This window comes from Perna viridis, chromosome 2 (genome assembly GCF_037379345.1).
Source record: "Perna viridis isolate PV_CMFRI_1.1 ecotype Kerala chromosome 2, ASM3737934v1, whole genome shotgun sequence".
Lineage (NCBI taxonomy): Eukaryota > Metazoa > Mollusca > Bivalvia > Mytilida > Mytilidae > Perna > Perna viridis.
The window spans coordinates 35,347,917-35,457,196 of NC_142446.1; the positions used below are offsets into that span (position 1 = coordinate 35,347,917).

The 109,280-nt window shown below is 32.6% G+C and overlaps 2 protein-coding genes across 6 annotated transcripts; both read left to right on the forward strand.

Moving 5' to 3' along the window:
* The first annotated feature begins 47,405 nt into the window (after positions 1-47,405).
* LOC148624817 (uncharacterized) lies at positions 47,406-93,392 on the forward strand. Of its 4 annotated transcripts, XM_088567745.1 has the most exons (7): positions 47,439-47,523; positions 56,531-56,564; positions 58,318-58,461; positions 59,341-59,368; positions 85,163-85,369; positions 85,910-86,022; positions 93,071-93,392. In XM_088567745.1, the coding sequence occupies exons 3-7, from the start codon at positions 58,327-58,329 to the stop codon at positions 93,191-93,193; spliced, it is 606 nt and encodes a 201-aa protein (XP_088423871.1). In that variant the 5' UTR covers positions 47,439-47,523; positions 56,531-56,564; positions 58,318-58,326; the 3' UTR covers positions 93,194-93,392. The 4 variants fall into 4 exon arrangements, with proteins under 4 accessions (XP_088423870.1, XP_088423871.1, XP_088423868.1 ...); XM_088567744.1 differs by lacking the exon at positions 56,531-56,564 and having other exon boundaries at positions 47,406-47,523; XM_088567742.1 differs by lacking the exons at positions 47,439-47,523; positions 56,531-56,564 and adding an exon at positions 48,342-48,455.
* A 3,416-nt stretch (positions 93,393-96,808) lies between these two features.
* LOC148624818 (uncharacterized) lies at positions 96,809-108,526 on the forward strand. 2 transcript variants are annotated; one of them, XM_088567747.1, is made up of 4 exons: positions 96,809-97,610; positions 101,596-101,683; positions 106,526-106,767; positions 107,306-108,526. In XM_088567747.1, exons 2-4 carry the CDS (start codon positions 101,596-101,598, stop codon positions 107,636-107,638), a joined length of 663 nt encoding a protein of 220 aa, XP_088423873.1. In that variant the 5' UTR covers positions 96,809-97,610; the 3' UTR covers positions 107,639-108,526. The 2 variants fall into 2 exon arrangements, with proteins under 2 accessions (XP_088423873.1, XP_088423872.1); XM_088567746.1 differs by having other exon boundaries at positions 96,811-97,605; positions 107,306-108,525.
* The last annotated feature ends 754 nt before the right edge of the window (positions 108,527-109,280 follow it).

Genomic DNA, 109,280 nt, shown 5'->3' on the forward strand with positions numbered 1-109,280 from the left:
TGAGTTGTTCTGTGTACGATATGCACATCCAGTAATACCCTTCATCCATATTAGGTATGGAATGTATAACTTCCAGTATTCATTATAGTAATATTAATCTGACCAATTTACATGCAGTAATCATTAAAGACGATAAGTTATATATATTTTCCAGCAAAAGGAATGAATGCATTTGTCTAGTTTACCCATAATCGATTTATTATACCAATATTGAAATACGGAGTTGATTTACGATCTTTGATAAAACTGATCGATTGTACGAAAACAATGCTTATAACAATTTCCCCTAACCATTAAAACAAGGACAAACTAGTACTTACATTAATGAGATGAATTTTAATTTGTGCTTATTCAGACGCTCTTTGAATAATGATATATTTGCAATTTGGAATGGAAAGAGACTGTATAAATTCTTCAGATGGCAATTACAGGTCTTGTCATGGTGTTAATTTTTAATTAGTTTCCTATTAGCTATTCAAAAGATTGTTGTCAATTACTTCTTGTTTGATCCTATCAATAAGCCTCATGTGTAAATGTAGAAAGTTGACACTTTGGTATTCATATAAAATTTTATGACGTTTATATGTAATCTGAAAAGTATAATTTTGATCGATTTTTTTGCATCATTTTATTTTAGAGTTACATGTATGTTCATCAATCTTTTGAGGGATTTGTGTTGTGTCGGTTTTTTTTTTTACTTTGTACATTTGTTATACATACTTTTGATGATCCTTGTACTGTCTTGTCAAAAGATTTGCTCGTAACATCTTCAGTTATACTTCTTCCTTTTTTGTGGTAATCATATTAAGCAATTTATAGGTTGTTTAGTATTTTTCGACAACAAGTCTGTGTTTACAATCCACACCTTGATAACAGATTATTGCAGTGACTCCATTGTTACTATCTATAAGCAAAATGAAAAAGGGTTATATCTCCAGTCGTAAGTTAGGCTTATCTTGGTTATTTCTTTAAGTTAAAACAATGTTCATTTTTAAAAAAAATACAAAAATTACACAAAACTAATGGACAGCAAACACTAATCCTTAACAAAATAAAATTTACAAATTCTTAACGTAAATATGCAACCTGTTTTTGATCGAAATCTAAGTGTATGGACATAAATCTACGGATCAGCAAACATCCTCTTTTGTTCCTCTTTAGAAAAACTCACAAAATTTCCATTATCATGTCCTGTAATTGGAGAGAGAAACTGTTTTCCACAACTATCAACAAAACATACCAAGGCATAAGCAAAGGTTTAATCATAAACAGCAGAATCAAAAGACCTGGTCTTAACATAGGAACTAGAAACAGAGAAGATTCACAAACACAATGCAGACAACAAAATTAAACATAATTAAATTACAAAACTAATGACAAGAAAAACAAAGCTACACATACAAAAAAAACAAAAAACAAAAACAATATGAACTTCTTAAAAAGCCGGGAAAAACAGCATATATATTATACGGAAGATTAAACTTGTTCCGCTCCGTCAGTGTGATCCGTTACAAAGCAATAGAGTAAATTCAGGTGAGAGATAGAGTTGTTAATCCGGTTGTAACTATTAAGTGTCAGTTTCTGTAAGAATCAGACTGTGGGTGAAACATGGTGTGAAATGTAATTTGCTTTTTTGCACCATCGGAATCAAGGAAAAAAGAGATTATTTTCCATATCATGTTGGTGTATTGAATTATTGTCTCACTGAAATGCACAGAAAATGAACATTTCAAGGGTACAAAACTTTGTCAAAAACCTCGTTATTCTAACATTCTGTTGAAAAGTTTCTGAGCAAAGTGATGCAGATGCAGAGATCAAATAATAATCTTCGAGTGATATTACATTTTCAGATCGGTGGGGCTTTGCCTGATTCTTACAAACACTAACACTTAATGGAATAAATGTATGAACTAAACAATCCATATTACGGTATATGAGGACTAATATCGAAGTTCAAAATTGCGATCAAAAAACACTTTTGAAGTAATAAAAAAAAACTTCATACAATGTGCTTACATTAGGTAAAAATTGTTATAAAACATTTGTTGAATATTTTAAATATTGTAAATTTCGATATGCTGTACACGTGTTTCAAGGAGTAACCTCTCATCAGCAGCATTAAAATCAAACATGTAGGAAGATCATAATCAAAATATTAGTTGTATACAAGAAGTACTCATAAACAAATCTATCGGAAGAGGAAGCCAAATCTATGGCAATGCAGCCTGTATGACACAACAACGCCTTAATTCAAAGACTTCCATCGAAATATCGAAATGGAGATTCAATGCATAATAAAACAATGCAAAACAAGTAAATAGTTTCAGGCAAATATTTCAGTTCAATACATTATCTTGACACAAAACTCTTTATCAAATATTTTGATAGTAGTTCGTAGTCTTAAAGGTATGAAAATTACGCAACACGAAAACAGTTTGACAGCAATGAGATACTAAGAGCAGCATTAATATGTTGAAGGCTATGGATGTTGGCTGAATCCTAATATAGGTATAAATAATTCACAATCCGTATTTAGGTTTATTTCCAACAATTTATTATTAAATACTTGTATCATGTTCTATTATACGAACCTGCCGAGCCAGCTGTAAATATGCCAAGGTTGTGTAAATACAAACTTAAAGTGTAATGGGAAAATGTTGCATAAATGATTCCAAATCAAATGTATTTGCCATCTAGAAAACAAACTGATATAAGCATTGAACTATAATGCACACTGCAATTATACTCCATGTGTCATGATTATTTTTGATTTTATGAGTAATTTTTAACAAACCTTTAACAACAAGTTTGTATTGATTTCTCATCCTTATACATACAAATTACAGATGACTTTCATATATACACACAAAATGTTTTATTGTTTACTTCAATGTTCATATTTATTACTTAATGCAGTGTTATCTATAATTTTGCAATTTATCAGCGGTTTGTAACTAAAATTGAGAGAAATGCGTTCAAATGTTTAAGAAATAGTGCAGGATGTTGAATACAATATTTTAATGTTTGGGAAAATGTTATTTATTTTATGTTTATGTTTATGCGTTTAACATTCCTTGCTATAAATTGGGACTGTAGTAATGCATATACTTATAATCCTTAAACAGTAAGTCCCCTAAACGTTACATCAACGCACATAATTTGTATTGTCTTGCAAAAGTGTTTTTGAATGCAAAAACTTTCTAGAATTATCCTTTAATTCAAATAAAAATTGTTTTTGTGCACGTGACAAACAATTAAACATGTAAACTGAAATTGTTTTACTAAATGTATAATTGACGCAATGGGAAATTGTGTACAATACTAAAATTCTTTAAATGATGTAAATAAAAACTATGTACCAGACACAAACACAAAATCCGTTTTAACAAAATTAAATAACATTAAAGTTATGTTTATTAAGATAAACTTCCCTTCATTTTCATTAAATACGATACAACCTCTATGAACTAAACTTAAATCAAAGTTCTGTCAAAAAAATAAAAAACTTATAGGGATTAAATTTTGTACCGTTTCCGTAACCATAGACAAACTCTCCTAATTAGATCCGTATGTATAATAAACGTCTAATACGAGGCATTTGTCAAACAAAAACTTTGAAATATTAGACATATTTCTACATAAGGATGTGAAGCATTAGTTGAAAGGCTGTTTCGTACCATTGTTTAAAAACATATATAAAAAAAAACATTCTGGTGAAAATATTTACTTCTACATTTCTTGAACGGTATCAGAATTCAGAGGTCAATTTCAATGTACATCTGTTTTAGTGAAAGAAAGTTCACATGGCCTTTTTTTTATACTTTGCGAACTTTAAACTTATTTTTATATGCGAAGAACAAATAAACAAACAAAATATTGTATTTTTATGTATATGATAAATATTGTTAGATGTAAATTGTTCGAATGCATGGATGATAAATATGCATAAAAGGGATCAGAAGAGAGTGGGCGTGAATAAGTTAAACTCCAACATTCATTTCGAAACACTTGTATAAACTATACACATGTTCGTTGTAATTCGACATATCAAGGTACCAGATGATAAAGATTATATTAGACAATATATGCCAAGTGTAATTCATAACAAAATAACACTTGATTGTAAAACATCGACAAATATTCGATTACAACTAAAACCAACAAAGGAAAATTTTCATTATAATAACGCTTCTATTTATTGAACCGGAAACTGTTTCTGTATTATACTGCAATCGTTCTATTTGAGCAACGAAAATATGTTGACAATATTTTACTGGTGATGGACGGTCACTGAAAGTACATAACATTTTTTCACCGCCTACTTTGCATGAACAACCTAGTTACTTATCGTGTCGTCACTGTCCAGGGCCTCAAGTAGCTTCTTCCCTCGATAAAAAATGTAAAAAAAACAGTTGTATACAAAAATTCAACTTGATAAAAAATGATTAAGATTTCAGAATAGAAAAAAATAATAGTATATTTGACTAGAAATGAAAACGATATGCGAATCGAAAAAAGTTAACCCCGGTTTAAAGTTTCATCCGCACATTGTATTTTTTTTTTTCAAGTCAATACACTATTATTTTTTTGAATTATTTTGTTTTTTTGATTTTGTTTGCTTGGTTAGTTTTTTTTGTTTTTTTTGGTGGTTTTCGTTGTTTAGAATTTTATGTATTTTGAGCAAATTTTGAATTCACTTTAGTACATCTTATCCTTATTCTCTTAACATCATTTGTTGCTGAAATTGTCATTTTATTATAAGGACAATTTGCTTTCAAGATGAACTATTTTGAGTATAAAGATAATTGTGAATATTTCAAATGCCAACATTATGTTCAACATACCATATCAAATGTTAGTTTTGATAGTTCCATTATCAAAATGACTTTTTACCGCGGTTCTTAGCTGATTGCCCTATTTTTTTACTTGAGGTTGTGACTGCCAAAAATTCACCGCCGTTGAAATAATAATTTATGTCAATAAAACGTCGCATTCTGTAAGATTTTACTTGATTTGTATATGGCAAGTGTTATGTCATATTTCAGATTATAATAATTATATAATTCAAGAAATGGCATGTCTTACGCATCGCCTTGCCTATGTTAAATCTGAGTCAACGACCTTTTTATAGTTTAAAGTAAATATCAGTACTAAACGTTATATCTTTTATTAATGTGTACCTGATGTACATGTATCTATGAAAATGCGGTTTTTTTCTGTATGAAAAAGAAATATGTACCTAAAGCCATACTTTCAACAGAAAAATCAAAGGTATTACCGATTTACCAATTTTACCTCAGATAGTAAAATTAAGTAAAGATGAAGTAATGAAAAAGACATTATAGTTGTTACTATAAAGTGGTAATGTCGAATGTCATTTACATGATAACAAGTACTACAAATGGCAATAAGAGTGGGTGTTAAAAATGCAGTTTAAGTATTAGTACCGGTATTGTCACAATAAATCTTTCAAAGTGTTGACAGTTTATTATGGAATGTGTCTTTAATTGGTCGTTACTCGTCTCTTTATCATATACAATAACCCATTTTGCCTAATAATTCAATTAATGCTTTAAAAATTGTTTTTTTTTTATGCAGGGTTTCCATTCCTTAATTCAATTTATCGGACTGATTTGGAACATGCATTGTATACATTATATGCAATGTTAAATACGACATTTACCTATTTCTATATTTTTAAGAGATTGTCCATGTAGAAACCAGTCAGTTCCTATCATATGGAAAGCACATGCAAAATTTTATCCCAAGGAATATTTTGTTCCAATGTAATGTTTATAACATATGTATGTCAAAAAGTAATACTCAATACATTTTTTTTTCTAAATCGACAGTGAATGGCCCAACAAAATAATTTTAACTTTTCGTCAGAAATCAATCAAATGTTGCACGAAATCAAGAGTTATCTCCCTTTTCCAATGACTTTAAATCCTTTCTTCTTTTTATTTTGGTGCTGTGTATGTATTAGTTTGTTTTTTATGATCTTTGTTGTATTTGTATTTTCCATGTCTAATGTTTTTCCCTGGATTCGGATTCCCTAGATTACTCTTTCTATTTAATTCATTTTTCTTCAAACGTTGCAGTAAATCAATAACCAACATTCAAATTTGAAATAGGATGCAATTGCGATATAAATGGAAAAAAGATCTAAAACTAAAATTTCTCATGTGCCACCCATAGCCTGGATTTTACGTGGACGACCTCTTAATCATGTACTAGGTAAGTTAGGAACTCTTTTGGTGAGGATTAAGAAATATGAAGGACATAATGAAAATTAGGAAACTCTCGATTTATATTTCTTTTTTTAATACATAACATTTTTTTGTAGCATGTGTTTTTGTATATTTTTGCACTTAAAGGTGATTGTGCAATGGAAAACACTTATTAGGGTTAGGTAATGTACAGCTTATAAAGAAATTAAAAGTTCGAAGATTGATTCTTACAGCGCTTCATTTAAGAAAATACAAAATACAGTACATTTTTTCCTTTTATCAAAATAATTCCATTAAACAATCATTTAATTATACCGGTGATTCGCTCCACGGACAAAAGCCGACACAAAAACATAAGCATATGTCACACTCATTGTTATTTCCTGGTCATTTTAATATGCTACATAAATGGGTCTTCTAGTATAGATTGTTACACCGATAAATAAATCAAAGACTGAAGTCTTCAAAGTCACTTATAGTCAAATGTTCACTGTCACTGATTTTGGCAAACTTTAAACATCCGAAATTGTACAAATGCGATATGTTCTAAAATCGGGGGACTTCTGCAAAAATCTTGGTTCCCTTGATTATATTGCGTACTTTTTCGTAACCGTTATGACCCGAATGTCTATATATAGATATCGGTGTACTGAAAATATATATGACCTTTATATAATCAAGGAGTTAAATATATATCCTTGATATAATCAATTGTAGCGAACGCCTGTGTTTGAATCGGAAACTAGGTAATATTACATAAATTCAATGCTAACCGATCATTTTACTTTTAATGTAAACTTCCCGTTCTATTACAAGCCAAAACACGCATAGATATGTGTACGATATGTTGTTAAAAAGGTACGTTGTAGCGATCTTTGGGTCGCTTATGACATTGACAGGGAACCAGTGTATGAACCATATTAAGCAGCTAGCAATGAATATTCAAAACTATCGGGGCGCGCTAATACATATGACCTATAAAGTCCTGTGAGTAGCCTTAGTGCCTGAATCGGAAACTGGGTAATATTCATTGATGGATTGATTGTTGGGGTTTAACGCCCGAGCAGCAATACTTCAGCTATATTGAGGCGATAAACATAAAAGGGATGACAAGCTTAGCGCTGCTGCAGGTCTACTCTTTTAACACCCATACCTGCACGGGGCGGGTAATGTTCACAGCTAACTGATCATTTCATGTAATCTTCCTGTTCTCATTCAAGCAAGAAACACACATAGAACACACGTGTATGATATTTAACAGGTACATTTTTATCTCGTATGAATCTAGAACTATAACGCTGTTGCGGTGAACACGGCGAAGAACTGCTTGATTAAGCTTGTGGCGTATAACTACACATTAATGCGAATCATATGTGAACATTAAATACAGAAATTACGAGTGCAAAAAGTCGTTAACACTATTAGCGACTTAAAAAAATCTAACAAATGTTTGTATATAATTTTCCAAGTAATTGTTCTTAGAATTTCTGTTCGATGAACATACTTTAGTTTTTTTTTCAACAAAATAATGATAATAATAATAATAATAATAATAATAATAATAATAAAAGCATAGCATAAATATTTCATTACATTTCTTTAGAACAATATTACTTTGTTCACATATTCTCCACCTGAACGATTAGTTTTAAAGAGTGATCAAGAGAACCAAGATTCTAGCGGAAATCAAAAGAATGTAATCCAGGGACAATAACCAGACATGGCAAATTGACAAACACAACAAATAACACAAAGTAACTAAAATAATACATACAAAATAATAAAAGTAAATGAGCAATTCAAACTCAATTAAAAAATCTATGGGCGATGATCTCTGCTTTTCTAGAAACACCCGCCGTACTTGTACTTAGTACACTTTTAAGTCACGTTTTTATATAAAAAAAGTATTTTCACATATAAAATACGTTTTTACTGTTAAATGTTATATATGTTTACAATTCAATTTATGAACATTTTATGATGGATGTGACATTTTATGAGCAACTCGCCGGTTGTTTGTTGAAATAGAGAGGTCGTCTACCGCATCGGTAAACCTGGTCCATTGTATGTGTTATTTGGTTATTTAGTGTTCTTTGTTGTGTGTGTGCTTATTATCCCCTGTATTGTATTTTTCCTTGGAATATAATCTTTTGATTATCGCTCAAATCTTGGTTACCTTGATTATTCCTTACCTAGAAAACATCACCAGAGGTCCCATGGGGTTTACCTCAGCCCAGAAGTCGGATAAGTAGACTTGATTTTTGACATAGAATGTTTACCGAAACGTGCAGTATTTTGCAAAATTTAAACCCCCTCACTGAGATATCAGTTCTTGTGTTCCACATTTGTGCTGGATTTTAATGTTTTTGCTTTGATCTGTGCGGTTACTTCTAGTAGACTACTTACATTTGAAACTTAGACTTCTTTGACATTTCTATTACTGTCTTTCTATTATTACATTTTGAGAAATAAGATAATAAATTTAGGATAAGAACTGATTAAATTTAATTGTAAGGCGTAATGAAAACACCCATATTGACTGCTTTAATTTAGACAGATACAGTGATTGATCGATTGATTGATTGTTGGGTTTTAACGCCCGAGAAGCAATATTTCAGCTATATTCAGGCGATGAACATAAAATGGATGATAAAATGAACATAAAATGATGATGACGAAATGAAAAAAGGGATGGGACACAAGGATAATAGGGTCGACTAATTTTGATTGCCACTAGAAAACAAGAAGGGATGGGTTGGGTCGGACAATTTAGCCTCCTGTGGCGGAGCGCAAAGGTTCCTACTCCCATCTAATACCACAGCTGGGTTCTTTAATGTGCGAGGAACGTGGCATCTTTCCCAACATGGTGCATTACTATGGTTTGCGGTCAGGTTTTCCGTATTATATCCTGACAACCCCAGCATATAACACGTCAGGGGTACTTCATTCCACCACCTGGGGCACACATCCCAGTTGCTCTGTGGGCAGAGGGCCTAACCCCCGGATAGGTTTCTGAGCACTATTAAGTCGCCTTTTGCGACAAGCTCAGCGCTGCTAAAGACCTATTCTTTTGACACCCAGACATGCACGGACCAACAACTACAGTGAAAGTTGGTTTTATTTATATTTTGGTTTTTTTGTTTATGTTTATGTTTTTTTGTTTTTTGGTTTTTTGGTTTTTTTTGCGCATGTTTTTGTGTGACTAGACAATAAGCTTGTAGTTTTTGTATGATAATTTGAATTTCGGTGGGTGTTTGGGAATTTCACAATCGCTTCATTAATTTATTAATTCTTAATAATTCTTATTAATTAACTTATTTAATCTGATAATATTGCATATAGGTTATTTACCAGTAGGTTCAATACAACGAACAACATTGTATTCAAAGTCCAGACAAAATATACATAAGTCTCTATTTGGCTATTAAGCTTATTCATAAATATTGCCTAAGGGGGTAAATATTATACAACTAATCCAGATGAACTTAACATGCTAAAATATTTAGTCACTTAAAACCCCATTGAAATATAATACTGTGCACACTCATTAGCAATACTTAACTCGCTATGTTGCGAATTAAATTTTTGTCATAAAATTACATGTAAGTTTCAAGAGTTACAAATGTAACAGTTATATATTTTATCTTGTTGGAACAACGGAATCCAAGTTATGTATTATATGTTTTGAAGAAAAATATGGGGAAAAATATACTTTGCATGTATAGTTTCTCAAAGAATGAACCACTTTGTTCAAGGCACAATATCTAATAAAATCGACTAAGATATACATGTAAGGGGGATAGCGGGCAATAAAACCTGCTTTAACCCACTTTTCATTTTGAAATACCTGTACCAAGTCAGGACCATTGCGGTGGTTTTCATATTTTCCGGTTTTTCCCTTATGTGTACATTTGTTATACGGACTCTCCTTTTAGACTCTACCTTTTGATAATTAACCAGATTTAATCAGTTCGGTAATTTTGTTATAACCTTTCATTAGAGAAAACATTTTTATATATTTTTTTCTTGAAATAAAAGTAACAGCAAAATAACCGAACACTGATCCGATCTATAATCAAGGCATAATAAATCTGTCAAAATAGATATTGTAACACCGGAGCAGCTGGTACCTGACTTGGTACAGGCATTTCAAACTAAATGGTGGGTTTAATTTATGTTTTATAGCGTGCTTAATCTCCTTTTTCTATTGCCTCGTGAATAAACTTGTGGTGATTTAATAGCATTTGCATGCTATTCCGTCATAATCGGTAAACCAGCGGTCACATTATCAGGAAGAACATTTTTTTAAAAACAATTATTACTCAGTGTTTTAGAAAAAAATGAGTATTTTTCAACCATGGACAAATGACTTCAGATAATTTGGTAAGAGACTTTTTGAGAGTTATTTACTCATATCCCTGATTAAGGAGTCTGTTAACCAAGTATTTATGGTGTGCAAGGGAATCAGAGTAGTTTATACTTACTCTACCATAGCCAACCAATTGTGAAATATAAACACCATATGCAGGGGATGAAGGTATATTGTTGCACAGGTAAGAAAAAATATGGTATTAAAAATAAAGTCGTCTCTTTTATCATAAATCTTAGTGCTGACACGACCACTGTTGTCAAACTCGAAATGTAAGTCCAAAAAAAATCTTTATCTCCAGCTCTGGTGGATATACTGACGGTACCCATTTACCAAAAAAGGTTGTTGATGGACAATATACAATACAATATATCTGTATGTAACGTTAAAGGAACTAGCATCTTTTATACTTTTACTCTTTACGAGATTCTAATGAAATTCAGTCTCGTATGAATACAAAAACAAATCGGCTAAGAGAGGAGCATAGGAAGTGCCCATCGAAATGTGACAGATGTTTTCAATGAGGATACCAAGCATACCGCAAACCCGCTTTTCTGTGTAGAACACCTCGCCCTTCCGTGGTGTTTAGAAAAAAAATATGTGGATTTGTAACCAAGAACATAATTTTTCGAAACAGCAAGATTTACGAATAAGTCCGTTCATACGAGATCTCAACTTATTATGTGATAACACAGTTCAGAAGTCAAAGGTTTGGAGAGAACTAATTTCCGAAAAGCTGCGGCGTTTTATGTTTTGAAGTAAATCTTTAGAATTTTTAAGTATCCACATATGATTAATGCTGACCATCCTTCACTGCCAACAATATCTTTGTATGATTATTTTTATATCCTTCTTGGAGCAAGATGAAGATCCTGCTATTTACCTGTCTTTGTATGGATTCTAATGAAATTTGGGAATCCAATATAAGTAAAAATATAAGTAAGATAAGTCCTCACATTTTGTTTCGATGTTAAGATAAGACATGAATGACTTATGGTTGTTTAGGATTTCATCTTTGTCAAAAGAATTGCGTTTTATGTGGCATTACCTGGGATGGCAACATCAATTTTCCATAAATGTGAGATTGATAAAAATACTACTATTTAATCAAATTAACAAACCAGATGAATTTCACAAAAATCAAGGAAAAAACGGGCAGTTAGACCCTTTGATGCCCTATCGATGCCCCATTACCTGTGATAAAACGTACTGAAAGTTTTGTGAAAGTTAACTGTTCATTCTGGCCCCGTGCAGGTCCGGGTGTTAAAAGAATAGACCTGCAGCAGCGCTAAGCTTGTCGTAAAAGGCGACTAAATAGTGCTCACCTAGCTGGGGGCTAGAGCAACTAGGATGTGTGCCCCAGGTGGTGGAATGGGGTACCCCTGGCGTGTTACATGCTGGGGTTGTCAGGCTATAATACGGAAAACCTGACCGCAAACCATAGTGGTGCACCGTGTTGGGAAAGATGTCAAGTTCTTCGCACGTTAAAGAACCAAGATGTGGTATTCGATGAGAGTAGGAACCTTTGCGCTCCGCCACAGGAGGCTAAATTGCCCGTATCTACCCATCCCTCCCTTGTTCTGGTAGCAAAATTTGTCGACCCTATTATCCAAGTGTCCCATCCCTTTTTTCATTTTATCATCATTTCATGTTCATTTTATCATCCATTTTATGTTCATCGTCTGAATACAGCTGAGATATTGCTGCTCGGACGTTAAACCCCAACAATCAATTAATCAATCATGTTTATTCTGCATACTTATTCCAAATATATTAGAATAACTTGCATTGATTCAAGTTACCGATTTTCGTTACAATATATACGCACATGTTCTTAATACTCATTAGATCAAGAACGTTGGAACCACATCATATGCATAATTTGAGAACGTAAAGGTTACAGACCACCAATTCAACCAATGAGCATTTGGAACGTACGCAAAAATAGTCCTACGCAGAAATTACCCCTGTTCCTCATAGTGCTGTGAAAAAAGTTCTCATCTTATTTTAAAAATTTAAACAGTTTCTGAAAGGAAAAACATTTCTGTACATTTTATAGGTGCATTTTGCTTCTTGTGATGTGAAGCCTAATCTCCATAATGATTTTTAAATATACCCCTATCTTGTGAAAACACTGGGATTTCCCATGCTATTTATAGACCCTTCACTTCTGGTGACCAGTACTGCACTGCAAGTCTGCTAACCCCACATGCCATTCTGAGGATTGTGAGCTGACATATGTAGAATCATGCTGATATATAGTCCTCTGCAGGTTAAAGTTAAGGTAAAGTCCAGAGAAGCCATTGAATATTGTGAAATTAGCATAGAAGCCTATGGGAAGTGGAATTAGTGGTTTTTAGCCTAAATGTATGCTCATATTATCAAGACTATACGCATTTGCTTGAAAGCTGTACATGGTCCGGAATTTATAAATCTATTTGCTTTTATTTCTGAGCACTTATTCAATAATAAAAGGGACGACCGAGCTATCCGATGGTGTGTGTTTTTCATTTTCTTTGTTTTGTTGTGTTAATCATTTTCTTCGTCTATTCGTTTTTCTCGGATTGTGTTCCTTTTGGTAACCGTTCTTATCCCGGTTTTCTTGATTTCCTAAAGATTGCACATATCACCTTAACAAACCCCTGATTTGCATTAATAATATTGTATACGCTAGTAAAATAAATGTAATAAATATATAAATTCTTTTAAAAAAGGCAACTTCAGATTAGTTAGTTAAACACATTTGTTTTCAAGAGGAGTTTATTATAGAATTCTCACTTTGTATTTAAAGAAGTCCAACAAAATAAATGTATAGATTTTGTGCATTGTGTTCCATATGAATCTCCAAATAGTAAAACCTTAACGACGTCAGGCATGACTAATGTGTTTGTGTTTCCCTTCACCATTCCTTGTTCTTGTCAAGCAAACGGATAGTGCCATTTAACAAAAAATGCGGAAGATACCATATCATATATCTCTAAGCCTGTTTAAGTGCTACATAATGCACAGATATTACTTAACCGATATGCTAATATAACATAGTCAACCCTCAGAAGAAGAGATATTTTATGGTTTTACTTGGTAATACAAAAGTTCCTTTTGTTTTCAAGTACTAAGATGAGGCGTGTGTTTTATGATGCTTATGCAATGCATTCTTTTTGTTTGTTATGCAATACATATCGGAAACTGTCTGGAGAGCGTTATTCAAAATATAGTAGTTAATTAGTTCTTCTAAGGGTTGTATGATTTTTAAAAAAAAAAAACACAATACTGAAAACAAAAACAAATTACATGCATTGAACATATTTCCTCAATACATCAACGTAGCTACGAGGTATCGAAATGCTATATAAATAATAAGTTAACAGGAGTGGACCTTTAATGTATATGTTTTAGGCAGATCATTTGTTTTCAAGTTCCTTCTTCGCATTGTTAAGAAATGTATTTAAGAGTAAGACGAACTCATGAATTAATTCTATCGCCAAAATGACGCGTTCATCTGCAGTGCTTTTCAATGATTTTGTTTATTTCAGAGCTAATAATTATTTCAGAACAAATGTACAAAATCCCTTTTATTCGTGCCAATTTCACTTCTTATCTTCTAGGATTGTAAATAAGGCATGATGGAATGAAAGATTAATGCATTATTTGGTGGGCTTGATACAGCAGAAGATTGATAAGAAGTATTCAAAATATTTAAATGACTATACTACGTTTAAACATGAAGTCAAATGTTTTTTTTTATGTTGGAGAATAATATTGTCAATAAGAATAAGACAAATACGATTATTTTGGTATATATGGTTTCTGTTGCAGTTTTACATATCCATTAGCTATTAGCACGTCGCAGTCTCATAAAAATGTACTGTTCCAGGAAGTGTATTATTTTCAAAGGATATTTATGATATGATGTTAATGGGATTGGAGATTTATTTTATAGTAATGCGCATTGTACCACCTTCCTGTTTAACTAATATTCAACTCGTTCTTAATCAAATCTTACAAGTGAGAACCCATTTTCAGAGCAGACACCCGATTTTCGCCATCAATTTATCTGACTAGTTGATCTAACCAATATATCTTATTATTTATTGTAATATGTTTCAATGCCTTTAAAACTTGTTTACTGTCGTATGTCTACTTTTATGAATTCCTGGTTTCACGTAGTATACACTTTCTATTTTATTTGAATTATTAAAATATTACAAAAATATTACACCAATGCGTAACAAAACTTGGAAAATTCCTTTTTCTTTGAGTAATATTCATCTCTTTGTGATGTCTGAATTTCACAAACTTTAATCTTACTTACCATCAAAGTTCGGTTTCTTCTCCGATTTCACTATTTGTTAAGTATTAGACGCTTGGTCAGTCCCGACTTTAGTTCTTAACATCAACTCCTGAAACGGATTTTGCAGATTCTTCACTTGCTGAAAAAATATACATGAACTGAAGGATATCAACATCAGTCTTGAATTAATGTTGTTATGACTAAATATACAATAATCAATACTACGATTGTCGCCTCTATATCTCTAAAGAGTCAGTTTGTAAGAATCAGGCAGTGGGTGAAACATAGTATGAAAAAAAAATCATCTCTTTAAATTTGACTATTTGCACCATCAGGATCCAGGAAAAAGACAATATTTTCCACATCATTTTGGTAATCTGATAACTCTTTCAAAAACCTCATTTTCTTAACATGCTTATGAAAAATTTCTGAGCAAATCCAGTGATGCAGAGATTAAATGATGGTCTTTTTCAAATAGAGAAAGATTTTTTTAATAAAATTAAATTGTCAGAGAGGTTGGGTTTTGACATGCATGCTTCTGATTTTTCCTACTTGTCTGATTCTTACAAGTACTTACATTTAACCACAAAGACTGTTAGGAAGTTTGTATTTGAATGAAGTTTTAAAAATATGTATTTATGGGATATCTATTTTCGCATGAATTGACCATAGCTTATTTTGACTTTAAAGTAAAAGAGTATTTGCTCTGCGACTAGAACGAGTAATCAATGGAACCAAGGTTATAGCGGTAATCAAAAATGTAATCCAGGGACAAAGACCAGACATGGAAAACAGACATACACAACAAAAAACATAAAGTAACTACAATCATACATACAAAGTAACAAAAGCAAATGAGCAACTAAGTTTCGGCAAGCTCTGGCATAAAGTATGAGTTGTGATATGAACACTCCATACGCAGAAGCCGAAGGGATGTTGCCACAGATGAAAGGAAAGTTGACAATTCTGAATGAAGTCATCACGTTTGTCGTAAAACTTGGTCAATAGTTTCCCTTTACCATCGATTTCTAAGTATACGTCAAGATATGACGCTGACTTCACAGTGTCTGTAGTATCCATTATCTCAAGTTCTTTTGGGTAGATGCGATGTATCAAATCCCCGAAATTAGGATTGTGTAAAGATAATACGTCATCTATATAGAAGAGTACAAATGTCAATAAAGCAGGTCAGATATAACAAAAAGACCCGCAATGTTTGCCAACTACATGCCTACTTTACACAGTATAAACAAAACTATCATGGTCATCCTGACATTTTACCTTTCTTGCATTTTAGAAGTCAATGTCAATTTGTATTTGTTAACCTTCACTTAACAGCACATTGGATTTCCTTTCATCTGTGGCAACATCCCTTCGGCTCCTGCGTATGGAGTGTTCATATCACAACTCATACGTTATGCCAGAGCTTGCGTAGGCTTCTGGAACAGGATTATGTTGATACAAGATTGAAGTCATCACTACAGAAGTTTTATGGTCGTCATCATGAACTCGTGGATCTTTATGGTGTATCCATCAGCACCATGAAAACTGATTTATTCAACGGGTCATAGTTTTCCTTTTTATCATTTGTCTACCCCGGACTTGACTTTTTATGAGCAACTCGGCGGGTGTTTCTAGAACAGCAGAGGACGCTTGCCCTACCGGTGCACCTGGTCCATGCTCACAGTTTTTAGTGGAGACCGAGTTGCTCATTTGCTTTTGTTACTTTGTATGTATGATTTTAGTTGTTTTATGTTCTTAGTTGTGTTTGTCTGTTTTCCATGTCTGGTCTTTGTCCCTGGATTGCATTCTTTTGATTTCCGCTATAACCTTGGTTCCCTTGATTACTCTTTCACTAAGAGCACTCTTTAGCTTGTAAACATTGTAAAACTGTCTGAATTTACAAATGAATGCATTAAATGTAATTGCAAAAGCTTCAATGCATAAAAATCAAATATTGGAAGGCGTTTAAAAGAGGCAATATTATAAATCTATTGACCGATATCTGGAAATAAGTTAATAGTGTGTTCATGTGCAGGTAACAACGTTAATAATAGTTTAAACGCATTGCATTTATTTATTTTAATACTTGTTTGTGTGTATGTTTCTGTGTTTTCCTTATTTGTGTGATTTATTCATATTCAACAATACAAATATTTAAACATGATTTAACTTAGTATTACATGTACATTTAATGTATTCCTTTGAAAGGGTCGAACAATGGTGTTGTCTATTGAACAAAGTAAATGCGATGTTGCTTTACAATGACAACTACGATTTTCAACCAAATATCGAAAATACGTCAAACGCCTCACTGTATGACTACTGTCCTACAACTGTTATTGTGGTGCATTATGCATTTCAATCCGTGAACACAGGATGTTTTCAAGGCTTGATATAATATAATGTACTGTTTAATTTTCTAACTAAACCATTAACACTCATCATCTTCATTCATTGTCAAATTCCGTACACAATCCTCTCTTTTAAAATTCTTTATTATTTAAAAACGTGATCGTAAATATACAAAATATCATTTGATGAATACAAGCTATCTAAATAAAATCCCACCTGTCTTTTTGTTTTACAATTCCCATCTGTATGTGAAATCCTCGTTATACCGTACAATTCCTATTCACCCTATACAATTTCTAATCAACCTATTCATAGAATTATACTAAACGGATTGTATCACTGAAATGATCCAAGCATGAATGTGACACTACAGAGATAAAACTTATAATGAAAAGTGAATTAAAAGGTCAAGTTCTTACAAGACATTAAAATACATGTTGTAAATGTTACATTATTCTACAAAATACGTGTTTCTGTTATTAATAACAATTGAGCTTAACAATTTCATCAATAGGTGTTGGTTTCACATTTTTCTCCAAATGCGAAGGACGAGGTAACAATACTGAGAGTATCAATTTTAATTACACTACAAAACAATACTGGAGGGCACATTTTGTTTTGCGTCAAATGATAAATTGAATTGCTTAGGAGAGCACGTTTACACGATAATATAAAAGGTGAATCTGGGGTTAAATAAAAACCTGGTTTTTAAGATGAAATTCGAGGTAATCTGTACAATATTTGTATAACAGTTACCTAGGCTGTAAAAATAACTAAATTTAATGAATCAACGATTAAATTCGTTTATTACATAAATACAATTTGTTATCGTTTATATGTTATCATTTAGTTGAAAGTTTTAAATAACTAAGCGATATTCAAAAGAATTTTAAACGGTATAAGCGATTGCGCGCTTTTAAACCCGTGCAAAGGGATAGACTTTTCCCGCTTTCAAAGGAATTGTATTTATAATGGATGTTGTTAGTTCATCATTTACAGTTTGATATTGGAATGAATACATTCGAAATCCCTCCCACCCAAAAGCCTTTATTTCGATACCTTTTCTGCTGTTTGGTTTCTTTTTCAAATAGAACAGTATCATCAGTAACCACAAAGCGTCATGACTTACCATAAAATGTGTGTCTAGAAAAAAGATTGTGCGTTGGCGGAATTTATCAGTCGTCCTACTGGTAGCCCGGTGTTGACTTTATAAATTTTATTATGGTTGCCCGTCAGTGAACATCAATATATGTATTTCATTCCTGCGTCAACATACAATTTGTTGACAAGTTGATTTTGATGCGTTCATTAAATTCATGACAATTTTCGCCAAAACCTATAGTTGAGTGGTTTAACTTAATATAAGCATAACTAAAATCAATCGAATTGTTTTATTAGGTCATAAAATGATTCAGTTGATCATATTTCAAGAATTTTAAATGAGTAATTCTGTATTTATGGTAATGGTTTTGTTTAATATATGCAATAACAGTCCCCTAATAAGAATTAATAATTTTTGTAAGTTATCTATTTAAAAAATGTTTTATAATTTTATTATATTTTTTTGTATTTTGTTGATGTTGTTGTTGTTGTTTGTTGTTTTTTGTTTTTTGTTTTTTGTTTTTGGTTTGGGTTGATGTTTTGTTTTTTTTTGTACTAGCTGATATTTTAATCAACAATCCTTTCTACGCATATATATTTTTTGAAGGCCATACTTAAGGTTCATGCAGGAAATTTCAAAAATCTATTGGTATATATTATCATTATTGGCCACTGTACATTGTCTACTCTAAAATAAGACAGACATGTACAATACAAAAATACAATGACAAGATCATTATCTTAATAGGTTCGCGATGAGTTGTTCTTATATCAGTTATTTAATCATTTATCATGGAAGAATTTCCAGTATACATAGGTTAGTAAATTTGTATAAATATGATATTTTGTGAGGTTTTTTTCTGCTGTTTTTGCCTTTCATCTAATATGTGCCCTTTTACTTTCATAAGAAATATGGATAACTGTTATACATGAAACCATTGTGCATCAATACATTTAAGCGCTACACGTAGCTACATTCCTTCTTTGGAATATACTTCCCAATATAAGATGTTAGATATTTGGTAATTGTTCGCTGTATGTTATTGGTTGTATGTTAGGATTTTCTTATAAATTAAAAGTGACTTCAGGACTAACAATCCTTTAAAGAGCGTTTCCGTGTACCTGTTAGGAGATGTTATCTCAATTACAGTTTTGTTTCGAGACCAGCAGTATTGCAGCTTTTGAAATTGGACAAAGAGAACCGTAAATTTAATGCATTTGATACGTGTCTACCAATGTTAATTTATACGTTAAACACTACCACGGAAGGATAAATCAAAACCATCTGTCATAAGGAGAAGATAATGGGTATAATTCTGGGCAAATTTCTCTGTATTTCCTGTATTTATTGAAGTAAAAACACACAAAGAACAAAACTTGTCAACAGGCCTTTAATATGTTTTATTTTTCAAGACATTTTAACATCCTTTGTTGTTCATTTACGTAATGTTTCTTGTATTCGCCGTACCTTTACTTCTTCCTGTTTTAGCGAGGTTGTATCCAGTGTAGTAACGTTCACGTTATCTCGAAATTGGAACGCTCCTAATAATTTCAAATATATTTTATCCCAGAGTTGATTTTTACGAGTGCCTACGAACGCATACAAAGCCATGATATGTTATATAATCATAATTTTTTCATATACTATATTTCTTCGTTTCCGACATCAGAAAGTTTTGTGTTTGGTAGAACACCTTCGGCAAGTGCTTGATTTTTGTACGGAAAGAAAACAAATATACGGGCTACTCTAATGTTTGTATTTCTTTTGGTATAAGACGTACTTGAAGAATATTCGTAGATGGTCTTCTTGATTGATTAAGAGTAATCAAGGGAACCAAGTTTATAGCGGTAATCAAAAGAATGTAATCCAGGGACAAAGACCAGAGATGGAAAACAGACATACACAACAAAGAACATAAAGTAACTAAAATCATACATATAAAGTAACAAAAGCAAAAAGGGGAACTCGGACTCCACTAAAAACTGGGAGCATGGACCGAGTGCACCGGTAGAGTAAGCGTCCTTTTAAGGCGTTTTTAGTCGTTTTTGTACAGATTTTATTATACAAATAAAAGTCTTTTTAAAAGTATTATATTTTTGAAGGGTCGGGTCAATTTTCATGATTGGAATATTTAAGATGTCGACCCATGTTGCCAATATCAGGTACGAAAAGAAATGTCATGAAATCAGGTGTTTTTCTTATTTGACAAACTTAACAAGTTGTTAGCGAAGTATGGACATATATTTTTATGTATTTATCAATTATGGACTTTTAACGAAGTCAATACGTTATATGTATGGACCAGTTCAGATTATGTTGACCGAGGACGAAGTCAATGTTATATAATCTAACAGGTCCATATCCATGTAAAACGTATTAACTGGGTGAAAGTCCTTTATTTATATAGTACATATATAGATAATGTATTACAGAACGGTTGATATCCGGATATATATTTAGAAGTGTAGCGTCAATATACACAGAAATTGAAACATAACGTCAATATATTTAAAAATTAGAAACAAGGCTTCATGTACGCGGAATATCCTTTGCATAACGTGATCATAATAACCAATGAACAAAGACTACTGTTACACCATAGTTAATATTATGCAAAATCCCTATTGACTTGATCAAGTTTGACTGTTTTAAGGGCCGAATTTGATATCACTTTTGACACCTTTTTATGCATATTAGTCATCTTTCGTAATTTTCATAAGTTTATATGCTAATAATAACTTTGCATAAAAAGCGTGAAGATTTGTATTGATTACTGTAAGACAATTTGAAGGAGTAATAATACCCATACGCAACATATTTTGAATCTATTAATGTTGGATATTTCTACAGTGTGTGCTTAATCTTTATGCTATCACTCGTGTTTGTTTTGTTTTGTTTTAATTTTCGTTTTTGTATCACTTCAACTTCAACTGTGGTCATCCTACTTGCCTAGAGTACACTGTCAAAATTTATCGAAAATTGTTTTCAATTCTTTGTGTAAAAACAATAAATATATATTTTTTTCTAATCACCAACCAAAATGCTCTACAACTTATAAGTTATTGGTTTGATGACAGATGTTAAGATACAGTATAAGTATGTGTGTCTATAGGAATACATTAAATTCAAATGTGTAAAGTTTGCAGTAAGATATCATTAATTGCACAGTCTTATTGCACCAATTTCAGATGGTGGATTCTATTTCCATTAATAAAGTATTCGCGAATAGGGACTGCTTAACCATTATTTTGTTTACAAAAATAGACCGTCTCAACAAGCTTCATTTTCGAGGATATAATTTAATTTGTCAACGTATTACATTTGCATAACCTCTCTGAAATGTTCGTTTTAGCTATTTTGCAACTGCATAATATTAATCACTGTAGATATTCATTGACAAAACATGTCCATTATTTGAAATTCTATGTATTCCTCAAAGTTTTATTGTTGAAGACAAGATCGGAACACAATATTATTAGCATGTCATATCTTTCTACCGATATAACACAAAAGAAACGAAATAAAATAACATAGTACGGTTTATCGCTATTTTAGAAAAACCAATTAAATGAAAGCAAACGTTACAGAAATTCGTTCCTCTTCCGGATTAATTCCAAACCCCTAAATTTATACGTCTCAAAGCGTGACGGCATTCAGCGTTTCGCCATAGCAAGCACCTGTTCATTGATTCAAAGCACATCGAAAAACCCTTCCCACCACCCAAGCTACTAACCCGGGTACATTTTTTTTTAATCCTTTCTGCTCCAGTTTTATGGCTTTTTCAGGGTTCCTCACTGAGAAGGATGATTGCCAGGGACCCATGGACGCATACCGGGGATGAAATTAAGCACTATGCAACTAGAGACATTTATGGCCCGAACTGAACAATTTTTGGACTTCACGTTTAAACCTGGAGATCGAAAAACTGAACAATGATGACCCAACGCTTGCGGACGTTAGTAATAAAACTGCGTCACAGTATCTGGCGAAATCTGGCAAGGTATGGGGTCACGATTTCCAGTATTGTGCGTCGGATCAGAACAAAATTTTGTACTTTCTTGCGTTAAGTCGGGGTAGACCATCTCATGCCAACCATGAGTGCTCGATTCTTTTCTGTTACCAGTTTGGGCTTCCCTTAATACTTATATATAAATAGCTATTATGCTATAGAAAAGTTTCTATCAATTTTTTTAACATTAATTTTGCTGCATTCCTTTGATTACTGCACCAGAGGGTGATGGGATTCCCACCTTGCGTAAGTGGATCTCGTGACCTTTATTTCTCTCTTGCCGTTCTGCCTACCAAGAGGAAACATAGCATCCATTGATACCAATGGTGCTCAGACTTGCCCTACGATGCATCGGTATTTCTGAATATTTTGACAGGTTTCTTCAAATAAACATTATATTGCGACCATTTCATCCATCATTCAACCTCTATTAGTTGTCCATATTGAACGAGGTCTTTAATTCAATTTCAGATGTAACACGCTTTCTGACTGGATAAAAAATGTCCATCATCTCATAATTTCATGGACCAAATTTAGATCAGATCATTTCGTGGTTATTTCTTCATAGACCGAAAAAATACTACTGCCATCCCTTAAATACAAGTTGACAAGTATCGTTTTAAGATAAAAAAAAAAATACGTACCAACGTGTTTGCACAATTAGTACTTTGTAGCATAGTTTACCCGCGTGTATTGACAAGGTGAGACCTTATCAAATTGTGTTTTTCCTTTTAAATTATACTGATTGATTGATTGATTGATTGATTGATTGATTGATTGATTGATTGATTGATTGTTGGTATTTCACGCCCGAGCAGTAATATTTCAGCTAATATCCGCGCGAGTAATAAAAATAATGTAAATGAAAAAATGAATTAATTTTAAGACCATTATGTAACAGATTAATAATAAAGTGTTCTAGTTAAATATAAAAATGCCCTACGCTTTTAAGTTTCATAAGTCATTTTATACATACTGTGGCAATTTTATCATGATTCGAAAATTAAATTATCAACTTTATGTAGTTACTGATCTTTACATGATGTTTAGTGTGAATATAAATTTCTTTCCTTCACATTGTTGTTGGTAATACCGTAGCAAATAAATTAATTGACAGATCAAGTGCTGAACATCGATCTTTTGTCTTGCAAAATTCCACTGCAACCAATGTCTAAAAAACTGCCTCCAATACATCAATACGCTTTATACATACCAAAAACACGTTATATATATTTGAGTGTCGTAGGCTGATGTTGCCCAATACCAAATACATACATGCAATACATATACAAACCTGAATTTCTGTTCAAACAGCATATCTTCCTTTGTTAAAAGATATATTGAAATAAAGAATAGGATTGTATTTTAAGAGCTTACTATGACACTATAAACAATACCTGTCAGTCAAGTGTTTTATAAATACATGAACAAAATCACATCATATTTATGATATGGACTGCTTTATATTTTATCTATAATAACGATGCATCAGTTATACGAAAGTTCAAATTCATTAAAATCAAAGTGCATGACCTAACGTGAAAGAGTAATCAAGAGAACCAAGGTTATAGCGGTATTCACAAGAATGTAATCCATGGACAAAGACACGACATGGGAAACAGACATACACAACAAAGAACATTAGGTAACTAAAATCATACATACAAAGTACCAAAAGAAAATTAGCATCTCGGACTCCACTAAAAACTGGGAGCATGGACCAGGTGCACCGGTAAGATAAGCGTCCTCTGCTTTTCTAGAAACACCCGCCGAGTTGCTCATAAAAAGTCAAGTCCGGGGTAGACGAAAGAGGAAAGGAAAATATGACACGTTGAACTAATCAGTTTTCATAGCACAGATGAATGTACCATAAATATCCACGAGTTCATGATGAGGACCATCAAAAATGTGTAGTGATGACCTCAATCTTGTAGCAACATAACCCTGCTCCAGAAGCCTATTAGTTAGAATTCTAGCGCGATACAAAAAGTCTGAGTAGCCTTGACAAGCTCTGGCATAACGTAAGAATTGTGACATGAACACTCCATACGCAGGTGCTGAAGGGATATTGTCATATATGAAAGAAAAAATGACAATTTTGAATGGAAAGTCATCCTTGACCATCCTTTACCATCAATTTCTAAGTGTAGGTCAAGAAATGAGGCTGACTTCACAGTGTCTGTAATATCCTTTACCTCGAGTTCGTTGGGGTAGATTTATCAAATCCATAAAATTAGGATTGTTTGAAGATAATACGTCATCTATATAGCGAAAACTGAGATTAAAGGATCTAACTAAACAGGAGAACAGGAAATAGAGATGATATTCATACTCGATGTAGAGAACAGACTGAAACACAATAGCATACAGAAAACGGAAGATAAAGAAATAGGACATTGTACAAAAACTTTGTACTTGCAACATGAACTGTAACCAAAAACCCGGAGATACATCAGGTGCTCCGAAAAGGATAAGTATGTCCTGCGCCGCCAGCGGCATCCCCGCCGCATTGCAGCCTGTGAGAATAAAAATTGACGAACAAATCACACACTCATAATTTTATATTTTTGGGCAATATTTTACACTGCAATTGAACGTATGGAAACGTCTTTTGCGCATTAAGCACCATAACAAATATACATGTAATAAACAAAAAGAACTAGTAATGAATCAGAATCACGAAATTGAGAAACACTGACGTAACCAGATTATCTTTCGGTTCACACAGATACTTCTATTATTCTATCAATTATGATGGGCTCAAACTGGGTTGTTCCTGGGCAGACATATAGGTAGACCTGGTGGCTCGACAATAAGTTACTGAGGATACCCGGAAGTAAAGTGCACAATGTGTACTGTAAACACAAAGACAATAGATATTTGTTCTTGATTGACTGGAAAATGTAGAGTTTATCATTGTTACTTTTAGATCGTGGCGCCCGACGATAAAATGAAAGGGGGGGAATACCTGATTTGAAGTTGCTGTGGAAATAGATCTTTACCTTGCAATACAATTGATTCTATACCACCTAGAATATTATTTTTAAAAGATCACTTTGTTATCTAACTTAGACATATGGGTACCATCAAATCGATATAATTGTACATCATGAGCCAAAATATTTTGGTCATGTAAAATAATTCCACCATTTAAGTCATCTTATACTAAGTTTTTGAGGATCCTGTTCACATGTTTTCTTTTCTTCTCAAGTTTTGGTCCATCGTCTAAGGGGCAAAATGCTAGTATCTCCTTTGTAAAATTGATGACCAGAACAAAGCATTGTAGAGTATGTTCTCAGCGAGTCCTGTTCTTTGGTTATCATTTTCACCAAAATGAAATATAATTAAATCAGGGAGAGATGAGAATCACCGCTTTAAGTCCATAAATTCATCAAGCTCCTTAAATGACAGCCCTTTTTTCCCATCCATCAGATATTAACACCCTTGTCCTTCAGCCCTAGTGATTGTCCACCTATTCTGCTTCTGACTTCCAGTTCTTCCCAGTACACCAAAGAGGAAACAATTATCTACCCCGTCTTCTGTCCTGAAATTACGGTGGCTTGTTAGCCGAACAAGTTTAAGTCTAAAGTAACGTTCAAAAGCATGCGGTTTCCACCTCCCCATTTGTATTTTCAGGGATCCCCTTCTTTGGTAGGTTTGTAACCGCCACACCTGTGCGAACACTTTTAGACCGAACGTAATGGCCTTGTTAAAGGCCTAAAATGATATTACTTTTCTAAGGACATGATTTAATTGATACCTAGTTAAAGATGATTGATTTAAATGTACAAATAATTGTTGCCACATTAAGGCCGTATGTTGACATATTTGCCCAGCAAGGCCTTCCATTTGACGGTATAGTCATGTTCTTCACCCGGTTGCCTCTTTATTGTGTTTTGGACCAGTGTATGATTAACTTGATTATATTATTGTGGATTTGGATGTCCTCAATTTGTGTATTCAGATCAGATAATGAATTTTAAATTTGCTTATTTTAAGCAATCCAAAGAATGCCAATGAAAAGGTAGCTAGGAACATTGTAGCTTCAAACAATGAGGAACAATAACTCCGAGTTTTCAATCAGCTTGTTTTACTTAGATATTGTTATTGGTGTCTTAACATTTTTTGGACCTTTTTTGGCGTTTCAAACCTTCAACTGAATTACTGACCATGAAATATTCAGTAGTGTTTTTTAAGGACATGAAGTTTATGATGATAAGCTATCCCTGATAAATATGATACAATTGTTAAAGGTGACAAGTTTTGTGTTGCAAAGAAAGCGGTAAAATGAAGTAAGTCGTTATCCGTAATCAGCCATTTTTGTTTTAACCCGTCAGAAAACATGAAATCCGACAATTTCGGTAGTGCCTGCTTGTGGGCTATTTTGTTTGCTTTACAGGAATCTAAACTGCCTTAATCTGTGTAATTTTTAAGGTTTGTTAGCACCTTTTACTTAACTTGTTTCATCACTCTGTCACACTTTGAGGTCTTGAAGCTGACTTTTTCAATGACGGATTGATTATCATTTGGTTAGATACAGATTGCACTAGAATTTTGTAAGACAAAATATCGATGTTCATAAAACCTAGACGACTTTGCATTCGAACAAGAGTAACTTTCTTTTACCAACAATTATGTTTTCTATTTTGGTTTTAAGGCTTGCTAATTTGCTGTCGGGCAATCTTATGATCATTTTTATTGTGTCAAATTCAATTCCAAGGTAAGTCAAGATGGTGGTTAGTACGACGGTTTCAATCCTCTGACAGGGGAACACCCATTTCTCGGTATAATTTGTGGAATGACCATAGTGTATGACCTATATGTGGATCCGACGCCTGTTCATAGAAAATAAAATCGTCCAAATAATGCAAGATGTGTTGGTTTTTACTTTCCCGTGATACGACCCTGTGTAAGAAATTCCAATTTTTTCGAATAGTGCATAACTGATAGAAACTCCGAAATTTAGCATTTTGTCAAAATAATACTTACCTTGGAAAGTCATTCTCAAAAGATCGAAGTCACAAGGTGCAACAGGTAAAAGGCGAAATGCAGATTTAAATCGCTAAAATGAGTTTAGTCCCTGGGCTTAGTTTATGATGAGCCTAGCACAATCATCAGTTCTGCTGTACTGGACCATGCATACGGTATTGTCAATATAATGATTGATTGATGCCTTTTCGGTGTATAATAAATGGTGAATAAGTCTAAAATGAGATGCAGAGGAAGCAGCCAATAGAGGTGAAATGAGAAAGGTATACACGATCACAAACCAACTATGTGGTAAAAAGATCACTAAATACTTAGGTCAAGGACAAACAGGGCAACATACTGACTACTGAAGAAGAACAAGCCAAACGCTGGGTAGATCACTTCGAAGACGTTATGAATTGTGCAGATCCAGCTTCAACAGCAAACCCAACACCAGCTGAGAAAGACATTGATGTAGATACTATACCACCATCAAAAGATGAAGTACAAAAAGCTATAAAATCATACAAAAAACAACAAAGCTGCTGGTGTAGACTCTATCAATGCTGAATTGCTCAAAGCAGACATAAACACCTCTAGTACAATATTATATCATCTTTTTTATAAACATGTGGGAAAATGAGAGATTACCACCTGAATGGTCGAAAGGGCTTATTGTCAAAATTCCGAAAAAAGTGACTTGCCAAATTGTGAAAACTGGAGAGGAGTAACTTTGTTATCTGTCCCAAGCGAAGTATTCTGTAAAATCACTCTTACTAGATTAATGATGTGATTGACAACAAGCTGAGAGAAGAACAAGCCGGTTTAAGAAAAGGACGTGGATGTACTGACTAGATATTTATTTTGCGAAATATCATTGAGCAAAGTATTGAATGGAATATGCCATTATTTATAAACTTAATGGACTTTAGAAAAGCATTTGATAGCCTTCACAGAAATACCTTGTGGAAATAATAGGAACATATGGAATTCCATATAAGATCATTAAGTTGGTGAAATGCTTCTATAACAACTTTGAATGCAGTGTCATACTCGGGAACTCCACCTCCGAACCTTCAGCATTAGATCTGGTGTGTTTGCTTGTTTGTTTGTTGGGGTTTAACGTCCGAGCAGCAATAGTTCAGCTATATTCAGACGATGAACATGAAATTGATGATAAAATGAACATGAAATGATGAAAGAAAAAGGGATGGGACACAAGGGCAATGGGGTCGACAAATTTTGATTGCCACTGGAAATAGGGAGAGGTGGGTACGGTCGGACAATTTAGCCTCCTGTGGCGGAGCCTATGGTTCCTACTCCGGGAGAATACCACAGCAGGGTTCTTTAACGTGCGAGGAACGTGGCATCTTTCCCAACACGATGCACCACTGTGGTTTGCGGTCAGGTTTTCCGTATTATAGCCTGACAACCCCAGCATGTAACACGCCAGGGGTACCCCATTCAACCACCTGGGGCACACATCCCTAGGGTTCCGAGCACTATTTAGTCGCCTTTTACGACAAGCTTAGCTCTGCTGCAGGCCTATTCTTTTAACACCCGGACCTGCACGAGGCTGGGGAGATCTGGTGTGAGACAAGGTTGTATATTGTCACCTATACTGTTTCTGATGAACATCGATTAGACGCATCGAAAAACTACAAGTCAACATCTCGGAATACAATGTATAATGTTCAGTCAGCTCGAAGATTTCGATTTTGCTGACGATATCGCTGAACAGTCACCAACAAACAACATCTGCAGGATAAAACATTTTCTCTCAATAGTTATTTAAAAGAGGCTGGTCTCAAAATAAATACCACTAAGACCAATGTGATGACAATTAACACCACAAAAACAAAAATACAGAAGTACAACAGCAACGTCAAGCCAGTATTGTTGGGTCAGAATGTTGGCGTATCATACAGAGCGATCTACAGAAGTATTCAAAAACAATTGCCTGAGGAGAATCAAAAGAATATTTTGGCCAGAGAAAATCAGAATCGATGAATGCTGGGCCACGTGTTACAGAAACCAAACGAACGCCTGCCAAAAGTTGCCCGTACGATGGACGGACACCACCTGAAAAGAGAAAACCTGGAAAACCCCGTACCACTTGGAGGAAAACAGTCCTACCCGAGCTTCAAGATCTTGGATACAGCCTGGGACAAGCACAACACGTGGCGAAGGGCAGAGGGAAATGGGGGAAATATGTTGCGGCCTTATATCCCACCGGGAACGAGGAGGATAGGTGAGGTTAGGTGAGATGAAGGTGCATGAACAAGAAGGATAACTCTTGGCCACCAAATTAAATTAGATTATTTAGTTATGAGATTGAAATAATCTTTATCATCAGTTCATCTAGGTGTTATAATGTAGGATAGAGGATCAAATTAATGATGCATGTCACAACAAATCAATATTATACAACGTCTCAGAATGTGACGACTCTATTCACTATACTGCTCCATCGTATCAAATTGATACAGGGAAGATAACGTAAAGTTATAGAAGGGTCTGAAAAATTCCCAGTGATGTTAGAAATGTCAAATTTGCGGAGCAAATTTTTCTCGTTCTCTCCGCGGGACTCTAACTCGTACCGCTGTGACTTAGTGCAGGCGGTGTTGTCATAGATGTCACAATTGCCTTTGTTTCTTTGCACGTGTTATGTTGGTTATTTCACATATCAAGCCGTTATCCTTAGTTTATATTATTTTGATTACCGTTCGAATTCTGGTTTCCTTGATTTTTTTTCAATCCTATAAATTGTTTTGCTTTAAAGTGTTATAGTGCTGATAATGTAAGACACATGATACAGAAGTTTTTATTTTTTTTTTTTTATTTTTATTTTCTGATTATGCTTGGATAATAGTAGTATAATATCTACATTTTCTATCTCTGTCTCTATCTTATTAAGTACGATTGATTATTTGCCTATCGATTAAAGCATTCAGGGTTTTAGATATTCTGTCTTCTTACACATAATTAGGTATTACAATATCATCTTAATGAATGTAAAATGCATTGTCCTTTTCTTACAGTTTGATATAATGACGACAAATTCTTAATACCACAGAACATTGTATTCCTATTTAACTTTTAAGTTTAAACATTTCCGCTCCTTTTTAATGTTAAAAAAAACAATTAATGCTTTAATATATTTGCAAACCTTGCAATCTCATTACATTGTTGTTAAAAAGAGTCACCAAGGGAACCAAGGTTAAAGCGGTAATCAAAAGAATGTAATCCGGGGACAAAGACCAGGCATGGAAAAACAGACCTACACAACAAAGAACATAAAGTAATTAGAATCATATATACAAAGTAACAAAAGCAAATGAGCAACTCGGACTCCACTAAAACTGGGAGCATGGGCCAGGTGCACCGGTAGGGTAAGCGTCCTCTGATTTAATTAAGGCATTAGAGACGGTTGGTATTTCCAATGGACAGATTCCTTTACAAATGTCACATGATAAAAAAAGACTTTATCAAAGGCACAAAAAGGCAGCTTGAAATTTAAGAAACCGTTTTATCTTATAAATTGCAAATATGTCCTTGAATTCAAGTCATGAGAACATGCACAAAATTAAACGTGACGTTCACAACTCATACGTTATGCCAGAGCTTGCCGAAACTACGCAGACTTTTTGTATCGCGCTAGAACTCTAACAAATAGGCTTCTGGAAAAGGGTTATGTTGCTACAAGATTGAAGTCATCACTACAGAAGTTTTATGGTCGTCATCATGAACTCGTGGATCGTTATGATGTATCCATCAACATCATGAAAACTGATTTATTCAACGGGTCATAGTTTACCTTTCCTCGTTTGTCTACCCCGGACTTGACCTTTTATGAGCAACTCGGTGGGTGTTTCTAGAACAGCAGAGGACGCTTACCCTACCGGTGCACCTGGTCCATGCTCCCAGTTTTTAGTGGAGTCCGAGTTGCTCATTTGCTTTTGTTACTTTGTATGTATGATTTTAGTTACTTTATGTTCTTTTTGTGTGTGTCTGTTTTCCATGTCTGGTCTTTGTCCCTGGATTATAGTTTTTTTGATTACCGCTATAACCTTGGTTCCCTTGATTACTCTTTAAAAATATTAAATCATATTGAACGCACATAATTACCCTAATCATAGTTTAATTCAGAATCGAATACAAGACCAACGTTCAATTAGAAAAAAAGAGTAGTCGGACGAAATGACAATCATTTACATTTGTATATCAAATAAGTATTCTATTAACTAAAGAGAAAGAAAAATGATCAGAAAACTCATAAATGCCATGTCCTTGTAATGATTTTAAAAGACAATCAACGCACAGGACTTTCAGTCAATATACGAATGTTTGTTTTATTTTATTGAGTTTTCTTTATAGTTCAGTAGAATTGTATAACTATTAATTGGTATTTTATGTTAGTTCACTTGGGATTTCCTGGGGAAATCTTATTAAAATGTCAATGTTTATTTAATGAATTGTATGCAGAATAAACTTTTTCCGATTTGTGTTCGGCACAATTCATCAAGTTAAACGCATTTAATGATGCGACAAGATGATTAATATTACACATCAAATACCGTTGCTTTAATCAGTGAACTTCTCAAGATTGCAAAAACATGAAATAAATTAACACAATATACAGTGATGAACAATTTTTAATAATGATTGATAATCTGAATCGTGGTTCAAAAAATGTTTTTTTAACCGTATACAATGACAAAACGCCGATGCAGAGGTTTGAAAAAGGAATCAAGGTCATTATAAGTAACTCTTGGCCTACAAATTAACAAAACTGGCAATCAAATTTAAAGTTACAAAAGATGAAACCACCCTCCCCGATGTCGTAACCATTTCATGTACATTAAATCTCTTTCAAGCAAGCACTTCTCTTTTTTATTACTGAACTAAAAGCAATGAAGACTGCACTGATGAGCCTACTATACAAGTGGCATGAATCAGATGTGGCTTCTAAAATACAAAAAAATAAATAAATAAACCTACTGTGTCCTTCGTAATTGTCTCATCTTTTGTATCGGTGTAAAAACGTTCCATCCTGTACACAACTCTTTCACATGATAAACTGAACGAAGTTCTGCGTTTTAATATTCATTTTTACTCTACAAAACAGGGAACTAGAAGATATACATATCTGGTATATGGAAAAGAAAAGGCTTATATTGTGAAAATCTATATTAGTTTTAAGAATCCTCTGAGTCTGATGTTGATAAATTTCATTTTTCGCTAATTAGATTAAGCGCACTTGTATCTCTGCAAAATCCTAACTTCCACGGCTACTAATACCTCATCTACAAGAATGAACAGAGAGAACAAGATATAATAGATAAGGAATATTATTTCTTAATAGGCTATTTTCATCATTTGTTTTACAAGTATTCAAGATTCAAATATACCATTTTTAAAATTCTATATATATTTTTTCAGACCTTTCTATACGTTTACATATCTTCCCTGTATCAATTTGATCCGATGTAGCAGTGTAGCGAATAGAGTCGTCACAATCTGAGACGTTTGTATAATATTGATTTGTTGTGACATGCGTCATTAATTTGATCCTCTATCCTACGTAATAACATCTAAATGAACTGTCCCGTACTACCATACATCATATACTAAGTTACAGCTCTAGATTAATCCTACGAGGAGGAATGACCCGGCCAGCGAAAGCTATATTTTTATATAGCCTAGCTGGCCGAGTGGTCTAGGGCGCTGGACTTAGTGCAGGCGGTGTTGCCATAGATGTCACAGCAGTACGAGTTCGAGTCCCGCGGAGGGAACGACCAAAACTTTGCATCGCACATTTGTTAGTTCTAACATCGTTGGGAATTTTTCAGACCCTTCTATAAGTTTACGTTATCTTCCCTGTATCAATTTGATCCGATGTAGCAGTGTAGCAAAAAGAGTCGTCACATTCTGAGACATTGTATATATATATATATAATGAACATTTTTCAGATTAAATGCCCCATGCCCTAATATAACAGATATAGGTGATATAGGACACTTTTACAGTCGATACTGTATGACAGACGTAATGACTTTGACAATGTAATGGTAAACTTCCTCTTTCTAAGTATCAATATCGCTTGCCTATGAATTCCAACACAAATTCTCTAGATTGAAAATTATTATACACTTAATAGTAAATTTCGTGAATGTAAATTGTAAACTGATTCTCTTACTAAAGAAAGGATACTGTCAATAGACAATCGTGTCTCAAAAGTAAATGAGCACCTCGTACTCCACTAAAAACTAGGAGCATGGACCAGGTGCACCGGTAGAGTAAGCGTCCTCTGCATTTCCAGAAACACCTGCCGAGTTGCTCATAAAAAGTCTAGACCGGGGTAGAGTAGGAGACTATGTACTCTAGTCAGAATATCAACAAAATGGTGACAACATTCTTCTTTACAATTTCCGGTTTTTTTTCTAATTCTTTGGTTTTCACTTTTACATGCGTTGTATGCCATGGTATGGCAAATTACTGACGATTCGACTAATTTGTAACTCTGTATACAGTTATATCAACAGCGGTAATGAGAATACAGTATTTGTGTATATATTAAAAAAAAACTTCATTATTCATCATAAATTGTATCTAAAAACTTACATTGTATATACTGATATGCTTTAATTGTCTCAAAGTGATAGTTTTTTCAGTGAATTTGTACAACACCTAATATTATAGAATCCGTACCTTTGTTGAATTAGGTGTACACAAAATTCCCCCGCCTAACAGAATATTACGTTTTCAATATTCACTTGACCTTGTACATCATTTCTAAGATATAAAAATCATAGGTTTATTGTAAAATATCTTTAGTGTGCATCTGTAAAATGAACATAAGCGTTGTGATACGCTTCTTTGTTCCTCTACTTATAAACACTATTCCTTTTGTTTAGCTGCATAGGATAAAAATATTTCTAATTGTCATTAATTTATAGTTGGAAATGCATTGAGTTTTTTTATTTGCAATTAAAGTCGTTCACATCATTACATATGGGGATTTAATGACTGTTTCTTTATAACTTACAATGCAATGTTAAGAGAGAAGAGTTCCGAAGTAAAGGACGTAGTAAAACATTTCAGTTGTCTTGTTAACACGTTCCTTGCATATCTAGACACGAATGATTAACGCAAAGAAGTCAGTATAAAAATATTGTTACAGTAAAACTTTTCGGCGATATTGAACCAATAGATCAATCGGAGAAAAATGGTCTCCATTTCCAAAATTAGGTTTAACATATTTTAGGCAGTTTATGAAATTGCCCTAATAGGATTGATTTTCAAAACCAAGACAAAAAACAAAATAATTCAAAATGAGAAGAATATTATGATTGACATTTTATTGACAGAGTAATCAATTGAACCATTATGCTTTTGTACTTTTAACACGTTGTTCAAAAGTAGAAAGACATATTTTGCATGCTTATATAATCAATCTTTAAATGCAATAAATTACAATAATAATAGTGCTAGATAATTACGTTGTTGTATAAATTTGGCTATGTTAGAATATTTTGCCATGGATATCTTTATATTTGTTATACCAAATATGCCTCTCTCGAAATTCCTAAACAAATTTTACTCACCTGAAGATACTGTCATAAAAAATCTTTTGGTAAATTATCTTTGTGTTACATGTTTATGCAGTATGTGCCACGTTGATACAAATAACAAATCACATTACCTCATGCGAGTATTTGTAACTGTATGCAAAATACCTGTGTGGCAATACTGTATATATAGCCTTAAACAATGAAACGTTCGCGGAAAGAGAAATTTTATTTTATCATTACCTTCTACTTTCAACTTTTACAACAGAAATACCTTTTTTTATAATTTAACACTGACATTTTCGTTGAATACACCTTTTACTAAGATTACAAAAATATAGACAGTGTCAGGCAGATACATAACTACGTGTTCGTATACAGAATATTTTGCTAATGTGTATTGTTCAATTCGAGAAAAAATAATTGGCCGAAAAGGGACTTCAATAACTTCACTTATATGGTTCTGGTAATACTCGTATTACCATACAGGCATGGATCACCTATTTTAATGGGTATTTTTCAATTGACTGCACAGACTTATTACATAACCAAGAATATAAACCCAGATAATGGGCATAATTTTTGATACAAAGCAACATAAAAGGCCAATAACATTACATTATAATAGAACTTGCTGTTATGATGTTATAAAGATCCGAACTGTAGTTATAAAATTGACATTTTAACTATATCTTACATAACTTCCCACTAGAAATATAACACATCAAGAAAATATATGCACATGCTTTTGAAAGATTTGGTTATTTTATATAGCAGTTGAAGTATGAATCTGATCAATTGTCATGCTGTTTTAACTCATAGTACTATTTTAATTAATTTTGTTGTTTCGTGTGTATGTATCATTGTTTGCTTCTGTTTTTGTTTGTATTACTGATTTGTTGTTTTTTATTCGTTGTTTTTGTTCTTCGTTTAGCCTTTTCATAGTGTTTCCTTGGTTGAATGATTATTGAATTTCATTTGATAATATTTGTGACCTCAAATGTTTTAAACAATATTCTCACAATTCGAATTGCGCAAGTGTCAACATAGTTACCACAAAATAGCTATCATATGCAGTACTAAGTCTGCAAAAAAAGACAAAACTAATTCTACGATCTATTTAAATCTTATCTACCATAATAATAACTGTTTAATTGATTTTTTACGTTGCAAAATGCTCGATTCATCCAATATTCAACATTCGAATTAAAAATCAGAAATAACCATCATTTCAAATCGAAATAAAAATCATTCCACTTCTTATTACAAAGTTTGGTACTCCGAAAACCAGGAAGTTGTAGCGTATCTTGTTCAATCATCGTCAATATGAGTATTATTGGTTTAACTTTCTAGGCGAACAGAGATTTTATTTTACGAAACGCAAGTGAATATAAGCAGCAAACAGTCAAAATAATATGATCACTGATTAAATACAGATGGGCAAATTCAACGGCATTCCTTGACAACTTTAACAGTGTACAGAGTAACCAAAATATCAGGCAGTGACTTTAAGTTTACAAGATTATTATACTTAATGTACAGTTTTCATATATATGAAAACAAAACGACGAGTTCAAACGTTGGTAAAAATTTCAAATCGTACCGATATTTCAAAACACTTGCATCGACTCATCTTTTAAAAGCCTTAAAACTCATATTGTTGTCATTTGTAGATCATACTGCTACTGTTATTATTGGTTGAGGAGTTGAAAGTTGTTATCTTAAACTCGGACTACACTAAAAACTGGAAGCAAGAACCAGGTGCACCGGTAGGGTAAGCGTCCTCTGCTTTTCTAGTTTTGTTTGTTTGTTTGTTGGGGTTTAACGTCCGAGCAGCAATATTTCAGCTATATTTAGACAATGAACATGAAATGGAAAAAAAAAGGATGGATCACAAGGATAATAGGGTCGACAAATTTTGATTGCCACTGGAAAAAGGGGGGATGGGTAAGGTCGGGCAATTTAGCCTCCTTTGGCGGAGCTCAAAGGTTCCTACTCCTATCGAATACCACAGCAGGGTTCTTTAACGTGCGAGGAACGTGGCATCTTTCCCAACACGGTGCACCACTATGGTTTGCGGTTAGTTTTCCGTATTATAATCTGACAACCCCAGCATGCAACACGCCAGGGGTACCCCATTCCACCACCTGGGGCACACATCTCAGTTGCTCTGTGGGCAGAACGCCTAGCCCCCGGCTAGGTTTCTGAGCACTATTTAGTCGCCTTATACGACAAGCTTAGCGCCGCTGCAGGCCTATTCTTTTAACACCCGGACCTGCACGGGGCCTGCTTTTCTAGAACCACCCGCCGAGTTGCTCATAAAACGTCAAGTCCGGGGTAGACAAACGAGGAAAGGAAAACTATGACCCGTTGAATAAATCAGTTTTCATGATACTGATGGATACACCATAACGATCCACGAGTTCATGATGACTACCATAAAACTTCTGTAGTGATGACTTCCATCTTGTAGCAACATAACCCTGTTCCAGAAGCCTATTTGTTAGAGTTCTAGCGCGATACAAAAAGTCTGCGTAGTTTCGGCAAGCTCTGGCATAACGTATGAGTTGTGATATGAACATTCTATACGCAGGAGCCGAAGGGATGTTGCCACAGATGAAAGGAAAGTTGACAATTTTGAATGAAAAGTCATCACGTTTGTCGTAAAGTTTGGTCAATAGTTTTCCTTTACCATCAATTACTAAGTACAGGTCAAGATATGAGGCTGACTTCACAGTGTATGTAGTATCCTTTATCTCAAGTTCTTGTGGGTAGATGCGATGTATCAAATCCCCGTAATTAGGATTGTTTAAAGATAATACGTCATCTATATAGCGGAAAATGTGATTGAAGGATCTAGCCAAACAATATTCTTTCTTTCTGATCAGATCAGCAACAAAGTCAGCCTCATAAGAGTGAAGGAATAGGTCAGCAAGTAAAGGAGCACAGTTTGTTCCCATTGGAATGCCGACCGTTTGTTGAAAAACACGTCCACCACACTGGACAAATATCTTGTCGATTAAAAATTCCAGCATTTTGTAAACATCTTCCTTTGTTTATTTGGAAGATGATTTGGAATTATTTCTTACAAAGTATGAGGAATCTCTACCAAGAACTATATATTTGTATCTAGGTGTGCCATCTATTTTGGAAAAACAACGATGTATAATGTTTTTAAGTCGGGATTTTAACTGAGTATGGTGAATAGAAGTATACAGTGTTGAAAAATCATAGGTTTTAATGCTATTATATTCAGATAATAGTCTTGAACTGATTGTCTCCAAAAGATCTTTCGAATTTTTCAGGATCCACATTGAATTAATACCACTACGGGAGTAACAAGTGTTGTTGTAGGACTGTAGACCCTCTTTGACAGTTGTGAGTATAGAAGTTAAAAGGTTTGAAAGAGGTTTGGTGGTACATTTGCAGATCCAGCTATGAAACGTTGTTTGTATGGATTCTTGTGAAGTTTAGGAATCCAGTACATAGACGGTAAATCACAATCATCGTCCTTGGTAGAGAGACCAAAAGAGGATAGCACAGATTTATGGTTTTCCACTATCTCTTCTTTGGAGAGAGTGGTAGCAGTGTAGGTCTTATCACTGCTATTATTTTCTACGTCTACCTCTGATAATAAACATTGGATATAAAACGTTTTACCGACAAAAACAATGTTGTTTTGGGCTTTGTCTGCTGGTACTACAACATATTTTTCATGTATAGTAGACAATGTTTTTGCTACATCGGGGTCTTTGAAAACTGATGTAGCCTTGGCACTCATTGACCTACTTAAAACTTTCATTCGTTTCAAAATTGAAGACCTCACGACTTTCAACCACTCTGACAGAGAATCAATGTCTTCTTGTTCTCGTTTTATCCATTTTCTTGCATAGTCCTCGACGGCATCCATAAGAACTTTAAAGTTATAATTCCAATTTATGGAGCGTGGTTCACGGTACTTGGGACCTTTAGAAAGGATATTACGCAGAGATTCGTTTTCGATAATGATTAAATCTCCCGTAACGACGTTACCAGAAGGACCATATTTGAATGGAGAGGTTTTGCAAGAACAGTCAGGTGATTTAGCCTTGAAGTCCCCAATCTCGAGGTTCTGCAATAGCCTTTTATAATTGAAAATTCTGGATGCGATTGGTGAAGTATAGGAATATAAATAATTGGTATGGATTTGTCTTTGAAATATGGGGGAATTTTGTTGGTAAAGTTTTTGTGATGGAGGATGTTAGCCAAATTAATTGCATCTATACCTTTGTTGACAAATGGTAGTGGAAGAAATGATCGGTTTTCTCCATCTTGACTTTTCACACAAACTGGTTTAAAGAGTCTTTGGAAACCAATATCCAAAATGATGGCAACAAGTCTGTATAATGATGAGGTGGGTTGAGAAACAGGAGTGTCAAGACTTGTTTTATAAAGGGAGTGTAGTAGAGTCAGAGGTATAGAATAAAGTTGGGTTCTAATGTGATGAAGTCCAAGAGGTTTTTGTATGAAAGAAGGAGACCATCTATGGAGACATCATGTAACTTAGGTGACGTATAGTGGCGATGGCCATGACTTCTTTCACGTTTGGGTTTTTGTCAAATAAATTCATCACATTTATGTTATTGTTATATTGGCTTGAAAGGTTTCCTATATTTTTGATGTTGTCATTGCATCTGTAAGGTATTGCAGTACCTAGTCTACGTATCCAGTACTCCTCTCTTTCCCTACGATAGTTTTTACTTAGAACGGGACTGTTCGTAGGATGGTAAATTTTTTCTAAAATACGAACTTTCATGGAGAGGATTGAATGATCTTGTTGATTAAAGTGTTGATAAATTGTCGGGAATTTGGTGGTGTTAATTCCCGAACGATGACCGCACATTCTTTTATTTAATCGTTCTTGCGTTTCTCCGACATATATTAAACCACATAAGTTGCATTCTAATCCATATATTAAGTTTGTTGATTTGCAACTTAAGTCATCGTGACTTCTTGTATGGAAGGTTTTGTTTGTAAGGGAACTGGAGAAGTAAGGGTGGGTTATAAGAATGTTGCATGTTTTGCAATTTTTAATACCACATTTTGATATGGTACAATGTGGTTCGTCATCGTTGTAGTCAAATATATCGTTTAAAGTGATGGAACATGGTTTGATAATTTTAAAATAGTCAGAATTTTGTACTGGAATAGATGGTCTGCAGACTGAACGTGTGATTAAGTACTTTTAGTTGAATTGGTCGGGACACTTTCCATATCAGATGTGAGTGTGCTAAAATTCAATCTGGGGACACCACATACTTACAAGACAACAGAGTGTCCGATCTGCTGTCAGGTTCTGACCTTTTTATACTGGGCGACGTCCGAGCCAGTTTTTCTTTCCTACCTCTTGTTAAAACCAATAATTTAAACAAAAAATGTATTACTGGGTTAATGATAACGTCGGGGACAAAATCCACCAGCAGAGGTATCGACCCAGTGGTGTGAAAGAGTAATCAAGGGAACCAAGGTTATAGCGGCAATCAAAAGAATGCAATCCAGGGACAAAGACCCGACATGGAAAACAGACATACACAACAAAGAACTATACATACAAAGTAACTAAAGTAAATGAGCAACTCGGACTCCACTAAAAACTGGGAGCAAGGACCAGGTGCACCGATAGGGTAAGCGTCCTCTGCTTTTCTAGAAACACCCGCCGAGTTGCTCATAAAAAGTCAAGTCCGGGGTAGACAAACGAGGAAAGGAAAACTACGACCCGTTGAATAAATCAGTTTTCATGGTACTGATGGATACACCATAACGATCCACGAGTTCATGATGACGACCATAAAACTTCTGTAGTGATGACTTCAATCTTGTAGCAACATAACCCTGTTCCAGAAGCCTATTTGTTAGAGTTCTAGCGCAATACAAAAAGTCTGCGTAGTTTCGGCAAGCTCTGGCATAACGTATGAGTTGTGATATGAACACTCCATACGCAGGAGCCGAAGGGATGTTGCCACAGATGAAAGGAAAGTTGACAATTCTGAATGAAAAGTCATCACGTTTGTCGTAAAGTTTGGTCAATAGTTTTCCTTTACCATCGATTTCTTAGTGTAGGTCAAGATATGAGGCTGACTTCACAGTGTCTGTAGTAACCTTTATCTCAAGTTCTAGTGGGTAGATGCGATGTATCTTAAGTCACTTACTTTGCCATTCCTCAAACAGAAATTCATATTTCTTTTAATATACTCAAAATTTGATATTAAGCCTCATTTATACACAACACAGACTCCCAGAGGAATTTTTTTAATACTGGATTCTTGTCATCACGATAATAAGTATCATTGTGAACATTAGAGGTATTTTACTATCTTCAAAGCTAGGCTACATTAATTTTGTGAAACAAACAGAAAGCGAGCTCGAGATTTCAGGACAAATCGGGTAAATGACGAACAGAATCATTTTAAATTTGAAAATACTTAGACAGGAATACAGCATCGTAATAAATTTAAAACCCCAACATACATAAATGTAGCTGTTGCAGGAAAAGTTTAGTTCTGTGAAGAATGAAAAATACCACAATTTACGTAGTAATTTTGCTTTGTAGGGATACATTGATTCCGGAGATTGGTGTTTGACAAAAAATATTATGGATACTCCAGACGTTTATTTGACAGAATTATGTGTATAGTATGCATATTAGATTTTTTTATAAATCTGACGCGGGTATTTCGTTGTGGTACATGCAATACCATCTTGACATTTTAAATACTACATAACGGTGCAGTCTATTGGGTGTATCCCACCATTTTGGTCAACCCCTTCATACATAAGCATATGTGCATTTTAATATCATAACATTTCATGAATATTGTAAAAGACCTGTTTATAACTTCAGTTTTAAAACTGAACAGCTATAAAAGAGAGAGAGAAAAAAAAACTTGCTGGACGGTACAAAAGTATATCGCATGGCCTGTTCAGATTATAAGATGGTAAAGAATCTATTCATTTCCAAGTCTATCGACAGAAAACGATTTTGAAGGCTTTGATCCGCCCTCTTTTCTCCGAGGAGGTAATTAATTATTAAATGAAGTATTGATTGTGTCGGAAAACCCAGAGAAACGCGATGCAAACCGCTCTTATTCAGTACTATTTCCTTATTTGGGCTCCAGCTAAACTACTGTTTCTCATGCAATACGGCTAGCTAAAGATATAATTCTATCAGCATCGTAGGGTTTATTCATTAAATAATAAACTGAAGCTCCTTAATAACGTTCAACAAAAAAGTCTAGACTGAAGACTTTAACGTGATCTGAATACTCTACTATTAAAATATTATAATGAAAATAAACCAGACACGGACGTGCATGTGTATCAACTGAAACAGAAATATATGTACCTGCAGTATATCAAGAGATTATCGTTTTGACAAATAACGTTTTATAAACTCATTCACACAAAAGGGAGATCATATCATTTGACGTGTTAATCGGGAAAAATGTCTAGCAGTTTAATTGTTTGTTGCTTTGTATTTGGTAGATGACTGTCTCATTGACAATCATACCATATCTCCTATTTTTATATTAACCTCAAAAAGATACAACTATTATTTTTGTAAAATCCTTTTTCAGGTTTTTTCAATTTACTTTGTTAAAACTAGATTTATTTTGTTTTATTTATAAAAAAAATTTTAAACTGCAAATATTATTTCATGTAGAGAATTTCGAGTTCATTTTAGGTACGTAACGAATGCATTGGCCTTTTTATAAGAAATGGCATACAGGGCTAATGATCTCCTTGTACTAATAAACATACTTCTACTTCTCCCAAATGGATTTCTCTCGAATAAGAAACAAGTACATGCATATAAAGTTGACAGTTTTAGATGTCACAAGTTTCCCCAGATGCTGCTAGAACAAATTTATTGTCAAGATTTTACGACATTGACAATTCGTGAATCAAAACGACAAAACTATTTTTGATACACTTTTTGCGACTTTCTCTCCAGTTCAATTTATGTTATTTAACTATGCCAAGGACTCGCAGTTTTATTCATTCGAAAAAATATAAGTATAAAAAAAGAGACTTTTGGTACCTGTAGGTGGAAATGTATTTGTTATACGCATTGAAGAAACTAAACTCAAATATTATCACACGTACATTAAAATGAAAATCTTTAAAAGGTAAACTCGGGTGTTCATCAAGCTATTTATCATAATCGGTTAATTTAAATGTTTGATGTATGTCAGCCTTTACCATCGTATAAATAATTATTACACTCTAAGCGCGGTAACTATGAATGGTACAATCGACTCCGTTTTTCTCGCGGAACGGAGCTTTGGTTTAAGTTAAGAATATCACTGAGTCCACTCTTTTTCTGATTCGCAAACTTTATTCCAGGACACTTATAATTCATCGTTCAAATACGGTTCCTAATACTATCATTTCTTCTGTTGGCCTTGCATTCCGTTTTGGTTCTTTACATTTAGTTTAGATTTTTTAGATCAACAGTTTTCTTTTCCAGTTCTTCAAAGGCGTCATTTACATCACGTTTTCTATTCAAAGCGTGTTCTATTTTTAATATGTTTTGTATAAATATTTGTGATTGTTCATCTGAATTTAGAGAAATGGTTCAATTGCCGATATCACAATACAGTTGCAATCACTTCTAACCTCTCTTCGATTCTGTCAGGATTCACTGTCATAGAACAGTTCTAAATTGTCAGAAACTGTCCTGACCCACGACACAACTTGTCAGGGTCTGTCAGGGCTTTTGACAAGCTCTGTCATAATCTGTCATGAGTCCTGACACCTTCCTGTCAGGAACTGTTCTAGGTAGAACAGATACGTGAGTTAGAAGAATTCCTGACAGATTCTGACAGTCACTAGCTCGAGAATACTTCTCTGACTGAATTACATACAGTACATGTAAGCGATTCCGAAAAAAAGGCGTAGCGCCCGAATCCCGATTCGTACGACGGGGAGAAAGCCTTGCTATGTTTATACTTGATTTTTTTAAAATTTCGATCTGACTTTTATGTATGACATGCAGTACCAAAAAAATATTGCCTGCTGTCACTGCTACGACCCTGACCTTAAAGAATTTGGACTGCATGATTTCTTTTGTTGCAGAAACCAGTATGATACAGAGTACCTATATAAAGAATTTTAAACAGTTTATACATAAATTTGGACTTTTATGAAACTTAAAAGTGTTCACACTCATACAATTTGAAAGAATATGACATTTTTGAAGAATTTTTACTGAAATATATACATTTTTGAAGAATTTTGATTAAAATATATAAGTCACAGTCATCCACATGATAGTTATTTTGAAAAAAACTAGCATTGTAGTCATTAATTTTAGACCCTCATGGAAACTTAAAGTGTGTGTATTCATGCATTTTGCAGAATTATGTCAATTTTAAGAATTTTGACTCAAATTAATGTGTCGGAGTCATCTACATGGTAGTTATATGGAAAAAATACACATTTTAGTGAATTATTTTTTAAATCAAAAGTGCGCACTGATACATTTTGTAGGAGTATGACATTTTTAAAGAACTTTGACTCAAATTAATGTGTTGCAGCCACTCTCATAATAGTTATATGAAAAAAAACTAGCATATTAGTCATTAATTTTAGACCCTTTTGGAATGTAAAAGTGCTCGCACCATACATGTTTGTCTTGCAAAAATATTTAAATTTTAAGGATTTTGATTGAAGTATATGTGTGGTAACATTGATACTTATATTTATATTTTTTTGCTTTTTATACAGTAAATTTTGACTGGTATGGACTTTAAAAGTGCCTGCTCTCATACATTTTGCAAGAATATGACATTTTTAAAGAATTTTGACCGAAATTAATGTGTCTCAGGCCACCTACATGATAGTTATATTGTATATTGATTTTTTTTTTTTGCATTTTAGTCAACAGTTCTAGACTATTATGAAAAATAAAACTGCCCGCACTCATACATTTTGCAGAATTTTAAAAATATTTACTTAAATACAGATGTCACAGTCAACAATTTGAAACTAATATTTATAATTTCTACATTTTCTACAAATAAGGCCACATACAATGTAGGTAAACTGGAAGTACTCACTCTCATATTCGTTGATACAAATGATATTTTGAAGAATTTTGACAGAAATATTTAGGTCTGAGTCACCCATTTAAAGCTAAAATTGTCAATTTTAACATTTTAAAGAATGATTTGTGACCCTTTTGTAATTTAAAGGTACATGTAGCTTTCACCCAAAAAGTATTTTGTCAATCTTGAACTTCGTGAGAATTACATTACCAAACATCTGAAAGTTATAGGTTACCGTTTTTACACTTAAAAAAGAACCATAGACCTTTAATTTTATAATTAGATAATTTAATTTAAGTACAGGTCTATGACAGAATGTAAAAAAAAGCATATACATGTGAACAATGATAATTTTTGAACGATGAGTGACTGGCCGTGGTCGACGGAAATTAAAACATGAACAACGATCGAGTGATTGTGGGATGATGATCACGAAGAGCTCTAAATAATTGGAAATTCAATATAAATTTTGAAATTAAGATTTTTTTCCTAATCGGATTTGTTAATTTGCATTAGTCACACATTTTCCATTATTAATCGCGGACTTCCTGTTCTAAATTATGTCACACAGAATAGAAAGATTTAGTGTCAAGAACTGCTCAGGGAAATGACAGTTTAGAACAGCTTTTCGTATTTTCTTTGTCACGACCCAGGACAGTTTTTGTCCGGATCTGCCAGGGAATGGGGCAAAATGTTTCCTGACCCAGGGCAGCCTCTGTCAGGATTTCTGTTCTAACTATTGTCGTAGAACTGTTTTCCTGACAGATTCTGACAGAATTTAAGAGAGGTTAGAAGTGATCGCAACTGTATATAAACTTCCGTGTCGCTTTCAAACGTTCATATGTAGGTATCGCCATTTCGAAATTAGAAAGATCGGAAATCGAGTCTTTATCAACCAAGTTATGATGTGATAGTACTCCGACACCTTGTGAACTTTTAAATCGGAAACATTGTTAAGATGGTCATATGGAGTTATAATATAATCAACAACTGGTCTATTTTAATAGACATATTTTTGAAAATCTTGGAGACCTACTCTACCATTTAAGGTTGCAATCAACAAGAAATTCAATAAGCTGATCTACATTTCTATTAAAAACATCATCAGTTTAAATACATAAATACACCTTCAATATAATTTTGTTAATCACCAAAACGGGTACTAAAATTACCAGAAAGAAATAAATTTCCATTACTTCGATACATATACACACTTTCAAGTTACTGAGTAAACATAACTTTCGGATGGTCAATGACAAGTACATTCTCAGATAACTTCATGATCATTGCTAAATTTTAACCACAAGATATCCGAACTTCAGCATTTGAAATCTCAACATTAAAAAACATCTAATAATTCATTTTTAATCATAACTGCTACTCCTTCCGAACCTCTATCTGAATTAACACGAATATGATATCTGTTTTTATAAAAACAAAAAAAAACAAAAAAAAACAAAACAACAAAAACAAAAAAAAAACAAAAAAACAACCAAACAAAAACATGAACAAAAACAAAAAAGCAAAATAACAGGTAAATCCTTTGATATTCATTTTTTTTATTATTTCTTAAAAACAAATTATCATTTTTTCTGAATCTCAATTTTGTCATTTTCTGTGAAAAAGTGGCTAATCCAATAAATGTCCGACATTAATCCCTGACATAGACAAAATTGTGTATAACATACTAAGATAAAAATCTATACAATTTTATCAGTGCTATAACTTAGATTATTGATTGTTTTGGGGAACGGTCGTTTTATTCCCTGAAGCTTCTATTACACTAAGCTTGATAACCTAGGCTCAACCTGGGTAAATTCTTTCCATTGGATTTCACATTAATGCAAGGACCAGACTAAGAAAGACTTGCAGTTAAAATGCGGATGTAGAACTTTATATAACATTACCTTGTTGTTGGTCAACTTCATAAAAGTAGGCTTTACTGTTTCAAATCTGGAGAGTGGGGGCTCAAAAATGACTACAAAAATTTAAGGAATTGAGTTCTTTCGTACACGCATGGATTATGTTGTTTTCTTATTAATTATTGTACTTGTACTTGTAATACAAAGAGTAATCAAGGGAACCAAGGTTATAGCGGTAATCAAAAGCATGTAATCCAGGGACAAAGACCAGACATGGAAAACAGACATACATAACAAAGAACATAAAGTAACTAAAATCACACATACAAAGTAACAAAAGCAAATAAGCAACTCGGACTCCACTAAAAACTTGGAGCATTGACCAGGTGCAACAGTAGGGTTAGCGTCTTCTGCTTTTCTAGAAACACCCGCCGAGTTGCTCATAAAATGTCAAGTCCGGGGTAGTCGAAAACTGTACACGCATCAAAGAATCCCTACATTGTATACGCATATTTATTTAACGTATGTACCAATTTTCAGTTACAATGTAAATATTTCTAAAGATAGATTAAACATACTTTTAAAAAATATTTAGACAACAAGTCATGCATAACTGTTGACATACATGTAAATACTAATATCATTACGGAAGTAATCTACGGAGTAGACCAACACTTAATGTAAGTCGTTTTTGAACAATTATACCTTTTCTTCATATATTACCAAAATTTGCATAATTTGTTCATATGTCACTCAGTTCAGGGAATAGCAGGGTGGAGTTTCCACAATAAGGATTCGGATATCTTAAAAAAACTTTATCCTGTATTGCAAATTATGTATGACCTTCTTATTTTATGTTTCTACACGCAGTTGCAACTTGACATTTATCAATTTATCAATAAATAATTGATTCAAACAATTTAAAGATCGACCCTAAGCTAAATGCACCTGATTAAAAATTATACTGAACTAAAGAGTTTCACGCTTAATATACTTATATCAGCCGAAAATAAAAATAATAACAAACTCTTTTTATCTTCAAATGCGGGCATTAAATAAGATTTTCCCCAGCGTGTAACAACTAAATTATTTGTATTACCAACATCAGTATATTAGCAAAGCCGTCTGAATGTTTAAGTAGTTGATAATATCTATCGTTATACAAGTATGTGGAGCTCCTGCTAGAAAAAAAATGCATAAATATAAAAACAGTATATAAGGTGTTTGTTTACACACGTTTTAATTACTGTACATCTAAACATATAATGGTTTAGACAAGCCTCCAGTTTATTAAGGTTTGGGTTGACTCGTTTTAACGTAAGTTCTATTGTACACCATGTGTCGAACGTACTCTCGTAAAATCGCATTGAAACATGTACATGTATGAAGATGATATACTTTATATTAGTTAAGTCACGTTTCACTTTAATTCTATTTTACACTCGTATATTGCATCGAAATATATATGAAGAAGATATCTCGTTAAGACACAACGTCTCGGTTACGGCACATTACACTGTATCTTATATCTTATTTTCGTTGATTACACTGCTTATTTCTTCTCTATCTTTCACAAATAATTTATGTTAACTTGATGATTTACACGGATCAGGTAAGCTGTTAACATTCCGTCTTAATGTACAATATAAATACGTACCATTGGTATGACTTGGGTGCATGAAAGTTGAGGTATACAGAAATTGTCAAATTGATCAAAAGTCTAGGGAGTCTATGAACTTGTTGATGCGGAGAATAATTATTTTATTTTTACCTCTCCTGTAGCATCTTTATAAAAAATCAGACGGAAGGTGATTCATGCATATCACAAACCCATCTAATAGTTTTATTTCTTGTCCAGAAACAGTTACTGATTACACAACCAGTCTTAGTTTTTCATTCGGTTGTTGCTCTTTTGAGATAAAAAAAAATCTGCTAGATTGTAAATGAAATTGGAACTTTGCAAGAGTTATCGCTGTTGATTATGTTTGATTTGCTTGATTTTAGTGGGAGATAAATGTATGATTTTCTAAAAAGTGCCGATCTGAATACAGAAATGATTATCGTTATGTGAAAGTATAGCATATACAAATGTAATAGACTAAAAAAGCATCCGAATTTTATGTGGACTGGTACTTAATTATTGTTCGAGCTATGTCTACTTTGGTGTGCATGCACATGTATACTTGTATAATAACCAAATAATCCAACTGTTTCAGATAAAAAAATATATTTACAAATTTAAGTATAGGTATATCAACAAAGCCTTAAATTATATCTAATAAAAACCTCGATGTTTCAACGCGTAATTGAGATGCTTTTTTTCCCCTAGATTTTATATATTTTTTCTGCCTTGTTTATTTTTTTGTTGTCCTCTTTTATCAATAACTTCATAAACAATCATAAAAAAATTGCCCACTCGTATTATTCAAAACTTATACAAAATGTTTTCTCAATCCACTATATCATCTACTTCCCTTCTTACATAAATGTAAGAGGAGTAACGGTGCATGAACGGAAATATGCACTAGATCGAACTTCACTACTACTTCCTTTGTTAGTATTGTACGTATTTAAAACAAGAGGCTCCCATGAGCCTGAACCGCTCACCTAATTGAATTTTGCCTTTTAAAGGCAGTTAATTTAAGAAGTTGTCAAAAATTGCGAATCAAGAAGACTTTGGAAGGACTTATTATAAGGATCATTTCAGCAACTGAAAGTTTCTTTCATTCTATCATAGTTTTAAAGATATTGGCTAAAAACTGTTAAAAAATGTCATTTTTTCATCTTTCAACGGCAATAACTCTTACAAGGAATAGTCTGAAAACTTTTTCCATAACGACTTTTGTAGGTCCTATAATAAGGATCATTACAGCTATTGAAAGAATTTGGCTAAACCTAACGGTTTTGGAGAAATATGCAAAAAACTACTGTCTGCGGTCATGTTTCTCAACGGATCAAATATCTCCACATCAGTTCAATGCAAGATACCCCCTGGAACATTCATACCAAGATTGGTTTCAAATGGTCAAATAGTGTCAGAGGAGAAGATTTTTTTAAAGAAATAATATTAAAAATAGCAAAACTGTCAAAAACGGGCAATAACTCCAACATGGCTTAATGGATTAAAACAAAAATTAAATTAAAACCACAGATAGATCTCATCATGCTTAACGCCATTGCTTCGTCATAATTTGGCTAAACCTAACGTTTTGGAGATATATGCGAAAAACTACTGTCTGAACCCTATGTTTTATGTTTAGTATCGGCAGCCATGTTTTTCAAAGGATCAAAAATCCCCACATTAGTTTTATGCAGGATACTCCAAGGAACATTCATACCACGCTTGGTTCCAATTGGTCAAATAATGTCAGAGGGAAGATTTTGGAAAAGTTGTTAACGACGGACGATGACGACGGACGACGACGACAGACGTCAGGTGAGCTAAAAACGATTACATTGGGTTGCCTATGTATCTACAATAACTTTGCTTCACAACTGCCTTTGACTTCAAATGAACCTCGAGTTTTTTTTTACACTTGTCTTACTAGAACAGATATAGCATTGTCCGCCTATCCGTCCGCAGTTCATACTTTGCATAATAACTCAAAAAGCTACCACCGTCTTCATGAAACATTATTTCTTACATTGATGTGAGCCTCTTTCGTTAATCACTTTTACATTTATTTTCGAGTTATGGGACTTTTTTCATGCATATATATGCATATATATATATATATATATATATATATATAAAGGTCTGAAAAGTTCCCAACGATGTTAAAACTGTCAAATTTGCTATGCAAATTTTTGTTCGTTCCCTTCGCGGGACTGGAACTGGTACCGCTGTGACATCTATGGCAACACCGCCTACACAAAGTCCAGCGCTCTAGACCACTCGGCCAGCTAGTCGTCATATTCTGAGACGTTTATATATATAAACGTCAATTCAGTTATCCAGAAGAGTCCCTACAGAAGGATGAAATCTCTCAATTACCATAAGTCGATCACAGAAGTTTAAAGACGAGATTGTCTGTGACGACAGTCTCATCCGCTTAAGCCGCAGCTCGTTATTAAGTATACATATTGTTTATTAGATGAAATTATCAATTGCTTTTTAACGTTCATTTACCTCCACACATTCAACTTTACTGCCTGCAAGTGGGGGTATATAGTGATAGGGGTGTCGTCCGCCCCATTGTGCACCTCCTGTATAAGATTTCGATCCAAATAAATTTGCATACCTGTTAACCTTTGGAACAGTTGGTGTGGGATATTTCCCTCCATTGACACTGTATTATGCGGAAGATTTTCTAGTAAAAGCAAATTTCTGATGTCCAAATTAAATTATTCAGAATATTTCACAGAAAATACAGTTAACCTCCCTCCAATCTGACACTTTTAAGTGGGAGGTTCTAAATTTCTCATTGATTTGTCTCCCCCTAATGTGGGAGGGTTAACAGGGATGAATTAGTGGGATTTCACATAAAATACACACACTATGTCATGTATGAATACGGGGACATGTTAAGTTTTAGCATATCCCTTCTTGTTTCCTATTGGAAATATTTTTATCCGTAGTCGAGTTACATATGTTAAAAAATAACATTACAGATGTATAAATAATCATAGCCAATACTCAAAGTCGGACTGTACACGGTTGGACCACAAAAATATACACGTTTTCTAGATAACTGAACTTTCAGACGATTTAGATATATGACATTGATATGCATCAGTCTTTTCTTTCTACGTTTTCTAAGCTCAAACGCAAAATTTCAAACTAATCTTGAACTTCATGCAAAACAATTTGATTTTATATCCTAGATGGACAATTTTTCGGATTATGTTACATGTATTTCCAAGAAGATATATTGCTTTCAAGTTGAAATTATAAATTATTTGCTGTCCAAAAAAGCATATTTAAATGATTAAAATGAAAAATGAAATTACAGATAAATGTCACTAAATCACCGCTGAATTATTGTGAATATAACTCCTGGCACATAGAATAAAAAAAACAATAATCTATGCCCCGGACTAAGCGGAAATTTTGTGTTCAAATACCTCCCAATGGTCTGATTTCTCCTGTGATGTCGCCGCTTGCAGCACTTATATCGATTGATTCTCATTTCCTTTTCACTAAAAATCCCCGTTTATAGTGTTTTATAATACATTTTGTAGGATGTCAATTATCAGAAACGGTAAAAACCGTCTCACCAAATAGTACCATAATTGTATTTTTAAGCTGAAATAAAGAGTGACTATTGCAATGTCCATGTTGTTACTAAAAACCATTTAAGTATGCATATAAGTTATCTACCTTTCAATGAATGTTCTTAAATATAGTATCCCTACAAGACACCATTTTATGTGCAGCAATTTTGCTACTGAAAGAAGACACCAAATTGTTGGTTTGCCAATGAATCAATGTCAAGGTATGTATTATCTTAACCGTAATAATGTTTTGGTCCATATAGTTATTAGTAAAAGGATGACGAACAATCAAATCAAATGTTCAAAAAATTATCTTTGAAATTCCTGTTTGAAGCAGTTGAGGATAATATTTTATTTTTTGACTGGGAAGCAATTTATTTTCTAATTGGAGAATGATTTGGGCAGATATTTCCTTGATGTTACTGTCCATTTAGTTACTATAAAAAAGTAACATAATGGATATATTTTGTTATGCCAAGGAACTATTGGTTAATTAAAGGATTTTAAAATATATCTATATTAAGAAAACTTTATAATCTTCTGTTTTATATGTAAAGAAAGACTAATGACATGTTGCAATTAAAATTTAAAATAAGTTTTTTTTTGTTCTATGTGAAAATTTGTAATAGACAGTAACACTATGAAAGTTAAAGTAACACTTTGGATACATAAATATATAAGCAAAGGAAAATCAAATGGCAGATCTTTATACTTGCCTAAAATCCTTGATAAACATCAAATGAAATACGGATGCACAATAGCCGAGAATATGTACGTAAATATATATACATGACTATTAACATAATGGACATTTCAGCAGGAACATCAGGGCATACCTTTAACAATATTACAGCTGATAATTTTCAACTTTCAGAAATTTCTTTAAACGGAAGCAAGATTTATTTCTTAAGACTTTTTATGTATATTTACAGAGTACCATACCACTAACGAATGCCGAAAAACAACGTCGTTATAGACAGAGAAGAGACAATGACCAAAACAGAAGAGCAGAAGAAAAATTAAATCCTTGCGCTACCTTCTTCTGTTGAGCCCAGACAGGAATATCACAGCACAAGATGAAAAAAAAACGGTTGATGGCAAAGTGCTAAAAATTCAATGTACAATTAAAATCCCAATTGGAAGATTAGACTGAAACGATTAACACAAAGGCTTCAGATGCGCTTACACCTCAAACAAGTACAGTACAGGAAACTCAGAGAACAAAGACAAAAAAACTTCTAAGACGCTGGTCTACAGGTTAAAAACCACTAATTCCACTTCCCATAGGCTTCTATGCTACTTTCACAATATTCAATGGCTTCTCTGGACTTTACCTTAACTTTAACCTGCAGAGGACTATATATCAGCATGATTCTACATATGTCAGCTCACAATCCGCAGAATGGCATGTGGGGTTAGCAGACTTGCAGTGCAGTACTGGTCACAGGAAGTGAAGTGTCTATAAATAGCATGGGAAATCCCAGTGTTTTCAAAAGATAGGGGTATATTTAGAAATCATTATGGAGATTAGGCTTCACATCACAAGAAGCAAAATGCACCTATAAAATGTACAGAAATGTTTTTCCTCTCAGAAACTGTTTAAATTTTTTAAATGAGATGAGAACTTTTTTCACAGCACTATGAGGAACAGGAGTAATTTCTGCGTAGGACTATTTTTGCGTACGTTCCAAATGCTCATTGGTTGAATTGGTAACCTACAGAGAAAGGGAAAGGATCACGTGCAAAGAGACGGCTTCTGAAAAGACAAACAAAGAAAGCACTTCAATTCCAATTTGCATTGTATCAAGAACTATTGGTACCAGTATCGTATTGCATATCCCTGAGCGGGTGTACGTCAAAACATGGATGCCATAAAAATATAGTGCATTTTCTTTTTGCCTCTCTACAAACTAATGTTTTGTCAAAAGACATGAACAATGACTTAAAAAATAGAGCAAACATCACACTGTAAGATGAAGAACTTTTTTAAAAGAAAATCTAACATGATATCATAAAAATGTTCCACTGAAAAGGTTGGTTAGGTGAGTGCAAAACGAAAGTGAAAGTAGGGAAAATGGCTATTTATAGTTCAAGACTACTTTTCTGTCCAATCTTCGTGGACTCACCCTATTTTCTTTGCAGGAAATTATTTTTTCACATGTCCTTAGAAATGCTACATAAGTGAAAGTTTTATTGAATCAATTTACATATTTTTTAAAAAATCCTAAAAATATGCACTTCACTATAGAGGTCTATGGGAAAATTAATACGATACTGAGACCTATTGGCAAAATATAAAGCAAAGTGCAAAGGAAATCACTGTTTGTCCGAGATCATGAGAGGAAAGCTGTTGAAAAAGTACAAGATTCTTACAGAAGCAGCGAAGCAATTTGGATTCACAGCAGGACGACAACGGAAGAAGAGAAGCTCACACAGCAAACGAGTAAATAAGATGGTCCGTGCTTTTTATGAGAGAGATGACATAAGCCGACTCACAGCAGGAATAAAGGAAACAATTACTAAGAAAGGAATAAAAAGGACGAGGAAAGTTATGACAAATAGTATCAATAGGATTTATGAAAAAATCCTTATTGAAAATACTGATGTTATTTGACCTTCTATAGATTGCGCCCTTTTTGGGTTCACTAACCCAAAGATTCGGATAGAGATACGTGTGCTGGTACAGCATGGACAAAATAACTTAGTATTTAATCTTGAACACAAGTTGTGGTAACGTGCTCTCAAAAAGTTAATGAACCGGAACTGTAATTCGTCTCAATTTCTAAGAATTTATGTGCACTCTTTAGATTACTGTATGAAATGACTAAGTGAACATTTCCGTTTAGGGTTGTGAAAAACAAAATGGAGTTTGACTTTTACATTATGATGAAAGTATTTGTATATCCTGATTTGATTTGAAACATTGCGCATTTTTAATATGGTAAAAAATATTATCTCTGTTGTTACATTAAGCTCTTGTATTAACATTATTTGCTTTTCAGATAAAATAATTTGATTTTATGAAGTTTCAAAAATGAATAAGAAAACATGGAAATACAATTTAACAATTTTTAAAATTAATTTCTAATAACATATCTACATGTATCTTAAAGATTTTTCATTGCTCAAATGAAACTTTCTTTGTGTTACTTGAATGTCCATGGTATTACATATGTTAGATATATTTATATTCGTGAAATGAAAAGAACATAGTTTCGTTCAAATAGTATGGAAGAAACAATAAATCAATGAAGTTTGTACTTATTACCAAAAGTTGTTTGTTTATTTCATACATTTTTCTAACCTTTACAAAGTCATTCACGTTACCACGTACGTCAGTGGAGTTCCCCATATTGTTGATATGACAAGTTGGATAGTAATTACGGAGGTAGACCTAGAGTAAGGAACATAACTGATAAGTGATATGTTTGTATCATATTCAATTTTCAAGTTTTTTCAAGCTTTCGTTTGAAACAGTATGAAATCAGTCCAAATTACTTTGATGCTTACATGAGATTGATGTAAAATGGTGAATACAAACGTTCGAATGATTTGTAACAGTTGTGTCCCTTACCCTAGGTCTATCTACTTAGATATGAGGGCAATAGGTGAACATGTTAAATTCGAAAGGAAGCTCAAGTTTTCAGAAATCTTTTTTTTTATCAAAATGTCAATATAATCGAAAAATTAACTTTTTTCAAGTTACCATGTATGTCATTTTTGTTACTTTTTGTCTTTGGTGTTACTGCTTCTTTATTACTTGTTTTCAAAATTTTTTTTCAGAATCCGTCTTTCACAAGTTGTTTTAAGTATAATCCAATATAACATTTACTTGATAGGAAAAGAAAAACTGATAATTAATCAGACTACTAAATTTACCGGAAACAAGTCACAAACTATTTTCGCAATCTTTTTCGATCCTATGATTTATTGAAACGTATATGAAAAGGGTGCTTTGAAAATAACGAACAATAGTTTTTAGCACATAATTTTAATAATTGCTCTTAACACCAAGGAATAAATCCTCTTACCTCTTAGAAGAAAAGATCATACAGTGGATTGAATGATTGATTGATTGTTGGGTTTTAACGTCCGAGCATCAATATTTCAGCTATATTCAGACGTCATACAGTGGAAGGAAACAAATAACCTTGCCCCGATGTGGTTGAAAATACATTTTCTGGCCCGCAAAAATTCAAAAATATATGTTAAGACCCCTGAAAATGCTGCCTGGCCCCTTCAAAATAAAAAAATCGTCCCCTAACTTGACTTTAAATTACTTTTTCCTTTCAAAAATATATCGGTTTTGAATCTTCCGTGATATGTTAATAGGATGATTTGGTGATTAGTTAAACGGTTTTAGACTAACCAAATTAATATTCGTTCATTGTACATTTACTAAATTTCAATGAAAGGATATTTTACATACAGATCAAAATCAATTATAACTAATGGTTTCCTTTTCCTATTAAGGTAAGAGGTTGGTGCCTTCCTCATTCAGCTAGAGGTAAGTGTGTCTCACTAAGGCCATAAGATTAAAAAGAATTTGGGCCCTATTTCTTGGGTTAAATGGTATTTACTAACAACTATTCACTTAATTTATTATTCACATTTGTATTTAACTAATCCACTTCTAAACTTATATAGTAAGGGCAATAAACACAAACAACAAAGAACATGAAATAACCAATATAACACTTACAAAACACAAAAGTAGATGAGCAACCCTGATTCCATGTAAACGGGGACCATGGACCAGGTGCACCGGTAGAGTTGGTGTCCTCTGCTTTTAAACGTCATAAATATCTGTGTATCAGACTTCTGAATCAGGGGTGTGAGGAAATGCGTCTTAAAGTTTTCTTAACCAAAGTCTTTTTGTATCAGTCCTTGGTTGAAAATACTCGGTTTCTTCTAAAACAATGAGTACTATTTGGGTTTTTTTGTAAACTGTTCTTTGTGCTGATGTGACTGCTGATTTACCGATTATGACAATAGCATGCACATGCGTTTTAATCACCACTGGTATAGTCACCCCGAAATGAAGAGTGAGGTTTAGCGCGCGCGATGTAAAATCTAGATTTACCTCACCATTTCGTTTGGTGTGCCTGTACCAAGACAGGACAATTGCGGTAGCAGCTGCACCGGTTGTGTAATATCTATATTGCCAGATTTATTTTGGACTTGACTTGGTTATGGAACAGATCAGTGTTCGGTAATTTTATTTCAGGAAACACACTCAGAGTTGGTAAAAAATATCTCGTCCGGATTGAACGGATGGAAACTATGACACATATAACGAATTGGTCCTCACAGGTATAACTGAAACGTAACCCTGTGTCCGTTAGTCTCCGATCGGGGTTACAATTCCATCAACTTAAATGCCGTAAGCCCAGTGATTCACTCCTGACATGAAAAATCTTTTTAAGTTGTCAGAAATGTATATATTTGAACTAAACTTTAAATTTATGTTATTTTGAATGGCAAAGAATTTATATTTTCACCTTTGAAGCAATATAATCAAAGAAATTGTCAATTTTAAATGTGCATGAAGTTCAAGATTAGAATTTAAAAAAGGGAAAATTGTGATTGATTGTTCGGGTTTAACGCCCGAGCAGCTATATTCAGGCGGTTAACATGAAATGGATGATAAAATGAACATGAAATGATGATCAAATGAAAAATAAGAGAGGACATAAGGAAAACAGGGTCGACAGGTTTCGATTGCCACTTGAAATAGGGAGAGGTGGGTTTGGATCGGGCAATTTAGCCTCCTGTGGCGGAGCGCAAATGTTCCTACTCCGATAGAATACCACAGTAGGGTTCTTAACACGCAAGGAACATAGCGTTTTTCCCAACACGGTACACCAGTATGGTTTGCGGTCAGGTTTTCCGTATTATGGCCTGACGACTCCAGTATGTAGCATTCCAAGGGTACCAAATTCCACCACCTGGAGCACACAACCCAGTTGCTCTGTGGGCTGAGCGCCCTAGCCCCCGGGCCAGAATCTGAGCATTTATTATTTAGTCGCCTTTTACGACAAGCTTAGCGCTGCTTCGGGCCTATTTTTTTTTTGACAACCGGACCCGCACGGGGCGAAAAATTGTGAATTTGAAATAACGAAAGCAAGAAAATGTAATATATCAATGGTAATTATGCATTTCGATTAAGTTTTTTTCATTTATTTTTGCCACTTACTTATGCGCAATATGAGTAAAATTCCAATACTTACAATAGAAAATATGATTTATATGAATTGTAGCGAACGGAAATGTCGGAGTCATCATCATGGTTTTTATTAGAAGTAGAAGTACAGAACAATATAGATAACCAAGGTGTCGACGTTGAAGGGTATATAAATAACTGCTTAAGTTTGATTCATGAAAGAGCGGTCTTCAAATTTAGGGTGAGTTCGATTATTGTATATACATATTGAAAACAAATACCGAAGCATCAAAAATGGGACAATTTAAAAACGTTATGGCTTCAGTGTAAAAAAAGAACAGGGAACAAAGATGACCTACATGTACAATGTCAAAGATGACCTACATATACAATGTACCGACTCTTCCATTAAAGATTTAGTTGTTTCCTTTTTTTAATTTCATGCCAAATTTTCTAAATTTACAAGCACGTGTTTCTTTTTCTTTTCTTTTGAAAGTAGGACCATTTTACTTTTTTTATTTCAACTATGTCGTACCAATCTTAAACAATCACCCAGTTACATATACACAAGATATAATTAATAAGCTGGAAACGATATCACTGCTTCCAAAGATCCTACTCATAATGTTTACTGTGTTGTTTTATTTCATGTATTATTGGAATATTTCGATAAACGTTGTCTAATAGACCTTTTGAATAACCATAGGTAGACTAATGAAGACTTGCGGCTTTCGTTACTTTTTGTACATTTTTTATTTAACTCAAAATCACTGATTTAAAAATCAAATTGATTTAAAAAAAATCATTCTTATTTAAAAATTGAGTTAATTGTTTTAGTAAAATTTATAGGGAAGTTTCAATTGCAAAAATTGGTATGATAAAATGGACAATGCGGTAGGAAAAGACGGTGCGGTAGCCTAAGTTGCAAAATGTATGGGGTTCAATTCAAAAAGAGTTAATCTTGATTACACCTGAAATGACATAAAGTCAACTGCATCTGCTTTAATTTGTGTGTATGAGCTCAATTTTGTGTCTATAAGCTCATTTTTAGCCTAATTTGCATTCGGCACGGTAATACCGTCAATATTTGCTTTTTATGAAAATTGTGATTAATTTGCAGGTTGTCGGAGAACCCAAACTAGTAACAGGTAACTTATAAATAACTAATAATAATAATAAAATTTCTGTCGAGAATCCTGAAAATGTATGATATAAATCGCTATTTCGTTGTGAATTACAGCGTTTAATACATAACTTGAAATCATGAATAGTCAAACCATCCTTGCATGTCTGTCTTTGTAAATTATGATTAATGCCAAATTTAGTAAATGGGTCACACACAATACAAAACTACCCCCCCCCCCACCCCCACAAAGAAAAGAAACAAAAAAGTTATCATTATGTTAATATTTGACCGAGATTATGACTGTTGGTACCAGTATCGTATTGCATATCCCTGAGCGGGTGTACGTCAAAACATGGATGCCATAAAAATATAGTGCATTTTCTTTTTGCCTCTCTACAAACTAATGTTTTGTCAAAAGACATGAACAATGACTTAAAAAATAGAGCAAACATCACACTGTAAGATGAAGAACTTTTTTAAAAGAAAATCTAACATAATATCATAAAAATGTTCCACTGAAAAGGTTGGTTTGGTGAGTGCAAAACGAAAGTGAAAGTAGGGAAAATGGCTATTTATAGTTCAAGACTACTTTTCTGTCCAATCTTCGTGGACTCACCCTATTTTCTTTGCGGGAAATTGTTTTTTCACATGTCCTTAGAAATGCTACATAAGTGAAAGTTTTATTGAATCAATTTACATATTTTTTAAAAAATCCTAAAAATATGCACTTCACTATAGAAGTCTATGGGAAAATTAATACGATACTGAGACCTAGTAAGCCAGTTTTTCAAGTAAAGTTGGATATTCAGCAAGTGGTCTTTACCAGCTGAAAAAGTAGTACCCCAATACAGGTAACACTTTTAAGATGAATTAGCCAACTTTTGAACCTGATTTTTTATGGTAGCTCTGGTTTTTTGCATTTATAGTTAATTTTTACCAAATTTGGAAATGCATTTTGTTTTCATGAATTTGTAGGATATCAGTTCAATAAAATTATTATCTTGACTATTTATGATGAGCATATCTATATTCAGGTAACCTAAAGCAAGTAATACTCCTGCATAAAGGATAGTTTTCAAGTTACAACACATTTTAAGTATGTGGTTAGGACTTGAAAATAGTCATTTTCCATACATTGCCTCTTATATATGAAAAAATGAATATTTTTTTTATTTTTTGTTTTTCTTTCAAATAAATAGCTAAAATGAGTTGCCATATAACTGTGTGGTTGATTTAAACACAGAAATGTCACAAAAGTCATCAGCCAATTTTTTAGTGGACTTTTTTTAGTGGTTCAAATGGACAGATTCTAATGCGGCAAGAAAAATAATGGTGTTTTTTCATATAAAAACTGAATTTTTTCAAAAAGTATCTAAAGCAGACAATTGTTATTATAATATTTATACCAGTAAACTATATTTCTTGCATCATAGCTATCTGTTTTAAAGAAAAAGTCCTTTTCCTGTCACATTGAGGTCCATTTGTATCTGCCTGGGGTACCAAAATGGCTTAAAATCTGTATTTTCTGCATATGAAAAGCTATATTTTTTTAAAACTATGATATTGGTATAATTTTTTCTGGATTTATTATAATTGAAATGACCATATCTATAGTTTAAAACAGTTGGTTGTACCGGTCATTATACTTTACTTTAAACAAGAGGCTCCCTTGAGTTAAAGACAAAAAAGGAGGTTCGGATATTAATATTTCCATATATGGAACTCACAAGTGGGGATTAAATAATGATTTGGAACTCATAGTACAGCTCATGTATCTACCATGTCAGAATAAACCACAAAGTTGCTTAGTTTGATTAATACAGCAGCTTTTTATCAAAAGTAATATTTTCTGGCTAACATTGAGATATTAGTCTTATGCCTGGAATAGGGTACCTATATAAGAATTTTAATAGAAAACTCATGTTTGTAGCAGGGCAATGATATTCTGAATTTTCAGTATGGAAATGAATACTCTAGCAGAAAAACAACAACTTTTAGGATTATATTGAAATGTTTATTAGTAATAGGTACCAGTATCGTATTGCATATCCCTGAGCGGGTGTACGTCAAAACATGGATGCCATAAAAATATAGTGCATTTTCTTTTTGCCTCTCTACAAACTAATGTTTTGTCAAAAGACATGAACAATGACTTAAAAAATAGAGCAAACATCACACTGTAAGATGAAGAACTTTTTTAAAAGAAAATCTAACATAATATCATAAAAATGTTCCACTGAAAAGGTTGGTTTGGTGAGTGCAAAACGAAAGTGAAAGTAGGGAAAATGGCTATTTATAGTTCAAGACTACTTTTCTGTCCAATCTTCGTGGACTCACCCTATTTTCTTTGCGGGAAATTGTTTTTTCACATGTCCTTAGAAATGCTACATAAGTGAAAGTTTTATTGAATCAATTTACATATTTTTTAAAAAATCCTAAAAATATGCACTTCACTATAGAAGTCTATGGGAAAATTAATACGATACTGAGACCTAGTAAGCCAGTTTTTCAAGTAAAGTTGGATATTCAGCAAGTGGTCTTTACCAGCTGAAAAAGTAGTACCCCAATACAGGTAACACTTTTAAGATGAATTAGCCAACTTTTGAACCTGATTTTTTATGGTAGCTCTGGTTTTTTGCATTTATAGTTAATTTTTACCAAATTTGGAAATGCATTTTGTTTTCATGAATTTGTAGGATATCAGTTCAATAAAATTATTATCTTGACTATTTATGATGAGCATATCTATATTCAGGTAACCTAAAGCAAGTAATACTCCTGCATAAAGGATAGTTTTCAAGTTACAACACATTTTAAGTATGTGGTTAGGACTTGAAAATAGTCATTTTCCATACATTGCCTCTTATATATGAAAAAATGAATATTTTTTTTATTTTTTGTTTTTCTTTCAAATAAATAGCTAAAATGAGTTGCCATATAACTGTGTGGTTGATTTAAACACAGAAATGTCACAAAAGTCATCAGCCAATTTTTTAGTGGACTTTTTTTAGTGGTTCAAATGGACAGATTCTAATGCGGCAAGAAAAATAATGGTGTTTTTTCATATAAAAACTGAATTTTTTCAAAAAGTATCTAAAGCAGACAATTGTTATTATAATATTTATACCAGTAAACTATATTTCTTGCATCATAGCTATCTGTTTTAAAGAAAAAGTCCTTTTCCTGTCACATTGAGGTCCATTTGTATCTGCCTGGGGTACCAAAATGGCTTAAAATCTGTATTTTCTGCATATGAAAAGCTATATTTTTTTAAAACTATGATATTGGTATAATTTTTTCTGGATTTATTATAATTGAAATGACCATATCTATAGTTTAAAACAGTTGGTTGTACCGGTCATTATACTTTACTTTAAACAAGAGGCTCCCTTGAGTTAAAGACAAAAAAGGAGGTTCGGATATTAATATTTCCATATATGGAACTCACAAGTGGGGATTAAATAATGATTTGGAACTCATAGTACAGCTCATGTATCTACCATGTCAGAATAAACCACAAAGTTGCTTAGTTTGATTAATACAGCAGCTTTTTATCAAAAGTAATATTTTCTGGCTAACATTGAGATATTAGTCTTATGCCTGGAATAGGGTACCTATATAAGAATTTTAATAGAAAACTCATGTTTGTAGCAGGGCAATGATATTCTGAATTTTCAGTATGGAAATGAATACTCTAGCAGAAAAACAACAACTTTTAGGATTATATTGAAATGTTTATTAGTAATAGGTACCAGTATCGTATTGCATATCCCTGAGCGGGTGTACGTCAAAACATGGATGCCATAAAAATATAGTGCATTTTCTTTTTGCCTCTCTACAAACTAATGTTTTGTCAAAAGACATGAACAATGACTTAAAAAATAGAGCAAACATCACACTGTAAGATGAAGAACTTTTTTAAAAGAAAATCTAACATAATATCATAAAAATGTTCCACTGAAAAGGTTGGTTTGGTGAGTGCAAAACGAAAGTGAAAGTAGGGAAAATGGCTATTTATAGTTCAAGACTACTTTTCTGTCCAATCTTCGTGGACTCACCCTATTTTCTTTGCGGGAAATTGTTTTTTCACATGTCCTTAGAAATGCTACATAAGTGAAAGTTTTATTGAATCAATTTACATATTTTTTAAAAAATCCTAAAAATATGCACTTCACTATAGAAGTCTATGGGAAAATTAATACGATACTGAGACCTAGTAAGCCAGTTTTTCAAGTAAAGTTGGATATTCAGCAAGTGGTCTTTACCAGCTGAAAAAGTAGTACCCCAATACAGGTAACACTTTTAAGATGAATTAGCCAACTTTTGAACCTGATTTTTTATGGTAGCTCTGGTTTTTTGCATTTATAGTTAATTTTTACCAAATTTGGAAATGCATTTTGTTTTCATGAATTTGTAGGATATCAGTTCAATAAAATTATTATCTTGACTATTTATGATGAGCATATCTATATTCAGGTAACCTAAAGCAAGTAATACTCCTGCATAAAGGATAGTTTTCAAGTTACAACACATTTTAAGTATGTGGTTAGGACTTGAAAATAGTCATTTTCCATACATTGCCTCTTATATATGAAAAAATGAATATTTTTTTTATTTTTTGTTTTTCTTTCAAATAAATAGCTAAAATGAGTTGCCATATAACTGTGTGGTTGATTTAAACACAGAAATGTCACAAAAGTCATCAGCCAATTTTTTAGTGGACTTTTTTTAGTGGTTCAAATGGACAGATTCTAATGCGGCAAGAAAAATAATGGTGTTTTTTCATATAAAAACTGAATTTTTTCAAAAAGTATCTAAAGCAGACAATTGTTATTATAATATTTATACCAGTAAACTATATTTCTTGCATCATAGCTATCTGTTTTAAAGAAAAAGTCCTTTTCCTGTCACATTGAGGTCCATTTGTATCTGCCTGGGGTACCAAAATGGCTTAAAATCTGTATTTTCTGCATATGAAAAGCTATATTTTTTTAAAACTATGATATTGGTATAATTTTTTCTGGATTTATTATAATTGAAATGACCATATCTATAGTTTAAAACAGTTGGTTGTACCGGTCATTATACTTTACTTTAAACAAGAGGCTCCCTTGAGTTAAAGACAAAAAAGGAGGTTCGGATATTAATATTTCCATATATGGAACTCACAAGTGGGGATTAAATAATGATTTGGAACTCATAGTACAGCTCATGTATCTACCATGTCAGAATAAACCACAAAGTTGCTTAGTTTGATTAATACAGCAGCTTTTTATCAAAAGTAATATTTTCTGGCTAACATTGAGATATTAGTCTTATGCCTGGAATAGGGTACCTATATAAGAATTTTAATAGAAAACTCATGTTTGTAGCAGGGCAATGATATTCTGAATTTTCAGTATGGAAATGAATACTCTAGCAGAAAAACAACAACTTTTAGGATTATATTGAAATGTTTATTAGTAATAGGTACCAGTATCGTATTGCATATCCCTGAGCGGGTGTACGTCAAAACATGGATGCCATAAAAATATAGTGCATTTTCTTTTTGCCTCTCTACAAACTAATGTTTTGTCAAAAGACATGAACAATGACTTAAAAAATAGAGCAAACATCACACTGTAAGATGAAGAACTTTTTTAAAAGAAAATCTAACATAATATCATAAAAATGTTCCACTGAAAAGGTTGGTTTGGTGAGTGCAAAACGAAAGTGAAAGTAGGGAAAATGGCTATTTATAGTTCAAGACTACTTTTCTGTCCAATCTTCGTGGACTCACCCTATTTTCTTTGCGGGAAATTGTTTTTTCACATGTCCTTAGAAATGCTACATAAGTGAAAGTTTTATTGAATCAATTTACATATTTTTTAAAAAATCCTAAAAATATGCACTTCACTATAGAAGTCTATGGGAAAATTAATACGATACTGAGACCTAGTAAGCCAGTTTTTCAAGTAAAGTTGGATATTCAGCAAGTGGTCTTTACCAGCTGAAAAAGTAGTACCCCAATACAGGTAACACTTTTAAGATGAATTAGCCAACTTTTGAACCTGATTTTTTATGGTAGCTCTGGTTTTTTGCATTTATAGTTAATTTTTACCAAATTTGGAAATGCATTTTGTTTTCATGAATTTGTAGGATATCAGTTCAATAAAATTATTATCTTGACTATTTATGATGAGCATATCTATATTCAGGTAACCTAAAGCAAGTAATACTCCTGCATAAAGGATAGTTTTCAAGTTACAACACATTTTAAGTATGTGGTTAGGACTTGAAAATAGTCATTTTCCATACATTGCCTCTTATATATGAAAAAATGAATATTTTTTTTATTTTTTGTTTTTCTTTCAAATAAATAGCTAAAATGAGTTGCCATATAACTGTGTGGTTGATTTAAACACAGAAATGTCACAAAAGTCATCAGCCAATTTTTTAGTGGACTTTTTTTAGTGGTTCAAATGGACAGATTCTAATGCGGCAAGAAAAATAATGGTGTTTTTTCATATAAAAACTGAATTTTTTCAAAAAGTATCTAAAGCAGACAATTGTTATTATAATATTTATACCAGTAAACTATATTTCTTGCATCATAGCTATCTGTTTTAAAGAAAAAGTCCTTTTCCTGTCACATTGAGGTCCATTTGTATCTGCCTGGGGTACCAAAATGGCTTAAAATCTGTATTTTCTGCATATGAAAAGCTATATTTTTTTAAAACTATGATATTGGTATAATTTTTTCTGGATTTATTATAATTGAAATGACCATATCTATAGTTTAAAACAGTTGGTTGTACCGGTCATTATACTTTACTTTAAACAAGAGGCTCCCTTGAGTTAAAGACAAAAAAGGAGGTTCGGATATTAATATTTCCATATATGGAACTCACAAGTGGGGATTAAATAATGATTTGGAACTCATAGTACAGCTCATGTATCTACCATGTCAGAATAAACCACAAAGTTGCTTAGTTTGATTAATACAGCAGCTTTTTATCAAAAGTAATATTTTCTGGCTAACATTGAGATATTAGTCTTATGCCTGGAATAGGGTACCTATATAAGAATTTTAATAGAAAACTCATGTTTGTAGCAGGGCAATGATATTCTGAATTTTCAGTATGGAAATGAATACTCTAGCAGAAAAACAACAACTTTTAGGATTATATTGAAATGTTTATTAGTAATAGGTACCAGTATCGTATTGCATATCCCTGAGCGGGTGTACGTCAAAACATGGATGCCATAAAAATATAGTGCATTTTCTTTTTGCCTCTCTACAAACTAATGTTTTGTCAAAAGACATGAACAATGACTTAAAAAATAGAGCAAACATCACACTGTAAGATGAAGAACTTTTTTAAAAGAAAATCTAACATAATATCATAAAAATGTTCCACTGAAAAGGTTGGTTTGGTGAGTGCAAAACGAAAGTGAAAGTAGGGAAAATGGCTATTTATAGTTCAAGACTACTTTTCTGTCCAATCTTCGTGGACTCACCCTATTTTCTTTGCGGGAAATTGTTTTTTCACATGTCCTTAGAAATGCTACATAAGTGAAAGTTTTATTGAATCAATTTACATATTTTTTAAAAAATCCTAAAAATATGCACTTCACTATAGAAGTCTATGGGAAAATTAATACGATACTGAGACCTAGTAAGCCAGTTTTTCAAGTAAAGTTGGATATTCAGCAAGTGGTCTTTACCAGCTGAAAAAGTAGTACCCCAATACAGGTAACACTTTTAAGATGAATTAGCCAACTTTTGAACCTGATTTTTTATGGTAGCTCTGGTTTTTTGCATTTATAGTTAATTTTTACCAAATTTGGAAATGCATTTTGTTTTCATGAATTTGTAGGATATCAGTTCAATAAAATTATTATCTTGACTATTTATGATGAGCATATCTATATTCAGGTAACCTAAAGCAAGTAATACTCCTGCATAAAGGATAGTTTTCAAGTTACAACACATTTTAAGTATGTGGTTAGGACTTGAAAATAGTCATTTTCCATACATTGCCTCTTATATATGAAAAAATGAATATTTTTTTTATTTTTTGTTTTTCTTTCAAATAAATAGCTAAAATGAGTTGCCATATAACTGTGTGGTTGATTTAAACACAGAAATGTCACAAAAGTCATCAGCCAATTTTTTAGTGGACTTTTTTTAGTGGTTCAAATGGACAGATTCTAATGCGGCAAGAAAAATAATGGTGTTTTTTCATATAAAAACTGAATTTTTTCAAAAAGTATCTAAAGCAGACAATTGTTATTATAATATTTATACCAGTAAACTATATTTCTTGCATCATAGCTATCTGTTTTAAAGAAAAAGTCCTTTTCCTGTCACATTGAGGTCCATTTGTATCTGCCTGGGGTACCAAAATGGCTTAAAATCTGTATTTTCTGCATATGAAAAGCTATATTTTTTTAAAACTATGATATTGGTATAATTTTTTCTGGATTTATTATAATTGAAATGACCATATCTATAGTTTAAAACAGTTGGTTGTACCGGTCATTATACTTTACTTTAAACAAGAGGCTCCCTTGAGTTAAAGACAAAAAAGGAGGTTCGGATATTAATATTTCCATATATGGAACTCACAAGTGGGGATTAAATAATGATTTGGAACTCATAGTACAGCTCATGTATCTACCATGTCAGAATAAACCACAAAGTTGCTTAGTTTGATTAATACAGCAGCTTTTTATCAAAAGTAATATTTTCTGGCTAACATTGAGATATTAGTCTTATGCCTGGAATAGGGTACCTATATAAGAATTTTAATAGAAAACTCATGTTTGTAGCAGGGCAATGATATTCTGAATTTTCAGTATGGAAATGAATACTCTAGCAGAAAAACAACAACTTTTAGGATTATATTGAAATGTTTATTAGTAATAGGTACCAGTATCGTATTGCATATCCCTGAGCGGGTGTACGTCAAAACATGGATGCCATAAAAATATAGTGCATTTTCTTTTTGCCTCTCTACAAACTAATGTTTTGTCAAAAGACATGAACAATGACTTAAAAAATAGAGCAAACATCACACTGTAAGATGAAGAACTTTTTTAAAAGAAAATCTAACATAATATCATAAAAATGTTCCACTGAAAAGGTTGGTTTGGTGAGTGCAAAACGAAAGTGAAAGTAGGGAAAATGGCTATTTATAGTTCAAGACTACTTTTCTGTCCAATCTTCGTGGACTCACCCTATTTTCTTTGCGGGAAATTGTTTTTTCACATGTCCTTAGAAATGCTACATAAGTGAAAGTTTTATTGAATCAATTTACATATTTTTTAAAAAATCCTAAAAATATGCACTTCACTATAGAAGTCTATGGGAAAATTAATACGATACTGAGACCTAGTAAGCCAGTTTTTCAAGTAAAGTTGGATATTCAGCAAGTGGTCTTTACCAGCTGAAAAAGTAGTACCCCAATACAGGTAACACTTTTAAGATGAATTAGCCAACTTTTGAACCTGATTTTTTATGGTAGCTCTGGTTTTTTGCATTTATAGTTAATTTTTACCAAATTTGGAAATGCATTTTGTTTTCATGAATTTGTAGGATATCAGTTCAATAAAATTATTATCTTGACTATTTATGATGAGCATATCTATATTCAGGTAACCTAAAGCAAGTAATACTCCTGCATAAAGGATAGTTTTCAAGTTACAACACATTTTAAGTATGTGGTTAGGACTTGAAAATAGTCATTTTCCATACATTGCCTCTTATATATGAAAAAATGAATATTTTTTTTATTTTTTGTTTTTCTTTCAAATAAATAGCTAAAATGAGTTGCCATATAACTGTGTGGTTGATTTAAACACAGAAATGTCACAAAAGTCATCAGCCAATTTTTTAGTGGACTTTTTTTAGTGGTTCAAATGGACAGATTCTAATGCGGCAAGAAAAATAATGGTGTTTTTTCATATAAAAACTGAATTTTTTCAAAAAGTATCTAAAGCAGACAATTGTTATTATAATATTTATACCAGTAAACTATATTTCTTGCATCATAGCTATCTGTTTTAAAGAAAAAGTCCTTTTCCTGTCACATTGAGGTCCATTTGTATCTGCCTGGGGTACCAAAATGGCTTAAAATCTGTATTTTCTGCATATGAAAAGCTATATTTTTTTAAAACTATGATATTGGTATAATTTTTTCTGGATTTATTATAATTGAAATGACCATATCTATAGTTTAAAACAGTTGGTTGTACCGGTCATTATACTTTACTTTAAACAAGAGGCTCCCTTGAGTTAAAGACAAAAAAGGAGGTTCGGATATTAATATTTCCATATATGGAACTCACAAGTGGGGATTAAATAATGATTTGGAACTCATAGTACAGCTCATGTATCTACCATGTCAGAATAAACCACAAAGTTGCTTAGTTTGATTAATACAGCAGCTTTTTATCAAAAGTAATATTTTCTGGCTAACATTGAGATATTAGTCTTATGCCTGGAATAGGGTACCTATATAAGAATTTTAATAGAAAACTCATGTTTGTAGCAGGGCAATGATATTCTGAATTTTCAGTATGGAAATGAATACTCTAGCAGAAAAACAACAACTTTTAGGATTATATTGAAATGTTTATTAGTAATAGGTACCAGTATCGTATTGCATATCCCTGAGCGGGTGTACGTCAAAACATGGATGCCATAAAAATATAGTGCATTTTCTTTTTGCCTCTCTACAAACTAATGTTTTGTCAAAAGACATGAACAATGACTTAAAAAATAGAGCAAACATCACACTGTAAGATGAAGAACTTTTTTAAAAGAAAATCTAACATAATATCATAAAAATGTTCCACTGAAAAGGTTGGTTTGGTGAGTGCAAAACGAAAGTGAAAGTAGGGAAAATGGCTATTTATAGTTCAAGACTACTTTTCTGTCCAATCTTCGTGGACTCACCCTATTTTCTTTGCGGGAAATTGTTTTTTCACATGTCCTTAGAAATGCTACATAAGTGAAAGTTTTATTGAATCAATTTACATATTTTTTAAAAAATCCTAAAAATATGCACTTCACTATAGAAGTCTATGGGAAAATTAATACGATACTGAGACCTAGTAAGCCAGTTTTTCAAGTAAAGTTGGATATTCAGCAAGTGGTCTTTACCAGCTGAAAAAGTAGTACCCCAATACAGGTAACACTTTTAAGATGAATTAGCCAACTTTTGAACCTGATTTTTTATGGTAGCTCTGGTTTTTTGCATTTATAGTTAATTTTTACCAAATTTGGAAATGCATTTTGTTTTCATGAATTTGTAGGATATCAGTTCAATAAAATTATTATCTTGACTATTTATGATGAGCATATCTATATTCAGGTAACCTAAAGCAAGTAATACTCCTGCATAAAGGATAGTTTTCAAGTTACAACACATTTTAAGTATGTGGTTAGGACTTGAAAATAGTCATTTTCCATACATTGCCTCTTATATATGAAAAAATGAATATTTTTTTTATTTTTTGTTTTTCTTTCAAATAAATAGCTAAAATGAGTTGCCATATAACTGTGTGGTTGATTTAAACACAGAAATGTCACAAAAGTCATCAGCCAATTTTTTAGTGGACTTTTTTTAGTGGTTCAAATGGACAGATTCTAATGCGGCAAGAAAAATAATGGTGTTTTTTCATATAAAAACTGAATTTTTTCAAAAAGTATCTAAAGCAGACAATTGTTATTATAATATTTATACCAGTAAACTATATTTCTTGCATCATAGCTATCTGTTTTAAAGAAAAAGTCCTTTTCCTGTCACATTGAGGTCCATTTGTATCTGCCTGGGGTACCAAAATGGCTTAAAATCTGTATTTTCTGCATATGAAAAGCTATATTTTTTTAAAACTATGATATTGGTATAATTTTTTCTGGATTTATTATAATTGAAATGACCATATCTATAGTTTAAAACAGTTGGTTGTACCGGTCATTATACTTTACTTTAAACAAGAGGCTCCCTTGAGTTAAAGACAAAAAAGGAGGTTCGGATATTAATATTTCCATATATGGAACTCACAAGTGGGGATTAAATAATGATTTGGAACTCATAGTACAGCTCATGTATCTACCATGTCAGAATAAACCACAAAGTTGCTTAGTTTGATTAATACAGCAGCTTTTTATCAAAAGTAATATTTTCTGGCTAACATTGAGATATTAGTCTTATGCCTGGAATAGGGTACCTATATAAGAATTTTAATAGAAAACTCATGTTTGTAGCAGGGCAATGATATTCTGAATTTTCAGTATGGAAATGAATACTCTAGCAGAAAAACAACAACTTTTAGGATTATATTGAAATGTTTATTAGTAATAGGTACCAGTATCGTATTGCATATCCCTGAGCGGGTGTACGTCAAAACATGGATGCCATAAAAATATAGTGCATTTTCTTTTTGCCTCTCTACAAACTAATGTTTTGTCAAAAGACATGAACAATGACTTAAAAAATAGAGCAAACATCACACTGTAAGATGAAGAACTTTTTTAAAAGAAAATCTAACATAATATCATAAAAATGTTCCACTGAAAAGGTTGGTTTGGTGAGTGCAAAACGAAAGTGAAAGTAGGGAAAATGGCTATTTATAGTTCAAGACTACTTTTCTGTCCAATCTTCGTGGACTCACCCTATTTTCTTTGCGGGAAATTGTTTTTTCACATGTCCTTAGAAATGCTACATAAGTGAAAGTTTTATTGAATCAATTTACATATTTTTTAAAAAATCCTAAAAATATGCACTTCACTATAGAAGTCTATGGGAAAATTAATACGATACTGAGACCTAGTAAGCCAGTTTTTCAAGTAAAGTTGGATATTCAGCAAGTGGTCTTTACCAGCTGAAAAAGTAGTACCCCAATACAGGTAACACTTTTAAGATGAATTAGCCAACTTTTGAACCTGATTTTTTATGGTAGCTCTGGTTTTTTGCATTTATAGTTAATTTTTACCAAATTTGGAAATGCATTTTGTTTTCATGAATTTGTAGGATATCAGTTCAATAAAATTATTATCTTGACTATTTATGATGAGCATATCTATATTCAGGTAACCTAAAGCAAGTAATACTCCTGCATAAAGGATAGTTTTCAAGTTACAACACATTTTAAGTATGTGGTTAGGACTTGAAAATAGTCATTTTCCATACATTGCCTCTTATATATGAAAAAATGAATATTTTTTTTATTTTTTGTTTTTCTTTCAAATAAATAGCTAAAATGAGTTGCCATATAACTGTGTGGTTGATTTAAACACAGAAATGTCACAAAAGTCATCAGCCAATTTTTTAGTGGACTTTTTTTAGTGGTTCAAATGGACAGATTCTAATGCGGCAAGAAAAATAATGGTGTTTTTTCATATAAAAACTGAATTTTTTCAAAAAGTATCTAAAGCAGACAATTGTTATTATAATATTTATACCAGTAAACTATATTTCTTGCATCATAGCTATCTGTTTTAAAGAAAAAGTCCTTTTCCTGTCACATTGAGGTCCATTTGTATCTGCCTGGGGTACCAAAATGGCTTAAAATCTGTATTTTCTGCATATGAAAAGCTATATTTTTTTAAAACTATGATATTGGTATAATTTTTTCTGGATTTATTATAATTGAAATGACCATATCTATAGTTTAAAACAGTTGGTTGTACCGGTCATTATACTTTACTTTAAACAAGAGGCTCCCTTGAGTTAAAGACAAAAAAGGAGGTTCGGATATTAATATTTCCATATATGGAACTCACAAGTGGGGATTAAATAATGATTTGGAACTCATAGTACAGCTCATGTATCTACCATGTCAGAATAAACCACAAAGTTGCTTAGTTTGATTAATACAGCAGCTTTTTATCAAAAGTAATATTTTCTGGCTAACATTGAGATATTAGTCTTATGCCTGGAATAGGGTACCTATATAAGAATTTTAATAGAAAACTCATGTTTGTAGCAGGGCAATGATATTCTGAATTTTCAGTATGGAAATGAATACTCTAGCAGAAAAACAACAACTTTTAGGATTATATTGAAATGTTTATTAGTAATAGGTACCAGTATCGTATTGCATATCCCTGAGCGGGTGTACGTCAAAACATGGATGCCATAAAAATATAGTGCATTTTCTTTTTGCCTCTCTACAAACTAATGTTTTGTCAAAAGACATGAACAATGACTTAAAAAATAGAGCAAACATCACACTGTAAGATGAAGAACTTTTTTAAAAGAAAATCTAACATAATATCATAAAAATGTTCCACTGAAAAGGTTGGTTTGGTGAGTGCAAAACGAAAGTGAAAGTAGGGAAAATGGCTATTTATAGTTCAAGACTACTTTTCTGTCCAATCTTCGTGGACTCACCCTATTTTCTTTGCGGGAAATTGTTTTTTCACATGTCCTTAGAAATGCTACATAAGTGAAAGTTTTATTGAATCAATTTACATATTTTTTAAAAAATCCTAAAAATATGCACTTCACTATAGAAGTCTATGGGAAAATTAATACGATACTGAGACCTAGTAAGCCAGTTTTTCAAGTAAAGTTGGATATTCAGCAAGTGGTCTTTACCAGCTGAAAAAGTAGTACCCCAATACAGGTAACACTTTTAAGATGAATTAGCCAACTTTTGAACCTGATTTTTTATGGTAGCTCTGGTTTTTTGCATTTATAGTTAATTTTTACCAAATTTGGAAATGCATTTTGTTTTCATGAATTTGTAGGATATCAGTTCAATAAAATTATTATCTTGACTATTTATGATGAGCATATCTATATTCAGGTAACCTAAAGCAAGTAATACTCCTGCATAAAGGATAGTTTTCAAGTTACAACACATTTTAAGTATGTGGTTAGGACTTGAAAATAGTCATTTTCCATACATTGCCTCTTATATATGAAAAAATGAATATTTTTTTTATTTTTTGTTTTTCTTTCAAATAAATAGCTAAAATGAGTTGCCATATAACTGTGTGGTTGATTTAAACACAGAAATGTCACAAAAGTCATCAGCCAATTTTTTAGTGGACTTTTTTTAGTGGTTCAAATGGACAGATTCTAATGCGGCAAGAAAAATAATGGTGTTTTTTCATATAAAAACTGAATTTTTTCAAAAAGTATCTAAAGCAGACAATTGTTATTATAATATTTATACCAGTAAACTATATTTCTTGCATCATAGCTATCTGTTTTAAAGAAAAAGTCCTTTTCCTGTCACATTGAGGTCCATTTGTATCTGCCTGGGGTACCAAAATGGCTTAAAATCTGTATTTTCTGCATATGAAAAGCTATATTTTTTTAAAACTATGATATTGGTATAATTTTTTCTGGATTTATTATAATTGAAATGACCATATCTATAGTTTAAAACAGTTGGTTGTACCGGTCATTATACTTTACTTTAAACAAGAGGCTCCCTTGAGTTAAAGACAAAAAAGGAGGTTCGGATATTAATATTTCCATATATGGAACTCACAAGTGGGGATTAAATAATGATTTGGAACTCATAGTACAGCTCATGTATCTACCATGTCAGAATAAACCACAAAGTTGCTTAGTTTGATTAATACAGCAGCTTTTTATCAAAAGTAATATTTTCTGGCTAACATTGAGATATTAGTCTTATGCCTGGAATAGGGTACCTATATAAGAATTTTAATAGAAAACTCATGTTTGTAGCAGGGCAATGATATTCTGAATTTTCAGTATGGAAATGAATACTCTAGCAGAAAAACAACAACTTTTAGGATTATATTGAAATGTTTATTAGTAATAGGTACCAGTATCGTATTGCATATCCCTGAGCGGGTGTACGTCAAAACATGGATGCCATAAAAATATAGTGCATTTTCTTTTTGCCTCTCTACAAACTAATGTTTTGTCAAAAGACATGAACAATGACTTAAAAAATAGAGCAAACATCACACTGTAAGATGAAGAACTTTTTTAAAAGAAAATCTAACATAATATCATAAAAATGTTCCACTGAAAAGGTTGGTTTGGTGAGTGCAAAACGAAAGTGAAAGTAGGGAAAATGGCTATTTATAGTTCAAGACTACTTTTCTGTCCAATCTTCGTGGACTCACCCTATTTTCTTTGCGGGAAATTGTTTTTTCACATGTCCTTAGAAATGCTACATAAGTGAAAGTTTTATTGAATCAATTTACATATTTTTTAAAAAATCCTAAAAATATGCACTTCACTATAGAAGTCTATGGGAAAATTAATACGATACTGAGACCTAGTAAGCCAGTTTTTCAAGTAAAGTTGGATATTCAGCAAGTGGTCTTTACCAGCTGAAAAAGTAGTACCCCAATACAGGTAACACTTTTAAGATGAATTAGCCAACTTTTGAACCTGATTTTTTATGGTAGCTCTGGTTTTTTGCATTTATAGTTAATTTTTACCAAATTTGGAAATGCATTTTGTTTTCATGAATTTGTAGGATATCAGTTCAATAAAATTATTATCTTGACTATTTATGATGAGCATATCTATATTCAGGTAACCTAAAGCAAGTAATACTCCTGCATAAAGGATAGTTTTCAAGTTACAACACATTTTAAGTATGTGGTTAGGACTTGAAAATAGTCATTTTCCATACATTGCCTCTTATATATGAAAAAATGAATATTTTTTTTATTTTTTGTTTTTCTTTCAAATAAATAGCTAAAATGAGTTGCCATATAACTGTGTGGTTGATTTAAACACAGAAATGTCACAAAAGTCATCAGCCAATTTTTTAGTGGACTTTTTTTAGTGGTTCAAATGGACAGATTCTAATGCGGCAAGAAAAATAATGGTGTTTTTTCATATAAAAACTGAATTTTTTCAAAAAGTATCTAAAGCAGACAATTGTTATTATAATATTTATACCAGTAAACTATATTTCTTGCATCATAGCTATCTGTTTTAAAGAAAAAGTCCTTTTCCTGTCACATTGAGGTCCATTTGTATCTGCCTGGGGTACCAAAATGGCTTAAAATCTGTATTTTCTGCATATGAAAAGCTATATTTTTTTAAAACTATGATATTGGTATAATTTTTTCTGGATTTATTATAATTGAAATGACCATATCTATAGTTTAAAACAGTTGGTTGTACCGGTCATTATACTTTACTTTAAACAAGAGGCTCCCTTGAGTTAAAGACAAAAAAGGAGGTTCGGATATTAATATTTCCATATATGGAACTCACAAGTGGGGATTAAATAATGATTTGGAACTCATAGTACAGCTCATGTATCTACCATGTCAGAATAAACCACAAAGTTGCTTAGTTTGATTAATACAGCAGCTTTTTATCAAAAGTAATATTTTCTGGCTAACATTGAGATATTAGTCTTATGCCTGGAATAGGGTACCTATATAAGAATTTTAATAGAAAACTCATGTTTGTAGCAGGGCAATGATATTCTGAATTTTCAGTATGGAAATGAATACTCTAGCAGAAAAACAACAACTTTTAGGATTATATTGAAATGTTTATTAGTAATAGGTACCAGTATCGTATTGCATATCCCTGAGCGGGTGTACGTCAAAACATGGATGCCATAAAAATATAGTGCATTTTCTTTTTGCCTCTCTACAAACTAATGTTTTGTCAAAAGACATGAACAATGACTTAAAAAATAGAGCAAACATCACACTGTAAGATGAAGAACTTTTTTAAAAGAAAATCTAACATAATATCATAAAAATGTTCCACTGAAAAGGTTGGTTTGGTGAGTGCAAAACGAAAGTGAAAGTAGGGAAAATGGCTATTTATAGTTCAAGACTACTTTTCTGTCCAATCTTCGTGGACTCACCCTATTTTCTTTGCGGGAAATTGTTTTTTCACATGTCCTTAGAAATGCTACATAAGTGAAAGTTTTATTGAATCAATTTACATATTTTTTAAAAAATCCTAAAAATATGCACTTCACTATAGAAGTCTATGGGAAAATTAATACGATACTGAGACCTAGTAAGCCAGTTTTTCAAGTAAAGTTGGATATTCAGCAAGTGGTCTTTACCAGCTGAAAAAGTAGTACCCCAATACAGGTAACACTTTTAAGATGAATTAGCCAACTTTTGAACCTGATTTTTTATGGTAGCTCTGGTTTTTTGCATTTATAGTTAATTTTTACCAAATTTGGAAATGCATTTTGTTTTCATGAATTTGTAGGATATCAGTTCAATAAAATTATTATCTTGACTATTTATGATGAGCATATCTATATTCAGGTAACCTAAAGCAAGTAATACTCCTGCATAAAGGATAGTTTTCAAGTTACAACACATTTTAAGTATGTGGTTAGGACTTGAAAATAGTCATTTTCCATACATTGCCTCTTATATATGAAAAAATGAATATTTTTTTTATTTTTTGTTTTTCTTTCAAATAAATAGCTAAAATGAGTTGCCATATAACTGTGTGGTTGATTTAAACACAGAAATGTCACAAAAGTCATCAGCCAATTTTTTAGTGGACTTTTTTTAGTGGTTCAAATGGACAGATTCTAATGCGGCAAGAAAAATAATGGTGTTTTTTCATATAAAAACTGAATTTTTTCAAAAAGTATCTAAAGCAGACAATTGTTATTATAATATTTATACCAGTAAACTATATTTCTTGCATCATAGCTATCTGTTTTAAAGAAAAAGTCCTTTTCCTGTCACATTGAGGTCCATTTGTATCTGCCTGGGGTACCAAAATGGCTTAAAATCTGTATTTTCTGCATATGAAAAGCTATATTTTTTTAAAACTATGATATTGGTATAATTTTTTCTGGATTTATTATAATTGAAATGACCATATCTATAGTTTAAAACAGTTGGTTGTACCGGTCATTATACTTTACTTTAAACAAGAGGCTCCCTTGAGTTAAAGACAAAAAAGGAGGTTCGGATATTAATATTTCCATATATGGAACTCACAAGTGGGGATTAAATAATGATTTGGAACTCATAGTACAGCTCATGTATCTACCATGTCAGAATAAACCACAAAGTTGCTTAGTTTGATTAATACAGCAGCTTTTTATCAAAAGTAATATTTTCTGGCTAACATTGAGATATTAGTCTTATGCCTGGAATAGGGTACCTATATAAGAATTTTAATAGAAAACTCATGTTTGTAGCAGGGCAATGATATTCTGAATTTTCAGTATGGAAATGAATACTCTAGCAGAAAAACAACAACTTTTAGGATTATATTGAAATGTTTATTAGTAATAGGTACCAGTATCGTATTGCATATCCCTGAGCGGGTGTACGTCAAAACATGGATGCCATAAAAATATAGTGCATTTTCTTTTTGCCTCTCTACAAACTAATGTTTTGTCAAAAGACATGAACAATGACTTAAAAAATAGAGCAAACATCACACTGTAAGATGAAGAACTTTTTTAAAAGAAAATCTAACATAATATCATAAAAATGTTCCACTGAAAAGGTTGGTTTGGTGAGTGCAAAACGAAAGTGAAAGTAGGGAAAATGGCTATTTATAGTTCAAGACTACTTTTCTGTCCAATCTTCGTGGACTCACCCTATTTTCTTTGCGGGAAATTGTTTTTTCACATGTCCTTAGAAATGCTACATAAGTGAAAGTTTTATTGAATCAATTTACATATTTTTTAAAAAATCCTAAAAATATGCACTTCACTATAGAAGTCTATGGGAAAATTAATACGATACTGAGACCTAGTAAGCCAGTTTTTCAAGTAAAGTTGGATATTCAGCAAGTGGTCTTTACCAGCTGAAAAAGTAGTACCCCAATACAGGTAACACTTTTAAGATGAATTAGCCAACTTTTGAACCTGATTTTTTATGGTAGCTCTGGTTTTTTGCATTTATAGTTAATTTTTACCAAATTTGGAAATGCATTTTGTTTTCATGAATTTGTAGGATATCAGTTCAATAAAATTATTATCTTGACTATTTATGATGAGCATATCTATATTCAGGTAACCTAAAGCAAGTAATACTCCTGCATAAAGGATAGTTTTCAAGTTACAACACATTTTAAGTATGTGGTTAGGACTTGAAAATAGTCATTTTCCATACATTGCCTCTTATATATGAAAAAATGAATATTTTTTTTATTTTTTGTTTTTCTTTCAAATAAATAGCTAAAATGAGTTGCCATATAACTGTGTGGTTGATTTAAACACAGAAATGTCACAAAAGTCATCAGCCAATTTTTTAGTGGACTTTTTTTAGTGGTTCAAATGGACAGATTCTAATGCGGCAAGAAAAATAATGGTGTTTTTTCATATAAAAACTGAATTTTTTCAAAAAGTATCTAAAGCAGACAATTGTTATTATAATATTTATACCAGTAAACTATATTTCTTGCATCATAGCTATCTGTTTTAAAGAAAAAGTCCTTTTCCTGTCACATTGAGGTCCATTTGTATCTGCCTGGGGTACCAAAATGGCTTAAAATCTGTATTTTCTGCATATGAAAAGCTATATTTTTTTAAAACTATGATATTGGTATAATTTTTTCTGGATTTATTATAATTGAAATGACCATATCTATAGTTTAAAACAGTTGGTTGTACCGGTCATTATACTTTACTTTAAACAAGAGGCTCCCTTGAGTTAAAGACAAAAAAGGAGGTTCGGATATTAATATTTCCATATATGGAACTCACAAGTGGGGATTAAATAATGATTTGGAACTCATAGTACAGCTCATGTATCTACCATGTCAGAATAAACCACAAAGTTGCTTAGTTTGATTAATACAGCAGCTTTTTATCAAAAGTAATATTTTCTGGCTAACATTGAGATATTAGTCTTATGCCTGGAATAGGGTACCTATATAAGAATTTTAATAGAAAACTCATGTTTGTAGCAGGGCAATGATATTCTGAATTTTCAGTATGGAAATGAATACTCTAGCAGAAAAACAACAACTTTTAGGATTATATTGAAATGTTTATTAGTAATAGGTACCAGTATCGTATTGCATATCCCTGAGCGGGTGTACGTCAAAACATGGATGCCATAAAAATATAGTGCATTTTCTTTTTGCCTCTCTACAAACTAATGTTTTGTCAAAAGACATGAACAATGACTTAAAAAATAGAGCAAACATCACACTGTAAGATGAAGAACTTTTTTAAAAGAAAATCTAACATAATATCATAAAAATGTTCCACTGAAAAGGTTGGTTTGGTGAGTGCAAAACGAAAGTGAAAGTAGGGAAAATGGCTATTTATAGTTCAAGACTACTTTTCTGTCCAATCTTCGTGGACTCACCCTATTTTCTTTGCGGGAAATTGTTTTTTCACATGTCCTTAGAAATGCTACATAAGTGAAAGTTTTATTGAATCAATTTACATATTTTTTAAAAAATCCTAAAAATATGCACTTCACTATAGAAGTCTATGGGAAAATTAATACGATACTGAGACCTAGTAAGCCAGTTTTTCAAGTAAAGTTGGATATTCAGCAAGTGGTCTTTACCAGCTGAAAAAGTAGTACCCCAATACAGGTAACACTTTTAAGATGAATTAGCCAACTTTTGAACCTGATTTTTTATGGTAGCTCTGGTTTTTTGCATTTATAGTTAATTTTTACCAAATTTGGAAATGCATTTTGTTTTCATGAATTTGTAGGATATCAGTTCAATAAAATTATTATCTTGACTATTTATGATGAGCATATCTATATTCAGGTAACCTAAAGCAAGTAATACTCCTGCATAAAGGATAGTTTTCAAGTTACAACACATTTTAAGTATGTGGTTAGGACTTGAAAATAGTCATTTTCCATACATTGCCTCTTATATATGAAAAAATGAATATTTTTTTTATTTTTTGTTTTTCTTTCAAATAAATAGCTAAAATGAGTTGCCATATAACTGTGTGGTTGATTTAAACACAGAAATGTCACAAAAGTCATCAGCCAATTTTTTAGTGGACTTTTTTTAGTGGTTCAAATGGACAGATTCTAATGCGGCAAGAAAAATAATGGTGTTTTTTCATATAAAAACTGAATTTTTTCAAAAAGTATCTAAAGCAGACAATTGTTATTATAATATTTATACCAGTAAACTATATTTCTTGCATCATAGCTATCTGTTTTAAAGAAAAAGTCCTTTTCCTGTCACATTGAGGTCCATTTGTATCTGCCTGGGGTACCAAAATGGCTTAAAATCTGTATTTTCTGCATATGAAAAGCTATATTTTTTTAAAACTATGATATTGGTATAATTTTTTCTGGATTTATTATAATTGAAATGACCATATCTATAGTTTAAAACAGTTGGTTGTACCGGTCATTATACTTTACTTTAAACAAGAGGCTCCCTTGAGTTAAAGACAAAAAAGGAGGTTCGGATATTAATATTTCCATATATGGAACTCACAAGTGGGGATTAAATAATGATTTGGAACTCATAGTACAGCTCATGTATCTACCATGTCAGAATAAACCACAAAGTTGCTTAGTTTGATTAATACAGCAGCTTTTTATCAAAAGTAATATTTTCTGGCTAACATTGAGATATTAGTCTTATGCCTGGAATAGGGTACCTATATAAGAATTTTAATAGAAAACTCATGTTTGTAGCAGGGCAATGATATTCTGAATTTTCAGTATGGAAATGAATACTCTAGCAGAAAAACAACAACTTTTAGGATTATATTGAAATGTTTATTAGTAATAGGTACCAGTATCGTATTGCATATCCCTGAGCGGGTGTACGTCAAAACATGGATGCCATAAAAATATAGTGCATTTTCTTTTTGCCTCTCTACAAACTAATGTTTTGTCAAAAGACATGAACAATGACTTAAAAAATAGAGCAAACATCACACTGTAAGATGAAGAACTTTTTTAAAAGAAAATCTAACATAATATCATAAAAATGTTCCACTGAAAAGGTTGGTTTGGTGAGTGCAAAACGAAAGTGAAAGTAGGGAAAATGGCTATTTATAGTTCAAGACTACTTTTCTGTCCAATCTTCGTGGACTCACCCTATTTTCTTTGCGGGAAATTGTTTTTTCACATGTCCTTAGAAATGCTACATAAGTGAAAGTTTTATTGAATCAATTTACATATTTTTTAAAAAATCCTAAAAATATGCACTTCACTATAGAAGTCTATGGGAAAATTAATACGATACTGAGACCTAGTAAGCCAGTTTTTCAAGTAAAGTTGGATATTCAGCAAGTGGTCTTTACCAGCTGAAAAAGTAGTACCCCAATACAGGTAACACTTTTAAGATGAATTAGCCAACTTTTGAACCTGATTTTTTATGGTAGCTCTGGTTTTTTGCATTTATAGTTAATTTTTACCAAATTTGGAAATGCATTTTGTTTTCATGAATTTGTAGGATATCAGTTCAATAAAATTATTATCTTGACTATTTATGATGAGCATATCTATATTCAGGTAACCTAAAGCAAGTAATACTCCTGCATAAAGGATAGTTTTCAAGTTACAACACATTTTAAGTATGTGGTTAGGACTTGAAAATAGTCATTTTCCATACATTGCCTCTTATATATGAAAAAATGAATATTTTTTTTATTTTTTGTTTTTCTTTCAAATAAATAGCTAAAATGAGTTGCCATATAACTGTGTGGTTGATTTAAACACAGAAATGTCACAAAAGTCATCAGCCAATTTTTTAGTGGACTTTTTTTAGTGGTTCAAATGGACAGATTCTAATGCGGCAAGAAAAATAATGGTGTTTTTTCATATAAAAACTGAATTTTTTCAAAAAGTATCTAAAGCAGACAATTGTTATTATAATATTTATACCAGTAAACTATATTTCTTGCATCATAGCTATCTGTTTTAAAGAAAAAGTCCTTTTCCTGTCACATTGAGGTCCATTTGTATCTGCCTGGGGTACCAAAATGGCTTAAAATCTGTATTTTCTGCATATGAAAAGCTATATTTTTTTAAAACTATGATATTGGTATAATTTTTTCTGGATTTATTATAATTGAAATGACCATATCTATAGTTTAAAACAGTTGGTTGTACCGGTCATTATACTTTACTTTAAACAAGAGGCTCCCTTGAGTTAAAGACAAAAAAGGAGGTTCGGATATTAATATTTCCATATATGGAACTCACAAGTGGGGATTAAATAATGATTTGGAACTCATAGTACAGCTCATGTATCTACCATGTCAGAATAAACCACAAAGTTGCTTAGTTTGATTAATACAGCAGCTTTTTATCAAAAGTAATATTTTCTGGCTAACATTGAGATATTAGTCTTATGCCTGGAATAGGGTACCTATATAAGAATTTTAATAGAAAACTCATGTTTGTAGCAGGGCAATGATATTCTGAATTTTCAGTATGGAAATGAATACTCTAGCAGAAAAACAACAACTTTTAGGATTATATTGAAATGTTTATTAGTAATAGGTACCAGTATCGTATTGCATATCCCTGAGCGGGTGTACGTCAAAACATGGATGCCATAAAAATATAGTGCATTTTCTTTTTGCCTCTCTACAAACTAATGTTTTGTCAAAAGACATGAACAATGACTTAAAAAATAGAGCAAACATCACACTGTAAGATGAAGAACTTTTTTAAAAGAAAATCTAACATAATATCATAAAAATGTTCCACTGAAAAGGTTGGTTTGGTGAGTGCAAAACGAAAGTGAAAGTAGGGAAAATGGCTATTTATAGTTCAAGACTACTTTTCTGTCCAATCTTCGTGGACTCACCCTATTTTCTTTGCGGGAAATTGTTTTTTCACATGTCCTTAGAAATGCTACATAAGTGAAAGTTTTATTGAATCAATTTACATATTTTTTAAAAAATCCTAAAAATATGCACTTCACTATAGAAGTCTATGGGAAAATTAATACGATACTGAGACCTGTTGAAACATTCTCCTTCTTTATTCTTAGAGTTATCTTTCTTATGTCTTTTGTAAACGCGTGTTGTAATGAATGATATTTACAAATTTACAAAAATTAGTTATTCATTAAGGGTTCGATGAGAAATTGCTTAAGCTAGATAACCGAGTAAAGGTAGTCAAACACATTTTAACTAATGATCAATTGACCTGTACCTTGACCTTTCACAAGGTCGGGTAATAGAACCATTTTGTCAAATTGAAATGACTTATGAGCTTGATATTAATCTTTTTATAAAATGCCGTAAATACCGAGCCTCTTTTGCAAATCGAAGTATAGATTGATATACGAAATATTGTTTATAATAATAGTCATGAAAAATTGACATTGTTGTACAAGTTGAACATAGTTGTTGAATCTTTTTTAAAATGCCAGGAATATACTTTTACAGACCATGCATTCATGAGGGGAAAAAAAAACAATGCAATAATGTCGGTAAAACGTTGCGCGAAATTAAATTAAATACTGTCTGCTCCTGATTTACTTTGAACATTCTAAAAAGTTTATGGAAAGTATTCCAACTCCTACTATAGTCAACATATTAAATCACACAGAAGCTCGATTTATCCTTGTAATTATACAATCAGGGGCGTAGCTAGGCCTGTTTACGGCGAGGGGTCTTTGGGGGGGGGTCGCTCAAGGCCCCCAGTGAGTCCGGCAAGGCAAAGCCCTGAGGGAAACTCCTGAATTTTAACGATTTTGGAGCTAGTTTTTCAGAACCTGTACTACGTTCATGGTATGCATATGTGATAAATAATCCTTATTTCATCTTTAAAATGTGTGTTTTTATTTTTGTTACTTTTTTCGAAAGTACGCAACTGCGTATTTGCGTATAGGCAGCTACGCCCCTGACAATTGTCGGAGGTTTTGAACAACTGAATTATGACATAATGTATCATATCATATTTTAGTGTTGGAGACGAAAGATCCAGCCGAAGTAACGAAACTGAGCTCTTCGTTGATGGGCTTTGGACCGATCTGTGTCAAATGTACAACACTACTGCCTTATGAAGAGTGGGCAAAATGTTTAGGAGTTGAAGAGTCATTGATTGTACCAAATCCACGGAAGCTGAGCACTCCCATTGTATATATGGTGGAGGTGGAAGTTGAATTACACGGTTGGTTGATTGGTAATAAATGAACTATCATGATACCCTGTTATGATGTCATGATAGACTTTTTAGTACTGAAATAGCTTGTGATTGACGATATTTTTACACTGGTCTTTTCACAACTTCTACATTCACCTACATCAAAGAAAGAATATTCATGTCATGTATGTAAAAAAAGCAGAACACAAATTTCAATATGAAATCTGAAGAGAAAACCAAAAAGGAATCGATTCGGTTATGTTTTATTACGAGTAGATAAACATAATCCAACTGCTGTGTGTGTGTGTGTGTGTGTGTGTGTCTTGTCTGAATATAGCTGAAATATTGCTGCTCGGACGTTAAACCCCAACAATCAATCAATCAATCCAACTGCTGTGTAAGTTCGGTTTCATTTTGGTCTTTTTTATCGATGAGTAAATAGTTCATGGCATTTCGTGACAAAAAGAATTCAGGCATATGCATAGCCTAAAATCTTTTTAAGTGGTATTCTTGTAATATGAAGCAAAAATTATTTGGTTAATGTTATCAAAACATTATTCGTTTAAGGTATGACAACGGACGAGTTTATATCTGTGTGTAAAGAAGAGGCTATCCACATGTTGACTGGTAGAAGTAAAGGATTAGAACTTGTCTTATTTTCGTTAATAGGGGCGCGCAAGGTAAAGTAAAAAATACTTACCTCATGTTTTATTATTGTATTTATCAAGGTTCTTCCCAAGTAAAGATCAAGGACGCAGAAATACTCATATAAGAATGTCAATATATACATTATTTCAATACATTATACTGAAATGTCTTCGAAAGTTTTCATACTTAAAGTATTATTACTTTGTTAACTTCATAAAGCATTTTTTTCTCCTTCCAATGATGAGTGAAATATGATTTTGCATGCACATACATTTTGTGGTTACATGTATTCTAGAATTTTTGAATTTTTTAAAAAAAAATATACAGATAGGAAAAATAAATCTGTCATTCCAAAACTATTCCTTTGGCATTCTGCGAAGGTCCTCTTTATCTTGGATTTTGAAATAGATTTGTAACACTGCAATTTTTGATATATGAAATAATTCGGGGTCAGACAAATCTGACTACTTGGATTGTGAATAACTACGGTGACCTTTGGTCCATCTGCAGTGGCATTAACTGTGTGGTTATTAAATACATGAATACGTGTACCTCTCATACTTATCTTGCATAGGGTGAGGGTACATAAGGCTCTGTAGCGCCTACTAGAAAAAATGTAATTATATCCCTTTATAAAACTCAATTTTTTCCATTTTTACATTTAAAACAATTTGTTTATCTTCCTTTTTAACAAAATCCAAAAAAAGTATTTTCGTTTACAAACGAAATAAAGAAAGCTATATGCGTATTCAATCGGTATGTGTTGAATTAAGTACAAACAAATTCCACATTGGTTTTATTTTACACTATTTGTTTAAGTTAAATTGTTAACACCTAGTCAATGCCTTTTTTCCTTCTGTTTAATGTAGATCTGTTGTTTTTTTTTTATAATTGATATCAAGTTTACCTTCAGAGCCCGACGTAAATGTGAGAAAAAAATGTTGGGTAGTCACGATTTGGTACAGTCACGTATTTATCCCTGTAGAATGTTTACTTCAATCTACACATTAAAAAGCTATAAACAACCAATAATTATTGTCTCCGTTCCGTAAAGTAGTGTTTTTCAACAAGTATAGACTTATCTAAAACACGTTTATATAAAATTCGGTGATCATCGAGAGTGTTCCGCTGAAATCGGAATCAACAGAGAAGAAACAAAAATGCAAATCATGTACATGTGTAACCATTGCCTCCTCAACTACATGGCAGCGCTTTATAAGAGACTACATCTTCAAAATGAATAGTTAAATGTCACTGATGTTTCTTGTGCTGAACTACAGACAGACAGACAAATAGATAGATACACAGATCCTTATTGTAACTGTGTTTAATATCTTCTTAATCATTAAAATAGGTAACACACCATAAGCACGTATGTGTATAATTCATTGTTGATAAATTTATCATTACTTTTAGCAAAAACTACTCCATATAAAATCAACGAAGTTTTAAGATACACATGTATTTATATAAATGAGAAAAAATACACTGTCCCCCGCGACGCGTCGCGAGGGAACATGGAAATGCTGGGCGGCCGTCCGTCCGTCCCTGTTTTCCGCACTTTTTTGTTATGCTTTTACCAAATAAGTTTGTTTTTGGTATGTGGCCTTAATATGAAGAGTTACAGATTAAGTTCGACTTTGGTTACGGTTGAATGATTTTACCGAAGTTACGGCCCTTGGACTTTTAGAAGAAATTCTGAAAATTCCTTTTTTTCTATTTAACAGTAATTGTACCCCCAAATGGAACATCTAAGCGCCTGAATTGATCCGATATATTTGGTACATAATTATCTTAAGTATGCATGCCTTAAATATGAGTTTTACGGTGTCGGTATGCTGTAAATGAGAATTCTGTTGGATACGGAGACCAGTTTTCTAGGGGTAGGGGTAATAATTTTAACATTTTTTGAAATTTTTTTTCTTGAAAATTAGGTTTTTTGTGGTTTATTTATGTCGAAAATTAAATTATCTATCGAATGATACCGAATTTGAGACGTTTTAGTTTAGTATTAACTTGTAGTGACGAATTTATGTGACTTTTAACGGAAAAATCGAAAATGCCGTTTTTTGCATGTTTTAATAAATTCTGACCACGAAGTTCGCCAAACTTCATAAAAACAGATGTATAAATTGTGATAATGCTAAACAGAAAATGCCAAAATACGCCATTTTTTACTGAAGCATATATACTCTAGGGTTTTTGACGTGGAAAAATATGTCAATTTAAGCGATTTTTCGGTGAGGTAGGGGTACATTTTTTTTTTCATTTTACCCCAAAACTCTAAGAGTTACCCCAATTACATTGGTACCATTGTTAAGCTGATATATTGGACTACATGATAATATATATATGTCACTTTACTTCGTTTTGTAGAAAGAAGAAGTTCAAAGAATAAAAAAAAAACACTAATTAAAAATGGGTATTTGCCTAAACGAGGTAAAAAAAATAGTCAAAAAAAAAATACAATTATGCTTCAGTTTATTTTTTGGCGAAAAGAAGATTCGTAAATGGGAGGTATAAGGGTACCAGAAAATCATATTTTTTCGTTGATGCGTGGGCTTGCACAGTGGGGGGGGGGTCTCAGCCCACGTTCTACATGTACGAATTTTGTGTTGTAATGTTTGAAATCAATCTGCTACGTCAAATCTCCCTCTTCCGGAAAATTTTTAAGGGGGGGGTCTACTTCAATTGAGTTTCCGAATATTTAACGCCTAAACAAATAGTATTTCCGCTCAAATGCGAAAAAGCTTGTCATATCTTAGATTCACGTTCAATTTGTTTTCTTTTAAATGTCACGTGGATATTCTTACCACAAAACCTCACATGGTTCGCCGCCAGCCAATGCTTATATAACCTAACAATCTACAATGTATTGTGGCGCCTCTCTAAATTCACGACCCAGGACGCACCTACTGTTTTCAACTTTGTTTAACACAAAATATAGACGCTAAAATTTGCTTGAACATATTTGAAAATACGACCATAAAGCAAGATAGGAGCGCTTGCACCCGATATCAGATTAGACATGTCTTAAAAAATACTAAAAAATACGTGTAGATAGATTTTTACACATGTTGAGAATTTACATGTACATCCATGTACATGTACCTCATGTACGGTGTGACAAAGTAATTCATCAGGTAACAGCACCAGCTTTGATATAAATACGGGTCAGTATTGGCATAGTTTACAAAAGTGTACACTGAATTCTACGGAAGCGTATTAGGGCCATCTTTTTTTTTTATTATATATATATTTTTTTAAATTGTCGATTTTAATCTTGGAATTTTCACCTTTAATCGTGGACTTTCCTACTTTAATCTTGGAATTATCAACTTTAATCTTGGAATTTCCAATGAGTGTCGGATGAATGACATTATATCGGTTTTCCGTCACTATACAATTGATATTATGGCGATTCAACTATACCTTCGTATTAATGGGCGGATCCAGGATTTTAGGAGATGTACAATTGACCGGGAAGAAGGGAAGTTGTCCTTGACCTAAAAATAGAAAGATTAGGCAAAAAAATAATAAATCGCCCGCAAAAATATTGATACCTTAAAACATATTAAAATCTGCATGCCATTGGGTATATCTGTTTTAAAAAGGAAATGAAGTAGGATTGCCGGCGAAACTTTTTTTCGCGCTAGTTTTCGTCGTGCAGATATTGATGTGACATACATGTAATATAGTTTTATCATGAGGAGTTTGATTTTTTCCCGGTTTGATGATGTTATGAATAATATCAATAGTCCGACACTCATTTATCTGACGTTCATTGGAAGTTTCAAGTTGGTAATTCCAAGATTAAATTTGATAATTCCAAGATTAATATAAAGTTGATAAATCAAAGGTTAATGTTGATAATTCGAAGGTTAATGTTGATAATTCCAAGTTTCAAGTCGACTATCTGAAGAAAAAAAGTAAAATAGGATAGCCCTAATACGCTTCCGTAGAATTCGAAAGAAATGTTGATTTTTTTTTAAATTACATTATAAACAGGAAATTCAAAGAACAAGATTTTACACAACAAAAATGCGTAAAAATTGAATAAATATCATAATTTTGCAATAGCGAATACACACAGGAGTTCTGACAGAAGTTCTTTTAGATTCACTTTTCTTAATCATTTTATAAGGTAAATAAACAGTTTTCTTGCAAAAAATAAGAATCAGGAGATAGTTAAATCTTTTTTTTTTTTTTGCATTTGATATTAGAAAAGTGTTTCTAACTTTGCCGGATCATATTAGGGAATGGACTGCGTTGCTACATACAAACAATTATCTTAGAGGGTGTGCTACTGGTTTCTATACACTAAATTATTCCGTATAAATGTACCAGCTCATTAAAAGCCTCTCAGTCAACGCAAAAGTAAATCATTAGGTAGAACACTGAGAATTTTATACGGATACTAAAACAAACAAGTATTGAAAACAAACTGTGCCATAAGGTACGACGGATGGCTAGGTGTTTAATCCTGTGACAGCTAACTAGGTCACATGATAAATGTACAGATAAAGTTGGACCATCATTTTAAAGTGAGTTTTAGCCTGAATTTTTGAATTTTTTTTTATGAATGCACAAAGAGATCCAGCTTTAACCAACAAATCCCTTTTCCAGCAAAAAGAACGTATAAATGTACACTTTCAGTTTCAATCTTTTTTTGGTTAACGCTGGATCTCACTATGAAATAAGTTGATATAGAGTGAAAAAAAATGTTATTTTATTTACTGGATAGCCTTCAATACGGTTTTTGTGCAATCGTTTCTAAATCGATTCTTTTTAACTTACAAACTTAATCCATTAAAATTGAAAATTTACAATATGAATAACATGATTATTTAGTTTTCTTCCGAATTATTGACAATTTTTTTACAAATTATTTCAGTAGGTAAAATATGGCCTTATTGGCCGTCATCATTTCCTCTTGGCTTGTACTATAATTCTTGTTCTTTTTTTGATAAACACTCCTGATCTTCTTTAACAGGTAGGATATACATAGCACAGATAAGTAAATCACTGTCAAGTTTTAAATATGCTGTACACGTTTTTGAAGGAGTATCCTCTCATCAACATGATAAAACCAAATGCATAGGAAAGGAGTTGTATTCAAGAAGAGCTCGCAACCAAGGTTGTTGAAACTAATTAATCACCGAGACTTTCTACCATGCGCAATACAGTCAATAAAATCTTGATTATTTTTTTAAAAAATCAAAGTATGAAATTTTTTTTTTATAAATTTGACATTGAGGGGACTTTTGTTACTTTGTGTTATTTTGGTTATTTTATGTTCTTTGTTGTGTATGTCTGTTTTCTATTTATGGTCTTTGTTGTGTGTGTCTGTTTTCTATTTATGGTCTTTGTTGTGTGTGTCTGTTTTCTATTTATGTTCTTTGTTGTGTGTGTCTGTTTTCTATTTATGGTCTTTGTTGTGTATGTCTGTTTTCTATTTATGGTCTTTGTTGTGTGTGTCTGTTTTCTATTTATGTTCTTTGTTGTGTGTGTCTGTTTTCTATTTATGGTCTTTGTACCTAGACTACATTCTTTATATTTCGGTTATAATCTTGGTTTCCTTGAATACTCTCTCAACACGATGTTAAATAGGATGTTTACATGTATTTCACCATAAAATGTGCATTTTTCTTGCCTCTGCATCCTGTTGAGAGAACAACAATCATCCGAAAGGGTGAACCCCCATAACCCTACTTTGAAATATTTCGGGTGAACAGAAGACATATGTTGAATTAATAAATTTAAAAGTTATTGCATACAAGTGTTTCATAAGAGTTCAGTCCATATTCTATAAATATTGCCAATTTAATGTGTATATGTGTACGTCCTATATTTTGAAGAAGAACCTTACGTCGCTAATCCAGGATTCATATTGACTACTCCTTTCCGCCGACCTTTATATATATCGCAAAAGGGAGTTGTATCATAAATGGGTAATGTTGTAATTAGGAACTAATCGTGTTTGTATCAAAACTAGGGAACGGTATAGTATCGTAAATTGGAAACGTATCGTAAATTAGGACTGGAATATCACAATCAGATTGAAATTAGACCTATCAATTGTTTCATGCAGTGACTGAATGGAACAACTGATAGGTCTGATTTTAAAAAGATTGGGTGTATCAATAATGAGCAAAAGCGTATTGTAAATGTGGAATAATAATTTATTGTAAATGGGAAATGGTTTATCGTAATTTGGGAATCGTGTTTTGCAATTAACGGATTGTATAGCGTAAAAATGTAAAGTGAGAGCCGTATTTAGTCAATTGGGAATATTATATCGCTAATTGAAATCGTGAAAAATTTTATATTGCAAAAAGGAAATTTTCTATCCTGAGGATGAATTGTATCTCGTCGATTTGGAAAGGTTTTAATAAATTTGGAACGGTGAATCGTAGTTAAGGCAACATATGTGTGGTAATTGGTTAAACCTTGATCAATATTAGATGTACAAATTTTAATTCGTGTAAAATTAATTATTTGTGTTTTACGCACAAAAACCTCAAGATACCATCATTTTTGTATTATGATACTAAAATCTATCAAATAGATACTAATCGTTTTCAGATCAAAACGAAACAAATATAAGATTTTTGTTCTCAAAATAATTCCAAAACGTTACGAAAACCCACAGGAATACAAATTGAATAGACCTCTTACCTACTGTTACAAATGAACTTTACACAAAGTTAGCTTATTTTCTTAGAAATTTTACAAGTTTTTATGAACGTATTAAACTTTTCATTTAGTCGTTATGAAAATGTACCGAGTTTGGATGTATTTTTTAACATCAATATCTATATTTAATTTATATATCCTCTTACACACGTGTCGTCTTGTCTTTTGAAAATTTAATGAACTTCAATGCATTTAAATTGAATACTTATTAGTTAACTATTAGGTAATTAATTTGAAAGTAAATTCAACTTCTAAGTCCTAAGTACATTTAGAACGGAATTATTAAGTGCCCAAATCAATATGTTTTAAAACCATGTAGCAAAGTAAAATGTCAAATATTGTCAGCTAAAACTACATTTAATTTTTTATTCTTTTTTTTTTCAGGTGGTAGGATTCAACCTGGGAAGAAATCCACTTGAGATGCAAAACCTTCTTCTTGGGGTCCCACTAGTTAAGAAGATGTTTAATAATGTTCACTTTAAAGTTCGCACCCTTTCTAACCTTTGAGGTTTCAGAGGAACATTATAAATGTCGTTTAAAGTATAATGGACATTGTCTGAATGGATTATAAAGCGTAATTTTCAACTTAAAGCATGTCAAGTGAAATAACGTGTGGTAAAAATTGAAAACACTCATATAATTATTTATACTCTCTAAATTGCCAATTTCTTTAAAGTTACAGGAAAATGAATATGTCTGCATTCTTTCTTTTAATGTGTCTCTTAAAATTTGAAATCTACTTTAAAGAGTAACCAAGGGAACCAAGATTCTGGCGAAAATCGAAAGACTGTAATTCAGGGACAAAGACCAGACATGGAAAACAGACAAACACAAAAAAGAACATAAAGCAACTAAAATAATATATACAAAATAACAAAAGTCAATGAGCAACTCGGACTCCACTAAACCTTGTAGCAATATAACCCATTTCCTAATTGTAAAAAGTCTAGCGAGATACAAAAAATCTGCGTAGTTATGGCAAGCTCTGGTATATGGTTTCCTTCAAACGTACAACATTCTTACACATACTGACTATTACTAATAAATAATTGAAAGTTGAAACACGTGATTAAAATATGCATGAACGTAAATGAAAACAAAACATCCTTATCATACATTTTTTGTGTTTTCATTTGTTTTGTTGCTATCATGAACTCGTGGATCGTTATGGTGTATCCATCTGCACCATGAAAACTGTTTTGTTCAACGGGTCATAATTTCCTTTCCTCGTTTGTCTACCCCGGACTTGACTTTTTATGAGCAACTCGGCGGGTGATTCTATAAAAGCAGAGGACGCTTACCCTACCGGTGCGTCCGGTCCATGTTCCCAGTTTTTAGTCATTTGCTCTTGTTACTTTGTATGTATGATTTTGGTCACTTTATGTTCTTTGTTGTGTATGTCTGTTTTCCATGTCTGGTCTCTGGATTGCATTCTTTGATTACCGCTATAACCTTGGTTCCCTTGATTACTCTTTTATCAATTGGCTATCTTGTTCACGTGTAGAAGACTTGTGAAATGCTCAAAGTGAATTATTGTCTCTTTACATTGTAGAGAATTCATACATGATCTTCACTTACTACCTTTTCCCTGGGTTTCCCGTTGTATTTTAATAAAGTATATGAAAACGCAGCTGGAGTTAGAAATTATAAGATGAATGAAGTCTTAATATTTAAATGTAGGAGAGTTTAAAATTCTGCTAATATTATTGGTAGAGTACCTGTATGGGATAAACTTCCCATTGTATGGGGTATGGGGCACGGAGGATGGGGAATGGGGGATGAGCAATGGTGAATGACTGATGGGGCAATGGGGATTGGGGCTGGGGAATAATTTTGTTTGGTCAATGAAAAAAAATGTTTTCCGCAAGCAACGTATCTATCATAATTCTATGACAGCAACTAAAAGAGTTTTTTTTTTTTTTTTTTTAAAAACTTCTTGTAGAGTATTATTTAATGATTACAGGTGTCGTTTTTCATTATTAATTGACATTTGTTTTATTTTCTGGTCAATATAGACACTTGCATGATTTTAATATTGACACATTGAACATATTGAGCATAATAACAATACCACTTTTTTAAATAAAAAACGTTCAATTGACAGAAATATGTCACTAGTCGCAATCACGAAAATTGAAATGATATTGCCATTTTTGATGTTTTAAACAATAATTTTGGACCATTATTGAAATTAAAAATTGTTCGCACCCTTACAATTTGCAGAAAAATCTCATTTTTGAGAAATTGGACTGAAATTAATGTGATACAGCCGCACATATGAGGCTTATTTTGACGATTTTAACATTTTAAACAAAAATGTATGACCATTAAGGTAATTTCAAGTATTAGCACTCATTCAATTTGCAAAAAATATCTCAGTTTTTAGAATTTGGTTTGAAATGTATATTTTACAGCAATCCACATAATACTTATATTTTAATATTTTATACAATAGTTTTAGACTAATAAAAATTAAAAGTGTTCGCACATATACACTTTGCAAAAACATGTCATTTTTAAGATATTTGGAATGAAATATGAGTGTCGTAACCACAAACTGGATACTAATATTGCTATTTTTAATATTTTAAACAATAATTTTGGAGCATTATTGAATTTAAAACTGTTCGCACCCTTACAATCCTCAGAAATATGTTACTTTTGAGAAATAGGACTTAAATTTATGTGTCACAGCCACGCATATGATCTCGTTTTTCATTTCATCATAATTTCATGTTAAATTTATCAATTTCATGTTCATCGCCATGATATATAGCTGAAATATTGCTGCTCGAGCGTTAAACCCCGATAATCAATCCATCAATTTTTAGATGCACAGCTTTTACCAGTTGATTAATAGGTAATTTATGACACTGTTCTGTTTACTACACAAAAAATTGTGTTCTCGTCGAAGTAGTACCAACCACCCGTTTTCATTTCAATTATTTAAGGAAATTTGAGGGAATCAAGATTTGAACAGTAATAAATAAAGAACATAGTACAAGAATAACTACTAGGGAAAATAGACACATATAACAACGAACATGAAATAACAAATATAACATGAACAAAAAACAAAAACGAACATAATTCAAGGATAACTATTAGACAGGGAAAACAGATACACATACCAAAGAATATGATAACAAAAATAAAATGTACAAAAAAATGAAAGTGAATAAGCTACCTGGACGAAATGGGGTTCAAGACATGCTTTATAGTGACGAAACCAAATAGTTATCCAACTGTGTTGTGTAGGGAAAAGGCCGGGAGGCGACAGCGACATACAAGTACAAACTTTATTTCATTCAACCCTCTTAAACCCTACAATATTTATTTTAGTTAATGCCTTCTTACTTGTTTTAAAGCACCAAACGTTACAGAGAGCATTCTAAAAATAGCTCATGTGATATCTGCATATGAGTGCAAATAAAACATAGGCAAATGTAAGGACTCAATTTCGTTTAGAGTTTGCTGTTGAAATGACACAGGTATTTTTTGTCACTTTAATATTGAACTGAGCCTATAGAAAATGAACTGCCTGTAAAACGTCTTGTACATGCTGAGCTATAACACCGACAATATTTAGATTTTTTTCATAATAGACCATGTTATGTCCTCGATCAGACATATTTGGTCCTAGAGGACTGTAATTGCCCTGGGAGTTGCATCGGACCATGACAGCCTTTCTCAGGCAAATGTTACTTACCTTGTACATATAACTCATTTATTAGAAACAAACTTTTTTATTAATACAAAATGTACTCTTTTGTTTTTTTATTTTTCGATTAGATAAGGATTTTAAGGCTTAAAATCAAAGATTTCTGTTTCAAAATTCCACATAATAAATTGAATCTATTAAACCATACGATGTATGAATTGAAAGAGTAATCAAGGGAACCAAGGTTATAGCGGTAATCAAAAGAATATAATCCAGGGACAAAGACCAGACGTGGAAAACAGACATACACAACAAAGAACATAAAGTAACTAAAATCATACATACAAAGTAACAAAAGTAAATGATTAACTCGGACTCCACTAAAAACTGGGAGCATGGACCAGGTGCACCGGTAGGGTAAGCGTCCTCTGCTTTTCTAGAAACACCCGCCGAGTTGCTCATAAAAAGTCAAGTCCGGGCTAGACAAACGAGGAAAGGAAAACTATGACCCGTTGAATAAATCAGTTTTCATGGTGCTGATGGATACACCATAACGATCCACGAGTTCATGATGACGACCATAAAATGTCTGCACGATAACTGCAAAGGATATTGTATCCATTAGTCGCTTATGATGTGTAAAACTGGGATGTAATTTCTATGCTGACTAATTGAATTTTATTATTCTATGCGTGACTATTGAAATTTATTATTCTATGTTGACATATTGAAATCAGTTTGGTTAAGAGACCATCATATCAAAGTTTAAGGAATTTACAAATAACATACTTTTATATTTTGGTTGAGATTTATTAGGGCACTGCTATACACAATTTGGTGCAATCTGGGTTAAATGACACTATTGCTTTCATAATATAAACCATTATTATATGATGAAAGGATTTGTTCGACTCGCATCAATGATATATGTATCTAAAACCATCCCCATATACGAAGGTGGAAAAATCCATAACTGTTCAATCAATATCGACGGGTTTTAATTTAAAGCGCCATGCATATGATATTTATATAATTTTATGCTTCATTCATTACATTCGTACTATATACCTGTTTGTAGAAAAAACATATCCTTTTCGACATCATTGAAGTGAATCAAAACTCTTTTTTATCTATTTTCATTTAACAACAAAATGGTTTAAAAACCATGATATCGCTTTATTGGAAATAAAAGCGGTAGTAGTCAATATTGATACAAATACAGTTGTCATAGCGAAAAGTCAACTTACGAACAGAAAAGGTAAGGTAATTAATTTATTTTCAATAAATGTAAGTGTATTGTTATTTATTGTTTTTTTCTATTTTAGAACGTAATTACAATCTTAATATTCACTTCTACCGTGTTCTAACGCGTTCGTAAGTATCTAAGTTTCAAACGATGAAAATGGTAAGAAGCGGTTCAAACGATGAATTTACAATACAGACGAATAACAATGTTTATAAGTATACATGTAGTAGCGCAAGTGTGTTCTACTAGTATTTAACATTAATTATTTTTTTAGGTTTATTATAATATAATTCGTATTTGGTGAGAAGCGGTTTAAACGATGAATTTACAATACAGACGAATAACAAAACCGTATTGATCCCTACTAATTATCATCAGTCCTAATTATTTTTTTATTATTAGTAGGGATCAATACGGTTTTGACCCTGGGCTAGCACACTAGGTACATTTTCGTAGGTCACACATTCAAGGTTTGCCTTGCCGGAAGAACGACGGATACGATCCGGCATAACTCGTAGCGATCTGTATCGCCCCGTAGCTTACCGTATTATATCCGAAATAATTCGTAATGATACGTAGTAATACTTGGTCATCCGTGACAAGTTTTGAACATGTTAAAAATTTTACTACGGATGAAACAACCGTAGCACAACCCTACTTAACCGTATAAGCTCACAATGACCCGTTTCAAAACCGTATTGATCCCTACTAATTCGTAGATTAGTAATTGTCAAGGACTTGTACGGTTACTAACGACAACGTACGTACTAGCACGGTTACACTACGTTATTGCTAAGGATAGAGTATGGTGTTCTACGAATGTATAACGGAATGGTACGACCCCATTACGTTGAATTATGGATTGGTAAGGACTAGAAAGGTTTCCCAAGGATTTTTACGGTCTACTACGTCTGTAGTACGTTGCATCCCGACAAAATACGAATTATAACGGTCCAGTGTAAGCTCAATGGAGCACTGTCATCAGAATATGGCATTACTAGCAGGCTTCAAACTGCAACCAAACTGACATCAAAATGACACCAGAATTTTGTATAAATACCTTGTATAAATACCAAAGATAAAGTATTTGTTTTGTCGTGATACAGTGGATCATCAGTCCTAACTCATATTTGCATTTTATTGGCTTGGACTTGATATTGATATGACCCGAAATGCAAGAAGATGGTAGACTCGGGACTGGCTTCTCCGAAGTCCTATCCATGGGCAGTATGAGGCCCTAATGGCTAAAATTATATTAGAAAATCCAGCCGCATTTAAGAACTTTGTAAGCGTAGACCTACAAATGTTTCAGGAACTTCTTCATGTCATTGGGCCTAGGATTACTATGAAGAACACCTGGTATAGGCAGTCCATCGATCCTGGAATGAGATAAGCGAACACATTGAGATATTTGGCTACAGGGGACATTTACCGAACATTGGGGTATGGTTTTCGCGTTACTCACAACACAATAAGTGGTATTGTTCGAGATATTGGCAAGGTCATAGTTTCAATATATGCCGAGGACGTTATCCAGACCCCTTCTGAGCCTGAACAATGGCAGGCTATAGCTTAGCAGTTTCAAGCGAGATGGCAGTTTCCCCATACACTTGGTGCTCTGGATGGCGAACATGTAGCCATGCGGTGTCCTCCAAAGGGAGGACTTTGTTTACTACAACTACAAAGGGTATCATTCAGTAGTTCTGATGGCTCTCGTCGAAGCCGATTACAAATTTCGATGAGTTAATATCGGTGCACAAGATGTGGGCTCTGGCGCTCAGATATGGAAGTAATGTGATTTGAAGAAAGCTATTAAAATGGGGGTAATACCAGGTGATGAAAAACTAATGGGATATTACATAATTGTAGACGACGCCTTTGGTATGAAGACCTGGCTTATGAAGCCTTTCTTCAGTCGGGACCTTGCCAGTGATGAAAGGATTTTCAACTATCCTTTATCTAGGGCCAGAAGAGTAGTAGATAATGACTTTTGCATTCTTGCAACTAGTTTCAGATTTTTGCTGTCAGTCATGAACCAAGAGCCAGATACAGTTCATGAGGTTGTCCTAGCCTGTGTTTGCATTCACAACATCATGAGGGTGAGATACTTAATCGTATAAGACCGTGGTTTTCCGTAGTAACCTTTATCAATACCGTAGCAACACGTACCCTGTCGTATGAACCCGTGTTATGACCGTATAGTACTGTGTCATTCCGTATCAATTATAGCCATATTCCGAATTGTCCTTGGTGGGTCCGTTCTAATCCGTAGTCCCATCGCCCTTCAATCCTATTGGACGCAAGCCGGATTTTCCGGGGTCATCCATAAAATTTAATCCGTTGAAGAACCGGCGATGCAATCAGTGAATGTGTGACCTAGGCATTATATTACATTTTGATCATTCTAGACCCTGGCACACTAGGTACATTTCACAGAATATGTTTTTGTAGAATATTGATGTTTTATTATGTAACAGGTTGGTAATACTATGGATGCTTATTTTTGCCATCGACAAGTTCAGCAGCTGTCAAGATAATTATGTCAATATGTCGTCATACCTATCACTACAAGTCTACTTAAAAATATTGAAAAGTCGACTTAACAACATTTTATGTCGACTTAACACGAAAATTATCCAGTCAAGTCGGCATCTTTTTCTAGACAAGTCGACATAACATATCTCAAATTTTTGTCCTTGGGTCGAGATATTGCTCACTACTGCCGTCGTGAAATTAGGTTGTTGAGATACTTATGTTGACATGTCGACATATTTATCGGAACAAGTCTACTTTCACTGCTGCCGTCATTAAGTCAGATTGTAGAGATACTTATGTTGACATGTCCTGATATATATGTCGGCATAATTATCGGACCAAGTCTTCTCATCCTCTCTGAAAGCTGAAATAAAACATAGTAACCAACGTAGCCCATGGACTGTGCGGGTCCACCGTGCACATCCCCCACTTATAAACTTCGTGGCGATTTTTAGGTATCTTTATACCTACCATTACGGAATCAATTCGTCGCCAAAGAATATTCTCTGATTCTTTTTCAATATAAGCCAATATTCATCCGCTACTGGGTCAAAAAGCCAAAATTTTTGTGACTCCATTGTTTGAGCTCCTAAGCCTTTGTAGGACAGTACGAACATATTTAGGTATCATCATGTTTCCCAATGTCTCAACTTTACAATTGTACCCAAAATATTGCGATAACACTTAGGGTCCTGTGGTAAATGAAAAAAATATGTAACCATACCCCACCGATCGCTTGTTGAATTCAACATGTCGACATCTTACTAATATGTCATTACATTATTAATAGCAAGTCGATATTGTAATTCATTTTTTCTACATCATTCCGACATGTTATCTTCAACATGATAATTTGATTTCAGCTTATAACTCACAACAGAACATATTATTCTGACTTATTTGCCACAAAGTATCCTTACAAGGGGTGTACCATATGCATTTCCATACCGCACAGTCCATGGGCTACGTTGGTTACTATGTTTTATTTCAGCTTTCAGAAAGGATTAGTAGACTCGTTCCGATAATTATGTCGACAAGTCGACATATATATCAGGACATGTCAACATAAGTATCTCAACAACCTGACTTCATGACGGCAGTAGTGAGAGGATAAGTAGACTTGTTCCGATAATTATGTCGACATGTCAACATAAGTATCTCAACAACCTAATTTCACGACGGAAGTTGGAGCAATATCTCGACCCAAGGACGAGATTTTGATATATACAGTAAGATGTCGACTTGACCAGATAATTTATGTTAAGTCAACATAAAATGTCGTTAAGTCGACTTTTCAATACTTTTAAGTAGACTTGTCGTGATAGTTATGTCGATATATTGACATAATTATCTTGACAGCTCAACTTTTCGATGGCAGAAATAAGCCTATATAATTTTATTATTTGTTCATGCTGTATCTGAACCGGCTTATCACTACTTATTTTTTCAACTTATCGAAACTTGCAGATGATTTCGATTACTGATTACGATAATCCCAAGTCTGCTAAAGGGAAAATTGGATTGACAAAATACACAGCTAAGGTCACATGTTTAGGTGAGATACTATTTCGTAAAATTCTGTAAGTGAAGTAACATGATTGAATAAATATGATTGCCTTACAAGACGCGATTTTGTGTATTTGATTAATGTAATAAAATAAGTGGTACTGTGTGTTTGGATACAAACACAATAGTCGCCATAACCAGTAAAACAGTTGGATTCAGATACATGTAACTTCAGAAGCAGCCATTGAATTCAGAATGCCATGTTCCATTTAGCGGTTTGGAAGTTTTGAAATCGAACAGCGTTGAAACTTTTCCGATCTCGGCGGTCATTTTATTAAAAAAAATCTGCTTTCTGACTTTTTCTGCCATCCAGATCTGGTGTTTAAGAAAATATTCATACAATTAAATACTACACTATATTTATAGATATTATTTCCAGTTTTGTTTTGGAATCTATTTTGAAAATCCGAAATGTGTATGCACATCCCTCAGCATATTGTTATTATTATTTTTTTGTTGTTGCCAAATTTGGTTATAATTGAATGAACGATCTCTTACTTTAGTTCTAATCTCTACGATCGTTTCCAAGAAAACGTTAAAATAATAGTAATAAAAAAGAAATCGTGCATAAAAAATAAATGTCCAACAAGACTTAATAATAAGAAAAAAGTAAAGAAGAAATAGTGGGAAAACAATACATTGCAGAACATCGCTTTTACGACTTAAAAAAGCAATATATAAACATGTTCAATCAATACAATATATCATTAATATGTACCGAAATTGCATTTCGTTCGATATCTCAAAGCTAACCATCATTATCATTAATTAAAATAATTAATGATAATAGATTCCGTATTTGTCCAATGTTGTGATCATCATCTATCGGTCTTTTTCTATGAATACAAATTTAAAGAAATGATTGTTAAATAAATTCATACAATATATACTAACACTCTCTGAATACACATAGTTTTCATTTTAAAATATATTTACATAAGAAGCATGTATAATATGAGAAGGAACAAATTGAGAATTTGTGCTTTCTACAAACATAAATGTAATATTCATGATAAAAAATAACATTATTGGTCGCTTCTTCTAAGGATGCAATAACAGTTTATCTGATTACTGTTAACGTATTTATTTTCGCGGTGTACTAATGTTTGCTATTTTCGCAGTGGACAGAACAGCACGACAAATAGATTGATTTTTAGCACTTAATAACGCTAATCATTTTTTCTAGACCCCGGAAATTACTTCCCTTGAATATATTCATTTGATAGAATCTGCGACAACTAGTACCCGCGAAAATTAAAGGTTTAAATATTGTTCCCGCCATTTTCTGAGATTAACAATCCATATAACAGTGAACCCGTTACTTTCCACCTTTCAAACATTCTCCTGTACAATGCTTGGTTCTCAAATTACTAACGAGACGCACTAAATGTATTTACTCATATTAAATATAGAATGACCCAAAGGTAGGTAAACCTTTACTTTATCATATCAATAAGTTTCAGGAAACTTGTACTTTTATATAAATAAGTACTTACTACACATGAAAAGCAGGAGGTTTATAGTGAGCATGCAGTCTGTTAATTCGTCCGTCGTTTGTCTTTTCGTTTGTTCTCAGTTTCAATCCAGAACTCATAATAAATCTCTGAATGGATATTGGGTGAAACGTTCACATTAATTATCACGTTAAGTCATTTTACACGTCATTTTTTTCAGAATAACTTGGGGTTTCCTTATGCAGATCATGTCCTTTTGTCATTGGTCGATCAATTAGCGATATATTTAATCCATTTCATGCCATTTGATGCAATATGATGCAAAGTTGCACATTTTACAGATGAGATCCGTTCTAACCCCTGACTAAACTGTCCTTGAATTGGTAGAAGAGTTCTATGACATATTTCAAACTGTTCTATAGCCAGCTCTTCTGGCAGTTTTAGTAGAGCTGGCCTTAAAACTATTCTCGTAGAAATGTTCTGGTAGAGCTCGCTTACCAGATTTGTAATGAGGTTAGAACAGAAACAAAAGCGTTTATTTAACTTAATATGTTAAGGTTGTAACGGTTGATTTATTTCATTTTATTTTATACCGAGTACTATGAGATTCCGAGATTCTCATGATTAAAAACAAAAAGAAACACCGAATTCATCATCAATAATGACCGTGGCTTTTGTCCGAAGAATATCCCCAAAAAAATCTATAACGTTTTATAGCCAGCATCAATTTCAATATTCAAATTAAATTTAAGTGCATTTTATAATTTAAAAAAATAATTTCAATTTTTCACATCTTCTACAATGAAATGATTTTACACATTGCTTTGCATATCAAAAATATGCTAACAAACTGACACATAAACACAATAAATAAAATACACATTAAAACAACCCCCAACAAAGATTAAATATTAATTAATTTTTAATTCCCATATTTGAGATTTTCAAACATTTTTAGACAATAATTTTAGTGAAAAGTAATAAATAGGTATAAAAAAGTCAATTGAGTTATTCTTTCATTTTGAGGATTTTGAAGGAAAACTAAGTATTTGCACTCATTACAGATACTAAGAGTCGCTATACCTGATATATTCTTTGAACACTTTATGGGTAATTTTACAAGAAAAATTTCTACTCATTGCTTTTTATGTCAAAAGTATGCTAATAAACTGATACAGAAACACACATACAGTGGATATTTATTTTTTTATTCAATATTTCAGTTTTATCGCACCATCTAAAATTCACACAATTGTTCCCAATGCATTTATTATATAACTTGTCTTCAAATGGGGAGTTTTTCGACCGAAAAACATGTTCGCAGTCGGTACAGATACTACGAATTAGATATAATTTTTGAATATTTTATTTGTAATTTTACATGTGTACGTGACAAAAAATATGCGTATGGAGTGTTCATGTCACAACTCATACGTTATGCCAGAGCTTGCCGAGACTACGCAGACTTTTTGTATCGCGCTAGAATTCTAACAAATAGGCTTTTGGAGCAGGGTTAAGATTGAAGTCATCACTACGAAAGTTTTATTGTTGTCATCATGAATTCGTGGTTCGTTACGGTGTATCCATCTGTGCCATGAAACCTGATTTGTTCAAAGTATCATAGTTTTCCTTTCCTCTTTCGTCTACCCCGGACTTGACTTTTTGAGAAACTCGGCGGGTGTTTCTAGAAAAGCAGAGGACGCTTACCCTACCGGTGCACCTGGTCCATGCTCCCAGCTTTTAGTGGAGTTCGAGTTGCTCATTTGCTTTTGTTACTTTGTATGTATGATTTTAGTTACTTTATGTTCTTTGTTGTGTATGTCTGTTTTCCATGTCTGGTCTTTGTCCCTGGATTACATTCTTTTGATTAAAAGATTATAACCTTGGTTCCCTTGTTTACTCTTACAGTTTGAAGCACTTAATATTGTCTTGCATGTCGAAAGAAACAAACTAAAACATAAAAAAAGTGAATATTTATTTTTATATTGCCATTTACGGTTTTCAAATAGTTTTATCGTACTATCAAAACTTAACGAAAATGCGTCACTCTACAATTTTTCTTTTAAATTTGAAGTTAACTTTTTTTAATTTGTCAACTTGTTTGCAGTCAGCAAACCTATTAAGAATTTCTTTATTTCTCTTTATATGATACATATTTTTAATATTTTATGTAACTTAACACGTTTTCATTTTCTACAGTTTTAAGCACTTATTTTTACTTTTAATGTCAATATATCAATAACCAAAAAGGTTTACTTTTCATTCCCATATATGAGATTTTCAAACAATTTTACAGCTTTCACACTAGCAAAAAGGATCAATATGGGTTCAAATGTATTCATTTTATAGCTTTTAATTTCTTTTTTAAGTTTTCGAAGAAAATAAATACTAGCAGTCACATAAGAAATGTTGTTTTTACTTTATTTATTTCTTATTTTAAACATATTACGGCTAACTCTACATTATTGCATCATTCTGCCATGACATATTTTGAATACTTTACATGTATAATTTAGTTTCTACTATAGAACATTAAGAAATCGTTGCAATACTTCCAATAAAATACTGAACTGTACAATTGTTTGTCCATTGTAAAAGTGTAAGTGTACGGCGTAAAACTCACAAATGAACAATCTTTGTTTTTGTTTTGTTTTGTTTTGTTTTGTTTGTTTGTTTGTTTGTTTTTTGTTTGTGTGTTTGTTTATTTGTTTGTTTGTTTGTTTGTTTTTGTTTTGATTTGTTTTGTTTTTGTTTTGTTTTTGTTTTTGTTTTTTTTATTATTAATATTTATCATAATTCATTAAATTGATAGTAGAATTAAAGTAATAATATTGAACAGCATCAAGAGACGGCTGTATATCTTCTAACTTTTCTAGCAGTTCTGGCTCATCTGACAGGTCTCGTAGAGCTTGCTCTAGAATTCTTCATCGATTCTTTACAAACTGTCCTTGAGACAGCCGGCTCTCTTGACAATTTGGTTGAGAGGTTAAAGTGAATATATCACATGATGCCATTGCACATCTTCTAATTAGTTTTCCCATTTAAATGACTGTTGGGGTTTCATATATGGTTTCATGGGAAAAGAGCGAGAGATTCACCAATTGAGCATTGCTCAGAGGTTTTCTAGTTTTATTTATTACTATAAATGTAATATGTAGCATTCAGTCAACGTCGGTTAAAATTGAAAAAAAATGTGTAAAGTTATTGATACCTAATACAGATATGTTTTAAGGAATATATAATTCTTATTTGAACACTCCCTTTTACCAGCAAGAAATAAGTTGTTCGTAGACAAAACTTTTCTTGAGTCTCAAGTTATCAATATCTTATTTGTTGTTATATTGACAATTATACCTTTTTTACTTTACATTTTAAAGAACTGTCAAAGAAGAAAGTTTGGAAAGAATGCGAGTTAAACGATGACTGGGATGCAAAACAAACACATGATTACTTCGAAACAGAATTCCCATCCCTTGCTAATTCAGACCTCCGTTTGTGTTATAAGTTGAATGGCGAAGATGATATGAAAGAAGTTCCCAAAATTTTACAGAGACCAGCTAAATTGAAGAGTTTCTTTGAACTATTGGAAATTAAACCAGAGGTTTATATTGTTCCTATCGTAAGTAGGGTATGACAACACATATAGATTTCCTATGTTAAGATCGTGTACATATTGTATAACTCTATATACATGAAAATAAGGAGAATTGTATATATAGCTATTGTTCTACAGACCACACTAACCTCAACCACAATGTTTTAAAACATATGAGACAACAACCAAAGACGTGAAACACCGTTAAGCAATCAACATGGACAACATAGTCAAATATAGGTTTTTAAATTGTTATCTTATTTATTTGATCAATTTCAGACACTACAAGGAGAGGAAAGATCGGAAAATTGCTCCATGATTCTCTTAAAGTTTGAATGTTTATCCTTAATTTTCTTAGTTTGCTATGTACATTTTAATGAACTTTGTTGAGACATTTCTGTTAACTGACACATATATCATAAACATAACATAGAATAAAGTCAATACAGACAGATACTCATTCTGAGTGCTATGATACTGTTATAGATTCTCAACGAATTGTAGTGAACCGAACTCATTTTTTTCTGATATTATAAGTATTCTTTTTTTGTATTTTGTTTAGTATAAAGCCAGTAAAGTCTCGCAAATTAAAGCCTTGGTGGTAGGATTTCTTTTGAATGTTACTATTCTGGTTGCTAACGGGACCCAACTGAAAGGAATTATTGTAAATGGTGTAGACACTACATTCCAAAAGATAGTCCTTGCCTGCATAACAACAGCTATGGTATTCCAAACTTTAAATACGCTTTTATTAATATTTATAAGTTGCTCAAGGCGGAGTAAAATTAACAAAAATGTCAACATTTTAGTCGAACGATTAACTACTACATCTATAGTTATCATGGCTTTTATAACAATTGTAAATATTGTTATCAGTATTATAGGTTTTTCGTAGTCTGTATGACAGAAATAAAATCTTTATTCGCGTCATAGTCAATTTTACATATTGTATGTTGAAAGTGAAAGAACCAACTTGTATGAACACTTGAAAATATTTAAAAATGTGAAAAACCAGGACGGAACCGTCGGAAAGAGCGCAATTTGAAAGCATAATCGTTTAAAGTTAACACAATAAGGATGTCTTACATATTTCCGCTGGCAGAAATGTCACGCATAACAACAAGTTGGTATATCAAATATGAATTATTGTTAAGTCACGAAAAAAAAATACACATCCTTGTTAAAACTACAAAGAAAAGATTTTGTCTACTTGTGTTAATTGATTTTTGTCTTTACTGCATCTGGTAAATAAAGTACTAATTATGCAGTGAATGCATTTTGATTTAAAAAGACCGTGTTACTCGTTCTACATTTATTCACATCAAGGTAAACACAATAAATCCTGCCTTCATTAGGAAAGTCTAACATTGTACAAGTACACAGTATTAAGAAGTTAAATCTAAAGTTGCTTATGAAATCGACATGCATCAAAAGACAATTAAATATCTAACAGTCAATTACGAGATTAAGTCAAGTCTTTGACACAAATCCTGCTACATGTGTGAATACTTCGCAAAACTAATAGTCAACATTGAATGCAGAAAAGATATAAGCCATTGTAATAGATAAAAGACAAGAATAAAATGTGATACTAACATTTTATTGCATATTCAATTAAAACCAGTAAAACACATTTTTGAGGCAGTTTCAGTCAAGGAACAAATTCATAGTTATGGTCATTTATCAAATGATAACATGAAGAATTGCTTTTAGTAAATAAAGAATTTATCATAATCATTTTTATTATTGTTATGAGCAAATTGGTTTGTGTTATGGTATGGTTATCCTTCTGGTGCAATTGGTTAATTCATTTTGTCCATTTCCAAATTTTTTTGTACCTCTGACTCAATCGATTCGGAGGAAAAAAATTTGTAAACGCTGTAAATTTTAACTTAAATGTCCATTGCTCCTCTTAAAATGATTCTATTAGAAAACTTGGATATAAAAATATTTAAAAAAAAGGATTTTTGTATATTCATTTATAGCATTCAAACTTGGTTATTCCTCTTCGTAGGATTAATCAGGGCTCTTACTTAGTACACGATGTATTATGGTACGGGACATCTCATCTAGGTGTTGATATAAAGGATAGACGATCAAATTAACGATACATGTCAGCAAATCCGGAATGACCCGGCCAGCGAAAGCTTTATTTTCATTTAGCTTAGCTGGCGCTGGACTTTGTACAGGTTGTGTTGCCATGGATGTCACAGCGATACGTGTTCGAGTCCCGAGGAGGGAACGACCAAAAATTTGCATCGCAAATTTGACAGTTCTAACATCGTTGGGAATTTTTCAGACCCTTCTATAAGTTTATGTTATCTTCCTTGTATCAATTTGATCCGATGGAGCAGTGTAGCGAATAGAGTCGTCACATTCTGAGACGTTTAGAATATATATATATATTCTAAACGTCTCAGAATGTGACGACTCTATTTGCTACACTACTTCAAATTGATACAGGGAAGATATATAAACTTATAGAAAGGTCTGAAAAATTCCCAACGATGTTAGAACTGTCAAATTTGCGAAGCAAA

Bases quoted from the DNA above. Each gene is read 5' to 3' on its own strand.
- LOC148624817 (XM_088567741.1), top strand. From the start codon at position 57,341: ATGACACATATAACGAATTGGTCCTCACAG. The intron at 58,462-59,340 runs GTGAGTTCGATT...ATTAATTTGCAG, and splicing joins GAGCGGTCTTCAAATTTAGG to GTTGTCGGAGAACCCAAACT. The intron at 86,023-93,070 runs GTAAAGTAAAAA...TTTTTTTTTCAG, and splicing joins CGTTAATAGGGGCGCGCAAG to GTGGTAGGATTCAACCTGGG.
- LOC148624818 (XM_088567747.1), top strand. From the start codon at position 101,596: ATGATTTCGATTACTGATTACGATAATCCCAAGTCTGCTAAAGGGAAA. The intron at 101,684-106,525 runs GTGAGATACTAT...TACATTTTAAAG, and splicing joins AGCTAAGGTCACATGTTTAG to AACTGTCAAAGAAGAAAGTT. The intron at 106,768-107,305 runs GTAAGTAGGGTA...TATTTTGTTTAG, and splicing joins AGGTTTATATTGTTCCTATC to TATAAAGCCAGTAAAGTCTC.